We start from the raw sequence: 138,654 nt of genomic DNA, 5'->3' as shown, positions 1-138,654 counted from the left end.
TTCGGTTCCGACGACTCAAGTATGATGCCCAGCGCCTGTGCACCAACACAGCAATCAGGACTGGGCGAACGGGTGTGAGAGAAGAAGAAAGGTTGGCATGGAGCAAGTAGTCCCAGGAGGGTTCGACAGTCGAATGCGCTCTTGGTGGCTATGCCTGGGCTGACAACCAATGCCAAAACCACCATGCCCATCCACCTTATAAAAGAATCGGGTATGGTTTTTTTTCCCATCTCAGTCGATATCTTAATGTCTAGTTGGAAAAGATGGGAGTACTTTTCTGTGTAAGCTAAGTAGTACTCCTGCTAGTTAACTACTGCAATGAGCAATATGATGGCATATGGATGCCTATTTATAGTGCATAAAAGGATAAAATACGTTGTTAATTAATTATTTTTCTTTCTTTTCATGAAACTAAAATTTTTAATTTGGTGTTTAAAGTCTACACCGTTGGAGAAGGGTTCTTGTAGTCAACTCTCTCCTGTATTGACTGTCAACTTTTGAATTCCATAATTGTTTTAAAGTTTTTCCCCACACAAAGTTGCTTTTATATATATATATATATATATATATGTTCCTAGCCAATTTGTTTGGATAGTGTATATTTGTTGCAAATTTGTTTGCATAGTGTATATTTGTTTGCTTTTATATATGTTTACGTCACTTATCTCATACCGTAATCGATCGCCAAATTAACCAATTAAGAAAGAGAACAATGTATAAAATAGTGGAGAATGTGTCACGAGGCATTATGCACATTTCCTCTGAGCCCGCATAATTAAAAGGTGAGAATTATTTTCGTGCTGTATTTGTCGTCATATTGGCACTCTATCAAGGCATCAACACATATGCAACCGGTCAATTCCTTCTTGTTCATAATGCAAATACGCTTGCTAGCTACGTGCATAAATGCACACTTATTTTGATTGGTGCCTACAGCTTTGATTCTTTCCTTCTGGTCTGTGCCTTGTGGCGTGTGCTTGCGGTTATTCTAATAACTTCTATGCGAGCGAAAAATATTGTTCAGGAAGACGAGGAATTGACTGCTTGGTACTCGTATTAGTATTTGAATACTCGGTAGCGTGCTGACGGTCTTTTACAAATTGGAATTTGTTGCGAAATTTGATATGTTTAGGAACGGAAATTTCATTTTTTGAGTATTTATCTACAACTTTACTGCAATTTACTATAATTGTTTATAAAAAAAAAATGCTAGTGTTTGCCTAATACACTCAAAACATCTTCTACTTTTTCAAAAGTTACCTCGTCCCACCCACCAACCTCTGTCACTCACTATTGGTATCCATCTCTATCACCGACATTCTATTTAAATTTTTTTGATATTTTTCTAAAACTTGTAGATATTTTAGAGTGTCATCGTAGATGGTGTTTTAAACAAATTCTGTTTTTCTAAAATAGACCAAAAATAGGCCATCCAAATAACCTTTTTTTCCCTAGAAAAACATGTCTTTAGTTTCAATTAGAATTTGGAATCCTCTTCCAACTTTTTCTTGTGTTAATAGTTTAAGAGCTTTTGCCAAGCCACTGTACTCGTGGACCACAAAATTGAAGAAAAAATCAGCCATATTTTTAGCATCTTGACAAATTCTTGAAATGACAGTTGATTATAAGTTACTCCTATATAGTATCAGATGATTACGAATCACCCTGCATTTTTTTTTGGTCGGAAAAAATTTTGAATGAGTTTGATTTTGATTACTACTAGAAGATAAGATATGCTTTCGTAATCATAAGCTACTTATAGAAATTTTTATAAACCGTCTGATAACATTGCATTGATATTATCTTTTGTGTGGAAAAGATCCATCATGAGTCAGCTTGTGTTTGTGTCACGTTGCAATCCTTCTTCTACAATTTCACCATGGGTCAACCTTTTTGACTTAGAAGCAGTGGGAAAAGCACTAAAAACATTCTGCAGCAAAAGATTAATATAGAGCTCCTCTTCGTGCATTGGTCTACGGTCTACGGTCTACACATTTACTTTTTCGGTGGTGGCGTGGCTTCAAATTGATTGTCCCCCATGTCCACAAATGTAATTCAACGAGGGAATTATTTTGGCGGTGAAATTATGTCTAAGATATCGTACTTGAACTTATCAAGGCATTGATGGTCCCAATTAACTTTGCAATTAGAGAGAAAACTGAAAATTCAAGAACTGGAGGATCGCAAAGCTCCAGAGTCGCTGTGGAATTTTCGCAGTGACAAATAAGAAAACGGTAGGGATCCTTGTAGACAAGGGATCAAGATGAAAATACTTGAAAGATAAAATAACAAGAGAAGAGAAAAAATTAAAAAAAAAAAAACAAATTCGTTTCCTTAGTTTGAATGAAAGTTTATAGGAGAAACGGACAACAGTTTCTTTCATTTATATCTAAATTCAGAATATAGAAAGAACCATCTAAGCATTCATTTTCACCTTGAAGTATTCGAAAACCAGGGTGGTTTTTTTTTTTTTTTTTTTTTGTCGACACAGGGGTGTCCGGGTCAATCTTTACGGGGCCCGACTAATCCCCTGCGGCCCGAGCCTTGGCGCTCCAACCCCACCCAAGCACGGTAAGTGCGCGGAGGAATCCAGCAGTGCAGGGACTCGAACCTGGGATCTAGAGATTTACCAGGAGGAGGTGCCGCGAAAGCCAGGGTGCTTGAGTCACTACTACAAAAGTGTCCTTTTATGACATTCAAAAGCGTCATTATAAATCTATGTCATGACGTTTAGGCTATAATGACGCTCTACTGAAAGCGTCGTCCATTCTCGCGTCACGATAGGTTTATGATAGTTTTACGTGTCCCAATTTATCATTATTATGACATTATTAAATGTCATTATTTATGCCTATTATGACACTTTATAATGACAAGAAATGCTTGAGTACAATAACATATCACAACACTTTTTTAATATAAGTAGATAGCAATATTATGACACTTTTGAAGAGTAACTAGATCAGGCCTTTATGACATTTTCTACTTGTTAGTATAGCATCCAAATTAAAGTGTTTCAACTTCCTGTTGCATATTATCTAACGTCAGAAATCACATTTCATCCTGCTGCACAAGCATCTCAGATCCTAAATTTTGAAGGATTGTAACGTAGCTAGTACAATAATATAAAAGAAGCAATGCAATCATCCAAACTTGAGCAAAAGTACATCATCCAAAAAATCCACACCAAAAGTGTCTACAAATTACATACTAATTTAGATGATTTTAAATTAGTCGTGTACATATGAAGGACACCTTTAACAGCAACTCAACTACAAAGTAAGGAAGATGTCTTCAAAAAACTGCCACTTGACCCAATGTTGCTTTAGTTTTCTTCAATATTCACCTACAAGTGTCGTAAACCAAACAAGACAAATTACAATTCACACAGGCAAATGAGATGATGAATAATAAACACAAACAAATATAAGAGAAAAAGAATCCACTCCGTGACTAGCATAACTCCGATCCCCACACGTGGACAAGCAAAAATATTCCAGCTTATAAGTTAAACTGGAATAAAAATTCTCAATCAGCTCTGGATTGGCCTGCTCGGGAAGAAAGGATAATCCCAACAAAAAAGCTTTGGCTGTGGTGCATTTGCTCTGCAGTAGTAACATAAAAATTCTGAAGCACACTTGATAGTGGACATAAAATAAGTAACGTTAGATACAGAAAATCACTAATGGTGCATAACAGCATGATAACTGCTGAGCCCAGGAGATTCATCATAAATCATAAATGAACAAAAATCAAACTAAAAGCTTTTCTGTTCTAAGTTTAAAGACTATGCTAAGAGTGGGAAACTATTTTACTAATTACAACTCAAAGGTGACTGACAGGTTGTAATAAGTAGAGCAAGAAGTTTATCAGTTGGAACAAGCAATAGAAGGACACAATCACTAAAGAGTAGTCCTTCAAAGTAACCTCATAACACTTACTTTTCTTTTTTGCATGTTTACCTGCCATAAGTATTTTATGATAAGGAATATTTTAAGTTATGTAAAGCATCAGAGATTCAAGTCTCTCTTTCTTTCTTTCTTCTTGTTCTTCTTTTTTATTTTTTAACACAACTACATTGAAAAGTAGGTTCATGAAACAAATATTAAAATACAAAGAAACTGGAAAGTATTAGGTACTTTAATATAAGGAGCAACATATCTGGGCACTGACATTGACATTGAGCTTGCCAATTGGGTAGCAGAATCTGGGCATTGAGGAAGTCAGGCCTACCCAAGACCCTTGGATCCTCTAACTTAATACATGCCCTTTACAATGGCATTTGAGACAGTTTCTCGTAATTATAGTTTCATAATTTTACTTACTACCTTCATCTTTGCAACAAAATCAAGTTTCTTCACATCAGCTTACGATCTCTACATGTTTGTCTACTAATGGTACAGAGCTACTATGTTTAGAAAGTCAACATAACCACTAGTTTGTCAGCTACCGAAGTTCATTAATAATCATCTATCTAATGCAGGTTGAAATGCAAAAAGGCAACTACCATACTTCACTTCATGATCTTTAGGTTTCTAGTGAAATTCAAGAGGCAACAATAAATAGCAGGCTGATTTATTACAAAACCAGAAATTCCACAAGATAAGGAGCACGAATAGTAATACAATATGGAAATGCGAATTAACCCTGAAGTAAAGTTACAATAAAACATGGAGACCAGAAATGCATAACACATTCACATAGTTTTCTAGGAAGACAAGCCCCTAATTAGAGTCAAACAATCTCAGATGCAGTAGGCTTATCCCATACTAACATGTACCTTATAACATCTGTTAGAAGTACCATGTATTCTCATGAGCTCTACTATTCTACAAGGGACTCTATCCTGAAATCCCAGCAAAATGAGCAGAAACAAGCTCCAAAAAGTGAAACCGATATATGTTTCAAACAAAAAAGGCCTAAACTAAATGTAAGTTAGTTAGTTAGACACAGATATCCAACCAATAGAAGCACAATTTACAAACATCAGCAAAAAAATAGCTGCAAGAACCAACACAAATAGACAATACATCTCTTTAATCAGGACAAAAACAAGTTAAACTACCTGATACCAGCATCACCGACAATTCTGATGGCCATTCCCGCGGAAAGGCCAGTGAGACCGCAAGCCAAGCCAGAAGAAAGATGTGCATAGCCATCAAAGAGGTAATAAGCTTTGGTCTTAGAATTAATTCCAGTACTGATGACGACAACAATAATCAAACCGTAGATACCCAGCACACCAGCCATAACAACCGGGACGATCGACTTCATCACAAGCTCTGGCCGCATCACCCCCATTGATTCCACTCCTACCCACTCTTCGTTGTCCCATAAGCAGCTTCCATGCCTAAATTCCCATAATAAATTGGAAAAATGAAAAACATAAATCGACATGAAATTTGATAAAAAAAAATGTAAACGTAGTTATCTATGTTAGGGTTAGGGATCGTACAGGAGAAGACAAGGGCGGCAGCCGCGCCGAGGAAGCCAAAAAAAGGAGCAATTTCATCGCCGCTAAAAGTTGATGACATTTTTCTTCAGATTAAGATCGCTTTTAGGTTACAAACTAGAAAATTGATCGGAAATTCGATCGAAAGAGCTTTCCGGAATTGGGGGCTCTCTCTCTCTATTGCAGCGATCCGATTGGTAATTTTGGGTGTTTTGACACTGCTGCGCTGTTCCGCTCCAGATCACATGTTTCAATTGGAATGATTGGTTTTATCCGGAGAGAAAATATTGGGGGATGAAAGAGTAGAGCTTGAGATCAGGTAGGTTCTGGAGGAGGGCTTACAAATTTTTTGAAAAAAAGGCGTCTTAGTGGAGAGTTTCAGCATTTTCTGTTTTTTTTTTTCAATCTGTTTCCAGCCATTACGACATCGTTATGGTGTTTTCTTTTTCTTTTTAATGACCATTCCTATTGCATGTCATATTAAGATTGTATTATGACATTTTTCTAAAAGTGTCATAATAGATGTGTCATTAAAGACTATTTTTGTAGTAGTGAGTACTCACTTTGTTCGACCAAAAAGCATCAGAGGAGTGCCGAGTCCCGAAATCGTTGGCCTATGTTAAGAGATTATTACAACATCAAACCAATTAGTAAAAGATTCATACAACCATATACAGTTGAATCAATTCAAGTATTCTGTATGTCTTACCGTAATTAATTAATCCAAAATATTATTTGGCTTGATAAATATAGGATTACTAGACGTTGAATATTTGTTTCCTTTAATGTAAATATAATTTTCAAGGTCTTGAAATAATCAAAGTAAAATTCAGATGTGGAAAAATAATCAAAGATTTATTCCAAAAAAAAAAAACTCGTGCAAATATAGAAATAAGAATACATGAGCCGCATTAAAAAAACTTGAGCAATCTCATTGTATTGCTCTTTGATGCGGCCACATACAACGCAAGAGTCACGTTCCACAGGAAAGAGAAAGAGTGTAAAATAGCAAATAGCAGCTAAAATTGACCTAATTGGTTCTAAGTAGAGGCGTCAAAACGAGTAAGTGATTCGGACGGATTTGAGCGGATCATAATTGGATAATGGGTATAATTGGACCAACTCATTTATCAGTCATTTAAAATTTTGCTTATTTTTTTTTCTATTTTTTGCGTGTTGTTTAACAAGAAATAACAGTATTTTATTGTTATTAGATTGGTAAGAAATTTAAATTTATTTGCTTAATACTCACTAAAAGTTAAATTTAAATGTATAATTATTTTTAAATGAATATAAATAGATGAATCGAGTCAATCCATTGTCTACCAATTAAATGGGTTTAATTGAATACCCATTTAGACCCATCCAAAATTAATAGACGGATTTGGACGGATCAATATAATTGGGTTGCAATTGATGCCTCTAGTTCTAAGGACCAAGAAATAGTGGCAAAAAGTTGTAAGTCGTTTTTTTTTCCTTCTTAAAACTAAGAATCAAAGTCCAGACACCGAAGACGAGGAATGACATATAACATATAATAGATGAAGATTAAAGGGACGTCAAAACAAAAATAAAGTAGTGAAATCGAAAGCCAATTTCTGGGCGAAAGAAGTAAACGTACTCGGTGCAGTCAACGTTAGGATCAGTGGTAATGCTGAGGTTGACGTTGCAGACGGCCGGCAGTTGCTTGGCGTTGTCATAATTTAAGTAAGGATAAGTTTGCGCAGATCAGATATCGAGCATTGGCAAGCGGATTGCAAATCAGTCCTTATATCTACGAACTTGCATGAGAGTGTGCGCGTTGCATGTTGCAAGCCAATCTTTAGTTAGGACTCCGTTTGAAATTACACGTTAAAGTTTAAATGAATCCTGTTAATCCTATTAATCTTATTAATTTAATTTTATTCCATAAGAAAATGTAGAGGTGGCAAAATGGGCGGGATGAGCGGGATTTGCTTGGGTTTGAGATGGAACCGAGTCATATGGGTTTGGGGCCAACCTTACCCATATGTGTTTTGGGACTAACTTGGGCGGGATCACTTTGGGATGGGTTTAGATTGATCCCGCCCAATACCCAAATCCATTTTCTACATATTTTTTTTTCCTTTAATTCATTTTTTTATTTTTTTATATAATTTTAATATTTTTGATTTATTAAATTTCTTTTAGTTTTATTAAATAAACATGCAAGTGCTTTATACTCAAGATTCCCACCAAAAATTGGATTAACAAATAAAGAAAAAGATAGATATACAGCCATATTCCAACATATATCAAGATGGCCAAGGTCCTTAGGATGTTGAATATTTATCCTCATCATTGTCCAAGGATGACAGGTCTAAACTGACTGAAATGCTGGAAATTCTTGTGGATAATTACTAGGAAGACTACTAGATTATATTCGCTGGTATGACTATAAAAATTATTAAAGATAATTTTTGAATCTAAGACTCCGTTTGGATTGGCCAATTTTTCAAAAAATAAGTTTTTCAAATACAATGTTACAGTAATATACAATAACTCAAGAAACATCCCATCCATATTAGTATATCAAATATTTCAAAAAAATTTTATAGTAAAAATTTTTCATATACATTTTACAATAAAATATTTCAAAAACACCCCCCAAAAACAGCTAATCCAAACGGAGCCCTTGCTATTTGAGCCCAATGGGTACCCAAGTATTTCCCACCCTTTCCCATTCATTAATGGGTATAGTTGGGATGTGTCCCAACTTAAACCCAATACCAAATTATAATACCCATCCCGCCCAAAGTTCCTTTGGGCATGGGTAGCCCATTGGGACTTGGGACAAATTGCCAGCTCTAAGAAAATGTTATTGATTTCAGCCGAATTTGGCAACATCTTGTGCACCAGAACAACGTTGGGTACTTCTGCACAAACGCATAATTATTTCGTTTGGTGCGTAATTCTTTCATTTATCACCTTGTAGTTTGTGCATGCGCTAGCTTGCGCTGAAAGGACTCAACAGTGTTCTTATTACTTCTATTTTTTTTTCTGATAAGAAAAAGTTTGAATAGTTTCGACTCTGATTATCACGATGAATTAAGGCGTGTTTCTAGTGCTTCTATGTCACCATGTGAGTAAAAAAAAATTGTTTAGGAGTACGAGAATTTGACACATATTGAAAGCTATGATACTCTTATTAGTAATTGATCAACAATTAATTAGTACTGTGATCACGGTCTTATTAAATTCGAACCCGTAAAAACTTGACTAAGCATTAGTATGATAGCTTGATACTAGTAGGCATTAATACATAGATTTTAAATCTATCTGAACTGAGTGTAATTAATCATCATGTTTAACAACTTTACCAGAGCAATAGCACATTCCTTCAATCAGGATGAATTTTGTCTTCTATGGTGTAACCATTTAATTAAAAGCTCGTACCCAGAATCAGATGGCTCCTCTGCTGAGTTGTTTCAACAACCAAGGGGCAATCCACCAAGGCGGCCCCTCTATGGCGGTATTAATGTGGCCGTGGAAAATGGGTGCAAAAGGAAAACACCCTCTCTATGGGACGAAATTGCTTGCCCATCTCCCATTGTATTTTTCCTGACGAAGATGTCTTTTTGTTCAGTCAAACAGACCCAAATTCTACCATCTCTGCAATTAAACGTGTTTTAGAAGACTTTTGCCTCCGATCGGGACTCATTCATTATGAAGCCCGAGCTTCAAGGTCGGAAAGCATATCTATATTCTCATTGGCAAGAAGTCGAAGTAGAAGCAGGGCTTTAATTCAACAAATTAACTATAGCAACCATTCCTCCTTATTAATTATTCCCAATCTTTACGCTTACAACTTAGTCTCTGTGAAGACATTGATCGGGAGCAAGGAAACTTCTTGTGGGGATCCACTAATGAAAAGAGGAAGATTCAGCTTGTCAAATGGGAGGGGTAGCTACGAAACCCCAAGAGTCAAGGTACGTGGTCTCGGCATTCATGGCTAAACCTTGCTGGCAAGTTATGCACGCGAGCGAGAAGCCCTAAACCCAAAGTCATCAGTCGAAAGTATGTTGATAAACATAAATCCACGCTAAGTTGGAAAGCTTATTCCTTAAGCATGCTAAAGGATCCAACATCAACTTTAAGAAGTCTTCAAAGCGGTCCTGTATTAATGATGAAGGAATCAAAACCCAAAGGTATTCGAAATGGCGTGAATACCGTAAGTTTGGGAACAAAAGTGGTTCCCTCAAGGACCCACTTGGAGTATTGATAAAGGGGCCACTTTGAAAAGAAGAAGAAGTCTTTGTTGTAAATAAAATGTGTATTTCAAAAGATCTTGTCTCACGTTGGAAAATCAAAGGGACTCCTCATTATTTATAATACTTAGGCCTCGTTTGGCAAGTAAATTTTTTAGATATTAGTTTAAAACGTTACTGTAATTTACTGTAGAAGTTGTAGAAAATTTTTTTGAAGTATGTAAATTTTTGGATATTTTGAAATATATAGTTTAAAAATTTTAAGAAATTTTTTGAGATTATGGTGGTTAAAGTTGTTAAAAAACTTGTAGCAGACAAATTTGGCCAAAAACTTGCTTGCCAAACAAGGCCTTAGTCTTTTATTGGACTTGTGTTAGATTGGTAACTAGTGTAGGCTTACGTGCATGAGAGGGTAGTTAAATTGTATTATTTCAGTACAAACTGACGGATTTGTACACTCTGCGTGAGGGTTAAACATGGCCCAAGATAGTTTTTCTTCTTTTACATTTTTTCAATGTTTGATCGAGAAGATAAAATCTTATCCCATCAGTTATAAAAGTCAGGCACGTTCACAACGTTCTTTTATTAACATTGTTTTCTGTTACACAAAATTAGGCACTTTTCTTTTTATACTACCAGAAATTATCTCTTATCCTATCTCTAATGTCTATAAATAGCAGTTACTCCTACTTTAGAAAGCACACCAAAAGCTGATAGTAGAGATTTCCTATCAGTTTTCTTCTTCTACTTCTACTTTTTCTTCTTCTTCTTCTTTTTTCACTCTGTGTTGGATTTACGCAACATTTGTTAGTTCTGATCCTTCTTATTTATAACAAGGAGAAGGCTTATTTAATTCTGGAAAAACATTTCAACTTCTTGAAATAGTTTCTTAGAACAGTACAGTACTATTAAATACAACTTAAGCTACCTTTTATTAGCTTTAGTTAAGCTATTTTTCCTACAGTCTTGAGGGTCAACAGGAGTTATTTGGCGATAACACCGCTATGAGATTGCTCCAAGAGAAAGAAAAAAAAACCCACTTTGAGAGACCTGACCAAGCTTTCTTTTACACTTCCAAGTTCTATTACATTCATTCCGAGACAAACTTATAATGCTGCCAATGATGTCATCAAATGGCTTTATTCCACTAATAGCGTTTTTTCTACAAATTCTGTTTATGCGTTTCTTCAAAACTCTTTACATATGGTGGATCAAATCCGTCCCAATTCCTATTCTTGGGTATGGAATGCCAACACGTCTTCAAGACTTGAATGTTTCATTTGGTTGGCAGTTCAATCGCGTCTTTCCAGAAGAAGCCTTCTTACAAGGAGTGGGAAAATGTTGACTGATGATTTGTGCCAGATTTGCTATCAAGACTCTTGAGGATGTTGAACACGTCCTACGACTTTGTCCTGCACCTCAAGAAACCTGATCCCTTAAACGAACCTGCAAAACTTGTCTCAACCTTTCACCTGCGGTTCAGAGTTATTGTCACCATTCCAAATCAATCGCAGTGTATCAGTCGCGATGGCGCCGCGATACGTGTTCACCAAATAAATTAATCACGAAAAATACATATACTAGTACATCTTAAACTTCATTTTGTATTTATTTTATCAAAAAAAACATTTTTTGACTCGGCTTATAGAAGCACAACAATGTCCAGGGATTATTTATTTTTATTAGTCTATGGAAAATCAAGAACTAAAAATTTTCTTAGTATTTACTTATTTTTTTTCACTTATTGTTAAATAGTATAAGATTTTTAATTGATGTTTCAACAACCATTGTGTATTTCAAACCATAATAAATGTTGAGTAAGTACATTTTTTATGTGCTAAATACTCACATATATGTACATCTACTCAAATTGTAAGAGGAAAGCATAAGTATATTTTAAACATTTGAGAATTTTAGATTTTAAGGTTAGTGATGTTAATTAGAGTCCCGTATTAATGCTATAAATTGCTAAATTAGGCTTCAATTTGGTGCTAATTAAATGTAATTAGTAGTCAATCTTGACAAATTAGTCCTTCGAGAAAGTGATTGAGTCAATGTACAACTTAAAATAATGAAGTCCAAACGGAAAGCTAAAAACTAAAAGGCTTTAGGGGTTGACTGCATTTACTCAGAAGATTTGGGGTCAAAATGCAGTTTTCTGAAACTGGTTTCATCGTCACCGCATTTACTTCTTCAATGGCTTCCAACAGTGGAGGATGCAAAGGAGGGACAGCCGCCTCTCCCCATCTAACTTTTTCTTGTGTTGACTGTATAAGGGCTTCTGCCAAAGCCATTGTACCCATGGGCAAAATGAATTAAAATTAAAGAAGAATCTGCCATATTTTCAACAAATTCTTGAAATGATAGTTGGTCATATATAGGTTACACAGTATCAGATGAATTCGAGTCACCGCGCACTGCCAGCCCTCCATTCGTGCTATGCAGTGCATGGGTCAACCTCTTTTGACTGAATGGCAGTGGGAGAAGCACTAAAAACTTCGTCCGGCAATATGATTAATGGAGCTCCTCTTCGTGCATGTATATGCCTACACATTTTGTTTGGTGGTGGCTTGATCGGCTTCAAATTGACCTCCATGTTCGCCAATGTAAATCACGAGGGCATTGCTTTGATTTAGGTGGTGGAATGATGTCAAATCGATCGTGTTTGAACAATAGCAGGGCATCAATTAATGGTCTTAATTAACTTGATGTGTAGAGCAAATTGAAAATTCAAGAACTGGTGGATTGCAAAGCTCCAGAGTGGCTGCCGAATCTTTGCAATGAAAATTATGGAACAGTAGGGATCCCTGGAGACATGGATCAAGATAAGAAATTATGCATAGACAAAATAAGAAGAGAGAGGGAGAGAGAGAGAGTCTAAACTCTAAACTTTCCTTCCTTTGAGAACTTATAGGCCAAAAGGAACAGCGTTTTCAGTCATTTGTATACTACTATTTTATTTACTGCGGGCAAATATCAGTTCATTGTACGCCGGATACACTCATGAGACGCACATTTGCATCATATCGAATTTGCATTTTCTTTAATGTTTGCAAAATACCCAAAAAAAAAAAAAAGCCGTACGATGCAGTAAAAGTAATATAGTTGAAATTTGGTTTTTTTGGACTTGTGATGGTAGTATATAACTATTCTTCCGTGATATCGCGGTTTATCTTGGCAGAAACAAATGACAGCAAATATTTATGTTGAGCGAGTAGAAACATGAACGCGACCGAAATATCAATCCATAGATGAAGGTCCATTCCCAAACGTGAATTAAAGACACTGCAGCACGATACAATAAAGACAAGTAGCATGCAAGAACGGAGGATACAAGGAGACAGTTCAATGCCCCTTGTCTCTGTCTTTAGGTATTGGAATCTGAAATTCCGAAAATGATACACGAGAGATGTATTCAAATTAACAAAATTTGTACTATAAGGCGACACTGCAGCACGCTGATAATCTCCATCTCCGTTGTCATTTAGAGCCTGCACGTGATCAAAATTCAAAAGGTAAAGAATGACCAAACATCAATCGGAAAAAATAGTAGTGAAAGGGTCACTAAGTCTCAACCCAATATGTGGCTGCAACGTGAATGGTTGTTCATGTCTCTTTGTTTATTTGACTGATCCCACCTTGTAGATCAGCTTTATTGTACTGATTGTAACGTACAATTTACTGTTTGAGAATAAATTTTAACTTACCCTGAAAAAAAAAAGGGTTAATTCCACTTTGTCCCCCCAAACTTTGGACGATTACCCACTTAAGTCCCTAAACTTCAAAATGAGACACTTAAGTCCCTAAACTTATAAATACCTCTCATTTAAGGAAAATTGTTAACAAATCCTGAATGCCGTTGGTGGTCGAAGTGTCCCATTTTATAAGGATTTAGGGATTTAAGTGTCTCATTTTATAAGTTTAGGGACTTAAGTGAGAGGTATTTATAAGTTTAGGGACTTCAGTGTCCCATTTTGAAGTTTAGGGACTTAAGTGGATAATCGTCCAAAGTTTGGGGGGACAAAGTGGAATTAACCCAAAAAAAAATAGTAGTGAAGGGCGAAAGAAGTAAACGTACTTGGTGCAGTCAATGTTAGGATCAATGGTAACATTGAGGTTGACGTTGCAGAGGGCGGGGAGTTGCTTAGCGTTGTCATAATTTATGTTGGGATAAGTTTGCGCAGCAGATTTCAAGCATCGGCAAGCGGATTGCAACTCGTCTTTAGACAAATTAGCCGAATTGGCCACATCTTGAGCACCAGAACAACATTCAATGCTGGGTGCGGGATCAGCAGCTTGCAAGTAACTTAGGCATGGAATCAGCTCTTGCAAGGCACCAATGCAGTCAAATGCCTTGGAGGGCCTCACAATCAAAGCTGCAGCCACTATCAACCATACAAAACAATGCACCATGGTTTTTGCCATTGTAATTAAAACTGGCCTTTCTGTGTCAGACGGTATTAGAAGGAGAAGAATTGGAGGAAGAAATTGTTGAAAGAGAATGTCATTTGGACACTTATTTATACCACAAAGAAGATTTCAAAAGGATTAAGACTTAAGTCTTTTTCCTTTATTAGCAAGACAAGTTCTTGGTAAGACTCATGTCTCTGTTGTTGGAGAAGGGAGACGGATGCTGTTCGTTCATGCATCATCAGCACTGGATTTAGATTAAATATAACGAGTCGGTTACCTTAAAAACCTCCATTCTGTGTATTGTCGATTGTCAGCAGCATGTATGGAATCAATGCACGTATATACATTTATAACCTTTTTTTTTTTTTTTGGGATTTGTTGATCATCTTAAATGCATTTTCTTATTTGTTCGTTATGTGGACCTTACTGATGAGGAGGATACATGTATCGAATGCCATTTAAGGAGGATCTTAGTGTTGTCTGCAACACTAATGTTACTTCCTATAAAGGATCATTCCATGATTGAACAGTTGGTTCATAAAATCAGAAGGAAGGCTCTTGAATTTGGATAGAATGATTTGGGAAAGATTTTTGCAAATAAAAAAAAAAAAATTTTACTTATATCAAAAACAATATTTCAATTACTTTTTTTTAATATATTTTCAACCATATTTTTATCTCACATGTATCAGATTATTAAAAAATAAATTCTACAACATTATTCCCAATGAAATTTCCAAAAATTCTCGAATCAGTGAGATATTTTCCCCTATATATGACGTGATCTCTGTTTTAGCTGTGGATTTATCTTACAGAATCTTACTTTTTGCTAGAGCTGTTAATCGAGCCGAGTCGAGCCGAGTATTTGGTTGCCGAGCTCGACTCGAGTTTAATTCGAGCCGAGCTTGACTCGAGCTCGTTAGGAAAACGAGCTTTAAAATATGTTCGAACTCGGCTCGTTAAATGTACATGTGGCTCGAGCTCGAGCTCGAGCTCGACTCGTTTATCATAAACGAGTCGAGCTTCACGAGCTCGAGCTCGAGCTCGTGCAAATTAACCTTAATAAAAACCTATAATTTTTAATTTTTATAATTTTAATTTCTAAAATGACAAATATGCCCTTCATTAACGAGCTCTAACGAGCTACTCGAGTATCAAACGAGCCGAGCTTACTCGGCTCGTTAACTAAACGAGCATATTTCGAGCTCGAGCTCGACTCGTTAACCAAAATTAACGAGCCGAGCTCGAGCCTTAACGAGCCGAGCTCTAACGAGCTTTCGAGCTACTCGATTGACTTAACAGCTCTAGTTTTTGCCTCAAAAAAAGAGAAAGAAAATGTAGATGCCATAAAATTCCAGCTCGCACGACAATTTTTAAGTTCTTCTAAGTTTTAATTAAGCTAACTGATGGCACAAAGATAATGTCCATGTAGTCAAGAATTGTTTTGACTGGATTAAATGCACCAAGAGACCTGGGCTAATTGATTAGAATATTGATAATTGACAAAAAGTCCGGTCAAATATAGTCCTTTGGCTGCCCGGTATCAATCTATGCCCGTCGCTCCTATATGGCGCGACAGTCAGCAAATTTATTTATTTATTTTAAAAGTCCTTCTGGCCATCGCACCATGTAGGAGCGACGGTCAGAGATGTCAGAAATTTTCTGACTGTCGCTCCTATATGGTGCGACGGTCAGAATTGTTTTTTTTTTTTAATCTTTCTGGCCGTCACGCCATATAGGATCGACGGCTAGAGGTTAGAATTTTTTTTTTAAAATCTTCCTGGCTGTTGCCCCATGTAGGACCAACGGTCAGATAATTTAGAATTTTTTTATATAAAAAATCCTTCAGCCAAGCAATTTAGAAATGTTTTTTTTTAAAAAAAAATCTTTGTACAATTCAATTGGGAATTCGGCAAAAAATTTTCTGTAAAAATTATTTAAAATCAAAATTTTTAAAAACAATGCATACAGTTTGACAAAATTTTAAAAACAAACATTGGGCTCGCAAGAATTTAGCATTTTAAAGGAGACTAGGTTTTAAAAATTTGATCCATTTGTTAAAGGATTTAGGGGTTTCTTAAAGAATTAAGGTTTACCATTTTAGCAAGCTTAAGTTATATAACATGCGTAATTGTTATGATTTGTTAAATTTAGAAAATGATTTAATAATATGATTTAAGTTTAAGTGATTGCGTAATGGATGAAGGTATTGCTTAATATTATTATGATTTGTTAACTTTAACTTTATTATGTATAATGCACACAGAATGTTAAAGGAACCGTAATTGTGTCAAAAAATGAAAAATTATAACACGAATTACGATTTATATATTTAAATTTTCATATAAAATGCAATCGTATAAAAAGATTAATTACATATTTGTAGAAATGAAGAATTATTTGCGTGTCATTAGTTGGTATACGATAATTAGTTTAAATAATTTAATCAATTAAAATAGCTGTAAAACAACTAGTACTTATTTGTTTTGTAGGTATTATCCTATAGGACCCTTCTATCCAATTATAGGGTTTAATAAAATAATTTGTACTTCTCTATTTTGAAAATGTTTAATATTATTCAAATTGAAAGTGGTTGGATTAAAAAAGATTTAACGTATGTCTATGCCATATAGGAGCGACGGTCAGAAAATTTCTGACATCTCTGACCGTCGCTCCTACATGGCGCGACGGCCAGAAGGAATTTAAAAAAAAAAAAAAATTTGCTGACCGTCGCTCCTTTATGGCTGACAGATTATCTGGCTGTGCAAGTATTCTTTGATTTTGACGTTGAGTTCTTGCCTTGTATCTCAAATATATTGGAGGAACTGGCAAGTGGAAGACAATGATTGCCTGATGAGGAACCTGAGCTGGCAACTGGAAGAAGTGGAATGTTGAGATGGGAAGTGTAAGCTTCTTCCGCTGTTGCGTTACTGAAGTGGTCCTCCGGCAGTTGAACAATTGGCCTGTGGTGTCCTATAATGGGATCGCAGCTGCTTGCTTTGCCTTCACGATCAACTTTGTTTTTTATGGATGCTTAGATATCTCAGTTATGGAAAGACATTATTGACTCGCTTTTGGGGTGGTCCGGCTGCTAAATTTCAACTAATTCATAATTTGTACAAGTGCTGTATCTTTGGGAATTTGAAACTGTAACTGAAATTTTGCAAATTGACCTTGATTACCTACTTGACATAATGTATTCTTGCATTTGTTCTGTATAAGTAATGTCTATGTTTTTGAAACTCAGCAGTATACGGTTAGAAGTAAAAGAGGAAATATTAGCAATATCGGATAAAAGCCCATTAGATGCGTCGGAATCGTAGGCCAGGTGAATGAAGTGTCGTCAGCAAATTTTTGCTGACCGGGCATAGATTGATATCAGACAACCAAGGGGTTATATTTGACCGAACTTTTTGTCAAGTAACAATATTCTAATCAATTAGCCGAGACGTGGAGACTCGTCCTCGCTGAGTTTTTAACATTGAATTGATAAAAAATGGGATTTATTGGGCATTTCGACGGTATCAAAATGGGTCTAAACCATTTTATTCACGCCAATATTGGTCCCATAACTTTTAAGGGACTGCTTCGGTATGTATATACTCATATTTTTTTGTACTATTTAAGTCCCCACTCCCCGCTAATTTGCCATCTCTATCTTATAGTCATTAGTCCAATTGTAAACATTGTTAATGAAAATGGATAGTAGAATACATGAAAAGCTGGAAAGAAGAGATTTTTGCTTGCTGGTACGTACCAATAATATGGCTAACAATATTTATTTTCAAGTTTTTAAATTCTTTTTTAAAAAATCAGTCTATACGACAAATATGCTTAGAAATTGAAATATTTAGGACTACATTTGTTTTTTTCTAAACTTTAGGGACTAGAAGGGCTCATGTCCCAAATATTTGGGACGAAAAATGCAATTCTCTTTGGGCAAAAATAATAATTCATTTTAATTTTTCAAGAGAGAAAAAAACTTGATTTTGTAAGAAATGGAGGAGGTGGGCGGTGAAGGGGTCCTCTATCTCCATTATGTGTGCTATGAAAGAGCCCCTAACAAATTTTGAGAAATTACTGTTGATTTTTTTTTTTTTTAAAGATTACTGTTGATCTCTTGTGAGGGTAGTTAGGCATTTATAGGCAAATTGTGATGATATTTGTTGTGACACTAGATGCTGAAAGCAATTAATATGATTTTGTATTTGCATAAGGACAGTCACTTCCACATTAATTTCTTAACAAACATGGCCTAATTATCCCAAGATCGCTCCTTATATATTCGGTCCTTCCATGAGACAACCAAATTAAAGAGCTTCAAAGTACCTTGCGTTAGAACACTCAATTGATTTCTAGCAGCTGTCTCCTGAATTCTACTTCACCCATCAACTTCCTTAAAGATTAACATGGCAGAAAAAGACGTGATTTCCTGGTGTTTGGTGGTTTTGGGTCTGATCTTAGTAAGCCCGGCAAATGGGATGCAATGTAGAGAGGCGGTGATGGCGATATGGCCTTGCGAGCCTTTCTTGTTGGGGTATGGAATAGTCACATTCCCTTGCTGCTTCGCCGCTGCCGCCCTGAACCAGATTGCAGCGTCTTCTCAGCCGCACCGCAAAGACATCTGCGAATGTCTAGTGCGAGTTGGAAAGGCCATGGAGGTCCAACTGGATAACGCTAAGCAACTTCCTCAGCTTTGTCAGATTAATGCCACAATCCCCATTGACGAAAAAGTCGACTGCAACAAGTACTAAAATGAATTCCCTTTCAGATTTTTGTTAGCTTTGATTTTTTTTTCTTTTTTGACTCGTCGTTTTTTTGTGCAGACTTTGATTAGTATTCCCCGGTGGAGGAGGATGAGGAGGTGGCTCCAAATTTTAATAATAAAAAAAAATGGAACCAAGTATGGCTAGCAATAGCATACAATTTTCTGATGATTCTTGATAAGATGTGTGTGTATTACAATGCAAAGACTGTAAGAAAGCAAAATTGAGTTTCAATTCAATCAGAGATAAAGTTTCATGGATCGGTTTCTCCAATTTCTAAATTAAGGGTTCTAATGTGATTGCTCTCAACTCTTTTTATGTCCAGAAAAAAAAAAGGTGCAACTTTTCTTTTTTTTTTTCCCCCACTCTTTCCAAAACACTGATAAATTAAGAACGCTTTGGGGGTCAAGTGTTTGCATGAGAGACGCGTTAACATTGAGCCCATGGTCTTAGCCCAGCGGCAAAGGCCAGGCCAGGCCTCGTGCAGAAACTTGTATATGGTTTTCAATTGATTCCCTCTCCGTTGCAAAAAAACATAAAAGGGATTTGAAAATCAAACAGAAAAAAAATAAAATAAAAGGAAAACAACGAGAAAATCATTTAAGAGGTTAAAGGGGGACAAAGAAATAAAGTACCGAGTTAATAGATGATGTAAATTAGAGTGATGACAACCTTGATTTGATCATCTAAGAATTGTTGGTCGGCACTTCAATCCCACAAACAACACACAACTCTCTTCCAAGTGAACGAATGAGACAAGTAGTATATGCTACAAACAACATTCCAACAGAAAAAGATTGCATGATTACATTGTTTAGTCGAACAATGCTTGTTTTAATTTGCGTTCAAACAAATGCGGTTTATTGGAAACCATCGAATCATCAGCTGCCGCATTTTGCAGACCCATTCCCTTATTGGGATTTCCACCTTGAAATGGACCTCTCAGTTTTCTCGAGGGCCTTTCCTCCATTGGTGTTTTTGAACTAAAAAAGAGGTCGTTCCCAGACTCAAACATCTAGAAAGACAAGAAGCATAATCGCTTCATGGCTGTGAGTTCTATCTTGTCATCCTCTCCCTATTTTCTTGTTTCTTGTTTCAGTTACTTCTTTTCATCTGCACACGGTTTTAAAGTGTTTCGTTTTGCCGTTGAACTGCTTTTGTTTAGTGGGACTAGTTCAACTCTGCAACTTAAGAATTTGTTGGCTAGGACAGGTGCAACCTGGACTCCAGTTTGGTGCAGGATTGTTGTGATTGCATTCTAAAATTTAGCATAATCCTGCTAACTAAGCATGATATTCTATCCGAATTGCAACAATCCATTATTAGAGGCAAAAATGACCCTTTTTGAACAAATCATGGCGAAAGATGATTTTAATTTGGATTCCTCCACGCGACTCAATTGCAGTATTCTAGCATAGACAGCTGGTGATGTTTTTGAATCCGGCTGTTACAAGTACTAACTCATCTAGCTGAGAATACAAATCTTCTTTGGCAAGTCCTTAGACAATTTTGTTTTCTGAAAGACTCCAACTGAATTATGCTTGAAATCACTGTATTATGTGTTCTTCCTTGCATCCAGTACCCAATTTCTGCTGCTGTTGGATAGCTTTTTATAGTTATTGCAGGTATTCAAGTTGTGTTGTGTTTCTTGTTACCTTTTGGAATTACTTGCAACATTGCAATTTCTAAAATAAGCACATGAATTTTAAATGACTTGGCTGCAGCAGCGATCGCATGTTCCAAAGTTTGGAAATTGGGAGGGTGAAAATGTACCCTACACGGCCTACTTTGACAATGCGCGGAAAGAGAAGATAAGTGGTATCAGAATGAATCCAAATGATCCGGAGGAGAATCCTGAGGCCTTCATGTTTTCAGGATTGATAAACGGAGGTGAAGCTTCTGAGTTCAGCCCTACTCCTTTGCAAAGAAACCTTGTCAGGCCAATTTCTTCAGAAAAATACCGACAAAAGCAGCGCTATGGTCATTGGAGAAACACTTCCGATGAACCAAAAAGTGTTGGTCAGAAGAGCCCTGGTTCAGAATCAATCACTGATAAAAACAATTATGACAATCCACACCAGCAAAAGAGATCTGAACGCAAGAAGAGTATGATGACTGAGAATAGCAATAGTTTTATTCCATTGTCACCTGCACGCAGGGCAAGAGGTGGAAGTGATACATCTGATGACCTTGTAAGCATTTGGTTTCCCATCCAGCCGGTTCTCGATTGTTTCTGTGTGTAATGACAAGCTAAAACTACAAAATTCTAATCGGTGCTTTCAGTAAAAATGATTTTGTTTCAAAACTGAAGAATACATAGAGGAACTCATCCTTGTGCCATGCCTTTCTTGAAAATACCAAGCTGTGTAGTTTGAACGGTGTTCTTCATTTCTAGGCAAAACTATATGTTTGTGATTCAAAGACTGAACATGCACTGCACTCTGCAGTATTAAAGCAGGTTAACATTTGCTTAATAATTGCAGAATACCGGTCTGGAATTGCTACTGTTTTACACATCTCGTTAGTTGCACATTACTAATGTTGCACTCATAATTGACCTGTTCGTATGCTCCTGCCGATTTCTTCTCAATCAGTCTTACAATTCAGCATCTGTTCCCAAATTCGGGGCTTGGGATGAACGAGACCCCAGATCTGGAGAAGGTTTTACTGTAATCTTCAACAAAGTGAAGGAGGAAAAACAAATCGCTGCATCAAAATTCGCACCTGCACAGCAGCCTCAGTCTAGCAACAATGCAGAAAGCCATAAAAGGGACACTAAATCAAAGGTCTGCAATTTATTTCTACAAGGAAATGCTCGTAATTTAGACCCGGCACACGCATTTATCTCACATTAATCGTTTTTTTCTTTGTGCAGATGTTTTGCTGCCTGTTTTGAACTGCAAAAAGTTGATCCTGGTGGCTTGGTTAGTCCGTCTGGTTAAAGCTTGAGAATGTATTGGCGGCGATACACTCTACAGTAGTGTTTTTTTATTCCTTCCGCTGCATCAACATCAACAGGGTTTCTGCAGTAAAATCTGGAAGTCTTGGCATGTATACTGGTACTAGTTTTTACAGGCATTCATTTCCTTCTGTCGCATGAATACAAGCACTTTCAGCAAAGTTTTCCAAAGAGGAATGTGTTTTTGTAATGGAATCATCATACTAGTATAAAGCAAAATGTAACAAAAACTAGAGCATTATATCAGAATCAGTCACTTTCTATTTCTCAGTCTACTCCGCTGGCTGAATATTTCGGTGCTCTTCCATCACTTGGGAAGTGAGAATTCTGAATTTGCAGTTCATCTCGCTAATAGAACCGTTCAAATTCAATTTCTATACCATATACTTTTTGAGGAAAAGTTTCAAAAATTCAAAAATCTTTGGATTAGCTTAATTTGATTACGTAACATGTGGGTCATGCCAGTCTGTGAGGTGCTCATCTTTGTTTGAATAAGCACAACTTTATTTCCATCACATCCGTGGAGAAGCACAAGCAACTATGATGAAGAAATCATTAAAAATTTTAAAATAATTCAAATGCTCAACTTTTTCTTTCTGATTACAAATAAATTTTTATTCGGTGGAAGATTACAAATATTGTTCAATCACTAATCAAACTTATAAGATCGATCCTTTAAAAAAAAAAAAAAAAAAAAAAACCTCATTGTGTAGAGGTTTACTAATTAAGTACTAAATTCACTTGTTTAAATGATTGAGCAAAAATATTTGAATGAGAGAGTTTCTATCATGGTTGATTTGCATTAATCATTTAAAGAAATCATCATCTTCCCCTAAAACGAGATAGCTCAAATTCAAGCAAAACACTTATTAGGAAGATGAAGCCGTTACAGGGAGATAAGGTTTTAATTCTCTCTCTTCTTCTTCCTTTTTTTTGGGTTAATTGCATTTTGCATCCAAAACTATTTCCAAATTGGACTCTGCATCCTAAACTTTTATTTTTCGCAATTCACTTCCTTTAACTTTGAATTTTTTTCAAGAAACTCAAACTTACCTAATTTTGACCGTTACCCTGTGAAGGAGGAAAAAAAAAGCACATGAGTTTTTCTAAAGTGTGTCAATGGGTACTCGTTAACATATTAATAATTAATATCCTCATTTATCCAAAAAGAATTCTCTTTCACATTTCCTAAATTATGACCCTTTATTGCATTTATACACTTTGACTAATTTTCTTTATTTTTTAAAATATAGTAATACGAGTACTTGTTGGGCTCTCTGTGGACAAGTAGTACATGTACAATGGCACATATACGCGTAGCAAACGACGTCGTCCATCAAAGTGTAAAAATAAATTATTTAAAAAAGAGGCGCCACGTCGGATATCGCCTCCGTCTCAAGCAAATGGAATCCGGTTTTAAATTCCCTCCCTTTGAGGGTTTTCAAATTCTCTCAACAAATACCAAATACTACGACTACTCACCTCAGTTTCCTCTCTCAAACCTCTCTCCCAAATCCGTCCAAAAATGGAGAAGACGGTTTCAGTTCCAATCACTTATTCTTGCTCGAAAGATCACCAGAAGATCTATCAGTATTGGTTCAACTTCGCCGACTCAGGTTTTTCCTTCTTTTTTTGGTCATAACTTTTTCGTTCAAATTAATTTAGTTGCTGTTCTTCCCTTCCAATTAATCGTTAACTATGTTCTTTCTTTCTTTTCGTTTCTTTTCTTTCTTTCTTATAGATTTATTTACTTCGCATTCTACTTTTCCTTTTGTGCAGACGGCGATGGCCGCTTGACTGGAAATGATGCTACGAAAATTTTCGCCATGTCCAATTTGTCTAGGCCTGAACTCAAGCAGGTATATTCTGTTATGTGTCTGGATGGGGAATTATTGTACGCACATAGTAGGTAGGTGATGTGGATGAATAATTTAATATCGATTATGGAAAGGACCTTCTCTCTCTCTCTCTCTCTCTTGGAGGAAAAATGTTAAATGTGCGATTGGTCTACTGCTTAAGAAATATTATTAGTACAGTCGATTTGGAGTTTTTTTTTTTAATTGTTTTGGTTATTGGTTTAGTAAGTGAGTCGAAGTACTAGATTTATGAAATCTGATGTACCTGTATCTGTGTTTTAATTTTATGCACTCCAAAGTGGAAATTGTCGATGTCAAAGGCAGTTTTGATATATTCATCTACCAGCGGAAAACTCCAATTGCCGTTAGGAGATGAAATTGAATTGCTAAGACATTGAAGGATTTTACCTTCGAAATTTTTGTTATCTCTCTTTTGCTGTTTACCTTTATTGCATTGATCATCGTCCTTACCAGGGTTTTAGAGCCATAGCGAGCCATATTTCTTTTCAATTTCTGGACTTATGGATTATCCGTTCTCTAGTTTGTTTGACCATTGTGATTGCTACCACAGTTGGTAATTGCTCTTGAAACATGTTTGTTAGTGTATTTATGATTTTTTTTTTGAAGGTCTGGGCATTAGCCGATTCCAAAAAGCAAGGTTTCCTTGGTCTGACGGAGTTTATCACTGCAATGCAGGTTTCACTATAGAACCCCTTTTGTATTTAAAGTCAATTCATTGTCCAGAATTGAGTTCTGATTTTTTGTCTTTCTTATTTCTTTTTTCCCCTGATTGATAGTTGATAGCTCTTGCACAAGAAGGTCATGAAATAAACTCAGCTCTCCTTAAAAACGCAGGCAAGTGGATTTTATTACCTAAATTTTCCAAGCTCTACCTCATTTATGCCATTGGAATTTACAGAAATTTAATCTAAGGCATTTTCTATAGACTTAAATTTTCGTCATCTAACTTAAAACCTTCATGCTGATTATTTGTCTATTGCACATGGGCATGTAGATTCTACAAATTGCCTTCACTTTTTTCATTTTCGATGGAAAGAAACTCTCTCTGTTGGTATGTTGAGAATTTTGGTTATGAGCTAAAAGGTGAGGCTAACTTGTTGCAGTTTACTATTGCAGGGGAAGAATCTCAAAAGAACAGTATATACAATTGCACCTAAATAATTTCAAGATATCTGTGAAAATTGTGGTTGGGAAGTTAGGTTTTTGAGCCAATCTACTAAAAGTTGTCAGACTATTTTGCACGAGACATTTTTATGACTAATTTGTCATATTCTTTAAAAGAAATCTCACTACTGTCCTAAGAAATTGCTTTAGTGTTCATCATTCCTGTATGGCTTGTCTCCAAGTATACATAAGCAGCCAGATAATGCTATATAGCTGAAAATGCATTTTAGTGAATATCAGTGTTGGACGGTATAGGATGTCATAGAATATCTTTGCTTCTGAATTGAACACTTAGATTCCAGGAATCTCTTCCTCCTAGGCAAGATTTTAGATATATAACTATTGCTCAGAGTTTTCTTCTGAAGTTGATGCTGTGATCTTTTAGACATCTTTTTGCTGTATTGAAGCTTTTGTGTCTTCTCTTTTTAGCTGTCTTGGAAAGTCTGAATCTCCCTGTGATGGAAGGTTTGGCTGCATTACAGGCCGTAAGTACACCATTTCATTTTGTTGTAATAAATTTATGATAAAAGCTTCAAGCTTCTGGTTTCTCACTCTCTTCCCCTTCCTTCCAGAAGACCAACGTATCACCAGTCAAGGAAAAGCTTGAAGGAAATGGTCTGATATTTTTTCTTATTGTTTAATGTCACTCTTTCTCTTTTTGACTAAAATATAATCTCATGCCATATAAGTCTATTGTTAAAAAAAATGCAGGAACTGCTGAACTGCAGTCCAATCCCCTAGTCAAATTATCTAAAAGAAAATCTGCAAAGAAGGTATAGCTTTGATTCATCCAAACATTACCTTGTAGATCTACCTCTCAGGAGATTATTCTGACTTTTTTCACTCTTTGCTTTCTTACTGTCTCTATTTGCATGAATGTGGTGATGTTTGTGTCTTTCCATTTCACAAAGTCGTCCAATGACTTAAATTAAGTTCTCCAACAGAAAAATCTACTACAACTTCTTGACTTGGAAGAGTACCTTTTTTTTCAATGCATAAATTGACAAACAAGTGTTTTTTTTTCGTGTTTTTTTTGGGGGGGGGGGGGGGGGGAGGGGTTTGAAGTCCTTGACTGATGTAAGGTTCCATATTCTTACAGTCCCTGAGTTCCGTTGCCCCTGTTACTTCTGTCACTGATGGCTTGAAAAGATTGTACAATGAAAAGCTAAGGCCTTTGGAAGTTACCTACCATTTCAATGATTTTGGGTCGCCATTACTGGTGAGTGAATTAACAAAACATCTATGCTTGTGTCCTTAGAAATCTTGCTTTATTAGCTGTTATTCACATCTCATTGATTCTTATAATCATCCTAGAAGTTGTAGATATCTGTATTCATTTGATTTATTTCCTTCAACTTTCAGACAAATAGTGATTTTGACGCCAAACCAATGGTCATGCTTTTGGGCCAATATTCAACTGGAAAAACCACATTTATCAAACACTTGCTTGGGTGTAGTTATCCAGGTTGGCCAGTTCGATATATCTGTTAATTGAGTCTTCAAATACTTTTATTTGGTGGCGACTTTCCTCGACTAAAGGTTTATTTTTATATTCGCAGGAGCTCATATTGGACCAGAACCAACTACTGATCGTTTTATTGTTGTTATGGTACTCAAAATCCACTAATGTATTATCAGAGTTTTGTCATTTAAGTCTAATATTTCTTAGGAAGTTGAGATTAATCTGGAAGTATGTTCTAATCAGATAAGATAGTCAATGTAGATTTCTAGGTATTGAAGGATATACTGATTTTCACTCCTTTTTTTTGGGGGGGGGGGGGGGGGGTTCTTCTTGGTTGCTTATGTTGCTCAAAGAACTTTCATTTGCCTAGATTGTTGTTCATTGGGCCACCAGTGCAGCTGTTTATGACGGCAAATACTTGTTCACTTCACATTTATAATATTGGGTCTATTGCAATTATTGTTATCCTCCTCTATTGTTCACCACTTGCTTTTTCTTCTACTCAGTCTGGACCAGATGAGAGAAGCATTCCTGGCAACACCATTGCTGTTCATGCAGAGATGCCATTTACTGGCTTGACAACTTTTGGAGGAGCCTTTTTGTCCAAGTTTGAGTGTTCCCAAATGCCACATCCTGTGAGTTATTACCTGCTGCAGCCATACGCATTGCCTTTTGAATTTATAAGATGCAATTATCTAACACAATTTTCATTCGATTTTAGCTGCTTGAACATATAACTTTTGTGGACACTCCTGGGGTTTTGTCTGGGGAGAAGCAGCGGACACAACGTAGTTATGATTTTACCGGCGTTATCTCATGGTTTGCTGCAAAATGTGATATGATACTCCTGCTTTTTGACCCACACAAATTAGATATCAGTGATGAATTTAAACGCGTCATCTCGTCTTTACGTGGTAATGATGACAAGATACGTGTTGTTTTAAACAAAGCTGACCAAGTAGACACGCAGCAAGTAAGCTCCTTATCATATTTTAGGAACTATTTCCAGCATTTATTTTTTTCAATTCTGTGAAGGATCTAATCCTAGGTAGCTTCTAACTACGTTATCTGTTACAGTTGATGAGAGTATATGGTGCATTAATGTGGTCCCTTGGGAAAATTTTGAATACCCCAGAGGTGGTGCGTGTCTATATTGGGTAGGTTTACTTTCGTTTCATCTGTTTCATTCAATTTTCAATGTCGTGTTTTCCGTAGTTTCCAAATAAGTAACGCAAATTTTACCCAGATACTTGTAAGTTATACCTTCATCATTCACTTGCGCAGAAGATTTTCAATAATTCAAATCGAATTAACAGAACCGAAACAAAGTAGAATACAGAATCTCTAATCCCCTTTTCTTAGCCCCTCCCCAAGTTCCCTCCCCTTAGCGATAATTAGATGTTGAAAATGTTGTTGAAAAATTTAAAGGAAACTTGAACATTAAGTAATTGCAGGAAAATACAGACTCAAGCATACGGCAAATACGTTGATTCAATACCATGCATGTGTTGGTCTTTTTGTTTTTCAATGTGGTGGCCTGATATTGGAGAAGGTGCTTCAATTGTTGGTCTTGGTTAAAAAAACTAGACATGTGACTTGTTTTTTTTTTTTTTTTGCCATGCAGCTCGTTCAATGACAAGCCAGTTAATGAAGAAGCAGTAGGTCCAATTGGAAATGATCTTTTTGAGAAAGAGCAAGATGACCTTCTGGTGGACTTGATGGACATTCCTAAAAAAGCTTGTGACCGACGGGTATACTTACTTTTTTTGTATGGTTTGATATGTCTCAGCAAATAAATATGTAACTCTAGGACTTTTAGAATTGGTTTTTAATGGAATTAATTAGTCTTTGACCCAAATTCTATATGTTAGATCAATGAGTTGGTTAAACGTGCACGTGCTGCTAAAATCCATGCTTACATAATGAGCCATCTCAAAAAGGAGATGCCTTCATTGATGGGCAAAGCCAAAACTCAGCAGCGACTGATTGATAATCTGGAGGATGTATTCGCAAAGGTTAACATCTCTCTTGCATTCCCGTTGTCCAATTGTACGAGTGTTGGCAGATCTTTTTCTTTTTAATTAATCTTTGATCTTATTAAAACAGGTCCAAAAAGAGTTTCATCTACCAGCAGGAGATTTTCCGAGTGTGGAGCACTTTAGGGAGGTCCTAAAAAGTGGGTACAAAATTGATGATTTTGAGAAGATGAAGCCTAAGTTGATTCAGGTTGTAGACGATATGTTGGGTTATGACATTCCAGAGCTCCTGAGAAACTTTAGGAATCCTTACGAGTAAAGTTGTGGGCGATTAAATTTTACTTCAAGATGTCTTGAATTGTAAAACTTGTCGCTGCTTAGTGTCATAGCACATATCTACAAAATCGAATCAGTTATATTATACTATTTCTATCTTAGATTCTAGCGTCATGTTATAAGTGCATGTTTGGTAAGAAGTTAAAATTGAAATGCCAGTTTGAAATACCAATAAACAAGTACTGGCTTTGTTAATGGGAAAGCCAGGCATCTCATTCTGTCCACATTTTGCCTCTTCATTCTTCCTTAGCAATTCCATAAGATCTGCAGTCAGCCCAATTGGAAGGAGGTTTGCCCAGGAAAGGCGTAATGTGAATGCACCAAACAGTCAAATGGAACGAAACAAGGGACGAACAAATCTAGGGTTGAAAAGTCCATTATGGATGGCTTTCGAATGTGTGTTTAATTTATTTCGTAGATGCTTCATTTTCTGAACTGAATTATAAACTTTAATGCATGTCCATGATAACTCTCCTAACGTGACTCTCTTTGTAAACGTCTAAGATCTTCTCAAATTTGCATTAAAAGTATATAAACAGTTAAGCCAACAATTATTAGGACATTGGTCGTTTCGCATTAGTAGCCTGAAATTCATATCTGCCACAAAATAAATATACGCTTGTCCTGTTTGGTGCATGATTAAAAATTCTTGATTATTATCTAGGTCCAGTCAGCAACAAGATTATCAAAAGAATTTGGTAAAAAATTACAAAGAAAAAAAAATTGTGAAGGAGAAGAATCACAAACGACAACAATTGAGAGTGAGTAATTCTTGCAGTCAATGATGGATTCTAGTTTTAGACTTCGGATTCAGATTAACTGAACACAAATAAATTAAATTTAGATGAACTGAAACAAACAATTTGTATTGTCTATTAATGAACAATTTTCCACCTCATCTAGGCATATTCATCATATATTCCATAAAGCATCGTCCTAGAAATTAACAAAGAATTCAACGAAATGGCATCTTGTGGGCCCCAAAACTGCCAAAATGGTAAAATTTATCTTTTCGTCGAGTGTGAATCCAAATTCGAAAGAAGATTTTCGGGCAAATTTTTTTTTAAAGGAAAATAAAAGAGAATGAAAGTTCCAAAGGTAAATGGACAAATACAGCCCATTTTCTCCTCAGACGACGCCTGATGCAGCACTTCTACCTTTTGAATTAAATAGACTTTGTGTCTGAAATTGAAAACCCCAATTCCCCAAATTAGAAAGCCATGGAAAAAATAGGTAAGAGGCTTCAAGGGAAAGTTGCAATTGTCACAGCTTCAACTCAGGGCATTGGCCTTGGTATCGCCGAGCGGCTTGGGTTAGAAGGCGCCTCTGTTGTCATTTCTTCTCGCAAACAGGTTGCTCTTAGTTTCTGGGCCCCTCTACTTTAGCGTTGTTTACCTCTGATCTTTGTGTTTTTTTTTTTTTTGAATGAAATTCTCATCTGGGATTGGGGAATTTTGCTGGTTGGAATTTTCTTGAACTAATATTTTGGTTGGGTTCACCAGGTGGGTTTTTCTTTTCCTTTGGTTTCTAGGATAAATTTTTGATCTTTTGCAACTTTATGTCTTACTTATGGAATCTGGGTGGTGGGATGATTTCGTTGGTATATATTTGCAGATAAATGTTGACGAGGCAGTGGAAAAACTTAAGGCAAGAGGAATTGAGGTTTATGGATTAGTATGTCATGTGTCAAATCTACAGCAGAGGAAGAATCTGATTGACAAGACCATTCAGGTGAAGTATAACCTGAGAAATGATTTTCTTGTGGTTGATTGGTATAATGGAAATGCCCATTTATTTTTTCTTTGTTGCCTGTAGCTGATTTCTTTTGCTTCCATGTGCCTAATTCATAAAATCGCTGTCCCTTAATTGAGAGGCGATGGTTTATTCCTCGTTTATCTGAAAGATGGTAACTTTTCCAGCTTTAATTGTTGATTGGTTTCATCAAGCACATGGTATTCTCTTTTTTGCCGAAAGTGTGGGTATCTATGGCTATGTATGTATCCATGAAAAGTAGGAGCAGCCTCTCCTACTGTGACCATCGGAGGTGGAATAACAGCCTTTAAGCTTCAAAAAAGGAAGGATGGCAAACCTAAAAAGTTTACCTATGCATTGCGGTTCTTTAGAATGCACCCGAAAAAGGTCTTAGTCTCGGTTCCAAGTGCCTTCTGAACATGGTTTTCTATAGGAAAAGGGGGCTTCAGCAAGTCAATTTTGCTGGTGATGTGTTGATGAATTATCTTTGTTTGGTTGAAGGAAGGCTTGAAGCTTACCTCGGATCTGATTTAACTTGCATGTTATTAGTATTGTACTTTTTCTTTATGAGGACAACTTAAGATATTCTCTTGCTATGAGTCATGCTATTATACATCTTCGCAATCCTATGATGTTGACCACCTGGCTTCGTGCATTCTGTATAGCGCACGGTTAGAATATTTTGTTCTTTTGCTTTAGTAATATTCCTCGTCTATAGTAAAAGAAATAGTGGGGATTGTGGGATCAAGTTTTCTCCACATGTTTTATTTCAAATTTTTCTTGAAGATTACGTGTTTAGTTTTACTTCTATTACTTAAATCAAATGCTTGTATACTTCATTTAATTTTAATTAGTGTTGAGGATATTACTGGTGCTCTTGCAGAAATATGGAAAAATAGATGTTGTTGTATCAAATGCCGCTGCCAATCCATCTGTTGATTCCATTTTGGAAACTAAAGAACCAGTCCTTGACAAGTTATGGGAGATAAATGTGAAATCCTCTATACTTCTTTTACAAGTAAGTCCATATTTATGAGCATTTCATTGTAGTTATTCTATGTTTGGCACAATAGGCCATGTTTAGATGATGATTCTACTACACCTTATTGTTTGAACCAGCAGAGATTTTTTGTTGTTTTATCACGTTGGTCAATATTTTTTTTCGGTCTCTATCACCGTGATTTATTGAAGCTGTTGACTGTTTTAAAATTAAATTGTGGTTGTGGCATTTTTCTGTGGCAGGAAGCAGCTCCTTACCTTAAGAAGGGTTCTTCTGTAGTTCTTATTTCCTCTATTGCTGGCTATCAACCACAGGCTTCCATGGCTATGTATGGGGTGACCAAGACAGCCCTTCTTGGGCTTACCAAGGTCTTAAAAATATTGTTTTGATACCCATGTTATGGATTTTGTTAAACCTTGGGGATCATACACAGATTTCTCATTGTGCGTTGCAGGCCCTTGCTGCTGAGATGGCTCCAAATACTCGTGTAAACTGTGTTGCACCTGGCTTTGTGCCCACACATTTTGCTGCATTTATTACTACTAATGCTGATGTTGTAAGATTTCAATATATGTAGCTATATGTTTTTTGTTGGTTTGGAAGGTTTAGTGCCTACCACCCTCTCATGGAACCATGTGATACTGGCTTGTTTTGCAGAGGAAGGCCATAGAGGATAAAACATTGCTTAACAGACTTGGAACCACAGATGATATGGCTGCAGCCACTGCCTTTTTGGCTTCTGATGATGCTTCGTATATAACTGGAGAAACTTTGGTAGTTGCAGGAGGAATCCCATCCAGACTTTAAGTTATACGTTAGCTTTTATATAAGCTTGCGTTTCACTTTTCTTTATTTATTATGTTGCCATTTTCTTCTCTTATCCGACCTTCTGTCTTGAGGACCCATCATTGTAAGAAGTGCTTAATAATTGACTGGCATGCCTGAAAGATGATCAGATAAATCTTTTGGTTGCACAAAATCATTTGCCATGAACTTTCCTCATTTCTGGATGAGCTTTTGGATGGTTTTCTCCTCCTGCTAATTTGGTTGATATATTTTGTCTTTGGGTGGATTCATTTGGTACATAAAACTCCTGATGCAAATGTGGCTGGGGCCAATTGATAGATAAAAGAATTGATCAAGGCCCTGAGAGCAGAAGGCTCCAAATTTCCGGTTTCAACGTTGTGTAGGTAGATTGTCCAAGAAATGCCATTATGCATCTTGCTACATTGCTGCTCATGCTATCATCCTTGACATAACAGAGAGATTTAGCTTGTTTCAAATTCCCCTCTGAAAACTCAGTTCAGACCTTGGGAATAGATCGATGTCGGTGCCAGTTTCCAGTTGCATAAATAAACAACATCAGGCCAACGTTCTTCGTATGATCAACTCTTGATATACACCGTAGTAAAGAAAAGGAAAAACAAAAAACTCTTGAAATGCAGGACGTGCATGGCAGGTGAATCCATATGTTTAGTCTTGCTGAATATTTGCTTCTGGACGTACATGTTGGAATTGGAAAATAGTTAGGTATAGCTGTTATGACTTTACGAGATATATCTTATCTCAGAAACCAAGGAAAAGAAAGAGCTCTGGTTCTGATAAATGCCTTCACTAGATATTATCCAATAAAAATATAAATGCACTTAGCTCTTTCCATTAACATTGAACTGAAACATTAAAGAAATAGCTACAAATTTTTTTGAAAAAAAATCCAAGTGCAAGCCAAAATAGTTGGCGACTACTGGGGCTGGCCTTGCATGCACGGCAGCCTGAGAAGCGCCAAAAAGAACATCGATCCCTCGATCACGAAGCAAAAAGGAGTACCCCGACTGGGTCTGATATCCCTCTGCCGAGCTATGTATTACTCTGCAAAGACTAATCCGACATAATACAATCCACATACAGCTCTGTAGGTCAAATGTCACGAGACACATCAGCTCAGTAATGTATTCAAGTTACTTTAACCACATATGCTTAGTTTCACATATGACCTAGAATGGAATCAATCTAAAGAATGCCAAACCAGAATATACATATGAAGAAAACCATCAAGGCTAAAGGCACCACGACAACTTATGTACATAACGCAGTTAAAGGTCAAAATGCTGAAATAAACATCAGCACAACAAGCACTGCCTAGCTGCAGGAACTGCTTTTTGGTCACTTCCAGGTATCCATAAAAAGCCAACACATAATCAGCAACATGATTTTTCATAATTTACACTCACATATTGTGAGATCTTTGGTCTTCCTAATTGTCTTTTTACAGGCCAACTTATATGGCATACTTGAAATCCTCGGCAAGTATAGACAATGTGGTTTGGCGGGTTTCACATATGATCAGGTTCACCCTTCCACTGTATACTTGTAGTAAGCAGTAAACACAAGTTCAACTGATGAGCTTAGGTATATCTATACAGGGATAACATCAGCAGTCTGACTTTCATCACATGTCAATACAAGACCTTCAACATAGGTCGGTAGAAGGCAGCGGGTCCACTGACAACCGGTTGATATGGGCTCTGTGGGTGGCACAATCATAAGCACATTTTCATGCCGACTGACAGTTCCCATGACACTTACAGTGCTTCCTTCTTTGATATAACTGCCATACAAGGAACAAATTCAGATCAACTTGGTGTCAAAAGCGATTGCGGTAAATAGAATACAAATCGCATCCAAACATGCAATCTACTAAAACACACTTCAAAAGCTCATCCATCTCACTATTCAGGTGGAATCTATATGGCCCCTCTAGATATTCTCCTTGTTGCGATATTGTTGCGATAAGCTAACACAAAGAGGTTTCCTTTCACTGTAGGTGATATGTTGAAACTTCTATTTCACCAACATACAAGCAAAGTAGCAATAAAGCTTCAAACCAGGTTGCTTCTTAGAAAATCGCTCAAGACATTCTTACATCTATTTCTGGCACATCAAAATCATTCCTTTCCAAATCCTATTCAAATAGTTTTTCTCCTCTCTACTCTACAGAACATATGTAGAATTTATGCATGCATGTAGATAGGTAACACAAGTACGCTGATAACCGAAGACACGGGCATGCAAGATACATTAACTACATATAAGTTTCCTTTCCTCCCAAATTCAGACAAATCATACACAATAATCCAAACAAAGTTCTATAAAAAGTACATAGTCGTGAAGCATTTTATATTGCCCACTTGAACTTCCTAAAACTAGTTACTTGCAGTATCTTTTCAGAAACAAAATGTAAAAGGAAAGCAGTTCAAAGTACAATCTTCTCATTATTTTGAAGTGATTAAGACATTAACTTCCATATAAAGGTTATTTGTGAACCCTTTACAATATTTCCATGCATTTGGCAAGAATTTTTCCCCATGTATAATAAATCCTCCAATTAAGCAATTTCCATATACAAACTACAATATATGCGTGTGTGTGTGTGTATAACCTTTAGAAAGATGCAATGTAGCATTTTATATATTCCACACTTCTGCTTAGAGATATGGTACTAGCAATACAAATTTAGACACCAACTTTCATCCATGGAATTGTGCATGGAAGGATAATAATTTAGTCGTTGGTCAAATTCATTTTTTTCCTCATCAACTAGCTGTAACAGAATTACAGAAATAACAACAGCAAAAAAGATTAATGAATTAGATTAACATGGAAAATCAAGAGAGCTGGAGCTCCCTTTCCCAAGTTTTTCAGTCATATACAAGTGAGAAACTCATTTAGAATTCTAAAGCCTTGCATGTGTTCCCAGAAACACGACAAAAATGCTGAAACAACAATAATAGAAGTAGATCGTGAGACTGTTCATGATGTGTGCAAGTTGCGAAAAGTAGTATTAGCAATTAGGATACAGAACGAGAGTAGATTGCATGAATCAAAGCAATAACATGAATGAAAGAATCCAATCAATTTACAAACTTACCCTTCTCTAAGACGCATAATCCGGTCATCACTTGAGAGGCTTCGATCAGCAAGCCAGCGCAGAAAATTTGGAGATAATTCCTTGTTCCCTTTTGTTATATCAACAACTGTTGTTGGTTTGACCAATGGAGTTACCTTAGCTCCATACCCAGCTTTCACTAGAGCTCTTAAACCAGATTGGAAGTCCGAAATGTAAAAGTCAGCCACATATTTCTGTTAAAAGAGATGTAAGGTACAAGGTTATTGTAGCCGTAAAGCAGCAATAATTGTAACCTTCACATGCTATCACCCCAATAACAACTATTCTGAAGCTAAATACAGAAGATGCCGCCAACTGATTTCATGCTTGACTCTTGGTATCAACTTATGTTGGATAACAATACTAAGACATTCAAACAATTAATTTCCTGATATTAGAACCAAAATAATGAACTGACCTCTGAATGTCTACATCCCCATGAGAAAAAACGGTGTTTAGCATTTGCAGATTTTCCACCCCATCCCCTGTATTCATGCAATACTGTTGATGCATAAACACATCTTGGAACCCTCTGAAAAGAAGATTCAAGAGGAATACTTCCACAGGTGACGACCTACATACAGAAGTCATCAGGCAGCTCTTAGCTTCTGAAAGGATTAGGAAAAACCATGGAATGTTGTTACAAATTGACATCTGCATACTTGCTATATAGAATTCAACTGTAAGCACAGCACAATGATAGCCACATTTTGTAGAACACATCTCCAGTGACACTCAACTATGTCCTTACCATTTGAATGCCTCAAATCAGAAATGACAACAGATGAAGCATTCACAATAGGAGGACAGACTTCCACACACATGAAGAATAAAACTTAGAGACTAGGAGGGACGTATCACCAATGTTACTTACCAATGAGATTACTTTTCAAAAAGTAATCTCACTGCATCCTCATCTCCGGAAGGATTCATATTCTAAAGGAAATGCTTAAGAAAAAAAGTAGATTTAAGGTAACAAACCTCAAATTGTGGGGTGGGGGAGGGGAGAAGGAGATGCTGGGGTGAATCAATTTTGGAGATATATATTAGAAATAGCAACAATAATTTGTGGCAGATAATACTAGCCAGATTTCTAAGCTTTCTCGGATGAGAGGAAAAGGAAATATCTGAAGAAAATGAGCGTCGAAAAACTTTTATGCTTCTAAAAAGTATGAAAACCGGAAGTCAACCAATAGTTTATATAAACTAAAACTACAGCAATTAATGAAATAAGCCCTGATTCCTGAGTTCGGACATATAGTAATAACCGGAATTTTTTTCTTTACAAATGGCGCGTAGCGACAGCAGAATAAAAGTCCTTTAGCCTCACCATGCCATATGTAATGACGGTACTCGACTACAGAAAAATCCACGAAGAGAGAACATTAGATTGTCGGAATTTATTGACAAGCACTTTGTAAATGAATGTAAAATATCTCGACCAATCATGAGAAGGCCAATCAGTTCACGGACATTTTTTCTCAGAAAAAGTAACTAGAACACTTTCTAGGAGAAGAATACAGAACATATACTTAAAACTCCTAGTTTTAAGCCAATCATTTTCTTTCTTCCCAATCACTAAAGATATGTCTGAATTACGTCTAACTTCGACAAACAGAACATCCAACGGCCCTAAACCGACAAGCCGCCGAAACAATTAGCAATTAATGCAATTATTCTGCTTTCCAATGGTAATGCAACAATCCACACAATCAGAAGCCAATCAGTAAATTCTTACTCATTTGATATTCGAAAAAAATCATAACTAGTTCCAAACCTAGTATTATTTTTTTGCTATGCCTTGAACGTTCAAAACCCTCCAACAAAAATTGGCAAAATTCAAATGCCTGCAAACACAGTCACATCACATTCTGCATGAGATATCTACAAAAGAAGACCTTCAGGGTTAAGTTAAATTTGTCAATTGACAACAAATTAGCAACACAATAAAAGAAGGGGGGGGGGGGGGGGGGTTGGGGGAACATGCAGGAACCAGGAACCACAATTACCCCCTCTATACAATAAAAGAACCACCAATAATAAACCTACACTAAACAAAAATGAATCCCCAAGTAAATAATAGAATAAAAACTCAAACAAACTCGATTAACCATCAATAAAATAATAAGACATTGCAATTAAAAAAAATTCAAAATTGAGAAATTACCCCCGTGACCTTGACGTACTGCCCATCCACGGCACCTCTCAGCTCAGCGTCCGGGTATCTCCTTAAATATCCTAATAACCCTCTCTTCTTGTAGGCAAAATTCCACAAAAGGATGACCAAAACCGGAGCCAAAACCCCCGCCACGGCCAGCAAGATAACCGACTTCTTCACCGCCACCATTAAAAACGCCCCCACCACCAAACCCATCACCACCACTATCAAAAACACCCACATTGCCGCCCGCGAAACCCTGAACCCGTACCTGCCGTCCTGGCTCAAGCTAGTGACGGCGGAACCGTAAGCAGGTTTAGTGGTCGGTCCAGCATGCGGCTCGAGCTGGCCAGACCGACCACTTCGGGCACCGGCGGCACTGGTGGCCAATGGCCCAGAGGTAATCAGCCCTGTGGGCTGAATCGGGGTCATGGGCCCGGAAAAGGAGGAGGAGGAAGAGGTGTACCTCTTGGGCGGCATGGGGCCCGAGTTACCGGATTTCTGGCCCAATGGGCCTGAGTTCGGGCCGGATCTGAGAGATCCACTGTTGTGCTGCGAGGACGAGGAGTGCCTCGACGAGGGCTTCAGAGGAGGTGGAGCCCCGGAGGGATGGGGATGGGGATGGGGGTGGTGGTCCCCGGCTGCGGCGGTGAAGTCGATGCCGTACATTTTCCCCAGCTCGCCGGATTTCTTAACGTCGCCCCCCGTGTAGGGGGCGGCGCGGGAAGCCATTGTCGGCTGCCGCTCTTTCAGCTGTTCGGGCCTACCGGATACGTACAACCCATTGCTCAGCTGGTGCGACCCGGTCCGACCACTCATCTTTTCTTTCCTTCTCTTTTTTTTTTTTTTTCTTTTGATTATATAAATTCAAGCTTCTCTGAACTCTGAACACCTTTGCTAGGTTCTTTCTTTCCTTTTTTTTTCTGCTTTAATTTATGTGTTTTAGTTTTTGGTTTATTTTTTTGTTTTGGTTTGGGAGAGTTTTCAAGCACAGTTGCGAAGAAAAGAGTTTAGTGAGAGTGAGAGTGTGAGTGAGTAGTGTGTTTAGGTGAGACTTGAGAGAGCATGGGAGAGGAGGGTGACGTCAGGAGGGAGGGTGTTCGTGTGAAAAGACAAAACAGGGGCTGTGATTTGTGATAAGGACATGTTTGTCCACGTCCAGTGTCTACTCCCCGGTCTTTATTGTCATGTATACAATACAATAGAAAGGTCATCAATATCAAATCAAGAAGTAGGCAATGAGTGTATACGCTACGGTCTGGCAGTGCAAGCAAGGTATGAAACCAGTTGTGTTTTGTTTTATTTTGGGTTGTTGGCTGTAATTTCTGGGTTTTGGTTGTTTGTGTCGGTGACAATTTGGGTTAAGGAGTAGGGTCAGGGATTTTAAACCTTCAGATTTTGAAGGGATCCATGTGGTGCTTGGGTCCCAAATTGTAGAGTGGGGTCTTTTTTTTTAACCCATGGAATCCTGTGGAAAATGAGATATTGTGAAAGGAATCAATGGCTATGATGGAATGGTAGTTCGGAGCTACCGACCATCCCTTTCATCCTAGGCATTTCTCAATTAAACTGAGCTACCCCCCATCCATGCACTGGATTGTTTACATTTTACTAGTAGGATTTACTTGGCTTTGAAAGTTGGATTGAAATTTACAACTTGTTTAATAAGCAGTAGTAGTGATATCTCAATCTTAGCTACTACATCAAGACCTATTTATTTCGCGTGCTTAGAATGCTAAGTACCATTAGTACTTTACCTAGTCCAATGCTTCGATGATGGATGATATGACGGATAGACAGACACCTTTGCTTTCTAACAAAACTAGTTTTGTACCGTTCGTTGAACAGGAATCTTCAAAAAAATAATAAATTATTTAGTCAATTTTATAAAAATTTTGATATGAAATACAAACTTAATGTATATTTTATTATAACCTTTCTTAAGTATATTACTATATGCGCATTGTAATATAAAGTATTCTTATAATATAAATTTAAACATCTAATTTTGTAAATAATAATTCAAAAATAGAAAAAATAACATTCGACAATACCATAACATTCAAAAACTTGAAAATAAATAAAAAGTGCAGTAAATAGTATCAAATAATATTCTACTCTTCAGAAACTTGTTTTTGTTTTTTTTCTGTTTGAACATTCTTCTCGATTTGTCCGTGCAAATCAGCATTTATTGATTTTCCATTATCACTGCATGATAGTAAAGCAGGATAACTAAGTATAAAAAAATAAATGATTTATCGCATTCAAGATTGTGTATAACAATACGTAAATATTATAATTTAAGAAAGTAAAATAGTATATTAAATCTACCTTCTCATGCAAATCTTTTTATGAAAATTCTCTTCCTCTGTGGTTTTTGTTGAACCCTCTGATGAATTATTCATATGAAGTGTATTGAAATGTTGTTGATTAGAATAATATGTTATACTAATTGAGATCTGGGAAAAAGATGCTTCAGGTTGGTATTGGTTGTCGGTTCCACCAATTTGATAATGATTTATCAAAATTAAAGGCAAAAATATTATGTGAGATATAAGAGAAATTTATTACTAATTCAAGATATATTACTAATCCTATGTGTTCATAAAAAAACAAACAGAAAATAAAAATAAAAATAAAAAACAAAATTCAAGATATGTTATTAAACTTTTATAATTGAAGATCAACATGCCTTTTAAAAAAAATATTTATTAAAAGAAGATGTATCTGATAATCAAGAGGAGTGGAAATCCAAAATCGATACTTTAATGTGCCAATCGCTTGCACTGAAAATATCTAATCATGAATTTGATACTTGAAATCAATATATTAGAGGTTATATGTAGTGTAGGCATAAAAAATAAGAATTGATAAGAATATAAAAAGATATTGATAAGAACATTAAACGTAGGTTTATCTTGATTTAAGTTGTTTAAAGTCAGTAACTTTGGGTAAGAAATAAGAATCCTATAATATTAAGAATTTTTATCGAAAATAAAAGTGCGTTCTCAAGAAATAAAAGTGCGTTCTCAAGACAGATTTTACTTATCTTGAAAGACCACCTCAACTATATCGAATTCTTTAAGTGCATGGACTTCTATGATGTGGGTTCACACACTAAATACTCCCCACCATCTGAGTAGAGATTTATTGTGAATCCTATAACTTAGCAATGAGTATAATCTGCATGTTTTGATTAACAACGAACGGGTTTATAGGAATTTACAAGCCCGTGCTCAAATACATATAGTTAATTGGATTCAATTAACTTTTTCTTTTCCATAAATTTCGTGTTATGCACTATGTCTTGATAATGTACTTAATAATAAAATTTATTAAGAATCCTATTTCCAACATTAGATATTGACTTCTGTTATTAATGGTTCCTTTTGAAATTAGTTACTTTTCTACTTCTTGTAGTGATAACAATTCTTATTTACTTCGGTTCCCTATGCAGTACACAAATTATTGGCATGAATTTGGAGATATATCTAATAGAGATATTCATGTCTCTTTTATTTATATCGCATTATTTTCCAGTTCCATTTTTGAGTAGGAAATAAGAATCATATACTATTAAGAATTTTTATAGGAAATAAGAATTGATATATATCTAAATAAAAAAGGAACAATCCACGTAGGAAACTACTTGTCGTCTCGTTAAACCACATAGGAAAAAGAAAATATGAAGGGATAAGAATGAGGATATGACTTTATTATATATATATATATATATATATATATATGATTCAGAAGTTGGTCAATTAAGTTGAGTACATACATATCTTTCGAAAGAAAAATGTACTTTCTCTCCGTTTCAATTATTCAGTCATATTCCGGGAATTCAATTTTTTAAAAATAGTGATTTGATTGTGATGATCGTGCTTATCTTTTCAATTTTACCCCCTACAAATTCAAATCTTAAATTTGAATGATAACATGCATATTATTAGAAAAAAAAGATTATATTAAAAAGAGAGACTAAAAGATACTTTGACTTTTATAATATGACGAATGTTTTGAAACATCCCAAAATATAAAAATTATGATACTTTCCATGAAAATATTTGCACATGTTTCGAGGAATTTGAAGGGGTTGGTTGGTGTCTCCATCAATAATACTTCTGAAGTAGTGACTAGGATCAATTATAGTTATTCAAATACGACTGATCCAAATACGACTGATCCAATGCGGTGGTAAAACGTCAACCAGGTATGGTACTTGTGTCTTTTGAGGGAGCCTGGCAGATGTTTAACAAATCCAGCACCGATTCCATTTCCATTAAGAGCAATTAATGTTTTTGGAAACTAAACTCTTTTTTTCATGATGTCACTATCAGATCTAGTAATAAACAAGGAAGCGGTGGGTGATCTTTTGCTTTCTTAAGCTTAGACTCGCAAAGGCTCTCATTTGGCGCATGCCGTCGTATATTTATAACGTATAATACACCGGTTCTTTCCGCATTCCAGTGCACTTCATTGCGTCATTTACAACAAAGTACGCAAATTAATCTGCTAACAACACATGTTTTAAAAGTCGAATGTGATCATGTGATTAGTTAAACAATTCTTTGTAGTCATGCATTAAGAGACAGCATCAACTTGTATTTATTCTCAAATCAGATCAGGGTTAGACAGGAAGCTTTGTCCAATCATTTGAGGATTAATGATAATATTTCCCGGCCGTCATCCAAATATTATACTGCTTCTTTGTGCTATAGTTTACTATGTCACATATCCCGGCGTCAAACCATCTATATTTTCTTTTCCAATTGTCGAAAAACCGGAGACTCCTCCATACCCTGGATGGCTGGCCATATCAAACCCTCTCCTAAACGTCTGATGACCAACAGTTGTGAGGGCTTGCACCGCTCCGCCGCAATCACAACTTACTGCTCAGTGAGCCCAAGCAGAGGACAGCAATCTCCTCTCGTACATGGTCAAGAATTAGCACGCAGTCAATTCAATAATGCTATCGGTAAGGAGACAAATGCAACAATAATGCTGTCTTCCAGTCTTTCAATACCATTATCTGGATCACTCGTTGCAAGCAAATGCACAGAGCCCCGAAAGTGAAGAATGCCACTAACCTATTGGACCTCTTAGACGCAAAATCCATGATCTTTATTTACTGGAATTCAGAGTAAAAAGTGAAACCGGAGCAAAGGCAGCAAGCTGTCAACGCTATCAAGTTGATTTCAACGGTGCCAAGGCCGATGAAAAGATGTTCTCAATCGTTTCGTCTTTCTGACTTGATGCGGATACTAATACTGCCTTAAAGTACTTCTCTCTACATTTGAACCGGTTTATTGCCTTTTTCCATGGTAACCCGCACAAAGTTCGACGCTATCAGTACGCAGAATCTCATATCTCTCTATAACCAAACCCCGGAAATGCAGATCCAGCGTTACATAGAATGGTGAGACCAGCATCCTAATGATCAAAAACTAAATGAAACTGATACTAACGATGCCTGTTTATGCAACCTGGCTGCAGTATATAGGTTAAACTTTCTTCACTTTCCAGCTAAAAGTTACGCAAAGAATGAACTCGTGTGCAGAAGCAAAAGTTCAATAACTAAATTTAACCACAAAAGCTCTGTACCTGTTCCTGTTCAGTGACAAGAAGCATCAAGGACATGTTCTGAACTGGTACGTAATAAAATTTTGGAACCTCGGAGTACATGTTTAATACCTTAGCAAATGATTGAAGCAAAAGTGGGACATAATCAGCATCCCCACGTGCATCAATCAGATCAAAAATCAAGCCTCATGATGAATCTAGATTCTGCTGTCTAAAAACCTAATTGTAACATTCTTCACTTCTAGATGAAAACCCCATGCTTTCATCCTCTGTAGATTCGTCAGTTCCACAGCTCAGAATACGTCATTCAATTTTGATACCCTAAACTTTCACGTGTTAAAAAGAGGAAATTGACAAGAAGAAACAGTCCCAAATTAACATTCTTCTGTACGTTGATACCGAAACCATTATATTGCAGCCAACAACCTCAAATACTTTTTAAGTTCTCAATTGTAATTTTGCAGCTCACCAGATGCTAATATGTTAGCAACAAGCTATTAATTTCAGCCAATTAATGGGTTCCCATCTGCAGACAAATATTTTAGCGATTCTCAAAAATAATGACAAGGGAAGATGTATAAAATTTACCAAAACGAAGAAAAACTAAATTTATTGGGGGGAAAAAGGGAGGCAGATCGGTATCAGTTTATAATTAACGAAGAGAAGTCTAATTAATTAAGGAAATGAGGTCCAACTAATCGAAGCAAATTAGCGCTATCTGCTCATACACACAGAAACAACGATTACGCTGCCGAAATTCGAAAATGGAGAATAAACGTACCTTCAAAGATAGAGAGCTACAGCAGATATTTAAAAAAGTTCGATCGTGATTCAAATAGGGAGATAGAAAGTCATCATCAGCAAAATAAGTACTCTACCAAGTAGTAGTAGCAGTTTAAATCTGTACAGAAAATGAAGATGAAGAAAACCGAACCTTCCTGAAGAATATTAGGATCGTGGAGAGGAAAGCAAGTAAAATTTGTTACTGATAAACGAATCGATTTTGCAATTTGCAGCAGCGATTTTACAAGGAAGGAAGATGAATTTACGGGCGGGAGCTCAGAAAGTCGCTGGGAGTTTGTCAAATTACCGTCTACTCCTCGGCAGTTTAGTCTTTTCCTTCTTTTTTTTTTTGGGGATAAAAACCTTTTCTTTTCTTGAATAGTCTTGAAATGAATTTTTTGTATCGCAATTTTCTAGCTACACATAAAAAATTCTGAATAATTTCTACATGCAACGAACATAATTGACAGTTTGCAATGTTTATCTTACTATCCGTGATATGTGTAGTTTTTTTTTTTTATCAATAGAAAAGTAGATTGTAAAGTAAGAATGTAGGATGTTAAAGAGTGACATAAAACATATAATCTTTTTTTATTAAGTAAAATTTTCCATTTTCTTCAAATTTAGACAATTATACGATCTAGTGCGATAAAGTAAACTAATGGGATAAGCACATCTCATGGATGTGCAAATTAAAACAAAGTTTTTTTTTTTTTTAACAATAGAATGGTAAGAGTTTTTTTTTTTTTTTTTTTTTAACAACAAAGGTAGAAGTTATTAGAAGTTTGATTTGCCAAAAGAAAAGACAAAAAAAGAGGAAGAGTTATTGGAAGTTAAAATTGAATAAGTATTATTGGTTTGTTTTGGTAGTTATATGTATAAATTTCTTACTTATTTGAGAGTACAAGATGAAAAACAAATAATCACAAAAAATTTTAATACCAAAGATAATGACTCATGCTCTAAAGATAAAGATGGTAAATACAACATGTGGGAAAAACAATTTCTTTTCTTTTTCTTTTTTTTTTGTCCGTTTATTTTTCGTATTATTTTTGGGATCCGGCCAATGTAAAGCCCAAACCCTTTGTGGGCTCTTATGCGTGGATCATCATAGGTAGTTGCCTGTCGGCGCAATCCAATTTCTATAGTATCCTCTTTCACACAACGACACCACAAATTGCCAACTGCCATTTTCCCTTTGTTTTGTTTTGGTTTCCACTTTTAAAATTCCTATAGAACTTATAATCTCCTATTAATTCTTTGCAACCTTATATGCACTAGTCCGAAAATGACTTCACTGACCAACTTGTAGCTTCAAATAACATGGCAAACTTAATTACCGACAGCAACATTACAGATGAATGCAAATTAAGCAAGATCTTTACAGCTTTAGGCCTTAACGTCTCCTTGCCTATTGTTTAGTTCACTGCAAAATATGATTCATTCTATTTTGTTCTATTCTCATGCCTAAATAGATTTCCAAAAGTTGCCAACCTTTTCACCTTGCAAACAATCCTCAGACGAAGGACTACGCACTGTTAGGCCTTTTTACGGGTGCAATCGAGACTCAAGTCGAATAGAGTTCAAGTTAAAAAAAACTTGGATTCGAGATAGAATTCGAAATCGATTTTATTTTGCATTACTCAAATTCGAACTCGAGCTCGTACTCATCAAATCTAATCAAACTTAATTTGTGTTCAATCGAGTTTAATCGAACCTCATTGAGTTTAAGAAATATAAATTTATGTTTTGTATAATTTTAAACAAGGGACAAAATACACATTTCATACTAATAAATTAAAAAAACGTGTGTGTGTTAGCCTCTTGTATTAAACTCTATTAGACTTGATTTCGAGTTTCACATATTAAACATGAACTCAATTCGTCAAGTAGCTCGAGCTGCTCGAACTCGATCAACGCAAGTTCGAAATCGAGTTTTAACCGAACAAATTCGCGAATTACTCTATTAAACTCGATTCATTTGCACCTCTAGGCCTTTATTGTTCACATTTTGGATGCTGTACAAAAAGAATATTAATTTTGTCTTGGTGCATAAATGGTGATGAGATGCACGAATTAGTTTTTGTTTAGTTGCAATCCAAGTTGGATAAAGCTGCGTCCTATGATGGAGATATATTTGGCATTGTCACACAATTAATATTTAGTTTTTAATAACTAAATCGCTCTATAATCGTGTACCGCTCACTTGTTAATAAGATCAAATATTCCATGTTCATGGTGTAACAATATTAAGCAAGATTTTGACAGAAACTAACCATAAATTATAAGCTAAGACAGAACTGGAATTACAAAAAGGAATCAATTGACGGTGATAAAGTTTTTCGTCTAACCAATTATAGCTGTAATATCGAGAATCCACAATACGTAATTTTTGTTCAATTTAAACAGTCATAGCTATTTTTGGCACATCTTACTATCACTTTGGAAGGGTACAAGAACTAACAACTATTTTCTTGGAGTAAAAAATCATGATAACTACATTCAAGTGTACCAACTTGCAAAATTTATGAATATGTTTCCTGGTCCGCACAAGAAAAATGGTGGACGAATTTAGAAATACCTTCTTCTGATTTATTTCACTCTCATATTTCTTCTCATTTTTGTTTGGAAAAAGCCTACATATTCACCATTTGGACAACAACCAAAATTGAGGCAACTCGTTCAGCTCGTTCCCCAACAGTCGAACGCTGGTGCGCGAATGATACGGCAGGTTTTTTAGTACATAATTGATGGAAATTCTTGGATGCATAGGTTTTGGTATCTTTTTCGAGTGTTAGAACTTGTAGTTTTGACGTAGAACAAGAGTTCTTTCAGCTTGCAGTGCACAACAGAGGAACTTATGAGCAAAATATTTGCTCTTTTTGTCTTGATAGATTTGAGGAGGAGTTTATCCCGCGGTATATTATCCGAATCATTTAAAATCTGTTAAAAAAAATAAAGGAAAAAATTAGTAGGATATGGAAAATACTCGAATAAAAAACATGAAGGAAACGTTAAGACCTGTGACAGCAAGTTCGCATTGAATGGCACAAAAGAAGAAGAGAAGAAGAAGGTGTCGGATTGGATTCCTTTGGGAAAAAGTGAAGTCTCTTCCCCTCTTTCTATAAACTTTATTATGGGAACCAAGAACTCACGGGACTTTCCTGAAAATTTCTCCTTTGAGTTCATGCCTCTGTGCCAAACTGCCTTTACCTCATCATATAACAAATGGCCATTGTTACTTCACAATCTCTCTTCCTTTGGAAAATTTTTTTTTCATTTCTGAATTTTGATGGACATATCCTTCACTTCATTCCACCTTTTTATCACCATGAAAGTTCCGACAATCCTTGCCTAAATACACACATCTTGTTTCTGACTTTACAAACCACTTGATGAACTTCTTTCTTTAGTAATCATGCAAATTCATTCTAGTGGAGAAGTGTGCTCGCTTCTGCTTTCTTTCTCTCTTAATCTTCTGTGTTTAAAGCTTGTGATGGATTATCTTTATCTTTGATACGTCTTTAACATATTATACATGAAAGCCATCATCCCTTTTCTTGTAGATATTCAGGACCACCCATGTTTCTGAATCAGTTCATGCATTTCTTGAAATCAATTCATACTTTTAGAAGGAAAACACTAATTATTGAAGACTATGTGTTGTTTCTGACTACAAAGGCTTTCTGATTAAGCCCCCGCACCCCCCTCCTCCAAAAGGAAAAAAAAGAAATAAAAAACCGAGCTTGGCAAAGGTTTGGAATTCCTGATGGCTTCATCATGTTTTAAACCATTTAGGCTGAGAAAGTCTAAGAGCAAGCCATTATCAATTCCCTCCTCCTCTTCCAGAACTCAGTTAAATACTGATACTGACAACATGGAAAGGAAGAGATTTGACAGTTTAGAGTCATGGTCAATGATATTGGAGTCTGAGAATGTGGAGACTTGGGAAGCATCGAAGGAGGATCAAGAGGAATGGACAGCTGATCTATCTCAGTTGTTTATAGGTAATAAATTTGCTTCTGGGGCACATAGTAGGATCTATAGAGGGATTTATAAGCAGAGAGCAGTGGCTGTGAAGATGGTCAGAATTCCAAGCCACAATGAAGAGACTAGAGCTAAGCTTGAACAGCAATTCAAGTCTGAAGTTGCCCTGCTTTCGCGTCTCTATCATCCCAACATAGTGCAGGTTCGTTGTGTTGAATCTTTTGAGTCAGTTTCAGTGTTGCTTTTATGCAAGTATGTGATTAAAGAGGTATATATTTGAAAGCATCAATTAATGTTTAGATCAATAAAAATACAAATTATGTGGTACCAATAATCCAATCGTATTTTCTATAATTCTGTCGATGTCTATATCATTCATAAATTGATATGCTATCATGATGAGATTCTTCATTTATATGGTTGGCCTTGTTAAGGTCACGAGTTATGTCCTTAAGAATCGATTGATAACTCATATATTCGAATGCATGTTCAATTCATCATCACAAACTAAAATATGTACCGATTAGAAAAGTATTGGTATTTCATTTCTTTGAGAATACCATTTGCCATCTGACAGAAACACAATACATAACTGCTGCCTGTTAATTTCACTAGTCTCCTCATTTCGCACTTAGAGCAATGGAAGCTCTTAGTTTTTGAAAGAGTAATCTTTGTACATTTGATGGGATTGAATGCTTGTTCAATGCATTCATGGCGTGCATTTTCATTTGTTATATCTGAACCTCATCAAATTCACAATTATTGCAGGAATTGCCATAGCATTGAGTGTCTGCCTTAATGATGAAATGTCTGAGTAAATGAACACCTTTACTTTTTCCTTATTTCGTATGCCTAGATATAGTTGATAATCACTCCTTCCGCTCTGTCATGTAATTTGGACATTTAAATCATGAGAAATGCTTTTTACAAGTATGTGGTGGAAATACAGTCTCAGGCTCAGAAACAGAAACATCCTTCAATGCTTTAGTTGATAGATTAGACTAATACCCATCATTCAGAACAGTAATTTTAAATATTGAATGATGCTACCGCTGATTGTATCAGCTAAGGAAACTTTTCAGAAACCTAAGGTAGTTAAGTATTTCAACCGCAGCATATAAAACAGTACTTACTATCACACACTGTTCCTTGTTACAGTTTATTGCAGCTTGTAAGAAGCCTCCCGTGTATTGCATCATTACAGAATACATGTCTCAGGGAACCCTTAGGATGTATCTCAACAAGAAAGAGCCATATTCACTTTCAACAGAAACTATTCTTAGATTAGCTCTTGACATATCACGAGGAATGGAGTACCTTCACTCACAAGGAGTGATCCATAGGGACCTTAAATCCAGCAATTTGCTCTTAAACGATGAGATGCGTGTCAAGGTAGCAGATTTTGGAACATCATGTCTGGAAACACAGTGTCGCGAAGCCAAAGGGAACATGGGAACTTATCGGTGGATGGCTCCGGAGATGATCAAGGAGAAACCTTACACACGAAAGGTGGATGTGTATAGTTTTGGAATTGTGCTATGGGAACTCACAACGGCTTTGCTTCCCTTTCAAGGGATGACTCCTGTCCAAGCTGCATTTGCTGTGGCTGAGAAGGTTAGATTTATCACAGATATAATGTTCTCCTTCGTACTAATAACATTTTGCCATGTGATCATGCCTATCTTAGTCTTATGGTTATGCATAGCCTGCTGTCATTCCGTATAAATGAATAGTTTCCTTTCTGTGAGACTTAGATTACAGATTGAAGCAATTGATAATAATGGATCTATTTAGCCAGGCAATAGATAAGTGGTCCTAGACGGATCAAAATTAGAGAATGAAGCAATTGGCAACAATGAATCTATTTAGCCAGCCAATAGATAAGTGGTCCTAGACGGATCAGATCCTTAATTAAAAGTAGACTCGATCCCATCTTGCTTTGTTGAGCTAATTTAGCTATTATTGTTATCTTAACCCCTTGTTGTCTTGTTTGTACCTCTTCTCGTTAATGAGCATAAGGATCCCTTGGTATCCTCCCATCTTTTCTCCAGTTTTTGTTCTTAAATGTGCTAGCAAAATCAAGATATTTATCAAGACCAGGGCCTCGGTCTCCATTTTCGAATCACTTCTCAAAAGTTCAATCTACAACAATTTGGCCAGTCTAACAATCCATAGTGGTTTGGCAGCATAGCTGAGTGATTAGTGGTTTGCGTCCTTAAACGATCGTGCTAGTGATTCATATCACATGAGACACTAATAAGTTTAGTTGAGTGTATAATCAGTGACTTTACGGTGCTATGTTATGGTAGGGAGCATCTGTATAAACCGTGACTCTATGTTCCTCCGTAAAGACAAAAGTCAACTGCATGCCAATCAAATGATCTGGTAGGGATGTAAATCAAACGAGAGATTACATAAAATTGCATTGCCTGGATAATTTTTATATTTTCATAAAGTTGAGGTTACGGCTCCATCCATGTCTAACGCATCTAATTTCCAGGATACTGCATAAGAACTGATTTCTTGACAAAAACAAGTTATATTGCACGTATTCCCGTTTATGCATTTAGATTGCCTCGACTACTTATGAGTTTCAGTCGGAGATGAAAAAAGCCTAATGGTGTTTTCTGTTCCTTGTTACAGAATGAAAGACCACCAATGCCAGCCAGTTGCCAGCCAGTATTAGCACACCTTATAAAGCGCTGCTGGGCGGCAAATCCCAATAAGCGGCCAGATTTCAGTGAGATTGTTTCGGCTCTAGAAAAGTATGATGAGTGTCTGAAGGACGGCCTTCCACTTACTCTTCATTCAGGGCTTGTGAGCAAAAATGCAATTCTTGATCGCTTGAAAGGATGTGTATCAATGAATTCATCCATACCTGTGCATGCCTAGCTAACTCCTTTCCATGTGCTGCCATTTTTATTCAGTCATTTAAATCACCTTTTCATAGATTTGTATATACTTAAATTCATAAATTATCTGATGTAACTGTATTGGCGAAACTTAAAGACTCCCGGATGGCTGCAGGTGGCATTTTAGATATCATTTTTACCAGGTTATTCTGCAGCAATTTGTTTAGGAGTTTTTAAGGGACAGGAAGTAAAGGGAAAAAATGCAGAGATCCTCGTAATTTGGGTCCAGTGGAGTATTGGAAATGCTTCTGTAATTTTTTTTTCTTTTTCTTCCTGATATGAGTAGGTGGCAACGATTCATATCAATTCTTGCTCTACTCTACTCGGTCTCCATTCTCGTCAATGTTGCAGTTAACTAACCTTTGAACTTATGGTTATGGAAAGAACCCTACTGATTGAAACCTGAGAACTTTCGTTACCATACATTTGGAATTTGGATGATCATTTCTTTTTCTTGAATTACAGTAGATGGTTTGTCATCCATGTAAAGTACCACATGTTAAACAGGCGTTCCACAAAACATTCGATGGGACTTTGGGCCTAACTTACCTTGGGCATTAACTTTTCCATCATGTGCACTTGGGGAATCTGGGCTAAGCTGCTGGCAAGGTTATACCACCAACCATTCCATGGAATGTACATATTTGCTTGTAAGACTTATTCTACGCATATGCGCATGCCATCAAAATCTAGTTGCCTTGTTTTTGTTTTGCATTAGAAACCGAAAAAAAAATAAAAGAAAAATTGTGGGATGTGACTAGGGGTGCAAACGAGCCGAGCTCGAGTCGAGCTTTGGCTAATCGAGCCGAGCTCGAGTTAATTTTGTGAAGCTCGAACTCGAGCTCGAGCTCGACGAGCTCAAAATATCAAGCTCGAGCTCGAGCTCGAGTCAAATTCGAGTCGAGCTCGAGCTCGAGCTCGAGCTTAAAAAATAAAAAAAAATAATTATTATTATTTTATTTTTTAAAAATAAAAAATAATTTTAAAAAAAAATGAATAAAACAATAATTTTTTTAACAAATAATAAAATATTAGGGATATATATGTAATTTTACTATTAAAATAAAAAATAAAAAATAAAAAAAAATATATAATTGAGCTCGCGAGCCGCTCGCGAGCCAACGAGCTTAATGTTTTTGAGCTCGAGCTCGAGCTCGAGATCGGCTTAATTAGCTCGAGCTCGACTCGAGCTCGATATTGACGAGCTCGAGTCGAGCTCGTATTCGAGCCGCTCGCGATCGGCTCGCGAGCGGCTCGATTCGCGAAACAGCCCTAGATGTGACAAGATTTGAGCCATGAATTCAAACCTTTGACACATTATAAATGAATCTAGTGCTAGCGTGGAGTGAAGTTAATCAGTTAATGGTCGGTTGGTGGTTGAACATTGAAAACGAAGAAGACACAATGAGCCCTTTTCGCCAATGAATAGCTAGGGATAGATTGATATCCTTGGAGATGATAGTTAAGCAAGTCGTTAGTCCTGGAGGATTCTATACTTTTTTTTTTTTGGTTGATATGATAGCTTCTTACACTATGAGGAGGAAAAGGGCCTGAAAAGGTTCTGAGGTAATCTGGAGGGGACTAAACTACCACCGAACTAGATGGATGCATTACGCACTCGTCTGGATTTTTTAAGTAAGGCCACATTTAATTGTGATAAATTGGTGAAACCTTGCCTCCCTCCCACCCATCAAGCCTTAATGCATTGGTGGTGGTCACCAGCTCAAAGGCTGGTATTTGAGCTGGTGGTTATGGAGGATTCTATACGTTAATCACTTGAATGAAAGAACCAGGTCAAAATATGCTCCCAATTAACATATTATCATATATATGTTGAGTCACCATCGTCATCCGCAATTCATGAGAAGGCAACAAAAAGGCCCAAAACGTTAGTTGAACGGAGTCTTGAATAAGCTGCACTTGAATGTTGACTCGTTCCTACCATTCCTTCATGGTCACCGGTTCAGTATAAGTCCACCCCCATCTTATCATATAGTAAATATTTAACCAAGTCAAACTCAACACTTCAAACTTTGAAATGCTTAATCAATGTGTTTGAAATTAAATGTGGGAGGAGGACAGATTTCTAATACCTCTATGCTAATTTGTTCAAATATTAAGCTACCATATGTACTAATTATGTACCTCCCCCACTCCCTAGCATATGTGTTTGGTCTATATGGACTGATAGCAAGAGCATTTGACTTTAATTCGTGACATCTCCATCTATGCAGCAATTAATAAGTTACAAAGTTGACTGAACTAGCGCCAATGTGTAACTTAAAAACCATTTTGTTCAATTCACTTCTAACCCTATGTTATGTTAGGCCTCCTGTTATCATTCTTAGATGCCTCTATCTTTGTTTAGTCTGGTTGGTTCTTCGCGCTCCACCATTTAAATGGAAGGAAAACCCTCGATTAATCAAGAGACAATCAGCCTACAGGAGTGTAGGCGGAACCTAGTAACCTTTAATTCGATATTCCACCTAGCATAGAAGGATGATGATGTTGCTCTAGTAGTGAATCTTCACAACCAAACCCTAAATTGGGCGTCTTTGAGGATTCCTTTGAAAGAATGTTTGCTCTAAGTATAATTTTGCTCATCTTTAACTGTAGTCCTCGACGACATTGGTCCGGCACTTAAAATGTGATGTTCTTGGAACATGCTTAAACAGGAATAATAAAAAGAAAAACACACTAAATCAGTGAGCTAACAATCATTCAGGTGTCTGGTAGGCTAAAATTGAGATAAGCCGGCAGTTCGCAAATTTTAGCAGTCCAGCTGAGTAAAATTTCCCAAGGCTGCAAATGAATCAAATCGCTAGCTAGTGCTCGCGAGTCGACTCGATCAAAATTAGACTTGAATTTGGTCAACATTAAACTCAAACCGAACAAGTCGAGCTCTTGAATTAGAATCGAGTCGACTTGAACAAACACACATATATAATTTTAATAGTAAAATTACATATATATTTTTATTATTTATTAAGAAAAATGAATGTTTTATTCATGTTTTTAAAACATAAAATAATTATCTTTTAACTTTATAAGTTCGAATAAGCTTGAATTTAAACTTTTTAAAATTTGAGATCAAATTTTACATTAAAAACTCATCGAATTCGAATTCGATAAAATTGAGTCAATTTGATTCCTTTACAAGCCTATGCACTATAGACAAGAATTCAATAAATTAAGGAAAGAATATGATGCCTTTTGACCTTTTGGCGAATAATAAAAAGCAGGTTTTGGATTCGACTAATAGGTTACGAGCCTATAATTTTAACCTAGCACTTTGCTTTAATCGAAGCCTTACTTTTGCCGACCTCGTCAGTCGTGACAACACAGGCTATAAACTAGCACCATATAATCCTGTCTAACGCAAAAAAAATTAAAAAAAATCCAAGAAATTATCTGTTCTTTTCTTTTTCTATCTTTTCTTCTTTATTCTACGAATAATTGGTTCTAGGAGGACTATCAAACGCTAGAAACCCGAGGCTCGCTCGGGGAAAAGATGCTAGTAACGGAGGAGGCATGATAAGGCATGCCTGTCTAGCTGATCAGGCAATTACAGCAAAAGTTGTGGATCCTCGTCTCCCCAAACCAAAGGTAAAGTTGAGGACACGTTTATAAAAACGGATCAATTCCTCATAAAAATTTATGCGTTAAAATTTAATTATTGATGTGAAAATTTATTAAGGGATAATTCATAAAAATCACCATAAACAACATATCATTCTATTAATAAACTAAGGCTTTGTGTTTTAGCATTATTAATTAAGTAGCGGTGTACATGTCATGTTATCATTGGTTAGTTTATATAATAGTTATTATGTTAAGAGTCGTGAGTTTAACTTCGGATGTATAAATCATAGGGTAATAGTCAAAAACCTCTGGTTTTCGTTTGTGTCAGCAGTGACGCCACAGTTTCTTCAATCAATGGAAGAAAAATTCCCCTTTGCCTCTATATTGATTTTTCTTTAGTTTTTTTTTTTTTTTATGTTTGTGATTAATTTAGGTCCATTAGAGCACCATAATGATGACACGAACCAAATCCCAAACTTCCTATTATTCACAAAAAAAATAAATAAATAAAGTTGACGCCTAAGGAAAACCTAACTGAACCAAGGAAACTAGAAGAAAAGAATACTACTTCTGGACCAAAAGAGACGCGCTCTCCTAAACCAACTCCCTTTAGTGGAGTTGGCCACCACTGTGGGGTGGGAGGTCAGGGTTCACTTCAACCCTTGTCTCCCATCAAAAAATTAACACTTAATGTGATTGTGCTTAAGATTCATGTGAGTGCTGTGCACCTGTATGATCCGATAATGATTTAATTCCCATCGATTCTCTGTGACTCTGTTGGATCACCCCTTTAGTATAAGTTAAATTAGGTCTAGGAATAGGTATAGAAGTAAATGATGACAAGTGAAAAAAAAAAAAAAAAGAAGATGCGCTCTCCTACGCTCCCTTTAAAATTTAAGGCAAATGCACAGATTTAAACCCTCCTACACACCTCCTAACTTAAAACCACGCCTATACTTTATGTTTCACTTCAACTCACCCAAGAGGGTTGGTCTTGGTTATTACCGCAGCCATTTGATTAGTTTTTTGCCTTTGCAAGATGCAAGATTCGTGTTTTGCACTCCCCACCATTTGTTATATCATACAGTCTAATAAATAAAAATTATATAATAAAAATGATAGTGATAGTACAAATAATAAAAAAAAATGGTGCAAATAACATTTCCCTTTTTTAAATATATATATAACATAAGCTGATTAATGTTGGAGTTCAATTAGATGACAAATTCGATGGCTTATCGTGAAATTCTAAAAATTTGAGAATCGAAAGGGCCTCGACCACTCGGAGACTCGCAAATGCCACCAAATGCATTGGGACGATTATTATTGAAGGAAACGGGAAACCAACAAATGAGATTTCAACCATCGCGGCTATATTTGTCCCGTCTGAGAAAGACAATTTCCCAGAAGAATCGATAAAAGAAAAGAGATGCACATCTGGCACCAATATTCCAATTCAGAGATTCATTCAGAGGAGACGCCATTTCTGAAAGAAAGATGATAATAGTCCCCCATAATAAGAGGGGGGGGGGGGGGGGTGGGAATCTTGACTAAATACCACGCGCGGGCTGTGCATGCAGGCTCTTAAAAAGACAGCAAAAAATTATTTTCAACAGAGGAGAAGGAACAGGAGTTAATTGCTTCCACCGGTGGCTATTCCTAGAATATAATAGGATTAATAACTAATAAAACCCTAATCTAATACTACTGCTTATTAAAAAGAACAGGGCTAATTGTGAATAAGTGGTATTTCATCAACATGTTAACAACTTTTTCCGCTTGGACTGCTGTTTTTTGAAATTTTTGTAAAATAACGTTGATTTGATGTATACGAGATAAAAAATTAATTAAAAAAATATATTTATTGAAAACATAAAGATGTTTCTTTCGAGGATAACAATCCAAAAAATAAAATAATAAAAAAATTTACTCGATTTTTACAAGGTAAAAATTGCTCCTTATCCTGCTACATTACACGTTCTCTCATCCTGGAATATGGCACCAAATCTGAACACCAAGCAAAAGAGAATAATAAGCATGGCCTAAAAAAGGTGCAGAAGTAAAACGCAACTGTCGCTCCCAAGAAAATTGCATTGATGACCTTAACCGGCCAAGCAAGAAAGGAAGATAACCAAAAACATAAACCCTCTTCTTCTGCATATATATTTTACATGTGATTAAAAGGCGATGAAATTTACAAGCAAGTTGAGATAAACTAAACCTGAAAATATATATATTTATGTGTATATATATGTAAAGAAACAGCCCATCAGAAAAACAGACAGTTGAAGTTATGTAAACAGATGACTGATTGGAGGGGTAGTTGAAGTTGAACCAACCTTTTACATCCTCTCGTAGTTCTCGTCCCATCCCATCATCGGAAACTAAATCTAAGTCCAACCACCCCAAATCTTTTCGCCAAGAAAACTCACAAATCTCCTCACAGAGCTCCTCTCCGTCTCCACCCCCTCCCTCTCCTCTCCACCATCATCAGCCTCCCCACTACCCTTGGCATCAACAATCTCATCCTCCAGGGAATTTTCCGATGACTCAGTAAGCTCCTTGTCACTGGGAGGGGTCGGCTCGGACCGTTTCAACTCAGCCGACCCTTTCCCACCCTTCCTTCTGTCCTTCCTACTCTTCTCTTTCTTGCTTTGGGCGGATAACCCGTCTTCATAAGCATCGATGATTTCGTGTATAAGCTGGCGATTCGGCGACGAATCCCACCTCGCCCAGTAGCTCATGTAGCATCTAAAACAATAACAATCGAACGAAGGCGGATGGTCAACACCGCTGCTGTTGTTACTGTAGTTATTAGAGCTGTTGGCCGTAGCACTGGAGGTATTTCTCCTGCGGTTATTGCCGGAAAAGTTGGAGGAGGAAGAGCAAGAAATGAGATAGGCCAAGACCTCTCTATCTTGAGGGGATAGAGCCACCGTGAGAGTCAAGATGGTCGGGGGTAGAAACGATAAATGGTCTGGTTTCAGAGGCGGTGATGGATGAACTGATCCTCTTCTATACAGCTTCTTCATACTACTTGATTATGAGGGTGACCAAGGAAATGAAAAGATGGATGGTGGGATTGTTCTTTCTTTCTTTCTTTAGAACTATCAAATACTAAGAGGCGGTGGGGAGGAGGAGAGGAGGGCTTTTAAATGGCTAATATTATCAATATGGGGTGTTTCTTTTTCTTATGGGGTGGGTTTGGGACGGGAGGAGTCTTGACTCTTGAAAATGCTGAATTTGAAGAGTTTGACCAAGTCTCATTTATTTTCTGGAGAGTGGGAGAGGGGAAAAGAAAGAAGCATGGAAGTTGGTGACGTATGTATTTTTGGGCCTTGGTAATACCACTCCATTGGGTTGTTGGGGAGGGGGGGGGTACCAATATGCTGCGGGGCAGTAAACTTTGGGTTAATTCCACTTTGTCCCCCCAAACTTTGGATGATTATCCACTTAAGTCCCTAAACTTCAAAATGGGACACTTAAGTCTCTAAACTTATAAATACCTCTCACTTAAGTCCCTGAACTTATAAAATGGGACACTTAAATCCCTAAACCCTTATAAAATGGGACACTTCAACCACCAATGACATTCAGGATTTGTTAACAATTTTCCTTAAGTGGGAGGTATTTATAAGTTTAGGGACTTAAGTGTCCCATTTTGAAGTTTAGGGATTTAAGTGGGTAATTGTTCAAAGTTTGGGGGGACAAAGTGGAATTAACCCGTAAACTTTTGATAGGGGTGATCCTGGTTCCTGGATGGGACCGTAAAAGTGAGCCTGCTAGCGCATTTTGATTGGTTGATGAGAAGGTAAGGTGGACTTATTTGCTACCGTGAGTGATCGACTGGGGGACCCATCATGGAATCAAGAGGTGATCTGGATCAAAATCCTGCTTTTCAGAATTGTCATTTGCCTCCGTCATTTCCCCCTTTTATAAACCCTTTTATAATAGCTAGTTTGGGAGGATGGAAATGAAAAGAAAAGAAGAGAAATGATAAGTTAGAAAAGAAAAGAAAGGATCAAAGTTTCTATCTAAATTGTTTGGGAGTTTTAAAAAAGAAAAGAAAGTGAGTAATTTTCTTTTGTTTGGAAGTTGAATGCAAAGGAAAGGAAAAGATACTTAAACAAATTATTTTACAAATATGCCCTTTCTATAAACAAATGTGAGAGGGATTCATCGGGTATTAAAATATTTTGTATAGGATTTTAAGGGTAATTTGGTAATATTAAAAAATTTACTTAAACTTCTGTCCGTTCCTTCCCTTTCCGCCCAATGTTGGGCGGAAAGTTTTCCAAAAGATGGAGGGCGGTGGAATCTTTCCTATTCTTTTCTTTTCCTTCTCATTTTAACTCCCAAACAATGGAAAAACTTTCTTACCCCTTCAAAACCTTTCTTTTCTTTTCATTTCCATCCTCCCAAACTAGCTATAAATGTTAGGTCACAAAGTTGACAGAACGTTCAGAGGCCTACAGTACAACTTTGGGCCGTTGAGACTAATTGGGCTTCTGAAGAGACCTAACGTTTGGGTAGTAGAAGGACTATTCTACGACGACTGGCCTCTTCATCCCCCTCAATTAATTCTTTTTTCTTTTTTCTAAAGAACATTTTTTTTGTTCATACTAGACTAGCGTCTTCCTCCCTGAACCTAGAGAAAAAAATATTATTGAAAATTTCGAATTTAAGACTTTTTACTTACACAAATTTTTTTTTTTTTAAAAAAACCTTTTCAATTCAACTCTTTAATCTTACCCATTTGATTTTGCTTTGATCATAAGAAGTCGTGTCATATGTTACGCCATCCATGACAATAATTCGTTCCACCATGGAATATGATAAAACAGCTACTACTATTCGCTTGGCTGCCCACATTCCACCAAATAAGATATATCTTATTGCTATCCTGCGCTTGATCAAAAGATTCATCTCACTTTTAGTAAAACTATCATGCGAAGTGCAACGTAAACGCTAAGGTCACTCAAAAATATTTTTCCTTGGTATCAGAACCATTTAGCAATGTAGCTAATAGAGTCGTACGAATAATAAATATAAAAACTTGTGATTGATATGATCAATGAGTAAAAATCCCTAATGGATGGGCCCGACCGACATGGTTCTCTGTCCCCGGAATCTGAGGCCACCAAACCAAATTTGTAAACATCCTCTCGTGTCCTTGCCACAAAAGCTCAGATACCTAATCTGAAACCACCCGCAGTGGACAAATCAATACGGAGCACCAGTACCCTTTTCACAGGGTGGCCTAAAGTACCTACCTGATCCTGATCATCAACAACTGTTTTTGTTTCCCCTTTGGTTGATTCTCTCATGTAGTAGTAGTAGTAGTAGTAGTAGTGCTTATAATAAGGATGAGAATCTTCAGCCAAACCTTACCACTCTTTGAATATTCCTGTTGAACGCACAATGAGAAATGAATAAAGTTCAAATCAACTGGATTTACCTCTTCGCTTATAGCAGCATAGAACAATTGCATTGGTAGATTACAGATGGCCAAAACTATTACTACCTTTTTCATTTTTTGGAGCAAAACTAGAACACGGGGGAGATGTTTTATAGTAGTTTGTTTGCTTATACATAATCTGAGTAACAGGAGAAGACATGCTCTCCTTTGCAGGTCAATGGCTTCTTGAAAATATTTTGTCCTTCTCATTTATGTTTTATTACCTGATGCCTCGTATCCATTAGGCATAATTACAATCACCTAACTCAAACATAGTACTTATGCGACTTTTGAAAAGTTGTAAGATGATTGAGATACCAGAATTGTTATAATATTAAAGCACCATTGCAGCACTTGAGGGCCTATGATGATAATCACATGGTAAACTCAAAATTTGTCAAACCTTCAGGAAGAGCTCTGTAGACGGCTTTTAATCCACAATTCCAGGCTACGTAGCTCCTCACCGCTTATTGAGTGACCAAGACCAGGATAAGCCTGAAAAATGTAATGCCATTTGTCTTTTCCCTTTCAGGACAACGCATAGGGAAATCATGTGGATGTTTCAAGAAAGGGTGGTAAGCAAGCACCTTGAACTCACAGCTTACTCCAGCTTGCTCAACGAATGGAGGACCTGCTTGCCCTGCTTCAAAGAGTACTGTTCTGTCATCCATACCATGGGACCATAAAATTGGTGTCTGCATGTAATTCCCCATTTCAGATCCATAATTCAAGCAAGTAAAATTGACAATGAATAGATGATGTAGTAATAAATGCCGTCAGCCAAAACTGGGCTCCTACCAATGGACCAAAGATTAAATTGCTTGCAAAACCAACTGCAAAAAGGTTTGAAACAATTATTGCAAATGGAGCTACCAAATGTGTTTTTCTTACGAAATTTCCTCCCACCTGCTTACTTTTCACTGTCTTTTTCCTTCTTCAATCCAGTGCCCATGACTGGTAATGCTATATACTTAATCACTGAATAAACAGACACTATTCCCACAACTACAAACTACCATCCAGGTGGTCTTCAACAATTTGGTCAAAGTTGGCTTCAACAATTCCAGTCTTTTACTGAACAAACTAAATCATTAAATACACTATTTTGACTCCAAACAAAAAGCAAGACAAGTAATCCAGGAAAAGGAGAAAGAACATGTAGTGCCAACTACCATTTCTACCCCCAAAAAAAAAAAATTCTCAGCTTTTTTTTTAAGGCACCTATCTCAGTTAACAGCCAAACATGCATCACCACCAAAACTAAAAAGACCAAAAAAAGGGCACACAATTATTGAATACATCATAAATGAAAAGGTCAGAAAGAAAGCCATCTTTGATTCAGTGGAATTGGACATGCCTCTGATAAGTGAATTTTTATATCGTCATGATATCAGATCATCAGCCTAAACCCCAGCTAAAGATAAGCACATTGTTCATTTGGAAAGGCAAGCCTTAAAGACTATATCTCAGGTGTGCTTCTAGCTAGATATGCTCTAGCTTGCCAAAAAACAAAGCTGAAACAATGCAAACAATCTGCAACACCATAGATGACCCACATTAAGTCTATGGGAGTACCTTCTTTGCAGGGGGCTTAATTTGATCAAGTATCGAAGAATTAAAAGGAACCCATCCACTGAATACAGCACCTCCTCCCAAAGTTTTCGGGTATAGCAAAACACTAGCCAACGTCAAGGCACCTACAAAACTCACAGAGTTTCTCATCTACCGATGCAATTGGCAGGATAACATCAAGAATGCTCGGATCAGTGCATGCAATCTGAGAGAGAGAAAGGCAACAGACAGACAGACAGAGAGACAGAGAGAGAGAGGAAGAGAGGGAGAGAGACCTCCTTGACTAAATCCACATATAAATACATTATCTGGATTTATTCCAGATGCAATCTCCTTGTCTATCATTGCATGAACATGCTGCACGGCTTTGAGCACACCACTTTCATCTTTAGGAGAATCCTGAAAAAAAAAAGTGTACCTTAAAATTCGAAATGCATGTGATTGAGCTTGCCAGAAAAAAGGCTACAAGTATTGTATTAAATTTATCTTGACATCCATTACTCAATGAAATTCATTATTCAAGAAGTAGACATGAGGAAGATATAGAAAGAGATATTGTTCCAACTGGAAAAGCAGTAAAGTTTGAAGTGCACATATCAACCTAATTAGCAAAGCGGATAAACAATATACATACATAAATCACCTGCAAAATAATTGATTTAGAGGAAAATTCCAAGTCCTTAGAAAACTTATATACTACTCTGTAGCTATTTTCAACAAAGTTCAGATCAGCTGCAAATGAACCAAAGCAAATTTGCGTGGTGGTCAACACAAGCAAAGCCTTCTCAACTTGTCTTTCATCAAGCTTGAGCAGTTTGATTAGGTAGCCCAAGAACACTAGGATCAAGTAACGGCGAATCTAATTGAATTTACATCTGCTATAACATTCGATACTACTCATTACTACAACATGAATATGAACCATGATATTATATCTGTCTACGTAATTCAGAAAGACTAGCAAGAGTACCTGGGATTGCAGCCACTATATGCATCCTAGGATTGGATCAAGGCAACCATATGCATCTATTGTATTACGTAAATAGCCCACTGAAAAGTTACAAGGAAAACAAAAACATGCTGATGTTTGAATTGCTAGAGTCCTGGTGTATGAATTGCTAGAGTCCTAGTTACACCCAGCAATTCTCCATGTTTACAAGGTGTAATGCACCACTGATCTCCTTTTTGATGCCCTGGCCAGATCGCTCTCTCTCAACATAGAAAGATCATTAGATTGTAGAGCCTGAGTTCCTTTTCTCTTTAGTATGATCACTGACCAAAACAGCAATGGTGTTGTTGCAAATCAACCAGAACCTTAAGTGGGTTGAACCTATGTTGATGAACACCTTCATTTACAGAACACTAGTATGTTTTCAATAAGGCTTGCCTCAAGATGAGTTCAAGCACAAATGAAAGAGCTGGACGAGCTCAAGCCTATTTCAAGAAATGGCAATACTGAGTCAAGTCAAGTTCTAATAACTCAAGCTCAACTTGGCCCAATTGCAACCCCCCTAATTCAGATCACTTCAGTATCAAATTGCGCACAAAATTTAACTGTCATGACATAGACTGTAAGCTGCAAGGTGAAGAAAATTTGAGACAAGGGAATAGGTGAAGCAAAAAGCAATGCACAACTCACCGCTGTCACAGGTATCTCATGAATGTCAAACCATGAAGGCATCACAGCACCATCTATGCCAAAAGAAAATTCAACAGACAGACACAGTAAATAGGCATTAATAAAAGATAAGATGCAGGGAAAATACATAATGAAACAAAAGAGGACCAGCACGAGTGGTAACAGAACATTTCCCCATGGCACAACTCAATTTGTTAACTATCACTAAAGACCTGAATACAAAGTACAACTTAAGCACATGGAAAGTAGTACCAAAGGGAACATTGGACATGAACAAAAAATCCCCAAAATGTCTCCACAGATGAAACGCAATTGTTGATCTTAGCGTTGATTGCTTTTCCAGTATCTAAATGTCAAGGACACAAGGAGCTGGTGGTTACCTCAGCATCTCACTTAGTGGAACAACAAGTACTAAAAATTGGTACGACTCCTAGAAGCCTTCCTGGACTTGTTGGTTGTCAAGAATTCAGTGAAACGGTAAAAGAGAAATCATAGTTTAGGAATAGTAGAATTGTGTGAATACCCAATTTCGATCAGATATCAACAAAATATGAGCATGGATAGTAAACCGCTAGAAGTGAAATGTTTACAACTCTTGGTAAGCTTATCCCTAATCCAAAGATACCAGCCAATAAATCTAAATATTTTTCAGTTACTGCTAACAGTGTTTAATTAGTCATTTGCAAAAGATTAATCGGCAAAAGCAATTTGAGCACTTAAAGCTTTCAAAAGTCTATTAATCCTTTATACTTTTGAAGAAATTAAACTTGTCCATTTACTAGAGAATTAGTCTCAAAATTGTAGCCTACAACAATGCATTCGGACAAGACAAGCAACACGATTATTTGCTGCACCAAAAGCCAAAAGGAAAAAAAAAATCTTTTCTTTTGATTTACGAACGAAACCACATTTATGCTTCGTAAGAACAATGAAGAATCAAAATTAACAAACAGAGAACAAATAAAACAAAACGCATTACCATCTAAAATAACATGATGATCAAGCAATGCTGCTCAAAAACATAACAGAAATGATACTTAAATTGAAGTGGAAAATTAAAAATAAATAAAAAAGAAACTTACAATTACAAGTGACAGGATTTGATGGGGCAGAAGGGAAAGCCCAAGTGGTATTTTTGAAGTGAGGAGAAGTGAAGAAGGTTTTGATGGGTTCATTTGCAGGGCCCGAATCGCCCAACCCATGAAGCCAAAGAATGAAGCTCCGAGCCATAGGGGCAGGGGCGGGTTTGATCAGATACGGGAATGGTTGAGAAGATAGCACAAAGAAAATGGTGATGCTGATGGTGACTGTGAACAAAACTATTGGCTTTGCTACTAAACTGGCGGTTGAGGAGGAGCTCATTTTAGGCCTAGGCCTCCCGTGCCGTTCGCTGGATGGGTTTTGGGTGCGGAGAAATATGTTGATGACGCTTTCGGAACAAGGTGCGGTGTTTGGATTACGCTTTTAACGTTCTTGAAAGCCTTAAGCGCGGAAGCGACTCACGCTCTTTGGGTCAAGAGACAAGAATGGGTGGCATCAGTTTGGAGGGGTGTAAGACTTATTACACGCTTTTATCAGCTGAAAGCGCCCTGACTTACACCTACTGCGGAAACGCTTTTAATCATCTTAAATTGGTAACTTTATGAGGAAAGAGTCACGCCTTCCTTCCCAGTATTTTGCATTCAAGCGTTTCATCTCAAGTCAAGTCCTCTGGCCAGTATTTTCCTTCTCTTTATCATCGACAGAGACTACAATTGTTTGATTAGGCCAATAAACATTTTAATTTTCGGGTACATAATCATTGAGATTAGTTGGGCTAGAACTAGAAGAGCTTGTGGCAAAGCATCTCATCTCGCATGCCAAATTGTTTTGAAGCTCCTCAAACGTATTTGTCCCCAGTCATGAGACTCATGACTGAGTTGAGTTCATATATAACATTTCTTTCTCATTCTGTTAAGGAAAAAAAAAGGAAAGAAAAAAAGAAGATAGCAAGAAATTATGTGTAAAGCATAAAATAATTTGATGTAGCTTTGGAGAGAACAAAAAACAGCAAGTATATTACTTGGAAAGAAAATCAAGGTCTGCCAATGCGTGAAACTCCAGGAATAAAAGAATGAAATAGTTTTAGAATGCGCAAGTGTTTCCAAGAAAATCAGTCGCCTTCAATTATTTCCATATACACTACGCTTAACTTGTAAACAAAACGGTAGAGGAATCTTCTAGGTTTGGAAAGTAAATAAAACTCCCAAAAATCTGGATTCCCTTCTTCCACTATAAATCAACTCTTCTTCATCCCAAGTTCCCAACTGCATTGCTTGTACCCATTTTGTACCCTTTTTTTTTCCTTCCAAGGGTTAATATTACCACGTTTTGAGAATGGGCATGTCGAGAGTTTTATGTTTTTGGATATTGCTGTGGTTGACAAGCTCAGGCCTCTTCCTGCTTGCACAAGTTGGTGATGCTGATCATGCTGCTGCGCCTACAACCTTAGCCAAAGCCACAGGAACAGGAAAAGATGGAACAATTCTTGATGCTGCCGCTCCTCCTCCTCCTTACAACAGAGGCTGTAACGCGATAACACGATGCAGGTGCTGCAGTGGTGCAATATCACGTACAAAGCACATCATCAGGAAATTTCTCGTCTGAAGAATTGTTTAGTATATGAATTACTACTAGATCTACAGCATTCTTAGGTTGTCACCTAGAATGGTGAAAGAGTGAGTTGGTTCAGTTGCTCATTGTTCACAGACCTTACGTATCGTAATCAATAAAAGAATGCCAAGTGATAACTTATAATTGTTCACCTCTTGTTTATCGATTCTTTCTTTCACTTTTTGTGCAATCGAGTTTATATCTCTTGCTTTAAGAACAGTTTCTGTCAGCCCTGTAATGCAGGGCTTGGCAGTATTTTTGCAATTTGAATTTTAATAAGTTGTGTATACTTGTACAATTGTATGAAAGCAAAAGGTTTCAGAAGATATTAAGATCTCACCCCCAAAAAAGAAAAAGTGAAAAGAGAAATGTAGATAAGGAGATTATGAAAATCAACCATGTTGGCAGCAAACCATAAAAGATCAAACGAAGGCAAAAGCAAATGCTAATAAGTACAGAAGACAGCAGTTTAGAGACTTCTTCTTTTTTCTACACGAATTCCTGAATGTGTAACTAAATTAGCACCAACCGAAATATATCTTTACCCACATCAATTCTCATCCTAAGGACCGCGAGCCATAAGGTTGTATAAGCTGAATAGTGCAGATTGTACTTATCAGACTTTAGAGCACTTTTCAGTGCAGCTGCGCCAACAGTGCCACCATACCATCTAAAAGATGGCAGTAATTCATCTATCCTCTGCTTGTGGTAAAACAATCTCTAGAATTAATTTCTTGAATTGTGCAAAAGATTAAGACACTAGGGATTTATGGAATAAACAAGAAGAGCACACAGTGCCATGTGTAGCATGTAATAATCTAAGGCTAACCGCTTTTGCACAACAGATTCTGAAATTTCTTCATACCAAGCATCTGTGCACGCTCATGGTTAATCAAATGCCCTTGCCAGACCAACTAAATCCTATATCCCTGATCTCAGATATTAGGCATCCTCCAAAGCAGCCTATTTGTGAATGTTAGATCAGAGTTTCAAGCTGTGGTATGATACCCTTCAATTGTATGCTTCATCTCATCTAACTGTGCAATGACATGATCCAGTTTCTTGCAACAGATCTCATTAGATATTCTTGGAACGTAGTCACACTTCTCAAAAGGACGATACTCGCAGGCACTTTTGATTTCTTCTCGCAGTGTCACTTGGATGTCCTGTTTAGAAAGATGAGATGCAAAAATGCCATCTTCTTAGCTGACGATTGCAGTTACTATGATAACGAAACAAGCCTACAAAATGCTTTTGAGCAGGAACAAGTAGGTAAAATGCCCAACTATCCAAGATAAAAATGAATCTACACATCTTAATAATAATATGCAGAAATAAAATCTTCTCTGTTACAGAACTTGTAAGAAGAACTTTACTCTTTCTTCAATATGTCCGAGTTATTATTTGTCAAACCCTACATCCTCTTGTTTGCGATTTTGTCTTTCCAAATGACAACATAAAATACAGAAGATATTAAGAAACAAAACAAAATCGCATGTTTCTTCTAGTTGCAGGCACATGCAGGGATTGTTAACAATCTCAATGTCAAAAGAGAAAATATGCCAGAAAGTAAAATCCCAGAAAAAACAACAGCAGCAGCTAATAATATGCCAAAAAGAACAATCCTCCTAGACAAGCAAAACCACGAGCAATTGACTCATCGCAGTGAATCAGAAACCTTATAAAAGATCATCTCGAGCACTTTGACTTGCTCATTAACAAAGACAAAAAATTCCATTGTTCAACCCCATGGTTCCATCACTAAAGGAAAATAAAACTCTAGATAACAAAAACGTCAAGATATATATCACCTCCAGAGTTTTATCCTTGAACCCATGATATAATTTACACGTAGTAGACTTGTCCCCATATGAACTATGAACTCATGGTTAAATAAATTTCAATTCTATGTTCATGTCTAATTCAAAGATTTCTTCTTTTATTTTCCAGCTTTTTTGACAGGAAAATAAACTGATTCAATTTGGATCAAGTACGTCAACGGCTGCATAGACTGCATTCTGCGGCCTTAAATTGAGGCTATCACCAATACCAGTTCTAAGATGGGGTAGGTGTTTAAGAATTAAGACAAGCTAAGACCTTTAAAACAAAAGCCATAGCGTCACCCTATTCACTTTCAGACGTTACCAGCTCCAGGAAAACAACCATACAGCTGGTAATAACTAATTGCAATTACCACATTCCCTTGCTATTGTAACTTCTCAAAGCGGCATTTGACCATCTCTACAAAGACTTGGGGATAATACTTCACAATACTGACACAATAATAATACTGTAATCAGATTCACAAAGCAAGAAATTTTTATTCATTAAAAGGTACTTGTAAATTGTCAGACTACTCCTTGGTTTTGTTTTTATGACAAACAGGACAAACTATAGAGATGAAAATATTTATGCACCCACAGACAACAAAAATTAGACGAAAAGTTTTCAGTTCACTCTTGATTGGAAATTTGGGGAAGTTCTGGTGGAAAAATTTATTTTCAACCCATCCCCTTCTCACATATCATGTACACATACAATTCTAATTTGTAACAGCAATATGCCATATCGTATTAAAATTGATCAGGAAGAAGGATTGTGACCTTGATCAATTGCATAAATTCACTGCAGTGATTGTTCACCAGCTCCTTTCTTGGACCACTAGGGCTTGCCCATTCGTCCATTACACTGCTAGCTAACTCCAATACCCTAACTATTCTCTGTGAAGCCAAAATAGCCATAAAAACGTTAAAAGATCTGGTTTCCAAGGAAAAAATCCTCTAATTTATTGATTACCTTTTCAACATTTTGAAGCCTTTGCAATGAAGTGTTTTGGTTTTGAGGATCCATGGTGTACGTCGTCTGCATCAAGTCCACTCCACTAGTCGAAGTAGATGTGAATGTATTTAGAATTCAAGAAAAACATCATCGTTTTACAAAATGTAAAGCCCAAGCACTTAGATTTCTTAAAGCTCATCAGATTATAACCGAGCAAGCCTTATACATGGATGACAATACAAGGACAAGGACATACGGTAAGTGATAATATTATCATTGGTTAAAAAAAAAATGTAAATGGATCGATTTTATCTAAATTCAACCCAGGCCTAATATACTTGGTAGGGTTTGGATTTAATTTCTCAAACTCAAGCCCAACTCAGATCCAGATCCTATAAAAGTGTTATGGATCTAGGTGGCGTCTGATTTTTTATGATCCATATTCAATTCCAAATCCATACCAAATCCTATCTAAACTCATGTGTATATAATTTTTTTTTTTTTTTAGTGTAAGCAGGAGGATTCGAACCCGAAACCTCTTGCTTACACTCCCTCCTCCCGTACCACCCAACCCATCCCTCCCCCCATGTGTATATAATTAAATTATATATATTAATAAATTTATAAAATATTCTAATATTCTATAGTTATTAGATCGAATATAGTAAGACTTCATAATTGTGTTCTTTTTTTAAATCTAGTTGTCATTATAATTAGTACAAGCTTTTTAAGAAAAAAGGAGAAAAAGTAAAGGCAAATAAATAAAAGATTTAACGTAGATATAGTTGAAGTTTTAAAAATAAATAGAAGCAATCAATAGTAGTTATTTTTTTGAGTTCATAATATTGCATTCAACTTCTTTAATATTAATTTTATTGTTTGAAAATAAAAATTAGATGGTGTTCATAATTTTTTTTTCAGAATTTTAATATATTTTTATTTTAGTGCTTTTACAAAAATACAATGAATGCCCTTGGATACCCAGATCTAGGATGGTTTGGATATGGGTTTATTTTTTCGGACCCATAAGAATTTGGTTCTGAATCTAACTAAATTTAATGGGTCTGGATTAAAGGGATTCAATCCAGACCTTACCCCATTAACATGCGTGACCATTGGAATAATAATAATGTCATGCATTCTAATAGATAATAAGATTTCTTTCTTTCCTACCAAAGATAATACCTGGGCATATATACGTGATTAAATCTAGTTCTCCCTTGAAAAGCCAAATAAAATTACTTAACAATTCACTTTGTGATGGTGTCCCATAGAGTACCATCGGTTAACTCCTACTCCATCTATTCTTTTTATTGGGATTTACTTTGTTTTTGGATTAATATATAGATTTTTATTTTGACAAATTGCAACACCTATATTATTATGTTACTTAAACATTAGGGGAGACCCATTTAGGACCTTAGGTAATACAAGAGGCTACAAAGGAGAAGGCCAATCTGAACTAAAGAAAGGAAAACTTACTTAAAAGGGGTACATTGACATTTAGTATGGAAAAGGTCTATCTAAATTAGAGGAATGCATTAACATATTTTTTAAATTTTTTTACGCATACAAGATGCGAGGTTACACCTAGAATTTCCATCCTGAATATATTATTTCCATCCTGGTTTTTAATAAGTTAATTGGAGTAATAGAATTTCACCTATTCATTAAAGTTTAAATTTATAGTAGAGTAACTTCTAAGTTGAAGCACTCCTTAAGTTCGTATGTTGAACCATAATTCATTCTTTAAATCATGGCGTTGATATATGCCAAAAAAACTAGACAACGGAGGTGGAATTAGGCAGTTGGTTCAACCAAAAAAAAAAAAAAAAAGTGAGAGACATGGACATAAAGAGAAAAGTATATGAATTTTCAAGAAGTTCTACAATACTTTTTGCCTTTTTGGTACCATACCATACTCAAAAGTATCAATCTTTAAGGTTTACGTTAATGATCTAATAAGAATTTATTGAATTGTTATAATTATGATACCAAACGAATGGTAGAATTTTTGTGAATTTTCATTTTTATCGTCGCAGTGATGATACAAACAGCCGCAGTCACGTATCACTATAACCAAATACAAAAGTCCACCTCCCGCTTGCTGAACTATAACTAATACATAAGTCCACCAAGACAACATAGCCCATTTTCTCTGACCGGAGCGGTGGTAGTTCATCGTTATCGCAAACCCAAGATTCCATGGCGACCTCCAAGCTCCAGGCTTTGTGGAATCACCCCGCTGGCCCTAAAACAAGTCTGTTCTTTCATCTCTTCTCTCTCTATGCCATTTACCTATGTTGGCTTTCATGCGTTGGATTTGGATCTTTTTGATATTCTCTGCAGTCAATTTCCCAATTCTTTTGAATCTTCTTTGCATCTCGTTTTGATGCTTTTGTAGTTCCCTAACATCAATACTTGGCAGATGGGATGGATTATTTTGTGTAAATTAGTTTTGGGTTTTCTCCAGGTGGAAGAAAGATTCAATTTTTTAGGATGTTTTGGATTGGGGTTCGGGTTCTTAATAGCTATCTTATGTGGATTATTAGGTCGTTTCAGTGCTGTATGTTCGAATGGAGGCAATAAATCGACAAGCCGCCCCAACTCTAGTATCAGAGGAAGTTTGAGTTTTCTGACTAATAATGTAGCGAGTAGGTTCTCAAATTCAGGCGAGATAAGGTAGTCGATTTAATTTGAGATCTATCCAAAAGTTTTTAATTGCAAAGGCATGATCGCAAAGGCAAATGGTAGCAACTGCAATGAGTCTGTCAGCAAAATCCAGCTAGAGGTAGTAGAACTTTACCTTGCAGTGGGGTTCTATTGTATTATTGTTATGTGGATGCTCTATCAAGCTGGAAAAATAGGAGTTTCACAGGAATAGCATATAGGCTAGAATGATAGAAGGTGGTTGGATGAATCTGTGATACTTCAAGATTGGAAACTCAGCACCTTAATAGAGTAGAATGCAAATTGAGAAAAGAGGGGCATGTACCTGATCCTAGTCAGTACGATACTATGAGTAAAAACTCGTCTTAGATGTATGCTGAGTTGTATCATTACTATCTTCTTTTTCTGTTTGTCTAGGGGGCTTTGATTTTCTTTTCTTTTTTCTATTACCTTTTTTCAAAACACTCCTTTGGAAATTTGGTGAGGAGGTTGTATTGTCTCCACTTTTTTTGTTATGAATTCTGTGAACTATGTACAGAAACAAAGGAATGTGTCTCTTTTGCAACAGGTAGAGTTTCATTTAACATCAAAAAATAGAGAAGATGATGATTTGTGCTTGTTCATTTTGAGTGTTTTAGTTCATTTCTGGGCTCCAACTTTCAAGTGGGGAATTAGTATTGCCAACATTGCTGACTTCTCTAAACCACCTGAAAAGCTCTCATACCCTCAGCAGATTGGTACGTTCTATCTTCTTGTATCTCCATGTACTCTGTGTGCCTTGTGGATCTCCATTTACGAAATCCCCCCCCCCCCCAAACAAAAACCCAAAAAGTGTCTCCCATGTAAATCCCATCGGCCCATTGAATAGCTTTTGAATTGTCATCTTTGTTTGCCTCAATTTAATGAGACTAAATTCTGTGATGGAATTTTTCATTTCCTAGTATCCTTTCAGTTTTCTGTTTTTCTTTCATGTGGCATTTGTTATAAGTTTCTTAGCCAGCATCACAATTGTTGTCATACGTACAGCGGTAACAGCTACTGGACTTATCTGGTCGCGCTATAGCACTGTCATTACCCCGGTAAATTCTACTTCCAATACATGTCTAGATTTTCAATTTTTTAAGTACGGTTGTTTGTCTACAGTTTGATTGCTTCTAGATTTTCAATTTTTTAACTGAGAAATTTAATTTTGGAGCTGTGTCCAATTTGACTTATTTCAATTTGCCTCAGCCCTTACCTGCTTTATGGTTGAAATAAATTGTGTTCAATTTATCAGTCTTCCTAATGGAAGAATTTCTCATTCATGACATGTGCAGCTGTTGCAGTTTATATAAATAACTTCTTTCCTTTATCAAATCAATAAAAGGAAGTGTGTGGATTTTCTCAACTTCAGGTGTCAAAGATTGAAACACGAGACTTGGATGAAATACACTTTCAAATAATCAACCAACTTTGTTTCCTTGGTCCCTTCCAATGGTGAAAACCTTAAAATAGCATCCTCTTTCTGCTAGGTCCTGATTGCTATTGACCATCATCTTTTGCAAGCTTAAAGTAGCATCCTCAAATAACTTTAAAGCTTACTAATTTTCACAATCTTGCACTATTTTCTTCTTTTTAACATCTTGCCTGATAATGTTCCAGTTTAGTTCCTGTTTCTGTGTTAATTGGCTCGATACAACAATTTGCTTTTCCTTTTCTTTTTTTTTTAAATGAATATACTTACAAATTATCTTGATGAGTTTCAGTCTGTCCCTTTTTGCATTACCCTCTGGTGGTAATATTTTCATTTGTCAGTTACGGCAATCAAGCCAAAAACAACTTTTGGGATCAAAGCCAACTAGATTGGAACTCTTGTACATGGGATATTATTACACCTATAGAGTGTTCTGCTTTACCTTTTAGTTAGTATATCCTTATAAACAATGAGCAATGTTCTTGATTTCCTTGGAGAGCAGAGAGTTTATAAGTCTATTTAAGCATGTCCATTGAATTACTTGTAGTTAGCAATGTTTTCCTGCTATCTGTATCACGTACATCATTTAATGTCATGAGTAGTTGGTTATCGTAGTAATATTTACGGTGTTCTTGTCTGTATGCTTGATTGTGGTTTGCAGAAGAACTGGAATCTACTCAGTGTAAATGTTGCAATGGCTTGCACTGGCCTATACCAGCTTTCACGGAAGATTAGGTCAGTTTTGTGTATTTCAACTAGCTATTTACTTGATCTGATACAAACGATACCATCACTGCATTGGAGATACCTGAATTTTACTTGCCACATAGGAAGTGCTAAACCCCTCTCTAACCACCCGTCGTGGGAAGAGTAGGAAAAAGAAACAATCAAACAATGTAAAAGTAGACTGAACTGAGGAGGGAGTAAAAAGGAAAATGATGTCCCTTGTGTTATAAGTGATAGTTTGACATCTTTATTTCTGTGGATTGATGTGGCATTAGGGCACATCCTATGTTCGTTAAACTAATCATCGGTTTATGATCAGGCATGATTATTCTAACACGGAGCAAGCTGTTGTTGCTGAAGAATGATGACGAAAGTTCACATCTTTAATCCTTGGAATGATGGATCCAATTGGTTTCTACTTTGGAAGCTCCTGAATAGATTTTTCTGTGCCCCTTGAATTGGGTTCTGTAATTTGCTATTCTCATTAGATGTGAACGTGATGTTAATTATAGCCTCTGCTTTGAATTGGGTTCTGTAATTTGCTATTCTCATTAGATGTGAACGTGATGTTAATTATAGCCTCTGCTTTGGATTCATCTGTAGTCATCATCTTGTGATTTTAATCTTTTTTTCTTTTTTAACTTTTGACCATCAATAATATGAATGTTTTGATTTGAATGTCATGCCATGATGACAAGGGCGCTTCAGCCTCTGAGATTTTTAACCTTTTATTCCCCAAGGCAGTAGCTACCTACTAGAGCAGACCAAATATGGTGTACAAATGAACTTAAAAAGAGTAATAGCATTTTCCAATTGCTATGAACTCGACAAATATAATTCAAAACTCCCTGACTACATTTGGGTAAAGTCCAAAATGTCCAACTGCAGCTGTAGAATGCATTAGATTGGTGAAAAAATTGATTGTCTGTTGGTACACATAATCGATACAAATTGCCATGTTCTCAAATGAGGAAGCATCAATGTAAGTCTAATATTACAGGCATACATTTTTGTCGTAGTCTTGCTCTAACCGACACGATCAGTTAACAGAGAGCATCTTCAAGAGGTAAAAATGGGACTGGACTGCTAGGAATTTTTAATATCCTCTTCTGCTTCCCCTGTAGCTTAGCATCCATCTATTCCTTACCTGACGCATTCTCATTCTTGCCAACTATCCATCTTTATTCTGCTCTACTTTGGCATCAGAATCATTTTCTCCATCATGAGCCTTCAAGCCCAAGCTTAAGTCCAATGTGCTTTCATTTAGATCTTGCCGTCCTACAGGATCATTGTCTGAAGCCTGAAATAGGAGTAGATTTAAAGAACACCTAACAAGTTAGTAAACTGATGTCTTCCTCCAAATTCAAGAAGAAATGAAAAAAAGGAATCAATTACCAAGCAAATTTGAAGCTGCAGGAAACAAAATTGAGTTCAACTCAAATTACCTGACATTCTTCTGCGGGAACATCATTGATATCAGGTTTCTCGTCAAAACCATCATTCTTAGAGGTTGGCTCCATACCATCTGTGTCTGTCTCCATAGGTTTAACTTCATCTTCAACCTGTTCTGACACCTCATTCTTTTGCTCTTCTAGGACAGCCACCTATTTCACCCATCCGAACACAAAGATAAGCTGACAATCAACTAAAAGTACTGCATAGATATTCACCAGACTAACTCGAGGAGTTACATAGATTTGTCCACATTTTATAATCAAGAATTGACCATATTGATGGTGAAAGCTACAATGATTTGAGATATCAACTTCCTTACTTCAAGAAGATGTCAAAATTTCAGTCACACGCCTAGCACATCTAAACTTGACTGGACCAGGCTCAAAAAAGAGAAAAAAAATTGAGAAGAGAAATGCTATCAAACTGGCAAAAACAACTAACAATAAATTATTGCCACAGTGCTAAAACATAAATAATATTATTAAAAGGAGAGTCAGAAAGAAAAGGTGATCTGCAAATGTTAGACCGAGATGCCCTTCCATGTCAAATTTCTAATGTCTCAGCTGGATCGCAAGCATCTATAAGGATCTAATTGATATAGTAAATTTAACAATCTCAAAGACAACTGGTACATTCCAGTGGTAGCTTATCATGATACCAATGGAATCAGTAATTTGTATGTAAAGCACCCAAAAAAAAAAAAAAAAGTTTGATCAAGCATGAAGACTACAAGCAATTAACGAAATTACCATGACAAAGCACTTTTTCCGTGCAGATATGAGATATGACTGTAATTTATCCATAACAATAATAATATTAAATCACATAGGCCTCAGTTTTCAAAATCTTTCACACATCATTGATGCCTTTAACAGATATAGACAATAGATTGCCAACTAGCTGAAGTCAACCAGCAACAGTAATCATCATAGTAGCATGCAGCATTATTCTTTAAACCAACAGATTTTTGCTACCAATAACTCCTATACCATTACGGAGCAAGTTCAAGGCCCTATCAATCTTCTAGGTACTTAAATTACGATTCCTCCTCCTATTTTTTAAATTCATACTATGTTGACAGCTTACTTGTAAGTTAATCAGTGATCCTAATAAACAACCAGAGAGTTGCAAAGAACTCAAATTTAGCATCTATCTCAACAATAGTAACCAGAAACAAATATTACAAGGGATTAATTTGCACAGATTTTAGGAAAGTTTCCTTACCTGAAAAACTTATAGAAACTATTTTGAACTTCTAGGGAGAGAGTCCAGAGATACCATCGCAAATTAAATATAGGCATCTCAAAAACATCTCTTAAGTGAACTTGAAAACACAGTCCCTGCAGGAAGCATGATTGCAAATATAATGGGAGCACAGAGGTTAAGGCATAATTCAGGGTAAAGCCTAGCTTAGGGCGCAACATTGTAGAGCACCTAACTCGTTTAACTACAGCTCATAACCAATTTCCTAGCATATTCTCACCCCTCCAAATGTAACAACATGTCCATTGACAAAATCTCTCTCTGTTCTTTTCCACTTTTCCCCCATGACTACCATTGGTAAACACAGGCGCAGGCATTTAATGTCCTGCCATCATTTTTCAATTGACTATAAAAGTGCTAAAACAGAGGCGCAAAGGGTGATGAAAAATTCAAGAGTGTTTTATGCAACTCCTGATACAGTAAGCAATTAGTCATTTAAGAGTAAAGTCAATCCATGAGCTTCTATGGATGGAAAGAAGTTCGATAAGCAGCCTTGTTCTCTACAAGCGGAAATGTTACTCCTGTTCCAACATTAATCAGTTACCTCCTAGTTCAAAACAGTACAACCATAGCATCCCAAGGTCATTCCTGACAATTCACAACATTTACAGGAAAGAGAAAATTTGATAAACCCAGGTTTCATCAAATTAAAGAACAATACGCAAAACAGTAAGGCAAATGACAAGTTTCAGAACTGAATCAAAAACGATAAATAAATATGACTATAGTTTTTGCTGATGCCGAATTCTAGATGAAGCTAATTAGTTAACTTGACCATAAGTTTCTTTGTACCTCAAATACATACAGTTAGATAACAAATCAAAAGCAAAACCACAGCTTCATTCTCATCTTAAGGAGCTCCAAAATGAAGAAAAAGATGCGGTAGAATTTCAGTACAATTAGATAGACAAAGCAGTTTTCTTGCAGCTTTTTCAAATACTTCTACTATAGAGCAGTTTTTTAAATATCCTTTTCAGGCTCTAAGTTTGAAGACCATCAGTTGACACATTAGGCATAATGTTTCCAAATTATATTATATCTACAGGCAGACCTTCGGAGCTCCTTATTTCTTAGTGAAAACAATCTGCATTGGAAGCTTTCAGAGCTTGATAGTCTAATTAAAAAACGATGAAGAAGTTGTTTCCAAACACGTACCGAATATTTAAGCGAAGAAGAAAGAAAATCGAACAAAATGGAATACTTTCTCAAATTTCAAATTATGTGATAACTAACGCCCCAAAGCTATCCAATACGTGTCCGCATTCCACAGCACGTTCAATTTCCCACTCAAGATCAGATCTTTACAAACAGCAAACCACAAAATTTCAATTCTTTAAAGATTCCCACTTCCCCAATCTCAATCTGAAAGCCTAAACCCTCTTTTTACACTAAAAAAATCCAATAATCAGTACAATCAAATGAAATTAAATTCCTTCTAAAATCAGAACATCACTTCTCAATGCCGAGCAAACATACTCTATGGTCAAATTGAATATTGAAAAACTGCAAAGTAGTTTGACAGAGAAGTACCGGGATATACTTGAATTGACGCTTGGGGGGCTCGTCAACAGCTACGGCGTCGTCTTTATGCGAGCTCTTTGACTCCTCATTATTGTCACCGTTAGTCTTCCCATTCCCGTAACCATTGTTGCCGTTGAGGCTGGGAGTTATGGGCGTCCACTTGTACAGCAGCAGGTGAGAGCCGTTATTTCCATTACCGGCACCGTTGGGCGCCGCCGTTTGGTGATGGTGGTGGTTGCTAGTATTGTTATTGTTTGGCGGCGTTAGGGGGATCCATTTTTTCTTCCACTTACGGACCGGACCGGTGAACACAGTAGCCGGGCCGTACCGCGTAGAGGACCGGCCGAGTCTTGCCCCTACTCCCTCCATTCACGGTGGCGGCGGCGACTCGTCGGCGATCCCTTTATTCCGCTTTGTCTAATTTGATTTACTTCGTAAACCAATAAAAATAGGAAATTGCAATTTTGTCACGGTATTTTATTTTCGCTCTGCAAATATATAGTAGTATATATATGGAATGGAGTTAATCTTTAATCCACCTCCTCTCCTATGGTAAGCAACTTTCCAAAACTAACCCTGTTCCCAATCCCGCTCAAATAAAATAAACCACTACTAATTTTGCTACTATATCAAAGCCATCCAAGGCCACTTTGTTCCGAATAACAAATTGTAGTAAAACAATTACTTGTAACTTATAAAGTTCAATTATTGCAGTACAATAATATATTCCTGGGTAAAAACTAGTATAACTCTAATCGAAACTTATAAAGCGGATTGTGAGAACTTGCTTCTAGCTATTGGGATTTGAGAAGAATCAGACATTTTGTTTGGACTGTGATTTTCCGGAGAAAAATTTTTTATTTTTTTCGTGAATACATTTTTCGATCATCTTTTCATCTCACCTACGTCAAATCAAATCGTTATAGTAATATATATTTTTTCTATTAAAACTCGTGGAAATAGCAATTCAAAGATGAGATTAGGCACAATTACATAGAGGAGAGGCTAACTTTTGTACGAAAATGCTTTTCGCCAAGGCAGATGGAAAGCTTTTGACCTCCTTGTTTAGCTAAGGTGAGTTCGAGTTTTAACTGAACAAATTCGTGAGCAGTTGAATTAAGCTTGATACAATTCACGTGTGAGACTCGGTACACTTGTGGTTGAAGATATGCCGAACAAACGTGCGAATATGTCATGTTCGAGACTTGTAAATTTGAGGTGAAGATGTATATTGTAAGGCAGAAATGAAGTAATGGAATTGGTATTTTGTACAGAGGATTCTGCTCCACAGTCGATGCCCATTGCCCTATCTCAGTCCCCCAATAAAGGCATGCTGAGAAGAGAAGGACGTTGGGTGAGACCAAAAAAAAAAAATACAAAAGGTCACTCTGCTTAAAAAAGATGAACGGCCAAGATTTAACCCCCCAATAGGCTTATAAGCTGAAGAAGCACACCCGAAACTTCTAGGGTTGGTGCGTAGTACTAAAGAGTTTACAGCACCATCACCGCCCCTCTCACTTTGCCCGCACTCCATCCGCCTTCACATAATCTCGTCCGTCCATTTATCCGCTAATTTGTTCACTTCTGGTAATCAATCCAGCTAAATAGTTGAAGGGTGAAAGTTGGATGAAGTGCCGTTTTGTACTCTCTGTTTATCCTTTCGTCTCTAGAAAACCTGCTGTAGTTAACTGCTGAGCTTTCGTCAGGAGGTTGGGAAAGTGTTTACCCCATCCCAGCAAGAGGAGGGGGTGAAGACGAAAATGGCAATTATCTGGATTTTGCCGTTTCAAACACCCTTCTCTGACATCAATGCTTGAATTTGCATCTTCCAGGCTTGCTGCTCTGATTCCTTCAGCAGCATGCGTCAATGGGTGCCTACAATAAATATTTTCTTTCGGGATTGATTTAAGTTGTACTCCGGCCCTAAAAGTTACTGCTCATAATTTTTAGTGCGATCTGAAATGCAATTATTTGGATGCAACTACGAGGGAAAGAATGGCAAGACTTAACTCTTGACCCATAGATTAAAATGATTAATTCTTATCTGCTCACCCATAGAATAATGGGACATAACATAAATGAAAAATGGGATTTTGATGGAAAATGCAAGTACTTAGGCACAAAATCAAAGAAATCCCAAATTAAGCTGTTCTTTTTTTGTTTTTATTTCAACCTAAACTATATTAACATTAACAATAGTCATGAGTAAAGTGTCTTATTTGACAGAATGCCGTCTAACTTATTTGTTACTTGACAGAGGGTGCTGATGGGTAAATTGAACGTTTTCAATAGTTTGACAGAATGGGCTGATTGAATCTTTCCGATAGTTTAGTGGGCTTGGTTGACGGAAAACAAAAAAAGTTTAATGGTTTCTGTGAGAATCTGGAAATTCATAACTATTAGAGGTGGCAATGGGGCGGGGACACTGACTTCTCCCGCCCCGCTCCGCTTCCCCCGCGGGGTTAAAAAAAATTTTATTATATAATTTATTATAATTAAATTTGAGCAAATAATCAAGTACTAAAATATCAACATATCACCAAATTATTATTCATTGTAACTTCACAATTGAAACTCATAAAAATAATTAAACAAAAGTTATTTGAATACAATCTAATATGATAAAAAAAACATAACTAAAATAATCAAGTTTTCACTTTTGATACAAATACAAATACTAAATTATTATTGTGTTTTTTTTTAGAAAAAAATGTTATTGTATTTAGTGTAGTTAGGAATTTAATATAAATGTATTAATAAATTTAGTATAAATAATTAATAATTTTTATTAATAAACATATATAATTAATAGTATAGTTGATAATACCATTATTATATAATTATGTACATATATATATATATTGTTTCAAGCAGGTGGCGGGGCAGGGGTTGGGGCGGGGAATATACCCCCGTCCCACGCCCCCATCACAACCTCGGCCTGTTACCCGCCCCATTGTCACCCCTAATAACTATACAGAAAATTACTTTTTTGGACTTTTATTTTGAATTGAAGAAAAGCGGATTCTCTTATATGCCTCCAAAATCAATTAATATGAGTTTGTTTGGATTGTGAATTATTAAAGATATTTTTACTGTAGTACTTTTTGTGATGTGATGTATGTGAGATAAAAAGGTAATTGGGAAGATAAAAAGGTGCGTTGGAAATTGTAATGATGATATAAGCAAATATATTTTGACAAATAAATCGCAATCCAAACAAACCCACATATTAATATTGGTCTTTTTATTTTTAATTTTCTCTTACATTGGTCTTTTATTGAGAAGATGAAAAGCTTAAATAAGTGTACTATTTCCAGTCCTCGACTGACTAGAAAATGAAAGCTGCGACAAATGATACCATCCTTTGACTAGAAAATCAAAAGTTGCCATCAGTGGTACCAATTTGTTTGTGCTTGATCGCTATTGAGTTTAGAACCCCTAATCTTTGACTAATGGCTCTTTGGATTTCAGCATAATGGCATTCATCAGTCGCTCTTGTACGACTACGCAAACTTTCTTGGTCCAACACGAGCGTTTTTACTTTGTTTGGACAAAGGAAATTTGGAAAAAAAAATTTTGCCTCACAAATCCCAATCACCTTTTTATCTTCCCAATCACCTTTTTATCTCACATACATCACATCACAAAAATGCTACAGTAAATATCTCAAATAAATCATCCAAATAAACTCTTATCCAAACAAACATAAATTTGGCTCAGCGGCCATAAAAAATTAATCCTTCTTAGACTAGTCCTTTTTGGGCTGTAATTTGAAAGTTTAAACCTCATTTGAAGTAAAAAAAAATTAAAAAAAGATATCAAAACACTCTTTTAATCTAATTAAATTTAAATATCTCCAAATTTCTTGTACAATTTTTTTTATAGATACGTTAGATTATACAAATGTTATTATCGTACAGAACAAGCGTTTGGATGACCCGGAGATGTACAAAAGTGGCTGCAGTTTTCAATAGCTGCAAAGCCACATGGAAAAAGTACATAGCAGAGTGCAGACATGTACTGCAAGGGAAAAAAACTTAACAAACAAGTCTATATATAGGCTTTGATTGCTCAGCAGCCAAATGAGGCGATCAGAAAACTAGTAACATAATGCAAGAGATTTATGGAGGAGTAGAGGGAATCTTGCTCCAGTAGCCCTCCAAAGCAATCGAACTAATTCCAAGAAATCAAAGCTTATCCTATGCAGGCCTAGACTATCGTCTCAAAAAAGCAGCAGCCATTTGTTGGGCAAATTTTGTTCACACAAATTGGCCAACTTTGTGAATTGTTAACCTACGATAGTACGCTGTTGCCGTTCAACTCCGCAGCCAAGTTGCCTACTCTGAAACCACCAACACATTTAGTAGAGAAATCTTCTCTGCAGGGGAAAGAAATCGTTGGCACGGGCACAAAACCAACTGATCTCTTCCTTCTTCTCAAGTCGTCCTCGTCAGAATCAAATGCTTTTTGAGCTGGAGAAAGTTCATTGGTTGTTCTTTTATAAGAGCCGAACCATTTTGCTTGCATGTAACCTAATCTCCTCCATGGTGGCAAATGAATGTCAATTTTCTTCATGGATTTCTTAATGGCACTGCACATTAATCTTGTCACCTGCTTGAGCTCATCTTCTTTGCCAACAAATATTTGAGGGAAAATGTTGAGTAAGGATGTATAGCGCCCGGTTGGCTTGGCTATCGCGAACTCTTTAGCTAGAGCAACTTCAACAAAGTACCTAGTTCCAGCCACATAAACATCAATATATTCGTAATCCCCAGAAGGGCAGTGGCCAACTTTTTCCCACTTGGATTTGCAAAAGCCTGTAGAAAAAATCGAGTTCAAGAAATTAGACAACGAGTAAACAGTCCACGTGATGCAACTAGTGTTTTAGGCATTCGCCTTATATGGTCATAACAGTGGCAGCAATGTGATGAACCAATAGCGTAAAGTATTAAAAACATTTGCCTAATTTTTACTACTGCAAAAATTAATATACCCACATCACGTCCCCTATCTTGCATACCCGATCAAGTTTATATTTGTTTCCCAAAGAAAAGAAAAAGGAATCCAAACAAGAACAAGACTTTCGTTCTCTATTTTCCCTCCAACAAAAAAAAAAGGTTGATTAGTTATTCTTGCTTGCATCAAAAGAATTTTGCATGTATACCAGGAAAATAGAGAACAAAAAGCCTGTATATGCTCATGGATGCTGCATCTCATCAGCAAAACTGGGCTAAAATTTTGTATGTAGAGTCCTACTATAAAGACAAAGGAGGAGTTGATAATTTATTTACCAGCATCAAGACCTCTATCACGCAACCGGACCATAAGACGCCGTTTAAAATCAACTGTTGACGAACCATGGGCGCCAACAACTTCCCTTGAAGCTTTTTCCACCGCCGTATGAATCTGTCTCTTCACCTCATCGACTTGACAATTCAACAACCTCTTCAAACTGTCCTTAATGTCGGAATCAGAACAGTTCCTCTCCGATGATTCATCTGAATCTTCAGCCCCATCGTTCATTTGATCAATCCCCCGAGGATCACCAAGTCCCTCCTCGTTTTCAAGAAAAGAATTAACTAAATGTGACAAATCGGTACATGTCTCTGCAGAGTGCTCGCTGCCACTGCTCTCATACAGCCTAGCCCGAGCTTCCTCATCAAAAGCTGCCACGACCCTTTTGAATCTAACAGGTATCCTAGCCATCTCTACGGTCAATTTCTGTTTCTTTTCTTTTCAATTTTTTTGGGGGGGGGGTGGGGGGGGTGGGGGTTGTACCTCTTTTGGACGACAATGACTCCGGGCGGAAGAGAGGGTTATGCTTTTATAGAGGAAGGAGAAAGATTTCTTTTCTTGTGCTTGTAGAGTTGGATTACATCAGAGTCATGTATGTTGCTATGATGTCCACATTTATTCTGGGATGGGAAGAAAGAAGAATAATGGAGCCTACAGGAGTCACGATGAAGACATTATGAAGATTGCGAGACGACATTACACATAGATTATAGACACAGAGTTATATTATATAGCATACGTTTCACTACTGTCCTACTTCGGTTTAGTTGCGTATATTCTGCATATTTTGGCTACGGGGGTACGCGCCAATGTATGTGGATGGGTTATTTAACCAAATTCACAGCTTAATCCAATCCCGTTGTAACTTCTATTTAACCAAATTCCAGAAGAAAATCCAAAATTTATTTACCTTCAATTCTAATTTCTTAATCTGTAACGGCTTTGTCTGGATAGAGTATTATTCTAAATAATTATTTGAAATAATTACTATAATATTTTTTGTAATGTGATGTATGTGAGATAAAAATGTGATTAAAAATATAAAAAAAAATAAATTAGAAAATGTGTTTATAGTACTAGCGAAAAATTTTTTTGAAAAAATTTGCAATCCAATTGTGATGGGATTACATGTATCTTGTACATGCTTTCTTTGAAAACCTTGGCATAACGTGAATATAATACATGCTTGGAATTTTATGTTATTTCATGGTGACTTTTGTAACGATAAAGTTTTCATCTTTCATATGCCGCAAATTAAGGCCAGAAAAATTATAATGTTCGTGAAATCTCATACAACAAATGGTAAAAGTTTTTTCCCATGAGTATTGAGTCTTTTCCTATTTGATTTAGATGTTAGATGATGACTACGTTAAAACCATTTACTTGTAAGAACCCGATTGAATTTGTAATTATTATGGAGGGCCAAAATCATAATTTTGCACCTAGGGTGGCTGCCGTTGCTATAAAGCTATGACTCGACCAATAGTGCCGCACGTGTGCAATTTATATGTTATATTCTCCTTCTTTTTTTTTTTTTCCTTCTGGGGGCACAAGTAGATTAGAATTAAAACAAAAAAAAAATTTCCTTTTTGGGTCTTAAGTATTGAAGATGCGGAGAATTGAAGCCGTGTCAAGTGTAGCCAAATTCACTGAACTTAGAACGTGTCTAGGTTCATTGAATCTGCAAAGCCTCCTAGATTATCCAAGCGCGATTTATTTATTTATTTATTTATTTATTTTTTACTTAGAAGTATCACATCTTTTCTATTAGACTAATTTGTTTAAAGTATTGCTTCAAGGATATATAGCAATATAGTACACAAAAATTGATCACGAAACCTGCCAGTAACTATCAGAATACTACGAAATCAAGCTACAGGGTGATTTATTAGCGTATGCTGCTTGGATCAATTCAGGAGGTTCCAAACTCCAGGTGCCAAGTGTATTATGACTCTAAATAGGGTTAGATGCATTTTGGTGTACATTCTAAAATAGCTTTGGTTATCTATTAGTTCTTTTTGGAGTGGCGTAGAAGAGTCCACCTTTCTTTTTCTTTTTTCTTTTTTTTTTTTTTGAAGACATTCATTAGACGGACAGCATGTTGAGTTCTCTACCCTGCTGTATGGTATTTTACCAGTTTTTAAAGATACATGACTCTGCATATTTAGTGAACAAGAAAATATAAATGGGATAGCTGTAAATTCGTATCACTTTTTTCATTTGGGAAAATTAATATTGTATTCGAAAACAGTAAAATCCTTTCTTTTGTTTTCTATGTATGTGTTGAGCATATAAATTTAAGGGTTAATCACTCTTTGTCCCCCGGATTTTGGGGTAGTTAAATTTTAAGAACATGAGGTAATATTAATATTTAAGGGTTAATATTTTTTGAACAAGATTTTCTATTATTTCACTGTAAACTGTTAGAATAGTACTATTGTTATTTTTTTTGTTTGTCTAATTAGTCAAATATTAACAACTTAACCAAAATTGTTAAAAGGGCTTATATGCATTATGTTTCAGACTTAGAGTAGGAAAATGGAGATTAGATTAAATTTCACATTTTTTTCGTCAATAAAAGGGCAATAATAGTAAGCCACAATTAATTTCGAAAATAAAAAGTCAATGTTGTCATAACATTAACTTTTTTTTATAGTGTTAGGGATTCCAAGATTAACTAGTAATTATGGGGTAAAGTCTATATTTTTAAGGTTCCAAGTAAAAAAGTGTAACTATTTTAAAGTCCAGGGGGCAAAGTTTGATCAATCCTAAATTTAATTAATATGTTGTTGACAATTTACTTTTTCAATAGCTGATCTTGTCATCCTCACCATCCTTATGGTCTAAAAGTATCTATTATGCAAATGATTCTTAGTTGTAAATTATTTGGAAAAAAATTGTGAGGCATACATAATTTGCATTATCATGACATTTTTTTAAAAAGGAAACATTATTTGCACTCCTATTTTTGTTAAGCACACCTCCACTATCACTTTAATCGAATCATTTGGTTTTCATTTATTAGACTATATAATAAAACAAATGGTGGGAGTGCAAATAATAACAAATGAAACACAAATAACATTTCTCTTTTTTTAATAGTAAGTTTGAGAATTTTTTTTAAAGTAATTGAATTGATATAATAAAATTAACAAAAAATTTTAAGCACTCAATACAACTCTTAATTCCATCCTGAATGTCCAAAATATTGATTTCAGATGATACAAGTTTTACCACAAAAGTGCAAAAAAATTATAAAATTTTGTAGAGCAGGGAATGGGGAGTAAAGCATTTAATTGGTTAGTTACAACCAAACTGGGTGGCTAATATCAAACACGGAGGGGGCTTATAATGCCTTGAAGGTATAACGGAATTGAAAAATGATGGTATAATAAAAGTTTACAGGTGATATAATTAATTTAAAATATGATGTAGCAAAAGTTGAAATGACTATCTAATGATCTTTCTACAAAGCATGCACGATAAATTGATAAATTTCATATCACTAAGCTATTTGACTGAAAATTAAATCAAATAACAGCATAAGAAAACTGATCTTCATCATCATCCTGGCGGGGCCTCGATAATCGAAAAGGAGAAAGTCGAAGGAGAAGATCAGTTGTCGTCCTTGTAGTGGCATCATTCATCCCTCGTTTTCTTCAAGCTTTTCTCTTTCGGCCCTCCAACCAACCAGCCACCCAACCGAGAAGCCCAAATTGTAGAGCTTTTCCAATTTTTTTTGTAGTTTCAGGTAATCAGTTTTTCACTTGCATGCTCTCGTCTTTCTCATTTTTTCTAGCATTATTGGTATTACAGTATTACTGTTTGATTTGATCCATTTGGGATTCTTTAGAATGTAAAATTGGGAGAAAACAAAATGAATGCTTTGGTCGTAATTATGGAATTGCGGTATATTCTTTTACACGTCCCTGCATGCTACGACGATCACATTCTACCATTGCATTAAAGTAACTCCTCATCATGCTCAATCATGAAATCTTGATTCAATCTAAGAAATGGAAATGTGGGTTGTGAATCCTTGTACCTAAAATTTTACTACTTCCGTTCATTCAGGAGGCTAGAATTGCTTAGCTTGCATCATGATTTTGTGTTGAGTCAACCTTTTGAATGAGATAGGATCGGTTGTTGCGATTTTTTTGGCGTTTTGGGTTGATTCTCATTCATCATCTGGGATTTGGTGGTGATTAATTTACGTGGCTTGTGCCTTTGTCAGATGTCAGCGCCATGTTTCAGGATCTTTCTTTTGACAACCTAGGAAACAACAGAGGTGGAGTATTTGGGCAGGACCCATAATTATGGAACTGGGAGCTAGGTTATCTTAAATGGCTTATGCTTAATTCGCTCGATTCACCTATACGAGTCTCTGATTTTTTGCAGTTTCCTTTTCACCTGCGTAGAGAATACTTCTACTGAAGCATGAGTAGATGTTATTGAGAACCTCATTTTATTTAAGCAGAGGCTACTCCATCTGAAAACACGTTACAAAATATAGATGTTGGTGATAATGTCTGGAATTGTAGTCCTACATCTTCTTCTTCATCATTCAGAGGAAATTGAGATCGTGCATTTTCTCGCCGAATTAAGATTTTTAAGGGGAATTCCATCTAGTCAGTGCACTTCCTCATGTGGGATGTAGCCTTTAGAACCTATTTATGGACATAAAGTGTCAAAGCCTTTTTTTATGAGTACTTGGCATGGACCTCCTATTGCATGGATGGAAGCATCCTATGGAAATTCAATCCCCGGAAATTAGTATTTTAGGTTTCTATAATGGTAGTTAAATGTTTTCCACACCACTTGGTGAAGAGTTGTGTTGTTGTTCTTCACCGCGATAATTATGTCTTTCTAGACTTGCTAGGCTTTTATGCAGTTCATTCACTTACCTAGGTCTTTGTCATTGACTAGAAGATATATATACAGATTGGCATCTCCTATCATGATGGGTTGTGTGTTTGATCTTTCAATTGTCTAGTACCTGGCACAATTTTGAGCTCTTTCATTTCATCTTCCAATTAGAGTTTCTTTTCTTTCCCTGAGATGTGAACTTTGACTGGTCTTCTGAATTCTGATTCTTGCAGCATTCTGGCGTGGGAGGACTGTAAAATTAGTTGTAAGTTGCTTACGTACCCATGCAAAGTAATGGCTGACGGATTATCAAGCTTTTGGGGTCCGGTCACATTCACCAATGAGTGGTGTGAGAAGAATTATGTATACTCTTCTTATATTGCTGAATTCTTCAACACCCTATCAAATATTCCATGCATACTTTTGGCTCTCATTGGCCTTGTGAATTCTTCAAGGCAACGGTTTGAGAAGAGATTCAGTGTTCTTCATTTATCAAACATGATATTAGCAATTTGGAACATTTTATACCATGCTACATTATATCGCGTGTAAGTTAAATCAGTGCAGACATTTAAAATATCTCCTTGTGCAATTCTTGCTAATATGCCATATTCTTGAGATTCTTTTTCCTCCTTATGCATCTATATTAATTAGAAACCTACAGGTTATACTTCATGCTGTGAAGTGTAGGTGTTTTAAACTTGAATTTCAGTATGGTTTCCCTTCCACTTGGAGCTTAAGTTTATGATTTTGCTTTTTCTTTTTCATCTTATTTGCAAGTAAACTTATAATTAGTATTAATTAAAGCGAGTGTGCTGTTTTATGTAACCACATAAAGGCAACAAAAGATGTGTAGACTGATATGGATATGAATTAGGTGAGAAGGATTTTTGCTGCATATTTGGATGAGGGTAGTAATACACGGATTTGCTTCTTATGTTTAGAACGCTTTCACCTGGTTAATCCATGTACTTATCTGCCAGGCTTTAGTACTCATCGCTCTTTCGGCTCTTCTTCCTCAGGATGTTGGGCTGGGTTTACGTGCTGCTTGGTTTTTGATCTAGTTTTAATCTAGATGTCATTTGCAACTCATGCAGAGCACTTAGGTGAAATAGAAAGGCACATATCATGATCTAGATGTCAAGTGTTGGAAGTATTTTAAATGCCAATCAATCTTTGTAAGTAGGATGGAAGTATTTTATACTGGTTGTCAACCGAGAAAGTGCTTCATGCATGCTTTTTGGTTTTTCAATGTTATTGGTTTCATCTTAGGCTTGATGACATTTTGCCTGATATGTGCTGCATTTGACTGTCACCGTAACTAAGCAGCATTTTTTCTTCTTTACCACTGCAATTTTCTCATCTATGGTTCTTAATACTTCAGGCTACAGCAAAGTGATGAAACTCCGGTGATATGGGAAACTCTCCTTTACATCTATGTCTTGTACTCACCAGACTGGCATTATCGCAGAACAATGCCAACCTTCCTAGTCGTCTATGGAGCTACTTTCGCAATGGTCCATTCACATATTCAATTGGGTATTGGCTTCAAGGTGCATTTCGTGATTCTATGCCTTCTGTGCATTCCTCGGATGTACAAATATTACTTATACACAGACGATCTGTATGCTAAACGGGTTGCAAAGGTATATGCAGTTACACTAGTTGTTGGCACTCTGTGTTGGCTGTTTGATCGTGTTCTCTGCAGGGATAGCTGGCCTGTCAATCCACAGGGACATGCCATGTGGCACGTTTTCATGGGTATTAATTCTTACTTCGCCAACACATTTTTGATGTTTTGCCGGGCTCAACAGCGCGGTTGGGCCCCAAAAGTTGTGCACTATATGGGCATTCTTCCTTATGTGAAAATTCGAAAACCAAAAGTCCGATGATTTGAAGGGATGAAGAGGGTCAAAGCGCATCCCTCCTCCAAGGAATTATGCCATACATGCTGTGCAGTTAAGATAACCAGATGATACTTGTTCTCTTTACCACGTCTTTTGATCACTTTAGCAGGTAGCTTATCATCCATCGATTGGATAGGTCTCATTGAACCGTTTCAAGTCTGCCATACTCGCAAGAGTTTTTCCGGTATCCAGATTAGTTAACTTTGTTTAGGATAGTTCTATCGTTGGATTAAGGGACACGAGATGACTTAATGATTGTATGCTATTTCATACCGTGCTAGTTCAATGCTGATTTACAGGCGTTGGGGTAGCTTCTCTACTTGTGTGCTATCGATTGAGACACTACTGTTGCATGCAATAGTTCTGCACTTGCTACTCATGTTGTTGTTGGATGATGTTTGTTTTGGCCGCCACTTGACAGAGAGTTTTCATTGGCAAGGAATCCGAAGCTCTAGGATGTTTCTTGTACAAGATAACGTCAATAGCTTCTGTCTGGATCAAGCTCTGAAATCTTTGTTCCCACATAATGTTCAGCGGAGCAGCCTATTACGATTACTCCTGCGGAAGACAAGAAGAGATCTCGAAGACTTCCAGCACAAAATTTGTTCCTATGCTTCAATAAACGATAAAGCCATCGTTAGATTTTATCACCAGCTTTGTCCAAGACTAGTTGGTTTCAGTGGCCAATGGTTTTCAGAAGCCAAGAGATGTTTGTCTTTTACCAATTAACAAACGAATTGTCATAGATCGAATCAGAGAGCGAACGCATCTCTGAATTGTTCACCACTTCTGAACTCTGCTATATTCAGTTCAAAGGAAGGATGACAACAATCAGCGGCGTTCAATAATTAGTTTACTCCACCAAATATTGTGGACAAGCAGATAAAAATAAAAAGTATTTGTAGAATAATGATATGAACAAAGCCGTCATAGGATCCAAAACCGTCTTCCTCCATCTAGCACACTCCGTCCTAAAAATTTGCCTTTATAAACACACTCCGTTTCTCTACTGGAATATTCATCCTACTTCAGAATATGACAGTATTCATCTTAAGATACTAGTACTCCGTACTGAATATCCTATGGGGGGAATTTGCAGCTGTTTCAGCCGCCCAATTACAGACGAAGTGCAGCCGAAGAAGGCGGTTAGTGGCCGCTATCAAAACACTCTTCTGGGATCACTACCGCCGGAGAAGAAGCAAACTAGGCACATGAATTCGTCAGCTCAGAACAAATTTAGAAAGGTGGGGTATATGACTCTCGAGGATTGTCTACTGGCCTCTCCCAACTTAAATGCTCATCCACGCGTTGTAGGAGGTGAAATTCAAATCTTTAAGCATTTGCCTACTAATAGAGTTTTTCCATCTTCGACTTCTCCTGATACTGGTCAGGAGTTTTTCACGCCAAGACGAAGTTTCTCAGGTGCAGACTGCAAATTAGGGAGAATTGATGAAGATTATGGACAAGATGCGGATCAAGACTCGTCGCGAGTGAGTTCGATTGGTAGAAGTGGAAGTGGGAAGGTAAAAAAGAAGGTGAGATTTAGGTTGCCCGAAGAAGCTGACATATACATATATTACACTCCGAAAGGAGAATTTGAAGAATGAATAATATACAGTGTGATCTTACATTTTAAAGTTTAGATGAAAAAGCACATACTGCTCTTGAGAATATGCTTCAGAGGGTTTGAACTTTGAAGCATTCCAAAGTGAGGCTGAGAAGGGCAATAAGATCCCTATTATCTTCAACAGCCAACGTTCTGCAAATTCCGGCTGATTGTAGTCATTAATTTTGAAAATGACGTAGCTGCTGAAAATTTTTGAAGATGTTTTTCCTTTGCTGGAATTGAGGAAGATTTAATGGCTTTGAACTTGTTATTTTGATTGAGAGAATACTCAGAAAGTTGTGGAATGAGGTAGATCAAACCAGGCACCTCTTGCGGTTTTGGCAAATTATATTTCATACTAAGAGCGAATAGTTAGCAAACGACGCTATCAGCAAGCAACCCAACCCAAGAAAATGGCGATCTTTGAGTTTGAGGGTGAGAAATGGAGAGCGTTTGGTTGCTCTTTTAGAAATTAGAATTGAAAACAAAGATTCCACGGGTAAGTTTAATGTTTAAAACTTTAGGTCCGCTTTAAAAAAAATAATTGGAAAATGAATAATTGCGATTCACAAGTTAATCTGGATTGAACAGCTCGACCGATTTTTTGTGATAAGTCGACGCTAGTAGCGAATTGGACCGAAAATTTTATTACTTTGGATTGAACGGTTCGACCGATTTTTGTGATCAGTCGACGACACTGGAATAGGGTTGCAAACGAGCCGAGACGAGTCGAGTTTTGAGCTAATCGAGCCGAGTCTCGACTAAATTTTACCAAGCTCGAGCTCGACGAGCCGGCAATTTTCAAGCTCGAGCTCGACTCGAATCAAGTCGAGCCGAGCTCGAGCTCGAAAAAAATAAAAAATAATTATTTTATTTTAAAAAAAATAAATAAAATAATATTTTTTTCTTAATAAATAATAAAATATTAAGGATATATACGTAATTTTACTATGAAAATAAAAAATAAAAAAATATATATATAATATACGTAATTTTATTATTAAATAAAAATAAAAATAAAAAATATATATATATATATATACTCAAGCTCGCGAGCTAACGAGCTTAATATTCTGAGCTCGACTCGAGTTTGACTCGAGCCGATTCGTTTGCAGCCCTACACTGGAAGTGAACTGGATCGCAAATTTTGCACTTCTTAGCTATTATACGATGTTAATTTATATAACATTAATATTTATTCGTATAATAATATTTGAATAATTTTAATGTCCATCACCGTTACAAGTTACGACATATCTCTATAGAATTATTCACCAATATGGCCATGCATCAGCATTTGAACACTAATCTAAACCAACCCTTAGTGATTAAGCAAACACCTGTTCGCTGTGTAACAAATTCAAACTTGCAACCCACCAAAATCAAAGTTCAAGTACGACCCGAAAGGGTAAAGAGTAAAGACCCAACTACAAACGCACACCACAGCTACGGTACTGCAGCAATGTCAGATGGGAAACCAGCAGCAACACCACGTAGGCCCCTCCGTCATCATCAACAATCCTGTTGGACCGCGACCACCATCGGATAGGCTGAACCGACCAAGGTGTACGATAGTAGTATCTCAGAAACAAGGACATGCATTTTTATTTCTTGTGTTTGGATGTTGGGCGGGAGGGAAATACCTACCCTCGTGCCAGCCAAAAACTTTAGAGAAGAATCTGAATACGACCCTTTTGCAGTAGCCTCCTCGTTTGGTACACCCCAGTAAGGCCTAGTTTGGATCTTAACAAACACAGGTGAACAGGTTCGATTTTGCGACAACGTGTTTATAAAAAGTGATTACATAAAATAATTATAATCACTAAAAGTTATTATTTGGTTCATTATAAATTTTATTTTTTTTTACCCATTAGAAAATTTTACATTTGAATATTAAAGCAAATAAAAACATCACATAAACTAATTATTTAAAATCAAAATCTATAATCAATTAAAATAAATAATCGATCTGTCGAAAACAAGCCCTACAACCAACATGTGGTATGATAGGCAATAAAGATTTGTTATCTTTTACTTTACGATAGATTTTTTTTTTTGAGAGTAGAAAAGAAAAGAAATGTCAAAATTCCAAGATATTCACACGTTATACCGCAAACTTTTGCCTGAGAACATATGCTTCTTCTGAATATACATCTGATGCTTTCACTAACTTAAACTTTTTTACTTTTTTGGGAGGAAAAAACCTTTCCTTTCCCAGAATTTTTTTTCTTGCTTTTCTCCCGCCCTTTCCTCCCAGTCCCAAACAAAGCGCAGAAAACGAGAGTCTCGTTTTCAATGCATTCGAGGACAAGGGTGAATTTAATGTTTCACGTCTATCCACGTTTGGCTGACAACACACCATAAAGTTTTGGGACCGGAAGGTGATTAAGTCAAAAAAATTTGTGCGGTTCAAATCGCTCTTTGTAATTCGATTTTTACGCCGTGTGAGATCCACAAAAATGTTGTTCTAGTGTTACTCGTTGGTGTTCTATTGTTATACTTTCTACAGATGATGTTATATCATGTGCAAATAATGTTACACCTTTCGAAACAGTTGCTCTAGCGATCGTTCCAGCCTCGGATCCAAAGTTTTGTTATCAAACGAACGGTCAGATAACGAGACGGGTGGTACAGACTATAGACCATAGCCAACTTTCTTGGTAAAGGTACGTGATCAATTATGATCAGAAAAAATTGTTGGGAGTTTTGGGGGTTTTGGTTGGGCCTTCGACCTTAAGGTAAAGTGGGTTCTACCTACCCGTAATAATTCGGTGGCTAAGGGTTTCAAGTTTCAACGGATTCAAGCATCATGCTCAAGCCGTACACTTGGACATGACAAACTGACTTGTTAAATACCAGTGGTAGATTGTATTCACGTGGATTAAAACATATAAAATTTCCTTTGAGGATTAAGGGCTTCTAAGTTTGCAAATTCTGCAACACTTTGTGCTACTCGACAATTTAGTGGCACGGAAGAACCAGACATCCAGCTCAGGGTGGCAATCTTTTCCCCTACTAATCAATTTGAAACAAATTTGACAAAGTGATTAGAGTCATTGAATAGATTGGACCATTGTTTGGAGTGAAACTTAACAATGACGATTAAATGTTTGCACCTTAATAATGACAATTGACAAGTGACTAACTATGATAATTGATACTCTCTCCCTCGGTCCCATTTTGATAGTTCTAGTTTTTTTTTCATACGGTTTAAGAAAAAGTAATTAATTTTATTGAAAAAACAAACTTAGATTGCTATTTTCTTAAAATACTCTTAAATTAAATAGAGTATAACTTTATATTAATTATTCATGGAAACTTGAATTGATGGTTTGTGAGAGCTTGAATTGATATAAATAAGCTTAAAAGAATAAAAAATTGGCTTTTCATATATCAATATGTTTTGGAAAATCTAAATGCATTAAATGGGATAGATTATATTCAATAACAATCTATATTAAATAAAGTAGTTTATATTAATAACAACTTACATTGAATAAGTGTATTTTAGAGAAATTAAAAAATAACTACATTTTTTAATTGGAAAGTGAACTACAATTTGAAACAGATGAAAAACGAAAACAGAACTATCAAAGTGAGACGGAGGGAGTACATAAAATAACATGTTTGTACCTTCGATTTTTCGCGATTACGGGTTTCATTTCTATCCAAATTATGCTCTTGAAAATTTACCTTGTAGTTTCAACCCAAAAAAATTATTGAAAAAAAATCACCGGGGTAACCTACACCATCTGAGTTTAACATTGAACTTTGAATTAAGGGTGCCTTCATATCGCACTGGCTAAGATTACAAATTCGTTTTTTTATCTCTTTATGGAAACGGGGGGAAGAAAAGATTGGGAAGTGAGAGAAGGAACGCAGACAACGGACAAGGACCCCTCATTGCTGAGGGATAATATCAAAACCCTCCTTGAAGTTTTTCTTAATATCACTTAGTATTTCTAAGATTTTAAAAATATCACTTATCTCCCCTAATAATTACAAAATAATTATATTAACCTTCCCTTGATATATGATTCACATATCAAATAAATGGAGCTCAAAATATTAAAGAAACATAAACAAAAGTCACATTCTTCTCTCTTCCTCTCTTTCCTTTCTCAAACATTTTCTTTTACTCATTTTTTGAATGTCTATGGGATTTTTATTTCTAAATTATAGTAAATTAAAATTTTTTATCTTTTTGTTTCTTTGGTCGAAGGAGAAAAGTTTTTAAAAAAAATCATGTTTAAAAGTTACAAGGATTACCCAACTGCCAACTGGCACCAGGTCCTTATGTAATCCTTGTGTGAAAAACTCAGGAAGGTTTCTGAAATTATCCCTAAAGATTTTTCACACAAATCAAGACAGAACCCAAGTTTTTTTTTTCCCTCTTGCACGAAATCGAATCATTGTGTTTGATTTGCACCTTATTTACACACATTGACTTGCTTATATCATCCCAATTTTTTATTTCATATACATCAAATCAAAAAAATAATATAATATATTTTATAAAAAATTATTTTAAATAATCTCCGGACCAAACACATTAGATACCACCAAGTGACACCAATATGTCCGTTGATTTTTTAAGTACATACAGGATTAAGTCCTTTTGTCCGCATGCATCTCTTATTAATGAGAAACTACGAAGAAATGGAGTTCCATTGGACGCTACGAAAAAAAAAAAAAGCATTGGGAATATTGTCCTTGCTTTGCTTCGCTCTTCACTTCTTTTTCCTTTTGGACTACATATCCATAGAGACCATAGGCCACGAGAAGCGAACCACACTCGAACAAAAAGCTTTTGCTTTATTGCTTCTAGAGCAACTAAACTAAACTAGATGGCACAGATGATGAGTGCCGGAGGATCCAATTCGAAGGGGCTAATGACCCTGCTGCTGCTGTTTCTTCTCTTTCTGGGCATTGGAGGGAAAAGGGTTGCTGCTCAAGTGCACCATGTGGTCGGCGACGACAACGGTTGGACACCTTCCACAGATCTAGGTTCTTGGCTTACAGGCAGAGTCTTCAGGGTCGGTGACAAAATCTGTAAGCACACCACCCCTTTCTTGAGTTTTTCCTTGACAGACGCATCAGCCTATGTTTTGCCTCCTTCCTTGATCCTTCCACCTCCTTTTATGAGCTTAACATGGTCCTAGTTACTCATTCTTGTTCATTATTAGTATTATTACTATTTTTGGTTTGGTAAGATTCTTGTTGATTACTGATATAATTAGCTTTGCCATGCAAATTTTTTCCCCCTAGAGAAACCTGTCGATCCTCTTTCTCCATCGTCATTAGATTCTTTTCCTTTTTCGGTCAAATAATCCATCTTTTAAGCATGTGGTAGTTACAGCTTTTGATAATTCCAGGCACACACTTTGTACTGCAGTACTTCGGTTTTCTTCATCTCCTCGTTATTTTGTTACTCCTGAGTTAGGCACGAAGTTTTAGAAGGTCATTTTGTTGTTCAGCATGCTTAGATTACCCTAATTTTAGAAATAAAACAGGAAAACTTTTGATTTCGTGAAGTGTTTAATTTGTCTGGAATTCGTTGTGTAGCACATAATAGGTATCGATTCGTTGATGCATAAATGAGACGGAGACGGAAGTAGCATGCTATAATCGTCTTGGGAGTTTTTTAGTTGTCAAATGGCCACCTAAAACTCTCTTCTTTCTTGTAGTTTGACTGTTAGCTCCAGTAGACATGCTTGATCTCGTTTTAATTAGTTCACTGCTCTGTCTATGTCTCTTAGAATCTAGATATGATAATTCGTTAGTACTTGGATGCTTTAAAGAAAAAATTATGATAGTAACATATTGTGAGTCTGCAATAGATTAAGCGATGGATTTCTGACAAAATTGATGGCCATATAATAAAGATTTTGGCCTTTTATCTCTGTGTGGGGCTGGTGAGAGCTATACATGGGACGTGCAAACATTCTGTCTATGTCTTTTAGAATATAGATATGATAATTCATTAGTAATTGGATGCTTTAAAGGGAAAAATTATGACAGTAACATATTAGTGAGTCTGCAGTAGATTAAGCAATGAATTTCTGACAATTGATGGCCATATAATAAAGATTTTGGGCTTTTATCTCTGTGTGGGGCTAGTGAGAGCTATGCATGGGGCATGCATACATTCGATCCCCAGAAGAATAGAAGACAGTGCATTGGCATCCACATATGATAGAGTGCCTAACTTTCAACCAACCAGATGTTACGCAACAAATCCTATTTCATTGAGTTGTGTGCGTGTATTATGAGTGCATTGTGATTCATATTATCCAACTTTCCATGATATAAATACAGAGGACCTCCCATTAATGTCCAGTTTTCTGTAGGTCATTAGGGCTTGGATGCTAGATAGGATAAATAAATGACACTTGACTGCATGAGAAGGGTAGAATTCAAGAAGCTATATGATTATCTACTCTGAAGTACAAAGAAGTTTTCTTCCTTTTATCTTAGTCCCACGCTTGGGAGTATGTTGACTGCAATTTATTGTGAACTGCACAGGGTTTGCCTACCCAGCAACTGAAGAGAGAATCCTGGAGCTCCAAACATCCGAAGAGTTCTTTACTTGTGATCTATCCAATCCCATCAGAATGTACACCAGCGGCCTGGATAAGATACCCCTCGAGAGTGAGGGCGTCAGATTCTTCACCAGTGGCAGCTTGGACAGCTGCAAAAATGGATTGAAGCTCCCAGTGAAGGTGCATCCTCAAGTGAAAAATGAGACCCTTGCTGATGGCCCCACATCACCAGCTGCTGCACCCCACCTCCCTGGCCTCTCTGTTGCACTATTTGTTGGATTGGCTCTCTTCTGCATGGGCATGTAACGCACCTCATATTCCTTCTGCTGCTGTCTCTTAGTAGTACTGTTTATCTACCCGTTTATGTTGGTTGACCACCTGCTTTTCTTTTTAGTCGTAATTCCTAGGCAGCTTCCTGGAAACATCCTCATTTTATTTACTTTTTCGCATCTGCTGGCTTGTGAAGCATATAAAACTGTTGAGGATTCTGGTGTCTTGTGTAATGACTTTTTAATTTTTATGTAACTGTCGGATTTGATGTATAATGACTTAATTTTTATACAAATGTGCTAGGTGATGGTCCGATTATTTGTCGTATCAAATTCATGTCATACGTCCGCTTGCAGAGATTAGTGATGATGTTTCCTTTTTTGGTTCTGTGCGCTATTATCTTCGTGCTTGGATACGGTTATGACGCACTTCAGAACTAAAGGACGATTCAGATTTGATATTTACATTATGGAAAGAACATCAACTGGTGTGACTTGTCTGAAAACGAAGAACAGAAGGAAAATAACTTTGTGAATCTGGCAAAGGTGAAAGGCGCACTTTTATCTCGGGAAATGAACATTACTGAAAATTGTTGACCGAAAACTGATTAAAAGCAACGGCGCACTACTATTAAGAGTATTAACAACCATGAGAACGTTTTGCAATGAAACTAAACGCTAAGAAAGAACGTCTCTGACCACGCTAAACCAAACCACCAAGAGCACATGTTCGACCTTTGGGGCAAAAAACGCTAGACTACTATCTTCAAACATGCAAGACAAAATCTGATTATTATAGTTAAACGTAGCATTACAAACACGTCGCGCATCTTGAGAACCATCAATAAACAAAAAAATTCACATATCACAACATTCAAGCAATAACTTGTAACCAGCAAACGAAAAATCTCTGCCAAAATTAGGAACACGGGAAACAGAAGCTAAGATAGATACCCAGATTAACAAAGCTTGAAGTCCACTCAATCTCTACATTTGTCACTTGCTTGTTTTCAGACTCAATTGTCGGGTTGTTATTGTACACGAGGAAAAAGGGTAAATTTTCAAGAAATCACCTATCCCTCAGCACTACATAGTTTGACCCGCTTGTCTTCTGTATCTTGGAAATCCTCCTTAATATAGCTGCGAAGGCATCCTTGTCCTGCATCACAGGAAATTGTAAGCAGCAATATGACAAGAAAACGATTCAAATACTGACAGCAAGATTAAGTGTTCTTGTTCCATAACATTCAGTTGCACATCTCCTACATAGTAATATAACATTTCCCAGCCCTCAGTCACCCCCAGATAAAATTCAAAGCTGCAACACTTGTTATCAGCTGTTGTCCATCTCAGCACCTGAACAGCTTTGCTATGTTTATAACATATCCAATTTACACCCAACAAACCCTATCAGATTCTCCAAAACATCTGAAACATGCTTCTTTTCCTCCCAAAAAAAAAAAAATTGCTTCTTCATTGATATTTTGTACACTGCATTGCAATTAGAAGGTTGGCCAATAAGCTGTATAGCACAATGGGCATGTGAATATTTTTGTGAAACTGTTCTGGAAGCTTCAAGTGGAAAGGCCTATAAGCAGCATTGTACACAATATCCTCAAGAATCACGTCTTACAGTAAACTAATTTAATTCCAAACGCCACTATTTATTCTATTCCACTCAGAAAGAAAACCTCCAAGTGCCACAAATCCTTGGGTAAAGTAAGCTTATTTATTCAAGAAATTTCCAGTTGCTAGTGACTTGCTTTCATTTTCTTCCCTAGGATCCAAGAGAACTTTAAAATTGTTCATGAAGATTAATTCCACACACTCAACTAATTGCTTGGAATCCTCAATGTAACTATCCTTCTTTGCATTCTGTAGTTTATCACCATCTTTACTTGAAGAACTCTTGACTTTATATATCTCATTTTGCATTTCATACTCCATCCATGTATACAAATACTGAGGGGAGGCTATAGTTGGGGCTTAATAGCAAAGTTGCAGACAAGACTGGAAAGATATTTACAAGAAAACAATATACAGTACCTCTTTCGTTTTGAGTCTAGATTTAAATTTGGCAACGAGATCCTGAGTAGTCACTGGCCCCTTCTGCAATAAAACAGCCCTAATCTCATCTTCAGTGACTGGACCAGAAGGAGTTGACCCTGCCTTTGAAGATGGCTGTTGCAATACAGCTTTTGGAGTCACAGTATTCTTCGAGCCAGAAGTATTTTCACTTTTAACAGGCTTTACTTCCTGAAAATACAAAATAAAAAATAAAAAGATGGTCATCGAAGTAAAAGTGAGTTAAAGATAGTTGAAAACCAACAGAGTCATATCTTCCACAGATTATTTTCATCTACTGGAACTAAATAAATACAACAAGGTAACTAAATGTATTACATTTTCAGATTTGACTTTTTTAAGAGGTGTCCCATTTGCCGCTTTCACTTCTTCACCATTACTTTTTCTTTTCCCCTTTGCCGACTTTGAAGTAGGAGGAGTTCCCCGAGAAGGTCCAGGAGCAGCTGATTTTAGTGGACTGATGTTCTCAGTTGGTTCTTCTTTAAGAGTTTCCTTTTGTTTTGGTGCTAACACAGGAGAAATATCATCTTCCATCTGGAGAATTGAAACAAAAGAACTTTATGATCATTAAGTTCATAAAGAAAAGAGGCCAAACAAAGAGCGGTTAACAATTCACTTCGTATAAGAGATTATTAACTACGAGAACATCAGAAAGGACTCCAAGGGTTCTTTCACAAGTCTTTTTAGCACCCTTCCCATCAATTTGTAGAACAAAAAGGATGAAATCGAAAATCTGTCGCACGATTTCCCATAAATAGAAAAAAACAGCTAGATAACGACAAACCAAAAAGTTACTTACATCGTCGTCATCATCATCTTCGTCTTCTGCATCCGAGTCATTCAGCCCATTAGCTCGGCCAAGCAATTTCTTCAACTCCTTTCCAGATTTGCTTAACCCTCCCCCCTCCTCTTCATCACCTTCTTCCTCATCCTCATCATCCTGCAACACAACAGTAATCACACAACCATCAAGAAGACAAGCTAAAGGGTACAAAAAGATGTACAATACAAAAACTTTAGAAGTACAACGGAAAGCAAAGTACAAAACTATACAGGCAACACACAGGAGGGTACTCGAGATCAGCAACGATGCTTCCACCTAAGGAAACTCATATTTATAGATGCAGTTCCATGGTATAACAACGTCTACTGTAGCGTCACCACCACCAGTGCTTTGCAGTTAATTAAATCAATTAAACAAGCGTGTTTCTAGGCTTTCTACCACCCTAAAATAATTAATGAAGCCTGTCTTTCTGCAAGCAAGAAGAAGTGGTAATGTACAAGAAATCCGTCCACACAGACTGTAGGCATCACAAAGGATGCTTGTCTGAGAAGCAGAAGATAATCTTCAGCATCACAACTAGACCATTCAAATTTCAAATGCAAATGCAATCATAATGAACCTGCTTAATTTCAGGAGGAGCAGGAATTTCAGGGGCCAATTCTTCACGTTCCTCTGTATAACAAGTTTCATCATCATCGGTAAAGATTTCTTCATGCTCCCAATCATCACCTACAGAAAAATGAGTAATGCAAATGCTTAGCTCAGGTTCAATTTTGTCCTTGGGAAGTTTAGAGCAAGCAGGCAGTGAGTCAGAGAAACTGGGTGAGGAAATTCTGAAATCCACAGGTAATAGCATTTCATGTCCATGTCATTAATTGCCAAATATTAGCAATATGGAAATATCAAGTCAACATACAATGCGTCAGCCAAATCTTTCCTGTAGGTTATTTTCCATCACAAATTAATGCAGAAATTGTTAGGCATACAAAACTATAGACGTAGGAAAAGAGGCAAGCAAAGTGATAATATACACCAGGAGGCAAACAACAAACCAAATCTATTGTTACTAGCTGAATAGACCCATTATGACATCCTTGAAGATATAATGAGATACAGAAAAAAAAAGAGAACTAAAGGTGCTCAACGGTCAAAATGCAACACAATGCATGTTATCAGAGAATAAAAGCTTGCCTTTTTCAATATCATCATCGTCAAGATCAAGATCACCTCCTCTTGGACCTTCTTCATCATCATCACCACCTTTTTGATTGAGACCCAGCCTATTTTTTCTTGCAGCCTCTTCCTCTTCATCTTCCTCACCCCTATCTGATGCATTAGCCTCTTCATCATCACCCCCCGCTTTCTTGCGTCCCCTTCCACCGCCAGCTCCAGCTTCCTTGTCATCAATTTTTTCAACTTCACCAAATGCAGCTGGTCCATTATTTGCTGCTTTCATCATCCACCGCTGGTACCCATCTGCAGTTTTCCTTCTATTTTTCATCTTCTCTTCTGCTTCTTCAAGAGTAAGTTGTTTATATTGTGCAACTTTGTTGAAATTGTACCTGACATCGAGGGCAGTATGCATGCATACAGTCAAAATGCAGCATTTAACAGGTAGAACTAGATGCACAGTACCATGATAGCATATAAGATGCATAAGCCATAAAGACCATAATATGATGTCTGCAACATGCATACCATGAACCTGCAGGAATGGCAACAAATTCTCTTCCTTGAAGCATCAGGAGATAATAGGTGGCTGATTGTGCACCCTCAAGTTGACCGTGGTACTGAGTCCCCGTTTCATCTTCCAGCAGCCAAGGCTTATTCTTGTACTTCTCCTGTGCAACAAAACTATATTATGGTAAGCCAGGGCAACACTTCAACAAAAGAAAGCTCAACAGACAAGCCACATATGTGTCAGGCTACCTGACGGTTAAAAGCACAAAACTCATTCCAATATAGTCCTCATGGAAAAATGAAGAGCAATGGAAATTATCCTGTCTATATTCCAATGTAATCTCTTCTAAAGCTTCCTCAAAAATCACAGAAATAACATTTTGTAGCTGTCTACTCTTTAACCAGCATCTTAATATCTAAGCAACTTCCCTAATTTACTCCAAGAAAAAACAAACGGGATCATCCACAAAGGCTACTGCTATTGTGGCTGGTCATCGGTCTTCCATTAGCAGCTGAAAATTGAATTCCAGCCATGCCTGACTCTAGAACTTCTAAGCATGCCGGACTCTTTAACTTCTAAGCATACCTAATCCTTAAACTTCCACGAATAGCTGCTAATAGGGCTGCTTCTAGGGACAATTACTAAGCAGCGTAAATGAACTCTACAGCTCACACAGTGAAACTAAAATTTCTCTTCTTCAATTGTTTTGATGGCTTTGCCGGCCTGCGTAGTTGAGCCAAAAAGAGATTTTCCCAAAGAAAACGCATGGAATAGGCCAAAAAACAAAACCTAATCTATTAGTGACTATTCTCCCTCCCAAAAAAGGGAAATGCTAAACATGCTCCTCCTCACAGGAACACAAAATAATTAGGCAATTTCACATAATATCTAAAACTAAGAATCTAAGCACTGAATCCAAAAACTAGCAGCAAGACCCCATGAAAATTTGACGAATCAAGCACTTCCTTTCACAGTTTCACATACATATTAAAATCTTCACAAATTTCTGGCACCATTGACCATCACCTATTCCAAATTCTACTTACATGGAACAGCATAAGCAAATCAGAAAAAGCAAAGAGGGCAAAGGTAGAGATAGAAGAAGGAAACTGCATTCATTCAGATAAAACCAATACCCGCAAGGTATCAGTAACTTGGCGCCCCATCAAGCCTTCTTTCTGCAAAGACCACTTATTCTCACTTTTCTTCTTGGAAAAGTTTGGTAAACCAGTAATGAATCTGCCGATGAAGTAGTTTTTGTCATTACTAGAACAAGCTCGTACGTTATATTCCTGAAGAAGAGAAAATTGATATCCAGAAATTTAGCCTCAAATTTCTGAAGTAACAAATAAAAACATACAGCAAGAAGAAACTCCTTAACAATCAAAAGATCATTTCATGTACTTCCCCTGTATATACTCCGACATACAAAGTTCCTTTTCAGCATAATGTGGTCTACAAAAAGACAATCATTGTTCTCGCATAGTGGGCACAAACTGAAACACAACAGGCCTGACATGATTTAATGGGCCATGAGTTCATGTAAAGTGAATCTTTTACTACAACTTATTTCCTTTTACAAGGCTCATATCAGAAGTTGATTTTTTAAGGCAGTATGTATACAAAACACTTACGATGTGATACAACTCACTAAATGTGATACATAAACATACCATATATATCAAATCTAGCGACTCTGGTTTTAAAAAATTAACAATTAGTTGCACCAGTAGTATGTTTTTGTCCATCCAATTTTGACTACCTTAAGAAAACAGAAAGCTGCATTTCCAAACTCAAAGGCTAGTGCAACTCCAAGAACAAGTCGAAACATTCATTCAGGTAGTAGTAGTCTTGTCCTGCAAAAGCTTCTCCCAAATCCCTTCCCGTCACATATTGCAGTAAAACAGGGCCTATCACTATGTTTTTGTCTCTCACTGTCCATCCATCAATCTCCCGTCTCCATCCTTTTGATCCTATGCCTTTCCCGCAACACCATCCTCTCGCTTTCTCATCATTCTCCTACCAAAAAATAAACTCTCTCCTAATCCTCTGTCCCCTCCACCACCATTCCTCCTACTCCAGTCCTCCACAAAAGCGTCATTCCCAAATGCATTTGCAATATCCTTTTTTTTTTTTTTCTGGATATCTAGCATCGCTCTTCATTTGATCTTAAATGAAAGATATATTTCCCATTTCTCCTTCTGCCCAATATAGCTTAAAAGACACTAGCTATCAAGTAAAAGTACATTCTGTTGTTATCAATAATGAACACCCACTTAAACAGGACAATAAATTAGACGAAGATCAAAAGGCCCGTCAGAAAAGTGCTAACTAACAACTAGCAATACATAAACAGACTAATAAAGCGATCGCAAATGAACAGATATTATCCCGTGGCCAAAGTGGGAAGAAGACATACGCGGATCAAGCGAGTGATGGGGGTTCCGCACTCGTAGCACTTAGCGCGATTCTCAGCCATGGTCTTCCCACAGGTAACGCACAAGGTCAAGTGCTTGCACGTGCTGCCGTACAGCTCCGCCGTGGACCCGCAGCCGCTGCACGACGGCTTCAGTATCAAATCTATCGACATCTTCAAATATCAAAATCCTACACTAAATTTTTGTAAAAATTTACAATTATCGATTTAGTATCCTTCGAGTGCGTGTTTGAAATATTCAGATCAATTGTTGCAGAAATACTAATAAATCGTCGAATTGCGAGGGCTGGTGGGGGGGGGGGAGAAGAATTAGGGTTTTCAAATGCAAAGGATGGGGTGGGAAATTTGAAAGGTGGTTTTAAATTTTTAGCCGTTGTTAGTTTAGTTGGGATCAGTATCTGGATGGATCGTCGACATTTTTTCTTTAATTTTTTTACTTTCTGATGGAAGAGCTATTCTGTGGAACTCTGGATTGAAGAAGAACAAAGCTAGCGAATGGGAGCCGGGAGGCTGTCGGGGATTATATAGACTCTGGAACAACGGTGCGGCTGATTGGTACACAAATGGATCGGATCCGTCAATTAGTGTCGATTGGGTCTACTCCAGCCCAAGTGAGAGCCCATTCCACCCACTGTGAGTGGTTGGGCCTGCTTGGCCGTATAAAAATCAGCCTCACAGGGGCCTGGTCAGAAAATTTGACACAGTCTGAGCAAACTGCTACTAGTTAATAAGCTTGGGATTTGACGAATAAAAAATGTTCCAATAAAATTATTGGGAACCAGTAATATAAGTCAAATAAAATTGTAGGACCATTAAATGTCATAGGTCCGTAATGAAATAAAATTTCTCCGAGCTGAGCTTACTGAAAGAGTGAAAGGTACACCAACCTTGCTGCTTGTGGAGATTGATGAAACTCGTGACACGATGTGATAGCGTGTAGCCACATCTAACATAAGTTGATTCAAATGGATTAGAGCGGACGATTATCTCATAAAAAGTTGTGTGTTCAAATTCCTAATATATGGGATTGTTTTGATGATTAATATATAAGAATCCTATGAGCGATTTATAATTTCGAGACAATATTTTGACTCATAGTGATAATCAATTAAACTCACTCAAACTTTTTCTTATCAAAGATATATGATTTCAGGGTATGGTCTCGTGGTGGTGATCAAAAACTTTTTCTACCAAAGACATGTATTGAAGGCAAACCTTTGTCTATAGTAATGATCAATGCCTAATCTTTTTCTTACAAAATACCTGTAGTTCTGAAAACATACCCTAATTCGTGGTGATGACTAAAGTCAAATTCAGCCAAACTCATTCCTACAGAAAAAAGATTAGCAAGTAGCCAAAAGGAAGTTGCTCACATAGTAAGTAGCCAAAGAGAAGTTGTTAACAAAGACCATCCTGAAGGAGTCAGAATGATTGCTACGGATCTTCATCATCCTTATTCTTAATTAGATCACCTCTTATTGTCATCTGCCTTTTGAATTCTACCAGTGAATCATATCAAAATTAAGACAGCGACCTAAAATGTTCCCTAACAACTCAGTCAATGAGAGCTTAGAACTTGTCGTTGCGTTGCTTACCATTTGCAGTATCTTATTCTGGAAACAGATTCTCATGCTATTTTTCTTTTTCTTTTTTTTTATTTGAGATATTTTTGTCCAAGGCTCGTCCGGCGAGAGGTGCAAAAGGGATGCTTCTGCTTAACTGTAGGGCTTTGATGGAAGCATTACACCATGTCTTTTTTGTTGTTATGCTTTAGAGAACGTAGTAATTAGCACAAGAATTTTCCTACAAAAACTCCCACGACTTAGTTGTCCTGTACGTGGGCCAGCAGCAAGAAAACTAGTTACCAATACTAAAGGATTTCAGGATTTTATCTCACAATATTTCGCTGGTTTCTCAATAAAGAAGAAGAAAAAAAAATTATATATATATATATGGGATAATTGCAGAAACCTCCCCTGAGATTTCTGACATTTGCATTGACCTCCCCTCTAGGTTTAGAAATTGCATTCACCTCCCCTGAACAGTAACAATTCGTTGCAGAAACCTCCTTGACAGCTTTTGTAGAAGTGAGATAGGAATTTTCTTCCAATTTTGCCCTTACTTGCTTGACAATTATTATTTGCTAGACAATTGCTTAACTAATTAGTTAATAGTTAAACTAATTAATTATTAACTAATTATCTAATTAACTATTAATTAATTAACTAATTATCTAATTAATTAATTAACTAATTAACTAAAGTTGTTGTCTGTCCGAAACTAACAAACTATTTGCATGTTAAACTAATTAACTAATTAACTGCTTAACTAATTAACTAATTAACTAACTAACTAATTAACAAACTATTTGCATGTTAAACTATATGCAGTACGTATTACCTATTTAAAGTATCGGCTTTTTATAGGTATTTTACTTTTAAACATTTAATTTATGATAAAAACATCAATGTTTATAAGTAAAATTCAAAAAGTATTACAGTAATATTCTTACAAAAAGGGAGGGGCATAGGACCATAAATTAAATGTTTGAAAGTAAGAATATTGATATTATTGTAACACTTTTTGAATTTTACTTACAAACATTGATGTTTTATCATAAATTAATTGTTTGAAAGTAAAATACCCATAAAGAGCCGATACTTTAAATAGACAATGCGTACTGCATATAGTTTAACATGCAAATAGTTTGTTAATTAGTTAGTTAGTTAATTAGTTAATTAGTTTAACATGCAAATAGTTTGTTAGTTTTGGATAGACAACAGTTTTAGTTAATTAGTTAATTAGTTAATTAGATAAACAGAAATTAGTTAATTAATTAATTATATAATTAGTTAGTTAATTAGTTAAGCAGTTAATTAGTTAATTAGTTTAACATGCAAATAGTTTGTTAGTTTCGGATAGACGGCAACTTTAGTGAATTAGTTAATTAGTTAAGCAGTTAATTAGTTTAACATGCAAATAGTTTGTTAGTTTCGGATAGACAACAATTTTAGTTAATTAGATAATTAGTTAATTAGTTAATTAGATAAAAAAAATTAGTTAATTAGTTAATTAATTAATTAGATAATTAGGTAGTTAATTAGTTAAGCTGTTAATTAGTTTAACATGCAAATAGTTTGTTAGTTTCGGACAGACAATAGCTTTAGTTAATTAGTTAATTAGATAATTAGTTAATTAGTTAATTAGATAAATAGAAATTAGTTAATTAGATAAATAGAAATTAGTTAATTAATCAATTAGATAATTAGTTAATTAGTCAATAGTTAATTAGATAATTAGTTAATAGTTAATTAGTTTAACTATGCAGAAATAGTTTGATTAGTTAATAACTATTAACAATTAGATAATTAGTTAATTAGTTAATTAGTTAATAGTTAATTAGATAATTAGTTATTAATTAATTAGATTATTAGTTATTTAGTTAATTAGTTAATTAGTTAAACTATTCACAAATAGTTAATTTAGTGTAATTTTTATTAACAAATGTTTTGTTGGGTTTGATGAAAGTACTCATCACATTCATTTGGTAAAATTAAATCATGTCAGGGGTACTTTAGTAAATTGACCCACTTTTACCTATTAAATTGCCTCCAACTTTTGATAGGGGAGGTCAGTGCTATTTCAAAATTGATAGGGGAGGTCAATGCTATTACTATAAAAGTTAGGGGAGGTTTCTGCAATTATCCCATATATATATATCGACAAAGTTTACTCCTACTGCCAGCCTTCCTCTGTTAAGGTTGGCTGGCTACAAATAGGAGGGTACTAGTAACATCTATCTGTCTTCAGAGTTCCCTTGCACTTTCTTTGCACTCTTCTTCAGTCTGTAGTCTCTACAAGCCTGGCCGGTGCAATTCTACTAAGCTACACAAGACGACGTCGCTCAGAATTTCTAATGGGGTTGAAGTCATTCGTGGAAGTCCCAGCGGGCTCTCACTTCCCACTGGAGAACCTTCCTTATGGCGTTTTCAAGCCTGAACCCAATTCCCCGCCCCGACCAGCCGTTGCTGTTGGCAACCACGTCTTAGACCTTTCCGTGATCGCTTCCGCCGGCCTTTTTGACGAACCCATTCTCAAAAACTCCGATTGCTTCAACCAGGTCCAACTTTTATTTTCTACTTTTTTGCTCAAATCCCACGACTAAACTCTGATGATTCTTTTTCTCTTTTATTACTGTTGGCTAAAAAAAATGTAATCTTGGATAAAGATGACTGTAATAAAAATATATTATTGGGATGTTGTCGTTGAAATTTATATTTTGCTTGCGAATTATACTTCTGGGAAGAAAGATTGCTTGAATTTTAGCGACCTTTTTTTTTGGCGAAGTAATTGGTCACGCATCACATGGGGAGTGGGCCATTTGGAACTCATAAGCTTTTGATCACTTGTGATTCTGTTGCATTCATATAAATGAAGTTATACAATGGTTGCTTGAGTGTGTACAATGACCGTGTAAGTGATGTTCCGGGGTTGCAATTGTGACTGGTGATTGTAGGGGCCGAGAAAGCACTTTTGAATTATCATGCGCTTAAGTTGCGTTCTGAGTAATGTTGTGCCAAGTGTAATTGAGGTTTCTCATATTCTCTTGGGAATGTGATCTTGTTCATAGCTAGCTACTAGAAGGGTGATATTCGATTCTCTTTGTCTAACAGCCTAATCTGAATAAATTTCTGGAGTTGGGGCGACCTGCATGGAAAGAAGCTCGTGCTACGCTCCAGAAGCTATTGTCAGGTGTACCTCTTTTTTTATTTTTAGTTTTTTTAAGTTGATGTTTTATTTTTTTCGCTATTGATTTGTTGGGGCAAATATGCCAAGCACTTTTGGCGTTCAGTAGAGTTATTTGTTTGTAATGAGATTTTAAGAGTCAGTTGTTTCTTATTGCAGCTACTGAACCGACCTTGCGTGACAGTGCTAGTCTGAGGTCGAAGGCTCTGGTGCCAATGGTAGGATATGCATCCACTTCTGAATGGCTAAACAGGGTTCACTTCACTGTTGCTATAATTGATATTTTGCTTGTTGATGCTGCAGGACAAGGCACAGATGCTTCTTCCCATTGCAGTTGGAGACTATTCAGACTTTTTCTCGTCCATGCATCATGCTAAAAATTGTGGGACTATATTTAGGGGCCCAGAGAACGCAATCAATCCCAACTGGTATAATGAAATTTGAAGTTTTTTGTGGTTTTTACTAAAAAGCTTGAGCCAAAAACAAAAAAGATAAACAAAATGCGGAAGAGAAAGGAATTGGACTATTATTCTTCTTGAAATATTGCTTACAGTTTTATTTATCATTTTTCATGGTCTCCAGGTTCCAACTTCCAATTGCATATCATGGCAGAGCATCTTCCATCGTCATCTCCGGCACAGATATTATTAGGCCAAGGTAACGATATGATTGATCCTTCTTTGCCCCTTAAAGTAATTAAGTTCACGAAATCTGGATTGCCTTGTGATATATTTTATAATCTCAGAGTATGCGCTGCACAAACAAATTTCTTGTTGATTAGAATCAATTAGATCTGAGTATTGTCCTTGTCTTGATCTGCCAATTTATGAAGTATAATTTGTTTCATATTCTTCTCTGCATTGATGGGCACATTGAGCCATGTAATTCTGAAATAACTACTTTCAAACATGTGAACATTATTACATGGAAATTGTTTCGTTTTTCTTTTGAGTTTAAACTTATCTCTATACTCTTGTATGATGATTCATATTGCATTCAGAGGACAAGCTCATCCTACTGGCAATTCACCACCGTATTTTGGACCCTCGCGAAGGTTGGACTTTGAGCTGGAAATGGTAAGCTTTTGTGGGACATACTTTTGGACAGGATATGGCTTTTCTCTTTCATTTGCATCAATTTTAGGTTGCATACTAGAAGCTACTTCCTCTTATGTGGATGTGCATCTAATATTTATGACGGAAGATCGTAAAACAGTTTGCTTGTTTTAACTCTTCCATAATCTCAAATTTTCTTGCCTCCTTGTGGGATACCAATATAACTAATTTCTCTTACCTTGTTCTTGTTCTTTGTATGATAAAGGCTGCTGTAGTTGGCCCCGGGAATGAATTAGGAAAACCTATCGATGTTAATGATGCTGCTGGTCATATCTTTGGACTTGTTTTGATGAATGATTGGAGTGGTATGGTGAATGCTTAGCTTCATTTAAGGCTAAACTTCTTTAATTGTTTGTTTATACCCAATTAACACAAGCTATATCAACAGCAAGAGATATTCAGGCATGGGAATATGTTCCTCTTGGTCCTTTTCTTGGAAAAAGTTTTGGTGAGCTACCTTCTTCATTTTGCTTTTATCACGTAAAACTCTGCTTAGACATGCTAGAACTTGCTTAAAATTGAAATTCTGCTTCTTTATGATTGCATTATTTCTCCTGTCCCATGGAACATTGCACATTGCTTAATGCTCTGATGGTTTTCTTTTGGCCGTGTATGTTTTCTAGGTACGACAGTATCCCCTTGGATTGTGACCTTGGATGCTCTAGAACCCTTTTCTTGTGATGCTCCGATACAGGTACTTTATATTCTCTGTCAGTTTGGAGCACTGGGCATTCATCAATGTATAAGCACTAATACGGCTTTGTTTGCAGAATCCTCCTCCTTTGCCATATCTTGCTGAGAAGACCTCCAAAAATTATGACATTTCTTTGGAGGTATATTTGTTTTAAAAGAGACGTCTTTTTGATATTGGGATTTTTTTTTTTTTGGTTTTTAAGGGGGGGGGGGGGGGGAGGAGGGGATATGTAATTCTGGATCTCCTATATATGCTCCTGCATGAAAGAAACACAGAGAAAAGGAAAAACTCGAGAACAGAATTACAGAAGAGGATATAAGAGTTGCTTCATCTGCTAAATTGATGCTTTTCATTCTTGTCACAATGCAAGGTACTCATTAAACCTGCTGGACAAGAAGATTCCTTTGTCATCACAAGGAGTAATTTCAAGCACTTGTAAGTAGTCTTATATTCTATAAATTATTTAGTTGCTCATCAGTCAATCATTCACTATGAATGCGGGTGTCTTACATCGCTGTGGATGAACTTCTCATTGAATATCATTCAGATGCTTTTTCGAGCATTATGTTTGAATTTGTTGATTATCTTAACTTTAAATAGAAAGAAGTCCCAATTCCGACACAAAACTGGATAAGAGAAATGACTTTTCCTGCCAATGAGAGATGCATGTTCATAATTATAAGCATGTTGGTCAGCTGTGAAATCTTGTCTTTATTTCGGTAAAGGTATATTGATTTTGAAAGTCTTAATGACTGTTGAAAATCTATTTGCACACAGATACTGGACAATTACCCAACAACTTGCACACCATACTATAAATGGTTGCAATCTAAGGTCTGGTGATCTCCTTGGAACTGGCACAATTAGCGGACCAGTAAGATTTAGAGCTCTGCAGTCTGAACTTGTCCTTTTAATCTTGGAGAACAGCTGCTAGTACCTTTCGCCTAAACTGCATTCATATGACCATTAATTTCTCTACAGGAACCAGAATCTTTCGGATGCTTGCTGGAATTAACCTGGAATGGGCAAAATCCAGTGTCTTTAGGCGCAACAACCCGTAGATTTCTAGAAGATGGAGATGAAGTGGTTTTTAATGGTTTTTGCAAGGTTCATTCATAATGTCGATTCTTCTACTCCTATGTTTTATACTTTCCTAGCATTCTCTAAATGATTCCATCCTTGAGGCCGACAATCGTTGTTCTTAAGAGCATCTTAGCTCAGTATATTGAGTAATCACCACCTTGTCTGCCCTTTCATCAACTCATACATCATCTGCATGCTACCCGCACGCACATACAACAGTATATTTTGACCTTTGGCGCAACCATTATTTTAAGCGGATGGTTCATGGTCCAGTTATTGAAGCATTTAATCATATCGCCATCAACTTTGACCTTGTAAACTGTGATGATGAAATTCATAGAACTTGGACATATGAGATTTTGTTTTTTTTGTAGGGTGACGGATATAATGTTGGTTTCGGGACGTGCTCTGGAAAGATTCTTCCGGCATCGACTTGACCGCATCCACATCCATACTTGCACAGATTTAATGAACTCTCAGCATTCTTTGACCTCCCTGCTTTTGCATGCTTCGTGGGAGGATGGATGAGGCGGTCGTTTAGCTGTAAAATTATTCACTCTTTGTGTTTGGATTGCATTTTTCATGGAAAAATTACTGTAGCGATTTGATGTATGCGAGGGAAAAAGGTAATATGAAAATGTAATTACGGAAAACGACTAATTTTCCGACGAAAAATCACAATCCAAACAAGGCAAAATTGTGATTGCTAATAAAGTACCTAATTTTATGTGATTGTTTGCTTTTGGTTCGTTTTAGGGCCGTTTAAAGAAATTGGTCCATGTACTAAAAACTGCATTACCGGTTAAAAAGTCTTAAGGAGGATTCTTAAAGTCTGAGCAGTTGTTAAAATGCAGAAGGTTTTTTTTCCTCTTTTTTTTTTTGGTCGAGGGTCAAACAAAATTTTCTTTCATTCAGATCATACATTACAGTTTTTTAAAAATGTATTTTAAAAAATAAGAAAAAAAATCGTGTCGGAGGACATCATAAGTTAGACAAAAGGTTCTAGCTTCTAGTAACTCTTGCGAATGACCGGGAAGTGGATATCCAACCATCCAAGTGTCCATGATGCGAAGCAAACAAACTCATCAAGTCACAAATTTGGTTTGTATCAATTGGAGTTGTTCATTTTGTGAACCATACTCCAAGAAGCTCTTAAAGCCTAAAGGTTCAACTCTTTTTTTTTTTTCAAACTAAGGGGATCACTCAAGTGCATTTCATAAAGCTGAGATATGAAATCTTAATTTATTCCGTTATTGAAATGTTAAGTATTGAAATCTTAAATATTTGAACATATTTTATATTAATTGATAAGGGAATTCTTTATCATTTATTTTTTGGAGTAAGTTTTTTCTTGAGACACTTAATTAATTAAAATATTTTATTTTTTTATTATCAAACATATTAAATACATTACATTTTAAATCTATTAAACTTAAAGATTGAATTGAATTACCAAACAACTTAAACATTCATCAGGGTTTAAAATTGTTTTGGGCTTTTTCCCATCACTAATAGACCTAATTATACAGAGTGCACTAACAATAAATAATACTAATTCAGAATTTAAAAGAAAGTAATGCCAAAAGTAGTGATTGAAATCATCACAAGCGGTGGGGCCTAGCAATTAACGGGCGGAAGTCTTTACGACAGGACGGAAGCCTATCGCGTAATACGCGCCACCATCATTCAAGAACCCGACGTCCCTTTCGTTTTACTCGGACTTCGTCTTCTCTTTCCTCTTCTCCTCGCTCTCACCCTACTCTTCAGCCTTCTTTCGAAGTCTCCCCATCACCATTAGCACACTTTTTTTTTTTGTCCAAACCAGTATGAAGTCGTCGTCATCTAGAAGAAGCAGAGGCGGGTTCTTTTCTTCTTCAATTTCCACTAGTAGCGCTAGCACAATCACGTATACTGCTAGTACTTTCCAGGATGAACATCCCACCCCACACCTACAATTCAAAACTTCAGAATTCCCCAACTCTGGTGAACAAGAACAACCCTCTACTACACCTGTTCCAATTTCAGTTCATCACCAAGAATCCTCTCCTGCTGCAAATGCTGCTGCTCTTAAGATACAATCAGCTTACCGGGCTTACTTGGTCCGCAGTCTTGTCAAGAAATTGTCTGCAGTTAATTCAGAAGCTAATTACTGGGAAAGACATATCCAATGCCAGGTATCTATTGGCTAATTTGTTAAGATGGTTCATTTCTTTTTCAATTACGGTAGTTCTTTTCAAGATTTCTGGTCTCTTATATTTCTTTAATTAAGTACTCCTACTATTTGATTTGGAATTCTATTGTGATCCGTTTGCTGTTGGACGAACTCTTTTATTGGTTGCTGGGTGCCACGGTGTGGATTCTCAATTTAGGACATGTTTTAACTGAATTTTTTTGGCCTACGTGATCTTGAAGGTTTGAGACTTCAGTGTGTTTTTCCTTGATCTTGCTACGTTGGGATAACTTCTACATTGGACTATGTTGAAATTAATTATGAAAAACTCTTGAGCTGTCTTTCCCTGAGCGGAAGATGTCAATAATCCCACACAAAGCCTTTCCAAGATTAGGCAAGTGTTGCTTGCCGCATTGGGACATTTTGGGCTTCAACTAAATAAAATGCAGAGCAAGAGAGTTTTGCTGTGAAGTGAAGAAATAACTAGAGTTGATCTTGCGGTTCTGCTCTTGAAGTTCTTCTTCCTGATGTCTGTTGAGACGTTGAGGAATAATTGTTTAACTTGGACTTGAGAGGAGTGTGGCAAAAGGTTATGCTATCACTTGATAATCCACTTTCCATACACCTGACCTGATGCCATGATTTAGCCTTCTCCTTTCCTGGTTTACATTACCTTTTAAACTTTCTCTTGTTTATGGTTATATGCTGTGACCATGATATTCCAATTTCTTTCTGGCTTCCATCTTCTTATATTCTCCTTTTATCTGTCTGTCCGATGGCAGGAAACTGTTGATGCTGTAAGGACCAGCGAGCGTGAAAGGATTAAGATCAATGAAGCACTAATGGGCTTGTTGTTGAGGCTGGACTCGGTGCCTGGGACTGAACCAAATGTGAGGGCGCTTAGGAGGCACTTGAGCCGTAGGATTGTGGGTTTGCAAGAGATTCTGGATGCTGTTTGTGACACTAGAGTTGAGAATTGGGATGTCTTTCTAAGGGACTGGGATGATGTAATTTCTAGGATAGAAAAAGAGGCTTGCCGAGAGAGAGGTGGCGGGCATGAGATGGAGAGGTTTTGTGCCGAGTATCTGGGGTTTAATTGCCTACAGAGATTTCTTCGTGATCAATGATCTTTGCTCATATAGAAGTTTTCTACCCTTTTTCTTCAACTGGAATCTCACTCTCTAGGTGCTTCTTATTATATGTAAACCAAAATTTGTAAATCATTATCTCAACACCACAATCTTATGATCACATATATACCATTGTACATAGCCACAGAAGTGAACTACTGACTAAGAGCATCATTTAGGAACTAAAATCTCCATGGATTCCAATGGGAGACTGCAGAACCTTACCTGCTTGACGGGTTTGTAAGTACTTGGACAACTAATTGTTCGCTTTATGTTTTCACTGGTTTTGATAGTTCGTAGAATCATGATAGTCCTGCAAAATCCTGTATTTTTTATATTTTATTTTGTTGGTACTTCGTATTTGCTTTGTCATATTCACCATAGTCATTTTGCTACGTTTGTTGATTGGTGCAAGCTTGCAAGGCATTGTATATTAGCTGAAACATGAGACAGGAAGATTTTGACTACAATAAATGTGTTTTCATCCATTGAATAATACCACACTGTTGTCTGTGTCCTCTAGCATGATGTATTCCAAAGATTATTTTGACATACAAGAGCATTCTTGTACAGCTTTGTGGTAGGATTATTAAGCTCCCAAGGCTCTTATAGCAACCACTTGGTAATGGAAAAAAATTCTGGAAGCTAGCTGTTGCTTATAGGAATAGCACAATATGATGGCCACGTTGTTTACAATTCTTTCACCATCGTACTTTGGAAGCATTTTGTCACAGTAAAAGATTAAGCTGCATCTCTACCCAGGAGTAGTTCCTTGCATTACTCCTAGTACCGTTCTGCAATTGGTGAAGTAAGTAATGTAAATTGCAACAAAACTAAGGATACCTTACAAAGCCTATGATCACACGAGGAATACATCCACACAACTGTTGCGAGAATCCACACAAATTTAACAGCAGAAATACATCAAATTGAACACAGGTGTGCTCCTGAAACATGGCTACCGTACACATCTAGGCAGAGCAGCTGCACTTGCACCGGGATAAGCATTTTTTGCAATCAGCGAGCTTTGGGTAGTCAGTATTGCAATCACATTTCTTCATGCATTTGGTACGAGAAGTGCCACCCCACAAACACTTGGCCATGCAACGCATGATTGGCACACACCCGGGGCAGTTGAACTTCATGCCATTAGCGATGCACTGACTACAATTGCTTGTATCAGAAGAGCAGGCTAGTGATGGCCAGGCCAACTCCGAGAGTATGATCAGCAGAAGCATCAGCGTGCACGAATTTGTTCCGATTCTGGACAGCCTCATCCTCCCTTTCATGACTTCCGTCTGCTATAGTAGGAGTAACAAATTTGCCTTGCTTTGCTGCTTGAGCCTTTTGTACTGCTTCTGCAGAGAATGTGAACACATTAATGAAGCGATAGCACTGCATGCAGCATTACTAATTTACTGCAGAATTTATTGACCTCGGACCTAACCTTTTTCTTGGATTGCTCAACATGTCATCTCCTCGTTTAGGCCGACAAATGTCACACTCGATGGCATTTACTTTCCCAGTCCCTGTCTGTCCTGCCATGCAAGTCTCCTCTCTTCTTTTCCACCTCCACATCGATTGTAAACTAAGGGTGCCACCGCCACCGCGTAAAGAACGCCATATACTGTAGTTGGTGACAACTGACAACCAACATAGCCGAGCCGATCTTCTATGGACGCGACCATCTTGATTGGGTAGTCGGTACCTGACCCAAAATGGGAAGATGACCAATTGGTGCTGTGTTCTTATATGCTTATGGCAAGCTTTCTCTAGAAGTGGCCGCTGGCCAGTATCAATTTACATTTCCAACGATGGTGTTTAGAGGACTATCCTTGTTTAGAGCATCTGTGGCAATTGTTTTGAACAATAAATTAGTGTGTGACCAAACAACAAGATGTGCATTTCGTCAAAAAAAAAAAAAAGTTTTTTCTAAAAGTGAATCTAGAACCAACTCTAAGACTGCTCAAGTCTTATAGTGAATTTCCAATTATCATCATTTTGAAAGAAGAAAATGGGGGCATCAGAAATTATCATTATTGTTGGGCAACGAGACGAGATTCATGCAGAAACCCAGAAATTAACACGAGATTCATGCATTTCGACACAAAAAGAGAGAAACTGTCAAGCAACTACAAATGAAAAGAAATTATTTGCTTGCATCACAAACATACTTTTTAACGTACATTTTCATCTACTCAATTACAGTTTTATTTCACATAAGTCATATTACAAGAAAAATGATACTACAGTAATTATTTTAAATAATCTCCTGTCCAAACACAGTATTATTTTTGAATTAATGGGAGAATTTGGCAAAAGCCACTATTGCAATGACCAAGCACGTTCTTAATTCTAGCAAAGCCACCCATGACTCCATGAGATATATTACTATGATTAGTGCTTTTTGTACGGTCGATGTGTGTATGATAAAGAAATGCGTAATATTATGATAAATAAATTTTATATAAAATTTTCACTGCTAAAGTAAACTCTAATTTTTAAAATTTCTTTCACATAATAATTGTCGTATTGACGATTCTAATATTTAGGGTTAGTCATGTTGAAAAGTAGATAGTTAAAACAAAACATGTTTTTAAGATAACTAACCATAAACATGTCTTTAGGTAAGTTAAAATAAAAGTAGTTTCTATAAGGATAAAAAAAAATTAAAGATCAAAGAGTCACAAATTGAATCTTCGAGTAATGCATAATCTTTCAAACTCAGCAATCCTTGTCAAAATTCTAGTCCAGAGACGGGTGGTCCAAAAATTCTAAGGCCCTGACGAGAAAACCGGGTAGTTCAATTCTCGTCGATTTTTTTTTGTGTTGTAAATGCATGAATCTCGTGTTAATTTCTCATCGAGCAAATGATTCTTGCGTTTTGTTTGGGCATCCACAATCACGTCAGCTAGACAAAATATATACCAACCCAACAAACCAATTCACAAATATCGTAAAAACCAAATAGTAATAGGTTTATACCATAATGATCCAATTAGCTGAAACAAATGGAGAGGTGGGGAAAATACTATGAGGGAGGGGAGAGGCTTAACCAACATCCTTCCATTCTTAACCCAACAACGGACAGGTAAGGTCGTTGGGGCTAATTAGCCGCTGATGCTTTACAAACTCAATGAAGGCGAGTGACTCCGTACATCCTTTCCAATCTGCCCTGCCCCTTAAAAATGGTGGTAAGAAGAGCCAAAAACTGGTGTAGATAACGAAGGCTAGCGTTAATGGCCCCGATATAATTCCAGGGATCCAAATCTTTCCCTTTAATGCCCTTTTAGCAGCAATCTCTATAACCAAAGACACCCCATGAAGCAGAAAGAAGCACGTAACTTCACCTGTGGGCTTCAGTCTTCCGATGTTATAGAAAACCAGCTCGTGCATTATTCCGGATACCAAAAACGTTGCCACCACCGCCGGAAGAGCTCTCCATTTCTTCCCGATCAAGCTTGAAGAAATCGAGCGAACCGGTTCATAAACTGTGGGACGGAGAATATTAGACACCATCAGATTCCACCTCCTCCCCCAAAAATCTTGAAGCGAAGTAGCCAAGTATGGCTCGTCAAAGTGCGGTTCCAGTTCGACTCCAATCAGTCCTCTAGCGAGCCCCGCTACCATGGCAAGTACAAGTTCTAGCATGAAATATATGTGAAGGCAATAAAAGAACCATATGATGTTTTGTTGGATGGAGTCTTTGTACGAATATACTCGAATGCACAAAACCAAGAGCACGATCTTGATGACATAATTTAGGGGCGATCTTTGGCCTTTCTTGGTGGATTCTTGGGGAGAAGGCGCTTGTTGAAACTTGATAGGTAAACAAGCCAAGGGAATGAAACGAGATAAGGGAATGGATTCGGAGGAGGACAAAGGGCCTTTGTTGAAGGCAAATAACAGGAGCTTGAAGCTACCTAGCCATGCTATGAAGAAAGAGGAGGTACCCCCGAGATGGATGGTGGTTAGATTGAGAGGGAGATAGATGAAGAGACATGCTACAGGGATTATGGCAAGCAGTCTCAGGATCCCTTTTGGGAAGATTTTGTCTACGGTGTAACAGTAGCATAGAGATGACAATATAGTTGCTGATACAAAAACGAAGTTGCTGATCTCCCCTTCCATTGATCTTCGATGGCTTTCAGGTACTTCCCCCAGATCTATAGCCAGGGCGTAAAAGGTTCAAGAATGGATAAAAAAGGGGTGGTTGGACTATGTACTGGTAGTACTTACTACTATTTATGAGATCAATATGTCTGGATGGCGGGCGTGTTACTTAATCAACGTGATAATAATAATACGATTACAACGAGTAATAATTTGTATACATGATTCTACAAGAAATGCTATAAGCATTAACTAAACTTGCTTATAATCACGATTACACGAAACTCTGTGCATAATTGTTGTGGTTAACTAGAGAGGTGGGGTTCGCTAGCTTCTTGTTGGTTTTTTTTTTTTTTGGTTTTTGGCGGAGTGGGGGGAGGTGTTGAGATGCAATTCGTTAAAAAAAGAAACAAAAAAAGAAAAGAAAAAGAATAAAGGTTACTAGCTAGTATTAGCCACTAGCTGAAGAAAATTATGGGATAGTTGTTTTCTTTTGAGCAAGTCAACATTTGACTTGAAATGTTGGAGTAAAATACCCAATCATTCTTGGTCCAGGTGGTCCTGTTGGACTGGGTGTACCAGATTGCTCCTATGGTCGTGTACATTCCTTAAAGGTCTTTATTTTTTGTACATTCATTTATTTATTTGGTATTCATAATATTCTTATATTCGCGGTCGACGGTCTCATTTGGAGACCTAGAGGAACTGGTATTTGCTGCTTTAGACCATGTCTCCTGAGTTTAAAAACTAAAAAAGCTGCGCACTAAAATAATTAAATAAACTGCAGGTTGAGAACTTTTTGCCCGGGAACAGTGTAGTGTAGTTTATCAATACTTTCTTCTCGAGTACTGCACAAGATTATAAAGGAATGCGTGCTTATAAAATACGAGATAATGCAACTAATTGGCAGCTGTTACTAATCAATAGTGGTGAAGAGATGATGAACAAAAAATGGAAAAGATAATGAACAGTGCATTTCCCATCAAAGGCAGTATCTTTATGGCACTTAGGCTGCAAATGAACCGAGCCGCTCACGAATCAAACCGCTTGCGAGCGACTCGGTTCAAGCTCGAGTCGAGTTCGAATTGGTTCGAGTCGAAATTGAGTTTCAACTCGAGTTCAAAATATTAAGTTTGTTAGCTCGTGAGCCGACTCACGAGTTCGAGTATATATATATATTTATTTATTTTTTATATTTTTATTTTAAGTATATATATATTTTTTATATTTTTATTTTAAGTATATATATATTTTTATTTTTTATTTTAATAGTAAAATTACATATATATCCTTAATATTTTATTATTTATTAAGAAAAAAATATTATTTTATTTATTTTTTTTAAAAATAAAATAATTATTTTTTTATTTTTTTCCAGCTCGAGCTCGGCTCGACTCGAGCTTTAAATTGCCAGTTCGTTGAGTTTGAGCTCAAGTTCGAGTTCAATAAAATTAAGTCAAAACTCGACTCGATTAGGCCAAAACTCGACTTGACTCAGTTCATTCACAGCCCTAATTTATGTGTTTCGAGCATAAATCATTTAGTGTGTTTCTACTTTGCTGCGCTTTGGTATGCTCAAGATTTACGAGTTCTTTCAGAGAAGTCACTTGAAAGATACAACATTGCATGGTTTTATCTGAATAAGGTCAAGTAAAATATCCGGAGAAACAACCTACAAGAAAACTACAAGCACCCAAGAGATATGTCAAAATAAGTATAATGAGAAGACTAGGAGGAGGGGCAGGAACGGTTGTAGGAAGCAACCATTTTTGAAGGTTCATGACCAAGATTTGCTCCAAAAAAATGTAATGTTTAGATTGCATTTTGTACATCGTTTTTTATATCATGTGCGGAGTTCGCAAAATTTTATTCTATAGTTGTACGCTATTGAAAGTAAGTTACACCGTATGAATATAAAGTTGCATTTTATGCATTTTGTACAAACTGGTCCGAACGATTTTCCTAACAAGCGTTCAGCCCATGTCTCAATTTCAATGTTTAGGGTTTAATGGAATCGTACTGTATTATGTTGTATCTGTAAGTTGCGGTATTGACTTCAGCTTTGATGTACTGTGTTGATTTAGTTTTGAGTTTGACGAGTAATAGCAATACCCTACCTCAGAAAAAAAAAAGACAATTTTCTAATCAGGGGCGCACAAGAAGTGCACCCAAAAAAAAGAAAAACCTGCGTTGCTTCCCAGCATGATCGAAACCATTCTGGGTCAGTAGTACCATTGCAATGTAATTTGAGAAAAAGCGAAAAAGAGAAAAAAATAATCAAGAATATATGAACAAAAGAGGGGTGTATCATCATTTCTGTATAAAAAATAAGCGATAAAAAGAAGCAGCCTTGGGAGGCCTCAATTAACTATTTACTGCAGGAAAATCGGATGTGACGTTAATCAAACACTTTCCACTTTATTTATTTGTTCGTACGAGTGAGTAATGACTTCAGCAGCCGCTTTTCGGGTTAGAAAGCTACAGTTCACAGTTAACGGTCGTTTATGGTCGTCGGAATAAACAGGGAAGGGGAAAATAAAATAATCTGCGCTGTCGGCTGGAAAGAATAGCAGCATTAGTTGTTGGATGTTGCTGCTCTAAGATAGTCTGACTTTTACTTATTTTAAACTTATTATTTAGGCTGCCGGGGGGCCTAGGTGATATCCAAGAGATCTCAACAAAGTAGTTTTATGCTAATACAAATTTGAACAAGACTATTTTTTTTTTTTTTTTTTTTTTTCGACACAGGGGTGTTTGGGTCAATCTTTACGGGGCCCGACTAATCCCCTGCGGCCTGGACCCGACGCTCCAACCCGACCCGAACACGTTAAGTGCGCAGAGAAATCCAGCGTAGCGGAGACTCGAACTTGTGACCTCAAAGGTCACTGGTGAGAGGCGCTGCCGCTGGATCAGAACAAGACTATACTGACTATCTCTACTACTTGTGTGGCAAAATGACGTACTCACGAAATCTCATTCCAAAATCACCATTCCCATACCTCTAAAGCAAACGACAAGTATGGATGTCATTCCAAATCCTGACTCACAAACCCTCTTACCAAACGCCCCCCAAGATTGGATTTGTTTGAATTGCTATTTTTAAAAAATGCATTGAACCGATTTAATGTATATGAGGTAAAAAATTAATTAAAAATTATATTTACGAAAAACGTAAAAAAATTTTCTGGGTAAAATTACAGTCCAAACAAAGAAACACATTGGCTAGGTAATTCTTTGTTTCCTTCATTCACAATCTTGTTTCCTTCATTATTGTGCTCCGGATATTTTGGAAGCAAGTGGTGACAACTTCCATTCCAGAGAGGGTGAGATGCTTGAGAAATTGGCCCAAGGCAGCGTACTCACCAAGGGCTCTGGCGTCCCGCGTCCACTCCATACTGTAGTACCTTGGGTAATACTAGCCACGTGAATGTGCGGATTACAAATCCAAAGATCAACGGCCCAGTTATCAGCTGTGACATCAACCGCTAAGTTTTGCAGTAGTAATAGCAGCTCTTTGGAGGTGAATGGATCTCCTCCTTAATCGGGCTTGCATTCGAATGCTGGCTTTTGGATTATGGTTCACCGGGTTTTTTGTCTTCTTCTCGAACTTCAATCGGGAAACAGGCGATACAAACGAACCGGCACAGAGAAAGTGAGGGTTGAGACAATGGGCCATTGCCGAAAGCGAGTAGGAGCAATTTGAAGTTGGCAAGCCAGCTGATGAAGAAAACTGTGGGACATCCCAAATGGACAGAACCAAGTGAGAGTGAAAGGGAGAACCAAGAAAAGGTGATTAGTCTAAGAAAGCCTTTCCAACGATTCTAGCGACGGCGTAGCTGTAGGATACAGATGCAATAGTTGAAGCCCATACCCTCATGAAATTCCAAATTTCACCTTCCATATTTTGTCCGAGTCTCTTAATTGGTAGCAGTAGCTTTCGCTCTCCAGTGGGGCTTCCCTGTCCCTCAAAAATTAATACTATCAGGCTGCTGTTTGGTAACGTGTTGAAGAGTTGTTTCTCTTCCATCTGTTTCGCTGTATAACTAAAAAATACAGTAGTGGCTTTTCCCTCCTAGAAAACATGCAGAGCCGTTAGTTTCATCTTTCTTGGGTGAAACCATTCATGGATATGGCATTTTTTCTGGCTATGAGCATTTATTTCAGCTTATTAGTGGGAAAAACTTTGCGTGACTCTGAGCTTTAATTTCTCTCTAACTTATTAGTTTGGCTCGATAGAGAAGCCACATGTTTCATGCAGAAACAGAAAGTTGAGTACCTGCTGCACATATTAGGGAGTATGCTATCAAATCAATAAGGGAATGCTAAGTCACTTTGTTTCAGGACTGCGTTCGGATTCTGAAAATGATGATCCCGCAACCAGAACGCATACTCGTGATTTCACGAAAAGACAGGCTGACCCTCTGTAGTTCCATCAATGTCCACAAAAAACCCCAACGTGGTTTAAACAGAAGTGGAAAATGGTCCTTATATGCGTTCACTTTTGTCATGTCAATTCTACTTTCTCTACAGCAAAGCACGTACGATGGCACCAGAAAGGATCGTTCACTAGTCATATCAGAGTTGAGGGCGTCAATCCTACTTTTTCTGAAGCATAATGCAGCCATTGGCCAAACAACCCTTTCTTGCTTCTTATGATTAGCGTGTTTGTATCAGGGAAGGGAAGCTGACTCTTTTTGCATGCCAATTTTGAAGGGGAATTTGCTTTCAAGCTCTACGGGTGGTTGTGTATGTGCCCGCTAGTTAACTAAGTTTGTATTTAGATTGCATTTTTTTAGATTTGTTTTGTAGAAAAATTACTATAGTAATTTGATATATGTGAGTTAAAAAGGTGATTGAAAAATGTGTTCATGAAGAATGTAGCAATTTTGAAAAATTACTGTCCAAACAAAGCATAAGTTTCTTCTATTATGGGCTAATTTCTTCTATTATTGCCCAAAAATTAAAAAAATTAAAAAAATATTATTTTGACATGAGTATGATATAAAATTATATCTATCGGACTTAGTGAACCCGACAAAAAAGAAAAAAATTTGGTGGGCTACTAGGTTTAGTCAACCGATAACAAAGAAATTTTTTTTTATAAAAAAAATACTGGGCTGAATTGACTAAGCACGGCAGCCAAGGTGGGAATTTTTTTTTTTTGGGTCAAAATGTGATGGCCTTTGTGCGCATCTTTATTTCTTTGTTTGCCCGTAAACGAGAAAATGATCGTAAGAAAGAAATTGAACAAATTTGCCGGTGCGGGAACTGCAAAGCGTGTAAATGCTTGGGACCCCATGCCTTTCTTCTGTATCGTTTTGTGACTTTAGACTCAAATATGAACGCATCTCCACTACAGCTCACAACCAATTGCCCACGTTCGATCCTAGTTCTCTTCTTTTGTTTTTCCAAATTTTTTATTTCTTTCTTTAGTTTTGGAAAGAATACCACTGCTACTGTTGTTTATGTCGTGTGTTGTTTTCATCATCTTCCTCTCGTCTTTTGAGAGACTGCATTTACTCTCCACTTGCTTGAATTGAACAAAACTCCAGACACCAATAAGCCCACCTTCTTGTCGGTTCTGGAGCAGAAGAAGTAGTGCATTGCAAAAAGAGAATCCCACACAACTTTCCTTTTTCAATTCGAGTACTACTTGCTAGTAAATGTGTAAAGGAACGGAAGCACCGGGACCTAAAGGCTTCTCCAAAACGTCCCCCATGGATTTCTTCAAGAAATTCAGGCGCTTGAAGCCCCCCCCCACTCGAGAGCTCACTTCTCTTGGTGCTTTTGACTGTTTATTGTTCAGCTTTTGTTTGATTTTTTGTATTCTTTTACTGGATTACAGAATGAGCAACAGGGGTTTCGGCTTGCATGGTCACAGTTTACTTCTCACTTGGTTTGGTTTCAATAGTTCTTTTTCTTCTTCCATCGTCAGTAGAACTCGGGAATTTCGAAAATGGAAAAGTGAATTTCCTCGAAACTGGCAAACAAGAAAAGATGCGCACAGAGGCCCTCATATTTAAAATTTTTTTTTTCCAGCTTGGCTGTCGGTTGACTAAGCCCTGCATTTGTTAAAAAAAAAAAAAATTTGTTTCTTTCTTGTCGGGCTGATTAAATCCTGAAAGCATTGTTTCGATTTTTTATTTTTTGGACAATAATAGAATGAAGTAGCTGCCTGCAGCATGGACTTTTATATGCCACACCAATTGTTTTTTGTCGTCATACGGAAAAGATAGAAAGGAAAAAATTCAAATGACTAATGGTCTTTTTGCGATGTTCAGTCAACATTCGGAGGCCCATATGTCTAATTAAACGGATTTAATGTACCGATAAGCCTCAAAAAATCTATAGATTTGACCTTTATATTTTACTGTATCACTCATTCCACATTCACGTGTTGTAGACAAACTTTATTAAAAATATATATATATATATCTAACGCATTCAAGTTTTGATATGCACGCAGTGTGTGGACAGCTGGAAAGGTCTGAAACTATTATGGTTGAAACTCGAAAAAAAAAATATATATATATAGTTATATTACTCGCACTAAAAAATTCACGGAAAAGTATAGCATAGTACAGCATTCAACAACAAATCGAAGCAGCAACTGACGCAGGAAGCGTTCCTTTCAATTAGAGATGGGATCTCAGTCCATTAGATGCCAAGGTTTACACGTTACATTTAATAATCCAAAGACCAAAAGTATACAAACTTTTAATAGTTCGTGTTAGGGGTGTTTACTGGCCGATAATAGGTAATTCGATAAAAAAAAAAAATCAATTTTTTGATTTTCTTTCATCAAGTTCAACATCTAGTCAGCGCCCAAACTTTTATTTGATAATTGGATATTGGTAATTAGATTTCGACTGAATAATCGATATTTCAATAAAATACCCAAAAGTTTTGAATTTATAGATCAGCTAAGCATATTTAATATGTAATTAATAATATGAAAGTTATTAATACGTTAAGCATAAATTACAACTTATAATACTACTATTAACTAATGCATTGACATGTAATACAATCTAATTCATAGGCATGCAATATATACAATATTTATTTTTAATATAAAATTTGATAATTCGTTGATTATTTTCGGGAATCAAATTTAAATATCTATTCCCAAACTGTTTTACCAAATTTTTAGATCAAATCTTAATCGATTTTTCCAAATTTCATTAGATCGACCTGTTATTCAATTTTTTCCAAAGTGTGAACACCCTAGTTCGAGTTTTTTTTTCCCCTTTAATGGTTTATTTTAGTTTACAAAAAATTAGAGGAAGAAAAAAACGAATGTAATAAAAATAACCTGAAATTGAATGATTGAACGGTCACAAATAACCTATGAATCTATGCACTGGTTGCATTGCCTGATGGTACAAAAGCCAAAGCTCTGCCAACATCCCTCACAAACGCACCGATGGCAGCATACTCCTTCAAAGCTCTTACATCAGCGTTATTCCTCAGCATCTCCGGCAGGAACAGCCAAAGTCCGGTGACCATGACAAATACAACCACCAAGGCCGTCGAAAGAAACCTTGGCAACCGCCACCTACTCTTGAGAGCCTTCTTAGCAGCAACCTCCACAACCATACAAACCCCATGCAACAAAAAGAACCCAGTCAGCTTCCCTGTAGGCCTCGCACGGCCCATATAGTAAAAGATCAGCTCGTGCATTAGGGCAGAAACAACGAAAGTTCCTAACACCGCTGGAACCGAGGCCAACTCCCGGCCGAGTAACTTCTCTGCCAGTTTGTGGACAGGTTCGTATACGGACGGGCGGAGAATACGGGTAACCATGAGGTTCCATCTGCGACCCCAGAAATCTTGCAGCGACGACGAGAACAGGGGCTCGTTAAACGTTGGTTCCAATTCTGCCCCTAGTGACACCCGTGCCATGGTGGCCACAATTGCTAGTATAATTTCCAGTGCAAAGTACATATGGAAACAGTACAAAATCCAGATTATGAGCGGATTGATTTGGTCACTGTAGTCGTACAATTTAATCATGGATGCCAAGAGGACCCCTTTCGTAGCGTAACTGACTACAGATCGATGGCTTTTCTTCTTTGACGACTCTTTTTGAGGTGGGGTATTTTCAGGATGACCATTTTGTGGAGTTTCCTCCGGGGGTGGTTTTTGTCGAATTCTGATGGGGAGGCATGCCAAGGCTATGAAGCGAGGAAAAGAGAGTGAAGGGTCGGAGAGAGGGCCTCTGTGGAAAGCAAACATGAGGAGTTTGAAGTTGGAAAGCCATGCTACGAAGAAGGCAGTGGTGACCCCAAGATGTAAGGTGTGGAGTTTGAGAGGGAGATATACGAAGAGACAGATTATGGGAAGAAATGCCAAGAACCTTGGCATGCCCTTTGGGACGATCTTTCCAGCCAAGTAGCAGTAGCACAAAGAGACGTACACAGATAACCATACCTCGACGAAATTGCTAATCTCACCCTCCACCCAATACTTGATCACATCCTTGATCTCGCCTTCCATTTCCCCCCGGTAAAGTGTAAACTCTCCTCTCCTCTCTGTTTCCCTTCTGTTTTGAGTAGAGTTCTTGCCTTTTTGGTTGGTACCCTGTTGATTGGTTTTTATCAGCGCTGGTGGGCGATCAAAAAAGATAGATGCCCACTTGGGACTACGGACACTCTAATATTATTGTTTCCAACGTGTACCCTACATGCGAACAACGAGTGGAATCCGAGCAGCTGAGTGAGCGAGTCCAAATTAAGTTTTGTGGCTCTCTTCTGTAATCTGTACCATTTCTTTGTTTGTCAGAACTTCTGTAATCTGTACTTGATAGAGAAAATTTAAACGGAAAAATAACTTTACGTGGAGGAAATTTGCTCTTAACTGTTCTAGAATCTAGACTGGGAAATTATCTGGGTGCTGATATTTTTCTAAACCAACCAGAAAAAATAATAAAAAGGAAAAAAGAGACAGAAGAGGGGCCATCATCTAGAAAGGTTTTGTGTTTTTTTTTCTTTTCTTTCTTTCTTTCCTTCCCCCGAGTAATGAACCTTGTAGACAGTGGAGTTTCACATCTCAAGTCGCTCGTCTGTATGCGGCAGATGATGATTGGATGACCTCCTCCAATTATTTTTTTTATTATAATTATAGAATTTCTATAACCTAATCTAACCTAATTTAGAAGGTGAGAACTTAATGTGAACAGAGATTACATCAAAAATAACCTAATTTGGCAGGGAAGGACTCAATGTGAACAGAGATTATATCGAAAATGATCAATTAAGGCGTGTGGTAATTTTTTGACGGGCCAAAGGCCCACTGGCTGGATGACCTCCTGCAATGGACCATGTGCTAATGCGGTGGTGGTTGGTGTGGAACTCCAGTCTTCAGCTTATACCGAAGGAATTGACCATCATAATTCATAAGGACTGACTTGATTAATCAGGCAACCAGTGACAAAAGAGATTAGCCTGTGGAACTGCGGACCGTGTCTCTACTCTGTAGCCTAGGCTGCCGCAATTCTTTTCACACTGCCCTAGACCACCAACCAATACAGCAACAAGTTTTAGAAAGAAAAGAAGAAGAAGGAAATAGGCATGATGAGGTCATCCCGGTTTCTATTGTTGCTCCTGTTTTTGTAGGCAACCTTTGGGCTTTGGCAGCTAGACTCGTTTAATCAGGTGATGACCAATTAGAGGTGGTAAAATGGACGAGATGAGCGGGATTTGCTTGGGTTTGAAATGGAATCAAATCATATGGGTTTGAGCCTAACCTTACCCATATATGTTTTGGGACTAATTTGGATGGGATCACTTTGGAATGGGTTTAGATTGATCCCACCCAATACCCAAATCTATTTTCTACATTTTTTTTCCTTTAATTCATTTTTTATTTTTTATATAACTTTAATATTTTTGATTTATTAAATTTCTTTTAGTTTTATTAAATAAACATGCAAGTGCTTTATACTCAAGATTCCCACCAAAAAATTGGATTAACAAATAAAGGAAAAGATAGATATACAGTCATATTCCAACATATATCAAGATGGCCAAAACACTTAGGGTGTTGAATATTTATTCTCATCATTGTCCAAGGATGACAGGTCTAAACTGACTGAAATGCTGGAAATTCTTTTGGCTAATGACTAGGAAGACTGCTAGATTATATTCGCTGGAATGACTATAAAAATTGTTAAAAATAATTTTTGAATCTAAGGCTCAGTTTGGATTGGCTATTTTTTCAAAAAAACTAGTTTTTCAAATACAATGTTACAGTAATATACAATAACTTAAAAAACATCCCATCCACATTAGTATATCAAATATTTCAAAAAAAATTTATAGTAAAAATTTTTCATATACACTACTACAATAAAATATTTCAAAAATACCCCAAAAAAATAACTAATCCAAACGGAGCCCTTGCTATCTGAGCCCAATGGGCACCCAAGTATTTTCCAAAATTTCCCATCAATTAATGGGTACAATTGGAATTTGTCCCATTTTAAACCCAATATTAAATTCCAATACCCATCTCGCCCAAAGTCTTCATGGACATGGGTAATCCATTGGGACTTGGGACAAATTTCCACCTCTAAACTTGAATTAGAAGAAAAAAAAAAAGAGAGAGAGAGTGCTTGTGCCTGAACTTAAACTAATTAATTTAAGCTTTTACACTTGATTAGTTGCTTGTGCTAAAACATCTGTTATACCTTACAGAGTTCTGATACGGTATCCAAATTAATGCTTTTCATTTTTTTTTATTCAAAAAAGTTGGGATGGATTCATATTATTAGATCACCAATCACCGTCACATATCAGAACATACTTCTCGGATTTTTCTTGTCCATTATTCATCCGGCTAAAGCTTGTAAGCAAAAGTAATTTCGGTTTTAGCGATGATGCACAAAAGTGATGAACTTTAGGAATAACTCATGAATGGACTGAGCTTACCCAAGACATGTCGTCAATTGACTGGTCAGTGGAGTAAATTCTCCTTACCAACTTTATGTCCACTCGATGTCTCACAAGCGGAAAGCTAACAAACAACGGAATATATCAAAACCGTAATCAAATCATCAAGGGAGCCCAATGCTTTTCCTTTGTTTGTTTACTGTTTACTAGAGGTGGCAAAACGAATGGTTTTGCTTAAATGGATAATGGACAAAAATCAATCCAATCTAATTACAATCATTTAATAAATGAACCTAAATGGATAGGATAGGATTTAAATGGATGATGCAATATCATGATCCAACCATTTATTCTCCTAAGTGCTATAAATAGTTATTCATCCTACTCTAGTCGAAGTGATCAAAGTGTGGAGTATTAGAATAAGCACTCACCGCATTTGCAGCCTCTCTTCCTGTTATTCAAATACTGATATGTACTAATTGAAAGCATTTTTCAAACCGCTGTCCCGATTGAAAGTCAAAGGCAGCCTCAACCCACACTTATCAATAATATATCATCTTATCATCATGAAGAAGTAAGCTTGTATGTATAATATCTAGTAGGTTGCCCGAAAAGCTTGCACCCAGTTAATTCTTAGAATGGAGTTAAAAACAATCAATTTGAACTCAGAATTCAAATCTGTGTGCTCAATAAATTCACTCAAAACACTCTCCTCTGATGACAGCCGCAGCCAGGGCCTTTCCCCAAGAGAGGAACCAAAATTCTATTTTGATACAAACTTTTTGAGTTTTCCAGCGGGTCAAGAGCTCTATATTATATAGAGTTGGTTAGTGCATGTTTGAATGTGTAAGCTGCTCTAGTATGTTGTGAGACCCTATTTTTCTTTTTTAAGTTTTGATAATTGGATTTACATGGATAATATGGACTATCCATTTAAATCCACCAACTTGTGTGGGTTTAAATGGTCATCCATGCAAGTCTATCAAAAATTTTTTAGTCATCCAAGTTCATTCAGGTTAGGATAATTTGGATGCATAAATGGATATGGATCCAAATTGTCACTTCTGCCGCTTACTACACTTTATTCGTGTTTTAGCAGTATCTTGCGAATCAAAAGTTGCAGAATAATTTTTAAGTCATCCAAATCCATTCAATACAGGTTTAGGTGGATGGGTAAATGAATATGGATCCAAATTGCCACTTCTACTTCTACTGTGTACCATAACTTTATTCGTGATTAGCACTATCTTGCAAGTCGGAAGTTGCAGAACAATCCTTTACTCGTGATTAGCACTATCATGCGAATCAAAAGTTGCAGAATAATTCTTTTCGCTTTCCTGTGGATTATCACTTAACGACGTTCGATCTTCAATTTGTCATTTTAAGATCTTCTATCGAGTCATTTCCAAACCTCCCCACTTAATTCCTTTCTGGCAAAATTTTAGACTTGTATGTCCTAGACATTTGCTTCATCTCACTTCAATCCCGTCGTTTCGGGCAAGCTCTGGCTATGCAGCACTTGTTTGGGAACTCCAGCTAACAACTATAGCTTTTGCGCTTGCCACTTCTGATTAGTCGATTTCTGATATAGCTTTTCAAAAGATCAGACGTAACATATAAAGCCTCAACCTACCATGCTGAGATGCTAGAATCTTTAGCCTTGTACTAGCAGCATTTAATACGGGAGTGGGTTTGCAGGGACTGCCCTAAACTTGCCCAGATTTGGGCTGTCAAATTTGGGAACAAGAAATCCACGCAACGGGACCAAATTGAGCTGAGCTATGCGGCCCAATCCAGGCCACAAACTTGACCAGCAGAAGCCCCTGATCCCTTAGTACATAGCCTTTCGAAACTAAATCTAGATCAACGGAATCTGACCTAAGAAATAAGTACACAACTGATTGAAACCATCTAACTTTGCATTCTTGCTACATTTTTGTTAAATGTTTGTATGAAGACGACATCAACAGTCACGTGGCAAGTAGCACTTGTCGACCTGCTCACGAGTTACTGGGTAACGGTCACACCGATGAAATCAAGCTTCTTTGCTGAGAGCCCACAGATCATTGTTGTCAAGCTTCTTTAAATCTGCTGCTGCTGCTGCTGCTGCTGCTCGTATATCTGCATATATGCTTCCGACAGTGCTACCATCTGGGGGAGAGTTTCTGTAACATGCAGATCTTGCATCTCATACCTGCAAATACAGAACAAACACGATTGGAAGCCCATTAGTGGCATAATCTTCATGCAACTTAAAAAAACTTTGAGAACTAAGCAAAGATTACCATAATTCTTCAGACTTCCGCTGTACAAAAACCCGGTATGATCCTTCACCTGGTTTACCATCATGAACTATGTTGGCAATCAAATCGTACTTGGAGCGTAGTCTTTCATTCTGTTTGGGTGCAGGAAGTGGAATGTAGTCCTTGAGCTCCAGGTTCTTCACGGGAAAATTAACTGAGGGAAAAAAATTTAGAAAAATGAACTTAAAAGAAAAATGGGACATACAATTTAGTCACAGCATATATCAAATTAATATTATTTTCATAATCCAGCGGTAACACCTCAACAACTTTGTAAGACACAAATTAGAAGCAGCATCTCCACAAACAGGTGAAAACATGGATCTTGCAAACACGTGGAATGGGATATGCAAAGAATACCAGGCACTGGTAAGATCTTACTGTCGCACATCACTTCACAAGATTATCAAAATGCCAAGACAGGCAGGGATAAAATACAGAACTAACTAATATTGGTACCATATAGAATAGAAAAGAAACATTAGACTAGAGGAACATGAGACACCAAAAAATGAAGCCCAAAATGTCACACATCACAGCAAAATTTTTGCATGGAATTGTGTGAGAACAAGAAAACATGTATGACTTAAATCTCCATCTTGACAGTGAAAGCAACAAACAAGATTATTTGTGCTAGATTCCAAGCCGTTCATGTAATGAAACTGGCCAGACAAAAATTTCCCCCAAACTTCCCACATCACTTCCCTTCGAGGAAAGCTATCTAAAAAGTATCTGGAGAAGCAATGTGCTAATGTGAACGGAAACAGTTCCAAATGAGACAGCAGTCGCCTCATTATGTCTAGCATACATAGTTGTTGACTAAATAGCAAATAATCTCCACCTGAAAAATCATCAGGTAGAATAAAGCTATATATCAATACATCAAGAACATACAGTCTTATAGGCAGAAAAACAGAGTAATCTTTCAATTTATTCTGTACTGTGAACTCAAACAACAGCAACTCCTCCTAGAATCACGTAAATAAACAGACTCAAAAAACTACTGCAATCGGTATCTTACTACCCCCCTCCAAACACCTCAAGAAACAAAAAGGAGAAGCAGAAAGTCTGTCAAACATTACAAATACTTACCAAGGGTAGGATTTTTCTCCACAAAGAAATTATTCTTCGTAAAACGTCGCATGTGGAGAATTAAGTAAGGTGGCAATTTTGTAACACGATATTTCATCCTTGCCATCCTAGGTCGCACAACTTCTGTCACAGTCTCACCATCAAACTTTTTCAGAATGTTGAAAAGTGGAACCTGGGAGCATTTGTGACATTGAGAAAAGTGGTTTTAGCACAAAAACATTTGTGCCGAAGCTAAGCCATTGTCTTAGTTGAAAAAAATTTTGATTAGCAATATTCTGTTGGCCCCAAAAAATATAAAACAACATAATACAGATTCAATATAAATCCGTAATAAAGCAGGATTTTTTCCTTTTTTTTGGAAGGGAGGGGAAAGATGGTGAGATACAGATTCAACTAATATGAATGATACAAGGCAGACATCACAAGCATAAAAGCACTACATATCCTGTCCTGGCAAGGTATATTGGCTGTCCATGAATAACCAAGTCATCATATTTGATGCCCTTAAATAAAGCTAAGTCCAGATGCCCCAAGATAGCATTAAAGCACCAAGTATGAGATCACAGATAAATGTGGTAACCTCAACACTTAAAACCTTATAAAGCCTTTGAGGTGCTATATGTTTTGTAAGGCATGTCATATATCAACATCTATATGATTTTTCCCACATAAAGGCAACCCAAAGGTGAAGATCTCCTTCCTCCTACCAAATTGTACTGGACTCTGATCAACAACTCTGATATAGCACCTAATGTGACTAACACCACTTCACCCAGTATTCCCCAGTGATCCCCAGATCCTGCAATGACCAAAGTGGCTGCACCTCATAGCTAGTTGCCTCAGAAAATTCTTTAACCAATCTATTGTCCCCACCATAGAACAAACAGGACAGTGTCTCGCAGGGAAATTAGTTCAAATACACAAAATTACAGTTTTGAGCATGAAACTAATGACCAACATGTTTTGCGCATTCTGATTATCAATTCTTAGAACAAGATATGAACAAGTGACAACCACAACACCAGAATTAAAAGAATGTGAAGTAACCTGGGGGATGATGTTTTTCTCCATAACATCTTTGAAGAGTGGCGGGGGTGGCAAATCTAGACCAAGCATTAAGAACGGCATTCTGGTACTTTCTGTAAAAGAACTATGCACCTCGGATCCAGTATCTACACCATTACCATTAATTACTGCATCTCCATCTACCTTTTTCTCAACAATGGGTTTGCTATGGCTTTCTTTCACTACCTCCAGTTCTCCCTAATGAAATGATAAAGGACAATTTTTTTTGCTCAAAACAAGCAACAAAAATTCATCTAGTACAACAAAAACACGCAGGAAAGCAAAGAAAACGGTTTCATTAGAATAGTACCTGAAAGCATTGGTGGATAATGCTGCCACTTTTCTTTGAACCTTTGAGATCTGCATGCAGTGTATTAAGAAGCCATGACATAAACTCAACAGGGTCAGACTGCGCACCAATTCGAAACCGTTTCTTACTGGCTTTCATAACTGCTTGTAAGAACTCATGTGGACTAACCTGCAAAATTCACAGAAGTACAGAATGAAACTCGTGAACAAGAAACAATTCCATGAACGTTCAGTACCAGTCCGAACCTGTCCCTTAAAGTTCCTTGCATGCCAAATTTTTCGAGTGAGCTCTCCAAATCGATGGACTAGTGGAGATTTGCTGTGCTGATAGTTTTCAGGGATAAGAAAAAAGTTCCTCAGAGGAGTAACACGCATTAAGGACTGAATAGTGACATTAACAAAATCTGTTTCCTTTATGTTGTTCAGCCCCACCTACAAATCAGTTCCCGTGCAAAAAACTCAATATAGGCACTAACAAGGATATAGATGACATTTCAAGTATTAAACGATGATAGCGAGACCAAACCATTCCAGGTAGATAATCTGATCCATCAAGTGCCCTAGACCATTGCTTATTCTTGTCAAGGTGCAAAACTTGTTCCCTGGTGAACCTGTTACACAGTGCCAAAACAAAGTTGGCAGCCAGCAAAGACAACAAACAGGAGACAAGGGCCAAATCTAGCATGAAAAGATAAAAAAATCCAGCATTATACATTGTAGGAAGCATTAAGCACTTTTATGAAGTCATTTTGTGGAAACTAGGAAAACTCTATAATCAGAAAAAGAATGCTTGACTTCCAGGCAAAACCTCCTTTCTTTACCTCTTCATGTCATCTACACTTCCCTCTGCGGCCAAAACGCAACCACACCGAAAAATAAAAGAAAGGGATGGGGAAAGGGAAACATGAGACATGCATGAGATTTGTTACTGAAACACATCCTATCCAATCAACACATGATATAATTGACACTGGAAATGTGAACCATAGATAAAAGGCAATCAAGAGGAAAATAAATATGTCAGCATTGACATAAAATTTTCAGACACCTTGGGTTAAGAACATGTCGAATGTCATCCAATGATGGGTCAACAATCTCATATCCATCAGGGAGGCAATAAACTTTCTCTGTCCGAAGATTGATGTAGACATGGTGTCCAGCTTCAAGACTGTGAGTATATGCATGAGATTTTTGGCCTCTTCCCTGGTAGTACTTCCCACAAACTAAACATGCGTAAACGTTCAAATTGGAAAGGGAAACTGAGCAAAACCTCTCAAAGTCAAAATCCAAAACCTGAACACAACAAAGTAGAGAATATCATAACCAGAAGCAACAACATAAAACAGTTTCTTAAAACTAAAAGAGATTGTATTACATAAAAACAAATTGTTCTAAAGCATCAAAAGGACGATCATAATTATAAGCACCCAAAAAATTGGAAGCTACTGAAACCCAAGGTTCATCTGAAATACTGCAAAGAGATTTACTTAATGATAATCGACAGTATCTTACACCAGCCACTCAGGCAAACAGCCATAATTTCCAGTGAGAGGCATGTTATCTATTCCTAGATAGAAGCAATTTCAGGAAAAACAAACATGAAAAGTATTAAAAACAAGAACAAATCAACAACTAATAAAAAAAAAACATCATTATGTTATATTTAATGACTCAGTAAAGCAAAAGCATTAATCAAAATACCTGTCGATTAACAGTATCAAGGTAAGGACAGTCCCTTCTCACTTCAACAGCTCGACTGCGCTTTCCACGAGTTCCCACCATAAGAGTATCATCGTCATCTTCTTCTTCATCATATTCTTCCTTGTGAGTATTGCCATTCGGCTCTGATCCTGTGCCCCCGCTCAAAACCCTATTGAGGTTCCCTCCTCTCTTGTCATCCTCCTCGTCATCGTCGTCCTCATACGAAGCGAGAGGAAGTAAAGGATTCTCAAATGCGACCGTAGACGGCGGAGGAGAAGCTGACGCCGAACCAGAGGATTGCTCCACTATCTTCTGCCTTTTGGAACTGGAATTCTCTACCATCGTAAAAACTAAGAAATGTATTATCAAAAAGAGAGAGAAAAGAAACCCTAAATTAGCCAGCTATAAGACATAACCTCGGGATGAAGAAAGAATACAAAACATGGAGAAGAAAAACCTCCAATAATTTCACTTAATCAATAGCGTTCGAGCTCAAGCTGAAACTATCTCAATAGTTACAGAAACAAAATAGGGGAAATTTCATAGAATTTCACGTTAATGCTTGAGATACATAAAACTCTACCGAATTGCTAGTATCCGTACAACTTACCGGTGAAGAACGGCGAAAGAGAGAAACGATGAAGATTGTAGGGTTTGGATCCAATTCCAGGGTTTCGACTGATTTCTTTTTCGTTGGATGAATTGACCGGAGAAAAATGTGTAGAACATAAAACAGAAGAGCAAGGAGTGGAGGAAGAACCTGGGCTGGCTGTCAGCCGACTTTCGAGAGGATGAAATGTTATCCGGACGTTTTTGGGCTTACCGTTTGCTCCACAGGAAAAGGCCCAATTCTGTGCAGCAATTTTACTCGTATAATTGTCCAGATTATTTTCTTGGAAGTGCAAAAATAACTCTTGAGTTTTAGTTTGGGAATTGTCCGCACTCTCATTTTAGTGCATGGTGGCTTAATAAATAACTAGACTACACAGTTTATAGCGATTACGAAAAAATTTAATACTTATTTAGTATAAAGTGTTTAAAACTTTTAATAATTTGAAAATACATAGAACTATTACATAGAATTAAAATGAGGAGAAGAGAAGAATATATTCATAATATTGTGTTATATTCTAATTTAAAGAAGGAAAAGTAGAGAAATATGAATTGGGTAAAAATTCAATTTGGGAACAATATTTCAATATATGTATGTGTGTGTGCGTGCGTGTATATGGAGTTAAAGTTTAGGTC

The 138,654-nt window shown here is 36.8% G+C and overlaps 20 protein-coding genes and 1 pseudogene across 24 annotated transcripts in view; 8 read left to right on the top strand and 13 right to left on the bottom strand.

The window, feature by feature from the left end:
* The window catches only part of LOC113783651 (non-specific lipid-transfer protein A-like), a 684-nt gene extending 384 nt beyond the window's left edge, over positions 1-300 (bottom strand). Inside the window, exon 1 of the mRNA XM_027329846.1 lies at positions 1-300. This exon is cut by the window's left edge and continues 135 nt beyond it. Coding sequence (XP_027185647.1) covers positions 1-230 — 230 coding nt within the window. The 5' untranslated portion in view covers positions 231-300.
* Positions 301-5,061: 4,761 nt separating this feature from the next.
* Positions 5,062-5,796, bottom strand: LOC113782746 (annotated as a pseudogene).
* A 17,497-nt stretch (positions 5,797-23,293) lies between these two features.
* On the top strand, positions 23,294-28,721 carry LOC113783318 (EH domain-containing protein 2). 2 transcript variants are annotated; one of them, XM_027329415.1, is made up of 16 exons: positions 23,294-23,432; positions 23,596-23,675; positions 24,300-24,368; positions 24,470-24,527; positions 25,287-25,342; positions 25,433-25,472; positions 25,569-25,630; positions 25,957-26,076; positions 26,220-26,322; positions 26,417-26,466; positions 26,826-26,954; positions 27,041-27,292; positions 27,397-27,476; positions 27,944-28,070; positions 28,191-28,334; positions 28,426-28,721. In XM_027329415.1, exons 1-16 carry the CDS (start codon positions 23,342-23,344, stop codon positions 28,612-28,614), a joined length of 1,650 nt encoding a protein of 549 aa, XP_027185216.1. In that variant the 5' UTR covers positions 23,294-23,341; the 3' UTR covers positions 28,615-28,721. The 2 variants fall into 2 exon arrangements, with proteins under 2 accessions (XP_027185216.1, XP_027185215.1); XM_027329414.1 differs by having other exon boundaries at positions 25,430-25,472.
* A 997-nt stretch (positions 28,722-29,718) lies between these two features.
* LOC113783349 (short-chain dehydrogenase/reductase SDRA) lies at positions 29,719-32,425 on the top strand. Its single transcript, XM_027329459.1, has 6 exons — positions 29,719-29,983; positions 30,246-30,362; positions 31,267-31,401; positions 31,626-31,751; positions 31,838-31,939; positions 32,041-32,425. The coding sequence occupies exons 1-6, from the start codon at positions 29,852-29,854 to the stop codon at positions 32,188-32,190; spliced, it is 762 nt and encodes a 253-aa protein (XP_027185260.1). The 5' UTR covers positions 29,719-29,851; the 3' UTR covers positions 32,191-32,425.
* Positions 32,426-33,012: 587 nt separating this feature from the next.
* On the bottom strand, positions 33,013-38,501 carry LOC113782980 (uncharacterized membrane protein At1g16860). The gene is made up of 4 exons (XM_027328970.1): positions 37,497-38,501; positions 35,748-35,903; positions 35,312-35,523; positions 33,013-33,991 (listed from the first exon to the last, which is right to left on the bottom strand). Exons 1-4 carry the CDS (start codon positions 38,304-38,306, stop codon positions 33,799-33,801), a joined length of 1,371 nt encoding a protein of 456 aa, XP_027184771.1. The 5' UTR covers positions 38,307-38,501; the 3' UTR covers positions 33,013-33,798.
* An 8,458-nt stretch (positions 38,502-46,959) lies between these two features.
* Positions 46,960-51,079, top strand: LOC113783590 (serine/threonine-protein kinase HT1). The gene is made up of 3 exons (XM_027329776.1): positions 46,960-48,042; positions 48,999-49,454; positions 50,484-51,079. Exons 1-3 carry the CDS (start codon positions 47,623-47,625, stop codon positions 50,730-50,732), a joined length of 1,125 nt encoding a protein of 374 aa, XP_027185577.1. The 5' UTR covers positions 46,960-47,622; the 3' UTR covers positions 50,733-51,079.
* Positions 51,080-56,243: 5,164 nt separating this feature from the next.
* Positions 56,244-57,656, bottom strand: LOC113783105. Of its 2 annotated transcripts, XR_003469884.1 has the most exons (2): positions 56,674-57,656; positions 56,244-56,341 (listed from the first exon to the last, which is right to left on the bottom strand). XR_003469884.1 is itself a non-coding variant. In XM_027329142.1 (1 exon), the coding sequence occupies exon 1, from the start codon at positions 57,364-57,366 to the stop codon at positions 56,725-56,727; it is 642 nt and encodes a 213-aa protein (XP_027184943.1). In that variant the 5' UTR covers positions 57,367-57,655; the 3' UTR covers positions 56,395-56,724. The 2 variants fall into 2 exon arrangements, 1 of the variants encoding a protein (XP_027184943.1); XM_027329142.1 differs by lacking the exon at positions 56,244-56,341 and having other exon boundaries at positions 56,395-57,655.
* Positions 57,657-59,296: 1,640 nt separating this feature from the next.
* On the bottom strand, positions 59,297-64,428 carry LOC113783102 (probable carboxylesterase SOBER1-like). Its single transcript, XM_027329139.1, has 7 exons — positions 64,086-64,428; positions 63,004-63,056; positions 61,640-61,763; positions 61,368-61,489; positions 60,380-60,487; positions 60,196-60,287; positions 59,297-59,741 (listed from the first exon to the last, which is right to left on the bottom strand). Exons 1-6 carry the CDS (start codon positions 64,363-64,365, stop codon positions 60,198-60,200), a joined length of 777 nt encoding a protein of 258 aa, XP_027184940.1. The 5' UTR covers positions 64,366-64,428; the 3' UTR covers positions 59,297-59,741; positions 60,196-60,197.
* A 1,610-nt stretch (positions 64,429-66,038) lies between these two features.
* LOC113783088 (mediator of RNA polymerase II transcription subunit 11-like) lies at positions 66,039-68,698 on the bottom strand. Its single transcript, XM_027329120.1, has 3 exons — positions 68,452-68,698; positions 68,259-68,375; positions 66,039-66,821 (listed from the first exon to the last, which is right to left on the bottom strand). The coding sequence occupies exons 1-3, from the start codon at positions 68,521-68,523 to the stop codon at positions 66,645-66,647; spliced, it is 366 nt and encodes a 121-aa protein (XP_027184921.1). The 5' UTR covers positions 68,524-68,698; the 3' UTR covers positions 66,039-66,644.
* Positions 68,699-70,504: 1,806 nt separating this feature from the next.
* Positions 70,505-73,965, top strand: LOC113783738 (mitochondrial pyruvate carrier 4). Of its 2 annotated transcripts, XM_027329953.1 has the most exons (5): positions 70,518-70,693; positions 71,742-71,840; positions 72,130-72,182; positions 73,218-73,291; positions 73,602-73,965. In XM_027329953.1, the coding sequence occupies exons 1-5, from the start codon at positions 70,639-70,641 to the stop codon at positions 73,645-73,647; spliced, it is 327 nt and encodes a 108-aa protein (XP_027185754.1). In that variant the 5' UTR covers positions 70,518-70,638; the 3' UTR covers positions 73,648-73,965. The 2 variants fall into 2 exon arrangements, with proteins under 2 accessions (XP_027185755.1, XP_027185754.1); XM_027329954.1 differs by lacking the exon at positions 71,742-71,840 and having other exon boundaries at positions 70,505-70,693.
* Positions 73,966-74,116: 151 nt separating this feature from the next.
* LOC113783487 lies at positions 74,117-78,024 on the bottom strand. The gene is made up of 3 exons (XM_027329637.1): positions 77,531-78,024; positions 74,728-74,886; positions 74,117-74,582 (listed from the first exon to the last, which is right to left on the bottom strand). The coding sequence occupies exons 1-3, from the start codon at positions 77,888-77,890 to the stop codon at positions 74,454-74,456; spliced, it is 648 nt and encodes a 215-aa protein (XP_027185438.1). The 5' UTR covers positions 77,891-78,024; the 3' UTR covers positions 74,117-74,453.
* A 3,534-nt stretch (positions 78,025-81,558) lies between these two features.
* Positions 81,559-83,282, bottom strand: LOC113782966. Its single transcript, XM_027328956.1, has 2 exons — positions 82,813-83,282; positions 81,559-82,338 (listed from the first exon to the last, which is right to left on the bottom strand). Exons 1-2 carry the CDS (start codon positions 83,225-83,227, stop codon positions 81,815-81,817), a joined length of 939 nt encoding a protein of 312 aa, XP_027184757.1. The 5' UTR covers positions 83,228-83,282; the 3' UTR covers positions 81,559-81,814.
* A 4,694-nt stretch (positions 83,283-87,976) lies between these two features.
* LOC113782698 (alkaline ceramidase-like) lies at positions 87,977-89,574 on the top strand. Its single transcript, XM_027328598.1, has 2 exons — positions 87,977-88,230; positions 89,067-89,574. Exons 1-2 carry the CDS (start codon positions 87,977-87,979, stop codon positions 89,572-89,574), a joined length of 762 nt encoding a protein of 253 aa, XP_027184399.1.
* A 6,306-nt stretch (positions 89,575-95,880) lies between these two features.
* LOC113782918 (mavicyanin-like) lies at positions 95,881-98,348 on the top strand. The gene is made up of 2 exons (XM_027328890.1): positions 95,881-96,247; positions 97,721-98,348. The coding sequence occupies exons 1-2, from the start codon at positions 96,043-96,045 to the stop codon at positions 98,041-98,043; spliced, it is 528 nt and encodes a 175-aa protein (XP_027184691.1). The 5' UTR covers positions 95,881-96,042; the 3' UTR covers positions 98,044-98,348.
* A 489-nt stretch (positions 98,349-98,837) lies between these two features.
* LOC113783199 (transcription initiation factor IIF subunit alpha) lies at positions 98,838-105,480 on the bottom strand. Of its 2 annotated transcripts, XM_027329272.1 has the most exons (9): positions 104,976-105,480; positions 103,693-103,848; positions 102,574-102,716; positions 102,067-102,437; positions 101,495-101,604; positions 100,891-101,031; positions 100,410-100,625; positions 100,053-100,262; positions 98,838-99,165 (listed from the first exon to the last, which is right to left on the bottom strand). In XM_027329272.1, the coding sequence occupies exons 1-9, from the start codon at positions 105,144-105,146 to the stop codon at positions 99,076-99,078; spliced, it is 1,608 nt and encodes a 535-aa protein (XP_027185073.1). In that variant the 5' UTR covers positions 105,147-105,480; the 3' UTR covers positions 98,838-99,075. The 2 variants fall into 2 exon arrangements, with proteins under 2 accessions (XP_027185073.1, XP_027185074.1); XM_027329273.1 differs by lacking the exon at positions 103,693-103,848.
* A 3,283-nt stretch (positions 105,481-108,763) lies between these two features.
* On the top strand, positions 108,764-113,363 carry LOC113782921 (fumarylacetoacetase). Its single transcript, XM_027328895.1, has 14 exons — positions 108,764-109,113; positions 109,667-109,745; positions 109,899-109,957; positions 110,043-110,167; positions 110,322-110,396; positions 110,740-110,815; positions 111,060-111,159; positions 111,243-111,302; positions 111,478-111,548; positions 111,625-111,687; positions 111,919-111,983; positions 112,326-112,422; positions 112,530-112,655; positions 113,006-113,363. Exons 1-14 carry the CDS (start codon positions 108,910-108,912, stop codon positions 113,066-113,068), a joined length of 1,263 nt encoding a protein of 420 aa, XP_027184696.1. The 5' UTR covers positions 108,764-108,909; the 3' UTR covers positions 113,069-113,363.
* Positions 113,364-114,325: 962 nt separating this feature from the next.
* Positions 114,326-116,211, top strand: LOC113783510 (BAG family molecular chaperone regulator 5, mitochondrial). Its single transcript, XM_027329665.1, has 2 exons — positions 114,326-114,805; positions 115,584-116,211. Exons 1-2 carry the CDS (start codon positions 114,458-114,460, stop codon positions 115,926-115,928), a joined length of 693 nt encoding a protein of 230 aa, XP_027185466.1. The 5' UTR covers positions 114,326-114,457; the 3' UTR covers positions 115,929-116,211.
* Positions 116,212-116,806: 595 nt separating this feature from the next.
* Positions 116,807-118,996, bottom strand: LOC113783087. Its single transcript, XM_027329119.1, has 3 exons — positions 118,917-118,996; positions 117,379-117,779; positions 116,807-117,289 (listed from the first exon to the last, which is right to left on the bottom strand). Exon 3 carries the CDS (start codon positions 117,218-117,220, stop codon positions 116,903-116,905), a length of 318 nt encoding a protein of 105 aa, XP_027184920.1. The 5' UTR covers positions 117,221-117,289; positions 117,379-117,779; positions 118,917-118,996; the 3' UTR covers positions 116,807-116,902.
* Positions 118,889-120,215, bottom strand: LOC113783086 (acyl-CoA--sterol O-acyltransferase 1-like). The gene has a single exon (XM_027329118.1). It carries the CDS (start codon positions 120,060-120,062, stop codon positions 119,004-119,006), a length of 1,059 nt encoding a protein of 352 aa, XP_027184919.1. The 5' UTR covers positions 120,063-120,215; the 3' UTR covers positions 118,889-119,003.
* Positions 120,216-127,400: 7,185 nt separating this feature from the next.
* LOC113781993 (acyl-CoA--sterol O-acyltransferase 1-like) lies at positions 127,401-128,543 on the bottom strand. The gene has a single exon (XM_027327907.1). The coding sequence runs from the start codon at positions 128,541-128,543 to the stop codon at positions 127,401-127,403; it is 1,143 nt and encodes a 380-aa protein (XP_027183708.1).
* A 3,958-nt stretch (positions 128,544-132,501) lies between these two features.
* Positions 132,502-138,173, bottom strand: LOC113782989 (U4/U6.U5 tri-snRNP-associated protein 2-like). The gene is made up of 10 exons (XM_027328981.1): positions 138,017-138,173; positions 137,407-137,756; positions 136,754-136,998; positions 136,232-136,316; positions 135,952-136,137; positions 135,707-135,874; positions 135,379-135,594; positions 134,332-134,503; positions 133,222-133,393; positions 132,502-133,130 (listed from the first exon to the last, which is right to left on the bottom strand). Exons 2-10 carry the CDS (start codon positions 137,746-137,748, stop codon positions 133,019-133,021), a joined length of 1,698 nt encoding a protein of 565 aa, XP_027184782.1. The 5' UTR covers positions 137,749-137,756; positions 138,017-138,173; the 3' UTR covers positions 132,502-133,018.
* Positions 138,174-138,654: the final 481 nt, after the last annotated feature.

This window comes from Coffea eugenioides, chromosome 9 (assembly GCF_003713205.1).
Source record: "Coffea eugenioides isolate CCC68of chromosome 9, Ceug_1.0, whole genome shotgun sequence".
In the NCBI taxonomy this organism is placed as follows: domain Eukaryota; kingdom Viridiplantae; phylum Streptophyta; class Magnoliopsida; order Gentianales; family Rubiaceae; genus Coffea; species Coffea eugenioides.
The sequence above is the reverse complement of the archived record's forward strand: the minus strand, read 5'-3'. Positions and strand labels throughout refer to the sequence as shown.

Coding starts and splice junctions, on each gene's coding strand:
- LOC113783349 (XM_027329459.1), top strand. CDS start 29,852: ATGGAAAAAATAGGTAAGAGGCTTCAAGGGAAAGTTGCAATTGTCACA. Junction 30,363..31,266: donor TGATTGACAAGACCATTCAG/GTGAAGTATAAC, acceptor GTGCTCTTGCAG/AAATATGGAAAAATAGATGT. Junction 31,402..31,625: donor CCTCTATACTTCTTTTACAA/GTAAGTCCATAT, acceptor TTTCTGTGGCAG/GAAGCAGCTCCTTACCTTAA.
- LOC113783199 (XM_027329272.1), bottom strand. CDS start 105,146: ATGTCGATAGATTTGATACTGAAGCCGTCGTGCAGCGGCTGCGGGTCC. Junction 102,717..103,692: donor AAGTTACTGATACCTTGCGG/GTATTGGTTTTA, acceptor TTTGTTGCACAG/GAGAAGTACAAGAATAAGCC. Junction 100,263..100,409: donor AAAAAGTCAAATCTGAAAAT/GTAATACATTTA, acceptor TTGTATTTTCAG/GAAGTAAAGCCTGTTAAAAG.
- LOC113782966 (XM_027328956.1), bottom strand. CDS start 83,227: ATGGCTAGGATACCTGTTAGATTCAAAAGGGTCGTGGCAGCTTTTGAT. Junction 82,339..82,812: donor TGATAGAGGTCTTGATGCTG/GTAAATAAATTA, acceptor TTTTTTCTACAG/GCTTTTGCAAATCCAAGTGG.
- LOC113783510 (XM_027329665.1), top strand. CDS start 114,458: ATGAAGTCGTCGTCATCTAGAAGAAGCAGAGGCGGGTTCTTTTCTTCT. Junction 114,806..115,583: donor AAAGACATATCCAATGCCAG/GTATCTATTGGC, acceptor GTCCGATGGCAG/GAAACTGTTGATGCTGTAAG.
- LOC113783086 (XM_027329118.1), bottom strand. CDS start 120,062: ATGGAAGGGGAGATCAGCAACTTCGTTTTTGTATCAGCAACTATATTG.
- LOC113782698 (XM_027328598.1), top strand. CDS start 87,977: ATGGCTGACGGATTATCAAGCTTTTGGGGTCCGGTCACATTCACCAAT. Junction 88,231..89,066: donor CATGCTACATTATATCGCGT/GTAAGTTAAATC, acceptor TTAATACTTCAG/GCTACAGCAAAGTGATGAAA.
- LOC113783087 (XM_027329119.1), bottom strand. CDS start 117,220: ATGAAAGGGAGGATGAGGCTGTCCAGAATCGGAACAAATTCGTGCACG.
- LOC113783102 (XM_027329139.1), bottom strand. CDS start 64,365: ATGAGCTCCTCCTCAACCGCCAGTTTAGTAGCAAAGCCAATAGTTTTG. Junction 61,764..63,003: donor ATGAGATACCTGTGACAGCG/GTGAGTTGTGCA, acceptor TTTTTTTTTCAG/GATTCTCCTAAAGATGAAAG. Junction 60,488..61,367: donor TTAAGCCCCCTGCAAAGAAG/GTACTCCCATAG, acceptor AATTACATGCAG/ACACCAATTTTATGGTCCCA.
- LOC113782989 (XM_027328981.1), bottom strand. CDS start 137,748: ATGGTAGAGAATTCCAGTTCCAAAAGGCAGAAGATAGTGGAGCAATCC. Junction 136,138..136,231: donor CAGATTATCTACCTGGAATG/GTTTGGTCTCGC, acceptor ACTGATTTGTAG/GTGGGGCTGAACAACATAAA. Junction 135,875..135,951: donor CAAGGAACTTTAAGGGACAG/GTTCGGACTGGT, acceptor TGAATTTTGCAG/GTTAGTCCACATGAGTTCTT.
- LOC113783487 (XM_027329637.1), bottom strand. CDS start 77,890: ATGGAGGGAGTAGGGGCAAGACTCGGCCGGTCCTCTACGCGGTACGGC. Junction 74,887..77,530: donor GTCAATTCAAGTATATCCCG/GTACTTCTCTGT, acceptor TGGGTGAAATAG/GTGGCTGTCCTAGAAGAGCA. Junction 74,583..74,727: donor TTCCCGCAGAAGAATGTCAG/GTAATTTGAGTT, acceptor CTCCTATTTCAG/GCTTCAGACAATGATCCTGT.
- LOC113783738 (XM_027329953.1), top strand. CDS start 70,639: ATGGCGACCTCCAAGCTCCAGGCTTTGTGGAATCACCCCGCTGGCCCT. Junction 70,694..71,741: donor CCCCGCTGGCCCTAAAACAA/GTCTGTTCTTTC, acceptor TGAGTGTTTTAG/TTCATTTCTGGGCTCCAACT. Junction 72,183..73,217: donor ATAGCACTGTCATTACCCCG/GTAAATTCTACT, acceptor TGTGGTTTGCAG/AAGAACTGGAATCTACTCAG.
- LOC113783088 (XM_027329120.1), bottom strand. CDS start 68,523: ATGCAGACGACGTACACCATGGATCCTCAAAACCAAAACACTTCATTG. Junction 68,376..68,451: donor GGCTTCAAAATGTTGAAAAG/GTAATCAATAAA, acceptor TTGGCTTCACAG/AGAATAGTTAGGGTATTGGA. Junction 66,822..68,258: donor AATTTATGCAATTGATCAAG/GTCACAATCCTT, acceptor CTTTCTAAACAG/GACATCCAAGTGACACTGCG.
- LOC113782918 (XM_027328890.1), top strand. CDS start 96,043: ATGGCACAGATGATGAGTGCCGGAGGATCCAATTCGAAGGGGCTAATG. Junction 96,248..97,720: donor CAGGGTCGGTGACAAAATCT/GTAAGCACACCA, acceptor TGAACTGCACAG/GGTTTGCCTACCCAGCAACT.
- LOC113782921 (XM_027328895.1), top strand. CDS start 108,910: ATGGGGTTGAAGTCATTCGTGGAAGTCCCAGCGGGCTCTCACTTCCCA. Junction 109,746..109,898: donor GCTCCAGAAGCTATTGTCAG/GTGTACCTCTTT, acceptor TTCTTATTGCAG/CTACTGAACCGACCTTGCGT. Junction 112,423..112,529: donor CTGGCACAATTAGCGGACCA/GTAAGATTTAGA, acceptor ATTTCTCTACAG/GAACCAGAATCTTTCGGATG.
- LOC113783590 (XM_027329776.1), top strand. CDS start 47,623: ATGGCTTCATCATGTTTTAAACCATTTAGGCTGAGAAAGTCTAAGAGC. Junction 48,043..48,998: donor ATCATCCCAACATAGTGCAG/GTTCGTTGTGTT, acceptor TCCTTGTTACAG/TTTATTGCAGCTTGTAAGAA. Junction 49,455..50,483: donor CATTTGCTGTGGCTGAGAAG/GTTAGATTTATC, acceptor TCCTTGTTACAG/AATGAAAGACCACCAATGCC.
- LOC113783105 (XM_027329142.1), bottom strand. CDS start 57,366: ATGAAGAAGCTGTATAGAAGAGGATCAGTTCATCCATCACCGCCTCTG.
- LOC113781993 (XM_027327907.1), bottom strand. CDS start 128,543: ATGGAAGGCGAGATCAAGGATGTGATCAAGTATTGGGTGGAGGGTGAG.
- LOC113783318 (XM_027329414.1), top strand. CDS start 23,342: ATGGAGAAGACGGTTTCAGTTCCAATCACTTATTCTTGCTCGAAAGAT. Junction 24,369..24,469: donor AGTTTATCACTGCAATGCAG/GTTTCACTATAG, acceptor CCTGATTGATAG/TTGATAGCTCTTGCACAAGA. Junction 26,323..26,416: donor GCTTGGGTGTAGTTATCCAG/GTTGGCCAGTTC, acceptor TTATATTCGCAG/GAGCTCATATTGGACCAGAA.
- LOC113782980 (XM_027328970.1), bottom strand. CDS start 38,306: ATGAGTGGTCGGACCGGGTCGCACCAGCTGAGCAATGGGTTGTACGTA. Junction 35,904..37,496: donor AGTACGTCAAGGTCACGGGG/GTAATTTCTCAA, acceptor TTCTGTATGTAG/GTCGTCACCTGTGGAAGTAT. Junction 33,992..35,311: donor ATTATGCGTCTTAGAGAAGG/GTAAGTTTGTAA, acceptor CTTGTATGGCAG/TTATATCAAAGAAGGAAGCA.